The 143,073-nt window shown below is 46.1% G+C and overlaps 2 protein-coding genes across 4 annotated transcripts; one reads left to right on the forward strand and one right to left on the reverse strand.

Moving 5' to 3' along the window:
• Positions 1–488: 488 nt before the first annotated feature.
• SMOX (spermine oxidase) lies at positions 489–56,837 on the forward strand. 3 transcript variants are annotated; one of them, XM_055711448.1, is made up of 8 exons: positions 489–646; positions 21,536–21,702; positions 31,431–31,665; positions 36,213–36,439; positions 44,793–44,966; positions 47,562–48,261; positions 54,824–54,984; positions 56,358–56,837. In XM_055711448.1, exons 3-8 carry the CDS (start codon positions 31,458–31,460, stop codon positions 56,493–56,495), a joined length of 1,608 nt encoding a protein of 535 aa, XP_055567423.1. In that variant the 5' UTR covers positions 489–646; positions 21,536–21,702; positions 31,431–31,457; the 3' UTR covers positions 56,496–56,837. The 3 variants fall into 3 exon arrangements, with proteins under 3 accessions (XP_055567423.1, XP_055567430.1, XP_055567413.1); XM_055711455.1 differs by lacking the exon at positions 21,536–21,702 and adding an exon at positions 25,856–26,012; XM_055711438.1 differs by lacking the exon at positions 21,536–21,702.
• Positions 56,838–83,723: 26,886 nt separating this feature from the next.
• ADRA1D (adrenoceptor alpha 1D) lies at positions 83,724–134,418 on the reverse strand. The gene is made up of 2 exons (XM_005435324.3): positions 133,273–134,418; positions 83,724–88,231 (listed from the first exon to the last, which is right to left on the reverse strand). The coding sequence occupies exons 1-2, from the start codon at positions 134,237–134,239 to the stop codon at positions 87,663–87,665; spliced, it is 1,536 nt and encodes a 511-aa protein (XP_005435381.1). The 5' UTR covers positions 134,240–134,418; the 3' UTR covers positions 83,724–87,662.
• Between the last annotated feature and the right edge of the window lie 8,655 nt (positions 134,419–143,073).

Consider the following 143,073-nt stretch of genomic DNA (forward strand, 5'->3'; position numbering starts at 1 on the left):
GAAAACTTTTACCCTGCAGCTGCATGAAGAGCAGCAAATTCAGAAGCAGGAGACTCCCATCTCCTCAGCTTTAGAGCTCTGAACGCCATCTCCCAGCTCGTTACATACGAGTTTTTTGCTTATTATATGTAATATAATTAGGGGGACGCCTGCACGGCGGAGGCTCTGTGCCCAGCGGTATTTAAGAGTAAATATCCCAGCTCAGCCGGGGTGGTGTGTCTGAGGGGCTCTAGCGCTGCCACCCTCCACGCCGCCCCCTGACAGGCCTGTCCCCAAGGCGAGGGGGATTTTCCAGCCCCGGGGCCTACGCAGTCCCGCTGGGGCCGGCCTGAGGGCTTCCCTCCGCCGCCTGCCGCAGGGTGAGGCGGCCGGGCGCTCGCAGGCCGCGGCTCGCCGGGGGAAGCGGGCGGGGAGGAGGAGGAGGCAGAGGACCCGGAGGAGGAGGCGGGGGATACTTGAGGCGGAGCCGGGGCGGGCCGAAGGGGAGGCGGCTGGAAAACAGGCCGGCGCTGGTTCTCGCCTCGCAGTGCCAGCAGCCGCCGCCGGAGCCGCGCCGGGAGCCGCTCAGCCGCGGGAGGGGAGCGAGGCGCTGAGGCGAGCCGGGCGGGCGGCGAGACCCCGTCCCCTCCGCCCACCGCAGAGAGAGGTACGGGGCGGGTGGGGAGGCGGCGGTCCCCTCCCCGCCTGCCGGGGTGCCCCCCCTGTTCCCCTTAGAGGGCACAGCGGGGCGACGGGCGCCCCGCAGCCCCCCGGCCCCCTCGGCAGGCACCTGCGGCGCCCCGGCCTGGCCGCCGGCCACCTGCTGCGGGCGTGGAGGGGCGGGCGGGCAGGCCGGAGCCCACCTCGGCGGTGCCTCCCCTCATGACACGGCCAACGGGGGTCCCCAGCCTGCGGCGGGAGAGGGTGGCCGCCCTGCGGGAGGGCAGGGGGCGTTTGCCTGAGGGGCCTGCCCCGGCACCCCATCCCACACACCTCACCTCGCATTCCCTCGCAAAGGCGCAAACACTCGTTCCGCAGCCCCAAGAAATGCCGGCTGGTGCCACGCCGAGGCCAGGTGGAGAGCGGGAAGCTGCGGGTGATGGTTTAATCCCTACCTGGGGTTTTGGGGGGTGAGGGAAAGCACCACTGCCTCGCCCCAGTGCGCGGGGCTCAGCCGAGGGCAGGGTGCCCGCTGCTGTGTGCAGCTGTGCTGGGCTTTTGGGGTGTTTTGGTTGGGTTTTTTTGTTGGTTTTTTTTTTTTTTTATTCTCTTGTGTGTTTATGTCAGCGTATCGCCTGCGCACAATGTGTGTCCGTGTGCGCCTCCGCTTCCCCTGCCTCGGTGTTCCAGGCAATGACATGAAGAATAAAGGTTAAGTAGGAAAGTCACCGTAATCTGATGTGTGAGGCGCGATGTAAATTACCAGCTGTGAAGACCTCCAGTTCATTTGCCTTTTGGTGTTTCTTGTTTATACAAAGCTGTTACAATACTGGGGGTTGGCATTTCATACCGATCTCGTGTTTTCAGTCAGATCATTGACTTCTGCAGAATTGCTCAGTCTTGTAAATCACTGTGGTGGATGAGGGATTAGTCCCAGGCGCGCAGTAGTGAAATGCACAAAGCCAACTGCCAGTTACCGAACCTGATCTCAAAACAAAGCTTTTTAGCAGTTTACATTCTCGGCCCCAGAAATACAGCTGTTCCACCGGACCCTTGTTCTCTGATCACCTCTAAAAATCACTTTGCGTGGCATATAGGCACACCATCTCAAATCCAGTGCTGGGGCCAGCTGTAATTGCCCTGATATTTTAGAAGCAAACACAAGCTTTACATAAAAGTGAAACCATATGTATCAGCTAATGCGTGTCTACTCTGTGATCCTGCAGAAATAGTTGTGTCCAGAGCTCTGTCCTTAGCTCACCCTGTTGATCCACTTTTCCCTTAGCCTATACGACATAGTCCCGTTCCCAGAGTTACCAGACAGGTTTAGTGGAGGACAAGAAATAAGCCTAGGAGCATTTCTGCACATTGAGCAAGAACGCTGTATGTTTGCAGTCTTACAAATGTTGTTTTATTGACTTAATGATAACACTTTGCTCTCCTAGGGCCTTTTCCCTTTCTAGGTTGTTAGCCCAGCACTTGCTAATCTTTTATGGCACTGCTGTGGAGCAGATAGACAGTGTTTTTCAGTGAGTAGCAAGGTCCGTAATTTCAGCTGGCTTTGTCTCTAGTACTGTCTTTCCCTTGTACCCCTGTTGTAGAGTGGGTAGCCAGACCGGGAAACAATTTGGGTACCTACTGAGCTGGCAAAAAACTGATCGTCTTGGGTCTGACTCAGTGCCTGGATCCAAATCATTGTATAGCTACTCAAATGTTTACCTGGCATCGGGGTTTAGAGGAGCATCTAGCTGGTGTTTTGGCCAAACTATACGTGGAAATAGGTGCAGAGGTCTGCGTCTTTTAAGTCCTGAAAATGCTGGCTGATACGGGGCACTGTGGTTATTTGTCCAGCTCAGTCCTTTGGCTTGTTGGAGCAACTGCTCTTGAGTTGTGCCATGCTTGGCTGAAATGGCAGTGTGTGGCTGGAGCACCACGAATGGATCACACGTGTCCTGTGAGCTCCTGTCCTTGTCTCTGCTGTTGCTGAAAACACGTATGGATTTCCCTCTCTGATTTTCACTTGGGAGGGCTTTCTCTCTGTTGTGTCTCTCTCACCAAAACGTGCCTGAGTGCTGCCACAGCTGTGGTATCTCTGAAACATGGTCTCTTCCTAGGGTGGCAAAATATCTCTTGACTTGGTGGGGGTGGAGAGGCTGAGGTAGAATTTGGAAAGCTCTGTCAAATTGCTGACGTTATTCACAAACAGGAGACAGTGGATTATGGGCTCTGTACAGGATCCTCTGGTCTAAGAGGTGTGTTGATGCTCTTTTATGGTCTCCACCTTAGCCGGGTAGTACAATTTGGTTTTTTTGCAGTCATCCATCTGCAAAAAATGGTAGTAGACTCCTGCCCATCTCTGCCTCAGATGCTTGGAGGGGTATTGCTGCGTGTATTGTGTTTCTGCTGCCTGCTACAAAAGTGTAGCTGCCTGTCCTCTCAACCCCAGTTATATTGCTTTGTGTTTTCAGAGACTGTTACCCCACAGAAAAGCAATCCCTTCTAATGAAACCTAAGATTCTCCAACTAATTTTCTGCTGCCCCAAATGAGGATCTAAGGAGAATGGCAATGCTGACTTCTGAAGTATGTGGGTTTACTTACTTTGTGTGATTGGGTTATATATAAAAAAGAAATAGAAATAATTTTCTCTTTGCCTTTGACAAATATCAAAATACAGCCTGTTGTATTTCACAAATATAACTGCTGTCTCATTCTCTCAGTAACCATAATTAACAGACCAGAAAATGGAAAAATGTAGAAATATCCTTTTCCAGTGGCCACAAACATTAGTCCTCTCCAGAAGTTAATGAAGTCAAGTCTATGGAAATCAAATAACTGGATTTTTTAGCTCTGTTGATGAGCTAAAACACTGTGTCAGAGCAGTAAATAATAAAGAGGTGAAAAGATTACCTCTTGGAAATGAAGTGGGTGAAGAATGGATTTGAATTCTTCCTCCTCAAGAGGGTGTCTAAACCTCTGGCTTAAGGACCTGTCCTGCTCTGCTTGGGTGCAAAAATTAATCTGTAGCACAGTAGTAGTGTTGGAGAGGGATAGTGTCTCCTAAGATGGACCTCTTAGACTCCTAAGAAGTGGCTAGTTTAACAAATGGCATCACAGAACATCATGGTGTTTCCAGACTGTGATGTCATCTTTGTTGTGTTCCAGTTGAGGGAATATGAAAATTTTCAGTGACCTTGATGATGTGTCCCTTTTTAATCAGCTCTTGTTGATGTGTTGGCTTTGATGTGTCCAGGTATTCCATGCCCCATGTAGAGGGCACGTGGGTGTATACACAGTAATGTAACTTGAATTTATAGTAGTCACCATGGAAATTGGTTACAAATCTTTGGCGCTTTTTTTATTATTATTATTTTTGATCTCATGTTTCAGTGGTTTCTTTTTATTTTAAGAGAAGATTATAGAATCACAGAATGGTTTGGGTTGGAAGGGACCTTAACAATCATTTAGATCTGCCCCCCCCCCCCCCCGCCCCCCGCCAAGGGTAGCGACACCTTCTACTAAAACAGGTTGCTCCAAGCCCTGTCCAGCCTGGCCTTGAACACTGCAAGGGATGGGGCATCCACAGCTGCTCTGGGCAACCTGTGCCAGTACCTCATCGCCCCCTCACAGTAAATAATTTCTTCCTAATGTCTAATGTAAAACTTCCCTTTTTCAGTTTAAAGCCATCCTCCCTTGTCCTATCGCTACATAGCCTTGTAAAAAGCAGGTGTATGCAGGGCATGCACTACATACCCTTGTAAAAAGTGGGTTTATTCCAGAAATACTGTCGGTGGGAATATGAACTACTTGGAATATAAAATTTCATGGTGACTCCAATTAGCATCGTGTACACTGTGGCACCTAAAGAACATGTTGATGTGGTGCAGCCGTTTCACATCATGTGTGGCTCTGCTTGGGAGGGTGGCTTTGTAAGGACCTGAGTTTGAGGTCCTGTGTTTGTGTCTGTGTACAGTTGAGAACGTGTTTTGGACCATATTTGGGAGCCTATGTGGTTCAGCTCCTCCCAGTACCTTCTGAAGGTCCGCTGCAACCTGTAATAAAGCCTCTTGAGTTAAGCTTCACACATGCAACTGTCTTTTCTGAAGTAGGATATCATCAGTTGGTGTTGCAGTGGTATTGCTCTTTGACTGTGCGGGGTGTGTGCTCTTTATGGACTTCTTGGCACTGTCCTTTACCTTCACAGAGTGGTCGGGGTTGGAAGGTACTTCTGGCAATCATCTAGTCCAACCCCCTGCTAAAGCAGGTTCTTCTTGAGCAGGTTGCACAGAATTGTATCCAGGTGGGTTTTGAATGTCTTCAGAGAAGGAGACTCCACAACCTCACTGGGCAGCCTCTTCCAGTGCTCTGTCACCCTCAAGGTAAAGAAGTTCTTCCTCTTATTGAGATGGAACGGCCCATGTTGCAGTTTGTGCCTGTTGCCCCTTGTCCTGTTGCTGGGTACCACTGAAAAGAGCCTGGCCCCATCCTCCTGACACTTGCCCTTGTAGACATTGATAAGATCCCCTCTCAGTCTTCTCTTCTCCAGGCTAAACAGGCCCAGCTCTCTCAGCCTTTTTTCTCCAGCAAATACCAGGGTGCTTGAAGTCCCCCATGAGAGCCAGGGCCTGTGATCATGAGGCTGCCTCCAACTGTCTGACGTGACCGGAGTGCGTCCATCACATCACCAAAATATGCAGCATGTTCTTTATTCATTGTGTAGGTAGAAAAGGCATTGAGTATAAGAGCCAGCACCCTTGGGGGACCCTGGGGTAGCGGTTGGATGGCAGGCTGGAACACCATTGTGCAGGTGGTGGGGATTCAACTGGCAGCCCTATGCTGTCCACCTGGCTGTGGATAACACAACATGAGGGGGTTTTATACAACCTGTTTGCAGGCTGAACCTGAAAGCAGCGTGACACAGACCTTTGCTTTGGGTGAGGCGCTGTGTATGTTGGTGACCTTTTCCTCTGGAGATCATAGAACGGTTTGGATTGCAAGGGACCTTAAAGATCACCTAGTTCCAACTCCTCTGCCATGGGCAGGGACACCTTCCACTAGACCAGGTTGTTCAAAGCTCCATCCAACCTGGCCTTTAAATTTTTAAATGATCTTTAAAAAGACGTTTCAGATCTGTAAATGCATGAGATTTTTAAAAAGTGCTGTTGCTTTGTGAATTTTTATCATGTCCTTGGTTTTAAGTGCAGCTTTGGTCGGGTTTGTTGGTTTTTTTTGTGACCGCTGGAGTCTTTGTTTTGTGACATCTTGGGGCCAGGGGCATGAGATTGTAAGGATGGACGCAGCAGGCAGTGTTTTGGCACGGGGGAAGGCCTGAGTTGCTCTGAAGGTGGTGAGATAAGCTAATCAGCCGGAACGTAATGCAGGAGGGGTCAAAAAGCTCCTCCCTGCTGTTCACACTGGAGTTTGATCCCTGAGCTATTTCAGGGCAGTTCTTTGCTACCAGGCCATCCTTTAAGTCTTGGTGAAACAAGATGGCTATTGTTAGTGCTCTCAGAGAACTCAAAATGATGGTGGCTGGGAGCTTGCTGAGGCTGAGAGAAACATGTTTTGCAGCTCCGGAGTAGTGATTTACACAGGACTTTGGTTGTCTCCTATCCCTTCTTCATAGTCGTTTTCCATGTCATCCTCTGAGACCATGTTTATCTCGCTTCTGAGAGTAGGAGGACAGGGGGAGAAAGCTGGAGAGAGCAGATCAGTGACAGAATGGAGGTCACAGTTAGCAAGGTAGATTCTTACCTGTGGGGAGCCCAGAGAGCTGAGCTGATGTAAATAAAGAGGATTTCAGCTTGTGGGGAATTTTCAGGTTTGGTCACTTGCTTTTGTTTTATCCCATAGGTCTTTAAAGGGCTGCAAAGTCTTTATAATGGCTTGAAAATGTCATTATTATTATTTTTTTTTTACCTGCTGAGTTCAAAGGCAGGAACTACCTTTTAAGCAGTAAGAAAATACTTGTTTCCCTGGCTGACAAAGTAAAGAACTAAATGGAGGTAGATAATTTCTGAAGAATGGATAGCTAGTTACTAATTTCTTCATTGTTCATCATTCTGCATAATGCCAGATTTTTCTTAAATGTGTCCTCTAGATTTAGCAGAGTGGCATTTAACAGCGTAGGTTGCTGGCATGCTTGGAATGACTGAATTATTGGACAGGATATGATGATGTTTGCACACTTTGCGGGGGGAGGGAGTGGGGAAGGAAGCACTTGGATCATTTCTGTTGAAGTACCTATTCAAGCTAACTTGTAGCTAATGTATCCAGAAAACACTTTATGCTAAGCTAAGAAGGTAGTCCTGGCCTATCTCTAAGCTGATAATTGCATAGGAAAGAAGCACTTTCTTTTCCTTTTTAAGAGTTCTGTTTAGTTTAATTCATTTTGCAGGGCAGTGGGGAATGTTTTTTCTCCCAAAGAGACTGGACAGGTGTAACGTTCAAGTGCGCTAACCAAATGTTTCTGTTGGATGGTCAGACATTATTCTGAAACGGGATTAAAAATTCTTCTGTCCCATGGGCATGCATGTTCCAGGATGTAGGTGTAACCTCCTGCTTTGATCTCCAGTTTTCTTCTAACAGGATTTTCTTTTTTGGAATCAGTCATAGTTGTGATCCCAGAGGACTCTGCCAGGAGGATGTGCATCATTAGTGTGTCTGGCAATCCTTTGGTTAAACTCCTAAAAATCATAGACCCTTTCAGAAAGTCCGGGTAGCTGGAAGGAGCGTCGTTTTGCAACATGCTGGTTTCAGCAGTGAAACTGCATTAAGATGTTTTTGCTGTGCTGTCCTATCTCTGACTGCTTGCTTCCTCTCTTGCATAACTGTTCTCCACCCCCATCAGGGCATAGTCTCAGTGGTGACTTATAGAAATTTAAGGTGCCACTTCTAGTGAAAGGTTGATCCTGCTCTTGTGCATGTTCTGGAGTGACTGTGGGCGAGAGATCTTGATCAGGGAGCCCACACACCTGGCAGCAGATTATTACTTATTTTTATAGGGTTATTTTTCAGTTGGATCCAATCTGTGGCCTGTCCCATGACTGCTGGTGTCAGCACTACACATATAGTCAGGAGTGTCCTTTTTAAGGACAGTGCAGACTGGGATCTCAGTTTCCTGGGATTGTAAAACTGCCCTCAGATGTGCTGGGGTGTACTCACAGATGCGCACACAAGCGTGGGCATTTCTGCCTCGGACCACTTCTGTCATACTTGTTCACTGTGTGGTTTCAGGGTCAGATAGGACTGAGAGCTTGGACGTTGGCTTTGCGTTTACAAGGGTGAGCTGGGAGGAGTTGTGGGGGGCACACAGGGAAGCAAAAGCTCCTAAAAGCTCTTTGCTGCTGAAGTTGATAGGTCCAGCTTTAACCCTGAGAGAAAGGTTAGTACTTTGGGGCTTGCAGTTTACACTCTGCTGCTTGGATGGTCTAATCTCACAGAACACTATGTGCTGTTAATGAATGCTTGCGGAAACACAGTGCTTCCAGTAACATAGTAGGCTAAATTAAATGTCCCCTTTATAATCATGGGGAGCTCACACCATTACTCTGGTTATACAATAGCATCTGGTGCCTCTATTTGGACTTTGAAGAGAACTTGACAAAGGGCTGAATGCAACCACGGGCTTTAGAGTTAAACACTGGGTCATTACCCTTTTTGTCTGCTGATTCCCTTGGGGTGGGGTCCAGGACTTTGTGGTGGGCTCCCTGCGTGTTAGGAGGGGATCCAAAGTTTTGGTGAGAGTGCTACATGAAGTCAGCTTTGCTCTCAGTAGCTGGTGGTGGGCAAGCCAGTAGGAAGCACTGAAGGCTGCAGATCTTGGGGGTGACCAAAAGGTCAATACTAACCAGGCATTTCTGCACGAGGAGTTTATGCAGGTGGGATTTCTTGTGCCAAGATCCCTCCAGCACTGCCTGTCCCTCTGCTCAGCTGGGGAGTTTGGAGTCTAATGCTAAGCAGACAATCTGCAAGCTTTTTTATTGTTAGAAGCATAGACATTTTTCTCAGGGCTTCCCCAAACATGAAAAGGATCCAGTCCTGATGATCTTATGCATGAAAATATAACAAGGAGGAACAGAAGAAAGGCCTAAAGAGAAAAAAGACAGAGCTCCTCTGGCTGCAGGGTGAGATGTGAAGGAGGCAAAGTGGGAGAAAAAGTGCACGTGAGCTCCTGTTAACAAGTGTCCCCGTGCTGTGGGATGTGAGAGGGACTGTCTCACCGGGAAGGCTGTGGTGGGGAGATCCTGTTCACGTGCCTGTTCTGTAAGACCAATTGTTTGTGTTACCTCTGTATCGCTTCTCCAGGAGTGGAGGCAGAAGTTACCACGTGGGAGTGGGCAACTGCTGCGCACAGGATCTCGCGGCATGTCTCCAACATATCGTGAAAATATTAGGGAAGCTCGTGTGCTCTGGGGCTGCTGCTATGTTCTGTTGTCATATTGCTGTTACAAGCAGAAAGCAGCAGAGCTGGAAGGGACCTTGCTAAGTTGTCTAATCTGACCTCCCACCCCAAGACTGGGTCAGATCTATCTAAACATTCCCAGCAGATGTTTGCCCAACACAGTTGTTAAAAGCCTCCAGTGATGGTCTTTCCCCATCCTCCCTGGGTGATCCTTTAAAGTCCTTCATTGTTCTTGCCATTACCAAGATTTTCCTAGTTTCTGACTTCAATTTCTTGGGCTACACTTGAAAATTGCTGACCTGTTGCCCTTTTGTTACTGTACAGAGAGCTGTTCAGCCCCCTGTGGCAGAGTTTGGGAATATCTGGGCCACGTCCTCTCTGAGCCACAGGGCCCAAAACTTGCCTGCAGTGCTCCTTCTGGTACCTGCCTGTACTGAGCTGACAGACACAATTTTATGATTCTCATAGGTACACTTTGGGGTATGAAATGCATTTCTTTTTTTTTTTTTTTTTTTTCTGACAGCAGCGCAGATAGTGTTTTGTCATGTAAGGTTTCATTATGGCTTTGTCTCTTTACCCACTATAAAAACAGGTCATATGCTCTTCTTGCTCTCAAGTGCCATCTTTTCCACAGGGATGTGTTACAGATCTTCACTGACTCTTCCAGAATAGTGCTTCTCTGGTGTAAGGTGAAAGTCCTTGCCAGCAGCTCTCACCAAGGTTTTCCCCATGATTAGCTGGATTGCAGCTGGGCCAGTTGTTCTTTCCTGATCTGACCTCCCAGCTGCAGTTCACAGGTGACCTTCTAGTCTCCCTCTCTGCAGTGGTTATGCTCTTGCTTCCGATTTTGTACATACTACCTCTTCATTTCTGTGAAGGATACAGTTATTCACCTTTTTTTTTTTTCTAAAGCTGGTAAAATGTGGCTGTGGAGATTATTCTGAGAGGAAATGTAGCACTGAAACACAAAACTTGAGAGAAAATGCAGCAGATAAGCACTAGAAACATTTCTTAATGAAGTAACTGGGTAACGTGCCAGCCAGCTTTAAAACAATTAGCAATTTGCTTGAAGCTGATTGTTGTTTGATTGTTATAATTTTAGGAAAATTATTCCAAATGTCTGTCATGTGACAGATAGAGAGATTTGAGAGCTGCTTGTCTGTCTGGATGAAGTGAATTTGGGTCTTGCTGCTTCCAAGTGGACAGATGTCCACATTACACAAAACACTATGGTTTGCATTCATTGACCTTCTTGTACACCATAGTTGTATCTGTTTTGTCAGGTTTTAGGGGGTTCGTTTTACAGGATACTCAGAAGAAGGTGGCAGTTTCATTTGAATTGTATCTAAGTGCTGCACTTGCGGAGTGTGTCACTTAACTTTTGGGGAAAAAAATGAAAAACTTGTCTGTGTATGTTGTTGCAGGCATTTTCTCTAGATCTGTTAACACCTCTTACACCTTTCAGTGGGAGACAGTAGGGAGTATGTATGAAAGGTATGCCTGCATACAGACAGCCTTTGTCCTGAGACAACTGGAGAAGTTAACACCAAAATGAAGACTGGTCTGGACAGGTCTGAAACACCTTTTGGCGTCGACTCGTGTTTATTGCAGTGGGAAGAGCAGGTAGGGAGGAGTAGTCTTGATTTTTGTTTGTTTGAACTCTCAGTATGTATCTTCTTTGAATTCCGCACAGTTTTCTTGCAGAGCTTTTGTATGATAACTTGTATAATGTGAGTCTCCAGTTTCCCTTGTTCTGTTTCAAACAGCAGTGAAAGCTCTGCTGTTCTCTGTCTTATCACCGAAAAAGTGTAGAGTACTGTAGGCCACTGGGCAAAGTCCCTTGTTCAGTGTTCCTTCATAATGATTTCTTAGAACTGAAGAGCAACTTACGTTGCATAGGACATCTAGACCTCTCTCATGTGACCTCCTGCTCCAAGCAGGCCAAGACTCAAAGGTAGGGTTCTTGTCAGATTCCCTGATCAAGTTTTGGAACTTTTCTAGTTAAGTGTAGCAGGTTGATGCCATACCTAGTGCTCTCATGGTGAGGAATATTTCCCTCTTGTCTGATGAGAATTTCCCTTGCTGCAAGGAGAATTGTTACTTGCCTATTGTTTCTTGTCCTTTTGTTCATACTCATTGAGAAGAGTCTGGCTCCATCTTGCCTGTAACTCCCTAGTTAGGTAGTTGAGGACAGACATTAGATACCCCCCTAACTGCTATTTCTTCGCCAAGTTAAACAAACTCTGTTCCCTCATTCTGTTCTCTTACATCATGTATCTCAGTGACCAGACCACCTTAGTGGCGCTCCACTGATGTTGATTTTGTCAATGCCTTTTCTGGGAAGCACAGCTAAATTAGACAGTGCTGCAGTTGCAGCCTCCTTGATGCCAAGAAAAGAAGAGCCATTTCCCCTAGCTCTTGGCTATTGTCCTTCCCAATACATCCCAGTATGTGGCTGGCTTTTGTCGCTGCAGGGGCAGACTACTGATTCCCGTTTACCTTATTGCCCACCAGGACCAGCAGGTGCTTTTCTGAAGAGCTTCTCTCAAGCCAGTCAGTCCCCAGTTTGTGCTGACAATGGGTATTTTTTCTCTCAGGTGCAGGACTCTTCATTTCTATTTCTCAACTTCATGATGGTTCCTTCAGCCCATTCTTCCAGGCTCCTGGGCGGTCCTGCCCTCCAGTGTATCGACTGCTCACCCGAGCATGGTGTTGTCTGTGAGAAAGCTCTCCATCCCATCATCCAGAGAATTAATTAAGATGTGTCAGGGTCAGTACTGGCTGTTCATTGATGAATGCCATTCATAAAAGGCTGCCAGTTAAAGACTTCAGTCTGTTGGCTGCTACTTTTTGAGCTCAGTGATCCAACCACATTTTAACCACCTTGTGTTCCAGCCATCCAATCTGTATCTCCTCATTTGTGGGGACAGGTTAAGTGTCTCTAGGATGGTCACTCTTTAAAAGATCTGCTAATAAGGGAGTTGCTTCAGAACAGTGAAGAAGTTGTGTTCACACTGACCTACGTGGAGCTTTTATATGGGCAAGTGTGCTGGAAGAAGAGGGGTGTGAAGTGAAAGCACACGGGGTTCTAAAAAAGTAGTTTCTGGTCTGTTTTTCTATTTTAAGCCTATTTCATCTACATTGATGGTCATTAGCTTGTTTTTAAACGGAGAATAAAGCCAGGGTGTTTTACTCAGAGAAGCTGAACTCCAGATTTTTCCGGCTTGATGTGAGAAGGAGGCTTCCTTCACGCTGTGGCCTGCCTGCTTGCCTGGGCTGGTCTGTTCTTAGGAACATGTCTGGCTTAAGTGGGTCCAGATTAATCTCATAACTGGTGTATTTTAATTTTGTTATTTTCCATAAGATTCTCTTGAGTCCGCTTTCATAAAAAGCGTATTAACTGTACAGCTCCTTGAAGCTAAGGGCAAAACTTTGCAAGCTATAGCTAAGTGTTTGCCATGTGTTGTCACTGCAGATTGAGGTTTGCCGTTACGCAGCTGTGGGACATCGTTGAACCTTGCAGTTATACCTTGACCCTGTAGAATGCCAGAGCCTTTTCTGGAGTCTTGCTGTATAGGAAGATGCTCCCCGTTTTTGTGTTTTTACCTGTGACTACTCTTCCTTAAGTATTTCCTCTTGTTGATGTTGGACCAGTATGTCAAGATCATTAGGAAATCTAAACCTGTACACCACAGTGCTGGCAAATCCTCGCAGCTGAATCATCTGTGGGTTTATGGCTGTACATTCCAGTCTGTCATCCAAATGGGTAATGAAAATATTGTATAGCTCTTCTGCCTGGCTGGACCCGCTTTCCAGTGCCCTCCCAATTAGATAGCAAACCCTTGATAATTATGCTTTGAGAACTATATTGTCAAGCAGCCATTTTATGGTGATTACATCTAGTTCGTGTTTTCTTAGCTGGAACTTATGGGAATGTCATGTGGAACAGTGTCAGAGCTAATAAAGATTGCATTTCTCAATATCCTTATCACTTCTGTACAGGCATACTTTTTTTCCTGCTGGTGCATAGATCCTTTATTGTTCCATAGACTTTTGAAGCTAGAAGGGACCTTAAAGGTGATGTGATCTGTCCACACTGAAAGTTTAAATGTGCAAGCTGCGCCAGATTTATCAGGAATTTTGTAACTGAACAGTTGCGATATGACAGCTCCAGGAGATCAAGAGGAAACAAATATGATGCGTTTATGGGTCCCGAACTAAATTAAACAATTACCTGAATCCAGTCCTCAGAGCAGCCTTTGAACAAATCCCAACCCTTTTTCTGCAAGGGCTGGAAAAAATAAAGAACGTGTCTAATCTGTACCAGATATCAGCCAACAGTTATCTGTGCCTATGTGCTGTTACTCAGATCTCGTTAGCTGTCTAATTGGATAATAGGCAGTACACTTCACAACTACATAAGTATATTAAGCTTAATCTGCTTTGGAGCAGGGAGAGGAAGATGTGCTTGGTGACAAATGGACACAAGAAGATGCACAGTGGAGCAGTGGTGTAAATATGGTCCTGTGTCCCCATCACTTCATTTCCAGGAACTTTCTGAGGCAGAGGCTCTGTATGTTTTTAGCATTTACATTAAAATTTGAGTCCCAGAGCAGAGAGCTGCAACACTTTCAGACTTTGCCCGTGTCAGCCAGGCATTTTCACTTCTAAATGCACCATTTTTCTAGTGGTTAAATCCCTTTTGGAGGTCTCTTTTAATAAAACATGCAGGATAACTTCATCCTGGTTTTTAAATCCAATGAGATACAACAGAGGTATCCTGTGTGTGTGTGGGACACCTCAATTTTGCAGCAGGTTCCTGGTTATAAAGCTTGTTTCCAGTATGTGAAGACACACTGTGGACAGGTTCAGAAAGCTTGCACGGGGGTTTGTGTGACCAGCTCTATATGTGGGAAAGAGAAGCTATTTGGTTATTGAAATACTCTTCCCTTTCTCTCCTAAGAAGAGGTAGTTACTGCTTTTACCCATTTTCAAACTTCTGGAGTGGATTGATTCTTTTCCAAAGGCATGACAAAAACAAAGTCAGACTTGTAGAAGATGGGTGTTTATATTTTCCCAGCAGCTAGCTTGCCTATTGAAAGACGTGTATATGAGCATATTTCATGAGTTGTCACCACCTATTACATTCTCAGGAGACTGAATCTGCAAGGGACGTTTCTGGGTGCAAAAGATGCATCTGCCAAGGGGATCTTTAGCTGAAGGTAATGGGGGAGTGATTATGTGAAACATGTCCTATCCAAATGTTTTTTGGATTCCCTTGGGATTGATGGAGCGTTTTGACAAAAGGCTTTAGTTGAGCCTTACTTCTGGCCCTAAATTTTGGGAGAGTTAACTTGGACTTTGCGTTTATAAGCCTGCTTACCTCATCTAAAATATATCTTCAGTTTGTTAAGCTGTCCAACATCTGTCTGTAGTAGACAGAAAAGACAGTAGTAAACCACTTAATCTTGAAGTGTCTTAAGCAAATGTAAACTCCATTAAGGGTGCTTATCACCGAGCAGCTCAATTCCCAGCTGTGGAAGGTACCTTGTGGTTCATTTATATGGGAAGTTTAGAGGATTCTCTGATGCTTTCTGTCTTGACATTTGTGTTTTTGTGGACAAGGGTTAAGAGTTGGGCACTTGACCATGTGAGGAAAACTATTCCGCTGTAAAGTGGGGTGTGAATTTAAAACATGCTGGCTTTCCCATGGAAAATCTTATTAAATAACAACCCCCCTAAGTCACTTTTATTTTGGACAAAGGGAAAAGATGCAGAGTAACTGTTTTGGTCCATTTCAGTGTAGTAAAACTCCGAAACCACCGATTTATTTTGGATGAACTAGAGCTGTTGAGTGCAGAAAAGTTTTTATAGTTATCCACACCTGATTAGTGCCTGGACTAAAAGTGTGGTCAGCAAGGGAAAACTATCCACACCTGATTAGTGCCTGGACTAAAAGTGTGGTCAGCAGGGAAAACTGTATTTTTCCAAAGGATAGTTCACATCTCAGCATCTAAATTCCTGGAGACAGGCTCTGGAGAGAGTCTGTGTCCCTGTTTTCTCTACATAGAAAGCCTACCCTCCTAGCTGCGGCACTGACAGCATAACTGTTCCCCTCTGTTGTTGTGTGCCTGGGTCAGGTTTCAGTTTGAGGCATCCAGAAGAGATGAATGAGACTTGTCTGTTACAGATTTTCTCCCCAAAGTGTTAAATGAGGTGTAGGTTGCATGCTTCTGGTAACAATATGCATTAATAATACTTTTATCTCCCATTCCACACTGCTGTGTACTGAAGTAAACTCCCATACTCAATCCATCATCAGCTTGGAGTTGGGCTAGACTTCGACCTGTACTTATTAAAGGGTGAGGAATGCTCTGTCATATGCAGTTGATAAGGGAATTCAGAAATCAAAGTAGATACTAAATTGTCAGTGGCCTTTTTTCCTTTTAGCTTTAGCTGGAAAAAAATAATGGCATAGGTTGTTTTCCTTCTCCTGTGTGGGCAATATCTAGACATGTCTAGCACTTCTGGGATTGTTTTTCAAAACCAGGATAACCTTTATGGTGGTCCTGTCTGGCCGCTGCCTGCTGCAGATCAAACCCACACCATGTGACTTATGAGTCAAAAGCAGAACACCTGCTTGGTTGGTCATCAGTGCTGTCTTTACAAAATGTTTTCAAACCAAAACCAGATGTGCAATGCTGTATGTTTTCAAGAAGACAAGGTGGTGAAATTGCGATGCATTTTAGCTCCTGGGGAGGATTCATCTCGCTGTTGTGGCTGAAGGTGGATGAGCTGTCCTTGTAGAGGGTTCCACAGTGCTTGCAGAGTGAACGTGTCACTCTAGGTCTTCGTTAGGGTCTTTAAGCACTGTTTTTAAGTTTCCTGAGCCTAAGTCATAGAACATCTTATGTCTGGAGTCAAGGCCTTGACTGTGACAGGCAGTCCTTTGGAAAGCTGTGCAAAGATCCTCGTGTCTCACAAAAAAAAGTGGCCTGTCAGAAAGGGACATTGTGAGCGAGGAGAACAAGTTTCAGATCACATGTCCCCCAGCAAGTACTGTTCTTTCACTAGGAAGACTTGTTGGAGAATGTTAATTGAGTCCCTTTTTAAATGAAGGAGGCTTTGCTTCCTTCCCAAGTTTTCAAAACAAATTTTCCAAATACAGAGCCTATGTTTCATTCAAGTGTAAATCCTTTCTTTTTAACCTGGAAGTTATCCCAGAAAAAAGGCTATCCATTCACTGCAGGACAGACCCTTGTGGTTGTGGTGGAAAAAAAGAAGTGGATCAGATTGTCCAAACAGGAAGGGAATTAAGAAAAGACTTTGCTCAGTGAGCAGAGCTCTCATTTAAGTTTAAATAGTTGTCCTACAAACTCCACTTTATGTCTCTGTTGCTTTTGAAGCATTGTACAATAATTGAAGTGTCTGCTAAATTTAGAAATGACAAATTTCTCTTGCCAACTTGCCAGCCTATCTGTAGGCTGTGTGGATTTCAGTATGTAGTTATGGGATGGATGCAAACAGTGATTTGAAATTTATTGGCTTGTTATCTCTTCTGACTTCCACATAGCGCAGTCCTGGTGGGTAACTAATACTTCACACAGATTCCTTTTCATTTGAAGGCATTAATCAAATGCTTTTTTGGCACAGCTAGGTGCTAATGCTGTTTTACATATGGTGAAGCTGAAGTACTGAAAGGATAAAGTGTGACGTGCTGAATAAAATGAGCTCCATCTAAAGACATTGAAATTGTGCTATATTTTTTGCAACTTATGGGTAGGATTGTCATTCTTTTACCCCCAGTCACATGGGAAGGCCATGGAAGAAGAGATAAATCACAAGTGTCTGAGTTCCAGGTTTCTGCTGTTTGCCACATGACAAGTCTTCCTGCTCTGTGAAAAAACTTACATCTAAAATCTCTTTTCTTTTTTTTTTTTTTTTTTTTTTTTTTTTTTAGCTTCCTCCCCTCAGCTTGGCTGTTTAATTTCTCTGAGCAATGTTCTATCTTAATTCTGTGAAGCTTTTGAGACACAGTTTCCTGAAGAGGAGAAATGCAAAGTAAACTTCCTTTTGTTTCAGCAAAATGTTTTGATTGTCACAGAGGGGAAGTGTTTTTGAGTTCAGGTGTGTCAGGAGGAATGAAAGGCACCTTGCAGAAGTGATAATCCATCATTAGTGTGCATCCCATGGCACTCCAGGCTGCACTTGCCTGCAGGGCACTTAGTAACCTCAAAGCACAAGTAGTCAACTGGACGAGGTTTTCTGTTGGCATCTCCAGACAAAATGTCATTGGGCTTTGCTTTGAAGTTTTCAAGAAGGTGGAAACAAAAGCCAAAAGTCACTGTTGTGTTTTTGTCTGTTTCCCACCCTTCTTTTCCTTGTCTTTCATGAGCTATTTCTGCTCTCTGCTCTGTTTTGGTGTCCCCAGCACTCAGGAGGAAGATCACTCAGCAGAGTGAATTGCTTCTGTGGCTTTACAGCAGGGATACGTTCCTGTATAATATGTTTTTTTTGTAGCAGTTGCCCATTTCCTCTGGATATCTCTAGATGACCTGAAAGTAGACAGCATTTAGTTAGGAGAAGGACTGTTCTTTTGTATTGAAACATTTCTTGTTGTATGCAAAACCCCACAGCTCAAGCACCATGAGGAAAAACACCTGTCTTCTTCAAGGGAAGGTTCTGGTGAGTAAAAACCCTCAGAAAGCCAGTCTACCAATCATGACACAGACTTCATCGGGATCTAAGAATGTGCTTGCCAACCTGAATTCCCCTACCTTGCGCTCTTGTCTGATAATGTGAGTGTACTTGTGCAGACAGCAGGATGGAGAAAGCTCTGCGTGTGTTGCAGTGTGCTAAAGCCAGCCCTGGTTTTGTTCTGCTGTCTTAAAGCTGGAGGATGTGGTTTGTCTTTAACGTTCCAGCAAAGCACAAGCCCAGGAGAAGTCCCCTCAGCACCTGGCGAGACGTACTTTTCCTGGAGTCATGTCTAGTCTGTTCCAGGCTGAAGTCAATCCAATTACTGTGGGAGTAAATCAGTGCGGTGTTTGGCTTTTCTAATTTTGGTTCTCATCCCCTAGTGTTTCTGTTGCATGTAATGATTTTCCCTGTGGCTTGAATGGTAAAGATGTGGTAACTTCTTGGGGATGGCTTAAAATCAAAGATTCAGTGTGGGTGTTGTTTTCAAATAGAGAAGAAATGCTACTATTTAGAGAGTTCTACTGCTATTTCAGGGCATTTAGTTACGTCTGGGTTCTGAGAAGTGGTGAGAAAACATGATTGCTTTTGGGCTAGCCTGTCTCATATGGTGTGTCCTGAAATGATCCTCATGTACACATTGAGTTGGAACCAGTACTGAGCCTCTGCATGTGGATTCATTCCCTGTCTCACAATCTTATTGCAGAGAATGGGAGGAGAAGAAAAGATTCCTGTTGAAACTTTGCTCTCAAGCTTGCTGCAATGAATTTAAAACCCCAAACCACAGAGAATTCCCAAATGTATTATGGACACCAGTGTTTATTTGACTGAGAACCGATTGTGTTCTGAGTTGTGCAAACATGGGCATGTTTCCTATTTAATTAAGGCTGGTCTATCAATTAAGTTTCTCAAACAATTGGAGAGAGGAGGGTAGTGAAGATAAGATCGCATGGTTATCCAGATGGAATAGGGTACAGCTCTCTTTGGCAGTTGGAATACAAGTTCTGCAGGAAACTTGTTTGCAGCATTGTTCTATCCATTATGCCAGTGTTTTTTAGTTTATAAGTTCTTTTTTTCTGTAGTTTACTATCTGTCTCTCCTTCCTTTTACAGTCCTGAAGCACCAAGCCTTGCTTTCATGAGAAGCTTAGAAGTGGCAGATACCTCTGAATACTGAATGTGGTTGAGGAAGGGGAAGATTCCCACCAAGGGGTCAACCAGAACTTGGCAAGCTTGCAAAAACATAGGAAAAGGCAGTCCAGTTTGGGTCTGGTTGTTTGTCCTGGTTAGCTGAACAGCTCTGTTCCTGAGGTGTTAACCTGCTGTCTGGTTGGAGGCTAACACAGCCAAACTGCATCTTGCTGTACTGGATTAGGTTCTGATCAGCTGAGAATGTTGACAGGTCCCTGATGATCAATAGGATGTGGAAACCAAAGATGTTAGAATTTTTGGCTGGATCTCCATTTCTATTGCCAAGGTTAAGATGGGAATATCCCATTCACTGCAGCAGGCTGAATACCACTCCGGTGTCCATATTCTCTCCAGCTTCTTCTGATGCAGTAGAAGAGTGTTCTGGCAGTGTGAGCTGTCACTGATGTTGATAGATGTTGTGGGATGCCCTCTAGGTAGGGTGGGCCCTTGTACCTATCTCTGCAACCTTCCAAAATAAAGGGGATGCTGATGTGCTGGCTAAGCATATCCTTGCTCTATCTTCAGGGGATTTGTAGAGCAGTAGATTTACTGGATTTGCTTTGCTGTGCAAGGAACATGCCTAAGCTGTGCTTTTTGTCACTGCTGTGAAACTCCTTTTAACTGTGTCCCGTGTAATACCGTAGCTTCTGGCACATGAACCACAGCATTACAGCATTCCGATCTTACTAGCTGCGTGGGCAGGAGAAGCTCCATAACCCAGACTGCATGGCACAGGGAAGTCAATGTCTCAGCAGACAAGTTAACCAGCTTTGCGTGACCAGAAAAGCTGTCATAAAAAGGGGAAGGAAGAGACTTATGCCTCCAAGACTGTCCCTCTTGCCAGTCTGACCGTAGCTGACCCATCTTACCATCACAGTCCTTGCTGAGTGTTTGTGAAAGGCCTTTGGTAACATTCTCAGCCTAGTTCTCTGGGAATCACTTGGGGATGGTGACCATCTCCTAGCACTTCCATGGGAGCTTCTCATGGTGGAGGAAGCATTTAGTCCTTAATTTTTTCCCCATACTGTAAATAAAGATGCTGACCCACTGACCAAGATATATTCCAGCAGGCTGTCAGAAGGGCCTTTGAAGAGTATTTGAAGATAGTGGCTTCCCATCCCAGCATCTTGGAGCTGGCTGAGCCTGCCGTGTTCTCATGGTACCCTTCAGCCAGCAGAACGCCTGAGAATTAGCCATAGACCAGCCAATTATTTTGATTTATTTTCTTTTCTTTTCCCTCAGATGAGAAGGATTTGAAAAACAACACATAATGGTGAGTTTTATCAGTAAGTTTTAAATGATGTGATTCATCCCCTGTGTTCTTGGCATAATGTTCTTTGGTTTATTTTTTGGATATCCTTGTAGTTCTGTCAGTGCCAAGCACTGTATGGAAGTGCCCCATGGCAGGCAACCTGCTCTGCCCATATGTTAGCTTTAAAAAAAACCAAAACCGGCTCATAATAGGAAGTCTTTATATTGCATGCCAAGATGCTTGGGGCTTGTTAAATATATTCTACTTGTCAACAAGTACCCAATTTAAAAAGTAGCCTTGGTGTGAATCAGCTTTGAACAAGTTCATTTGACTCAAGGGATATTTGCAGGCATTAAACCAAGTTGGATCACAGTGATAAAAATGTGCAGTGGTTACCTGATCAAAAGCACCATCCAGTGACCTATTTCTTCTCTGTTTTAATCCCCTCTGAACATTGGAAAGTACAGAGATTTTCTCAGTTAACAAATTTTTTATGACTTTGGAGAGTGGAGGAAGCTTATTGGGGCAAGTGTTTCTGGTAGCCATTTGGTGTGTTACTAGAATACTTGATGATGCTGCAAACTGAATGTTGGTGTGCAGGGGGGTAGGGGTGTAGCAAGAGAAAACACCCTGACTCTTCTTCTTTGCTTGAAGTCAGTGCTATTCCATGAGGTTCAGCGGCTGCAGCAGTGTAAATCATGTGTGATGCTTGTGTGTTCCTCAGCAGGTTGGTTTGTAAAGTCAGAACTCTGGCACCCACTTACAAAGTGGGCTCTGCTCCCTGCCTGCTCCATCTTTGCTGGCTTGTTGTCTAAAATTGTCTGCCCAGCCCACTGCCCTGCCAGCTCTGCCGATCGTCTCTCAGCAGGGAGGGTAGCCCACCTGTGATGGGTATGGGAGCTGGTGGCTCGTTGCAGTGCTTCCTGACCCTCCTTGTCTTGAAGACCGGATTATCACAGATGCTGTTCTGTCCATATTTTCCACTCTCTGTGGGCCACTGGTCTGATCGCTCAGAGATCTGGACTCTAGCTAGCTATGTCTTTTCTTGCAATGCAGCTTTGGATAATCTGCTCAGAAAATCATGTGGCAAAGGAGGCACCCATTGTCTCTAAGCTGGCAGAAGATCTTATCATGGAACTTTTTCCACCATCTTTGTTGATTCAGGGATAATTGCAAAATGTCAGATTTGAAGATTTATTCTCTTTTCTCCCCTGCATTTTTCCTGGATGACAGTGTTGCGGGAAGAGGCAAAGGGGACAGCTGTCTTGGATCATACTTAGAATATGAAAGGGAAATACCCTTTCTCAGAACAAGTTGTTGCTGTTGAACTTAAACATTTCTGCTTCCTTTTCTAGGCTGGCAGTGTAGGACCACAGAGTGGTGCTGTGCTTGGAGCCTGTAGCCTGCATAAAGTCTTATGGCCTCAACTCTAAAATCCAGCAGCTTTGGGCTGCTTGTCATTCATAACTAGCGGAGTAGTTTTACAGAGGTGGCTCCTGGTGGTCGTCTTTATCTGACACAGGTAGGTGAAATGGCTTGCCCAAGGTCCCACAGACCATCAGTGGCCGCAGTAGGAGTCAGAGTCCAATATTTGTTGTGTGTGTGTTGAGGAAGCACAGCTTCTTCCCAGCTTGGAAAGAGGAAACAACTTAGTATGGCCCCATCTCTGTCTCCCCTGAGGTATGGAGAGGTGGTATTTCTGGCGGTGAGGGGGTAAATGAAGATAAGGCTTGTGGTGTTTTGTTTAAAGAATAAAGGCTAGGCAGCCCAGCTAAGGTCACCTTCTCAGGCTGGAGGAGACCTGAGTTTGGACAGGCAAAGATTAATGCTGTAATTTCCCTCTGTCTTTTTTGGGATATGTCCAGAGGAAGAGGAGTGCAGAGTCAGCCTGAAGGCCTTCAAAAAACCTGATGCCAGGATTTTGGGTGCGAGGCTGCAGGTTTGGCATATGGGTAAAACGGGAAGCATTTTATTCATGCATCTGTCTGAGAGTGCACGTGGTATGTTATTAATGTGTTTCCTTCCTTGATGTCTGATCCAGCTCTGCATTCACTGTGTGTCAGTCACTGGGGTGGGTCAGTAATTTGTAAATGGGGCTCGTAGATGCTAATGTAAGATGGATGCTACTGAACTGAAGCCTTTTCAGCACCTCGAGCCACATTTAATGGCTTGGGCTTTTACATGGGCAAATTTTAGTGGGTGGTAGCATTTGTTTTCAGTTCCAGCTTGCTTTTCTCTCACAGCCATCCCTATAAATTCCAGCAACTCTCTGGAAATTGAACCACTTTGTTTTGGCTTTTGCCTGTAGAAAAATAATGCAGGACATAAGTTGCCTGTCTGCGACAGGAGTGCTGGCTTGCTTTTGTGAGAAGCTGTCTGGCTTCTTTGTACCATCATGGTGAGAAAGATGAGCGTGGTCATCTCTCTGTCGCCAGGGCTTGTGGGCAGAGGTGAGGCACACAGGATAAATGGGTTGTATTGGTGGTGTGGATGGAGTAGAGAGGGATGCTATAGAGATGGTGGAGATGCTCCACTGAAAACCCGCTTGGGTCCAAGGAGAATTACTCACTCAGGCTCAGATATCCCCATGCAGCATCTCCAAGCCTCCTGGCTCTGGTCAGGCATGAAGAGATGATGAGGAGCAAGGGGATGAAGTTGTGCTGATGGGAAAAGCAGGGATTTTTGGATCTGTCTTGCTTGTTCCAATACTGGAAAACACCGCATTCAAGGAGAATGTGCTGGTGATGGTCCTACTTGGAGCAGAAGGTTGATGTAGAGCTTCTCAGGGGCTGCTTCTGACCAACACCAGTTTCAGTGAGCTGTCAGAACAGGTCTTCTCTGCCAGGGCCTGCTGCCTGCCCAGACCTGGCAGCTGCCTGCAAAAGAGGACAGCAGGACTGGTCTGGGGCTGAGTGACTTGTTCCAGCTGCCCACATCCAGCTGGCAAACCTGTTTAGACTAAAATGCTGACTTGAATAAAGCCTGAGTATGAGGATGGTGATGATGAAATGCTACTCTTCAGGTCGTTTCAGCCCAGCAGCTGGAGATGAGTTTCCAGCATGTGCAGGCGTAGCACAAGTTAACCTTGATCTCACTGGTGCGGGTGCTGTCGGTGACACAGGTTTATGAGCTTGGGAAGGGCTCTGGTATGTATGTAGATGGCTGCGGACCATTATCCCGCTCCTGCAGCTCTCCAGGTAGCTGAATAAATGAGGCGTGTCTGCTTCCGATGCAATAACCCTCCCATTGTGCTGCAGACACAACCTTGCCAGGTTGGTGTTTGCACAACTACTGTACAAAGGCAGTTTATAACAGCAGGCTTGTTTTGCTCACATACCTGACTGACGTGGAGTACTTAAGTTCAATTAATAATGCTCCTGCCTTCTGTTGAAAGGGGGTTTGTACTTAACCCATGCTGGTATAAATGGTGATTCTGAAAAGCATTGTGAGTGAGTTTGGCGTGCAACCTGCTGGATTAAAAAGAAGCGGGGGGGATATGGGGACAAGGAAAAAAGAGACGTATCTTCCAGTCTGACATGTTTACAGCCTGGAGAGCTTGGAAAGAGCATCTCGTAATAACAGGCAGTAAGGATTAATGTGCTTGCTTCTGAGAAGGCTGATGGAAGGGGAAAAGAGGGAGAAGTTACAAAATCCTTGTTTCTTGTGCCAGGAGCAGTGGAGAGCCACAGCTAACAGTGATAGGAGGCATGGGTGACCAGCACAGAAATCTCCTTCCACTTCATTTCTGTATCAACTCAGAGAGATGATCTGCTCTATCCTGGCCTATACTCAGTGGGCAGCCTGAGCCTGAAGCCTGGAAAGGTGTTAAAGGAGATAAAATAGCTCCAACTAGAATAATCCTTCCAAGCCTTTCTCCCTCAGCTTAGAAAAAAAGGTGCACTAGAGATGATAATTGAAAATTTTGTTATTGCAGTTACTTAGATAAACGTTACTCATTATGACCATACACTTGCTTAGTACAAGTAGTGCTAGACTGTGTAATGAGTTAATGGCCTAAAGACTAGAGTGTCTTTACATCTGCTGAATAAGTTGCCTTTCTGTTTCCATTGTGGAGCTTTTGCACATAGGCTTTGCTTGTTGTGCTTTCAGATAACCACTCTTCTGTATGCAGTTGTTGAAGTAATAGAGATTATTACATCTATTGAAAAATGGCTTTTGAAACTGTACTAACAATTTTGCATGGTTGCTTTTATTTTTATTATTATTACTTCTATTTTATTGTTTTCTGAGGCCCAGGAGATGCCCTGTACTGGGTGGTCTGTGCAAATTTCCATTCCTTAGGCATCACTGGAAACCACCTGCTTGTGCACTCCATCTCTGCAAAACTATGCTAATAATGCATGTGCTCAGAAACATACAGTTCTGCACCATAGTAGATTCCTGAAGTGCAAAGGCCAGAAAGTTTCATCTTGCAGATCTGCCCTGGCCATCTCCATCAAATGGGCAGGAGCATTTCTAGCACCACAACCCTGTCTTCTGGTGGGACCGGAGTGTATAGTCTATGAGATACTGGATCCTGATTTAAAAGCTTCAAGCAGTATACTCTCTGTCTTTAGTGAAAAGTATTTCAACAACTGATTAGTGTCAGTGTTACAAATAGCCATCTAATTTCTGTTCTGAATTTTTCTGTCTTCTGGTCTTGGTTGCTCAGTCTCACTTTGTCTCTGCTTAGATTGAATTAATCCTTTGGTGTCAAGTATTCTCAGTTTGTAAACACTTTCAGACTGTGTTGAAAAACGTGTGTTATAGATACATGTATATTTCGTGCCCCTTCATGTGTTGATAGTATCTTGAATAGTTGCACTTAAAAAGAAAATAGTAGTGTGTTTATTTCTTGTGCTTCCATTTAGTCTTTCAACTGAAATGAAGTCTTGTTGTTGTTATCTGTGTTCCTTTCAAAAACACACAATATTGCTGTTTAGGTTTCTGACTAAGGATGATGCTTAATTCCCATCAATTAAAAACCTAGAGGGAATGAAGTGACTCCTGGTAAATTTTGGTTGATTATGTTGGAGCTTCTTGGTCTGTGCGGTCAGCAGAGAGTTAGTGTTGATGATGCATTTCTCACCCTCCAGACTGGCTGTTACACTTGTGTTGAATTGAAAATTTTCATACTAACTATAGAAGGACCAAGAAATTCAGGCAAATAGTGTGGTTAGGAAAGAAAACAGCATCCTTGTGCAGAATTCTTGGAATAGCACATGGAAGTGTAGCCACTGGCTGCCTCTTCTGGAGCTACAGTTCCTCTCAACCTGATTTTAGCTGTCAAAAGCTATTTCTAGATCAGTATGTCATGGTAATATGAGGTGAAATGTTGAGTGGAAGAGTCAGTGCTGAGGTTCCCATGTCTGTAAGTGTGTGTCCCCAGAGGCTCCAGGTTGGACTTACAGTACTCTAGTCCCATAATATATGCCCCTTAGTGGCTGGGATATATTTTGGCTCTCCTGAAATGCATCTTGTAGTTCAGTTTCATCCACAAGGAGTGAAGCTGTTAGGTTGCTTTGATACCATTGCACAGCACAAATGAAGGCATGGGAGGTGGGGGTGTTAAGGTTACTCCAAAGCAAACTCCTGATCCTAGCTAAACTGCTGATGTAAGAGGACTCAGAAGAGTTAGGTGATTGTCTTAAACTAGTCTGGAATCTTCCTTTCAGCTTGCCCATCCTAAGATAGGTGTGGCAAAGGTCAGCAGGATGGATTACTCCTCTCCATCACCTGAAAGGCTGCAGGCAGAAGATGGAAGTTTGACACCAAAATGATGACATGGGGTGAGACGAGTCCCAGCTGGGATGACCATGATTGGAGTCTCTGGTAAGCTGGGAGCTTGCAGCTGTGGCTCATGGGTATAAGACACTCTGCTGTGTTACATGAAATCTGAAGGGAGAGGAAGGTCACTTCTTTTAATACCAGCCAATCCTGGTAGAAAAAAAAACAACCAAACCAAACCCCCCCAGCCAACTACCAGACAAACCTTTAAGCATGTGAGCACGTTGCCTTGTATGAGTATTTGTGTAATTACAGCTAAGACAGTACTACCACAAGAGTATTTGATTGAGCTAAGAATAGCAGATTTCCTTGAGAAACGTTTTTGTTTATTTTTGTTTTGTATTTTTAAATTGTTGGAGCCTTGGTGACCTTTTACTTAAGGGTCCTAGAAGAATAGCCTGATTAGAGAGTGTTGTTGTAATAAGGAGGGCAGTTGTGAACTGTCTTAATTCTCTGGCTTCTTCCTTGTGACCTGCCAGGTTTTACTGGCAAAATAAGAAAAAAAAAAATCATGAAGTGGACGTACCTCTGAACGTTATTGCTATTGCTGCTGGATTAAAGGTAGAGAAGGCTAATGTGACGTTTACATTCATGCTGTTTCTAGGTTGCCATTGTCTGTGGGGCCGTTGTAACTTAAGTAAGTAGAAGGAACTCTCTGTTAAAGGGAGTGTATCCAGAATATGTCCTTATTAAAAGGATGAAGCATAAGAATCCATTCAAAATAATTTCTAAGTTATTGCTAGGATAGCTCTGGTGTGAAGACCTTCTGAAAGCTAACAAGGCTCCTCTGTGCAGATGAAAAGTCATTTCCCTGGGAGCTGTCAGTGGGCTTGGCACATAGCTAAGATCAGCAGAGATGAAGGGATGGGGAGCTCGTAGGATTGAAGGGTACAAATGACAGAAATGGAAACTTGTGATTCTGGGTTGGTAGAATGTTGCCCATCTTAGAAAATACATTTTTGCAAAGATTTGTCTGCTGGGAAACAGCAGTTGTGCTCAGGATATTTTTTTTTTTTTTTTTTTTGGTGTGTGTGTATGTGATTTTAGGGATTTTTACAGGGGTGTTTTTGAATGAAGGAAATGGGTGGTAGTGAGAAAGAACGAACGAAGGATTGTGGCACCTAGGGAGGCAAGGGCAAAATGGCACTAGAGATTGATAAAGGGGAGCAGGTCTGGAAGAAGAAGTGATTAAAATATCATGAGTAAGACACTTAGATGTGCAAGAGGTAAAAGGATCAAAGCTGTAATTTTAAGACAGAAGGAAGGTTGGCTAACTTTTTTTCTTGTGGGTAATAGGGGCCTGTTAGCTGTCACACAGCAAAGGTATAAGCAAGACAAAGCAGTGGGAACTTTAGTGAAGCTATGTTTTCGTACTTCACTTGCTCTTAGATGGATACAAAGTAAAATTACAGCCTCGAAGAGATTCATAGTACTACAGCTAACACACCTCTTACCCTGTGATGGAAAAAAACAACCACCAAAACAACCCTTTTTGGCAATCAAGAGAAAGTAAAAAGCCAAACTATTTTTGTGTCAGAGGACCTGGTAATATTAAGTGGCTGAAGCCCTAAGTGGTGGCCAGACAAGTAGTGAAGGTAGAGCATTGCACATAATAGATTGTACTTTATGTGCTTGTCTTACTTACGCGCCTAATAGCGTGTGTAATTGATACTGAAATAAAGTGTAGTGGGGATTCATATATTTTTATTGTCCATTCATTTCACAGTGGAGCATGTATCCTGGTTGGAAAGCCCAAGGTCTTGTTAAATTTTAATTGCCTTCCCCTGCCGATCATACGGTAAAGGCTGTTGGCTAATTAATTAAGGATGGTTTTTAAATCAGGATTCTGTACGCACAAAATACCCTGTTATTTTCTCATGTGTCTAGATAGGTCACCTAATCCAGTCTTAAAATGCTGAAACAGGAGGGGAAAACATTTTCTTGAAGCTTTCATGTGAAGAATTTGCATGAGTTTGCTGAAACCAGGAGTGAGAAAGCTGTACTTAAAGAACTGAGCTAACTAGAGTAATTCCTACAGGATGTAGGTGGCAGAAAATATGTTCCTTTACTGTGGCAATTAAAATAGATGTATTGAAGTGCTATCTGGAGACTGGATGAGAAGTAGAGAGTGTTGTAGAATGTCTATGGGTCGTAGTAACTCTTACTAGAAATGTCTTCAAGATTTATTTCAGCTGTGGGTTTATGATAGTTTACAAATGAGGAAGGACTAGCCAGATTAAGATTTATTTCTTCCTGAAGAAGCGATAACTAGGATCATATGTGAGCATTCTTAGCACTGAGGAGAATGTGAACAAGGAATGACTGTTCAATGTTTCTTATAACATAGTTTCGGGGGATGTCCTCAATTTTCATTCAGTAGGAGTTTTGAAATCACCAAAAGGACATTAATATTTGCAGAAGATTAGTAGACTGCAGAGATCCTCACCACAACATTATTGTGAAGGTCAGAAGTATAGAGGGATTCAAAAAGGAAAAAGGAGTTGGCAAATGCAATGGGGAGAAGCCCCGGGGGTTGTTAGACTCAGTGGTCTGGACGTTATCTCTCCCTTAACAGTCTTTATTGGACTTACTGCTGGAAGCTGGTGCTGCCAGGAGAGGGTCATTCCTCTTTGTACCAACACCAGACTTTTCCACGTGACTTGCTGTTGCAGTTCTTTAAAAACTGTACCGCTTTTCCCTTCATATCCTGGTGGTAGACTTTCTTGGAGCTCTGAATACAGGGATCCCAATGTTTGGGGCCCATCTTAAGATCTTAAAAGAACCCAGAGAAATTTGATTTCCCATCTTGTTAGATTAAAAGTTGATAAATTGAGATGTGTGGGAGGGGAAGTAAAGGACCAGTGATTGACAGGGCCCAAGAAATGTGGCTTTGCTCAGCCTCAAGAGAAGGTGGTGGAAAAATCCATTTCTTTGTAGGAAACCCAGCTCCTTCCCATTGTCCTGCACTGGTAAATACAGAAAAGTGATGCTTCCTTTTTTTTTTATAGTTGGGCTTTTAACTAGAATGTTATCCCTTATCTCTGTTTGTGGGAGTCTGTTGGGGAGCGGGCTTGTCATTGTATCAGCCTCTGACTGGTGAGGATTTCACCTACACATTATGGAGCAGTTCCCAGCTAACTCTCAAGGGAGGCCCTCCATATCTGGAGTGCCATGTTCCTCTTTGTCTTAGCCCATTCTGAAAATCCACTTTCAGACTGGATTAAGATAAAAGAGAACAAAACACTCCTGTCCAAGATGGGGGAAGTCCACAAAAGCAATGAATCAACATCAGAGTCAAGTAGAGACAAGTCTTAAGGTGTTTGCAACTGGAAACTTGACCCATCTCACCAAGCTACGGTAGGGAGGGAGCTTTGCACCCTCCACTATCCTGTCTGCTCCAGATCTTACTGTTTCTTGTGGAACAGGGAAGAAAAGAAATTGTTCACTGCTACTTCTTTAAACTGTTGTACTGGGTTTGAATCCAGCTTGCTCAGAGTAAGTCCAGTGCCTGGTTTTGGCTGCTCACAGCTTTTCTGCCTGTCAAATGATCATGATTCGTGACGGATTCTTTCACCGTGGACTAGAAAGCATCAGATGCCTGACATGTTTTGACTTCAGCTTGGAAATAACTCTCCAAACACTAATGTCTGGCTCCCTATGACAAACATCTGCTAGCTGAGATCTGTTAGTCAGGAGGTGAAAACAGTGAGATGATTGATGTGGTCGCAGGTAGAAGTTTTTAGCATGGCTGCAGGCAGAGCTGCCCGTTGTCACCTGTTCCGTTGTTCAGAGGCAGTTGGAACGAGCTGTACTGGCAGAAGCAGAGCTTGTTACAGGCACTGTGCTGATCTCTTTTGCAGGTGAGCCCAGATAGGGTGGATTGAGCTGAAGTTGTTCCAGTTGAAACATTTTCAAAATAGATGTCAAGAGCTCCAGCAGGACCACTTTACTTTTTATACCACTGCCTAAATCACTGCTGACTGCAGTCTGGTGTCTCTTACAGAGAGCAGGGGATAGATGCTTGGTCAACATACATAAATTCTTCAAGATCCTGGAGAAAAAGGGACTGTCCAGATGAAACCACTATTGCTTTGTACTTAATTAGTATGCATGACTGTATACTGTGATAGTCCAGCAGTGTCTTAAGTGCAAAAGTTTGTCTCTCCTGGTGCTGCAAGAGAGGAGCAGGAGTCTTTGATGCTGGCCAGGTGTTGGGCAAATTGGGGAAGAGCTCAGAAGGTGTATCCAGTAGCTTGGCAACAGGTAGAGGCAGCATACTATCTCCTTGGATTTGTCTGCATTCAGTAAGTGTTGGGTAGGGAGGACAGTAAGCCTGGGAATGATGTGTGCACTCTATCTAAATCACTGGGTTCTAGATGATTCAAGGGGTGGTGAACACACAGCCCAGGATTCATCCTTTGCAAGTCAGGACTGATGTCTTCTTGGGCCTGGTAGAGTATGGGTCTCTGTACCCTGTTCCTTTGTGCTCTTGAGGGCAAGTGTGAACCTACCCAGAACCAGATGACTAGACACTGACATTTGTGTACAAAGACATCCTACATTGGTGATCCCCGATTAAAATTTAATCTTAATCATGGACTCAGGATGTGTACTAAAATAAGGTGATGGGCCTGACAACTAAGGGTATGCACAGTTAAAGAGATGGCTTTGAGGAGTTTGCAAAGAAAAACAGGATGCTGCTTGGAGGAGCAGTCAGGTGCATTCTGTAGCTGGAGATAGAATTGCACTAGTCAGGGCTGGGATGGGTTTGAACTGCTCTTCATCAAAGGCTGAGGCAGATCCTGATGTGGCTGGACAGTGTTGGCTCCAGGGGTTGCATCATGTGGCTGGGCGTTCTTGAACTGGCCCTTGTTGGCTTTCATCAGTTGAAACATTTTTCCATCTGTACCATTTCTGTAATCATCGGTTTGATATCTGATCTCCATGCTTTGAGCTAAATCCTCTTTACCTAGTCCCCTAGTTATATGATCTAAAGCTTATGCTTTGAGGTTGCCACAGAGGCAAAATGAAGCTTCATCACTGTGTTGTGGGGCATGTCGGCACTGAGCATGTGGTTTTCTTTCATTCTTTTTTTTTTTAAAAAGTCTTTACCACAAAATTGCCGCTTTTGAAGGTTATATAAAGAGATGGGAGTTTGAAAATCCTTTGACTTCTCTGGAATTGGTCTACATGGTACAAGAGGGTGGAGATTTCTGGAGTTTCCAGTGCTGGTGCTTCAGGACAAAAAGTTGTTGCATCCCAGTTTGACCTCAGTTATCCTTCCTATGCATCCCAGTTTGAAGACTTGGTCTAGTTCACAAGTTTTCTTTTCTGCTAGACTTTTGTGTTGTTTGTTTGTGGTTTTTTTTTTTGTTTTGTTTTCAGGCTTCCTTAGGATTTTTAACGGCAGAGGATAAGTTTGAGCCGAGTTCCCTGAACACACTTGTTTGCTTTTTTCCATAGGTTCCTTAGAAAGAGAGCTTGGACGGCATGCAAAGTTGTGAAATATCTGCAGACAGCACGGATGATCCTCTTAGTAGTGGCCTACGGAGAAAACGACAGCCTCGAATAGTAGTTATTGGTGCTGGGCTTGCAGGCCTGTCAGCAGCGAAAGCACTCTTGGAAAGCGGTTTCACGGATGTAACTATCCTTGAGGCGACTGACCGAATTGGAGGCCGTGTACAAAGTGTGAAACTTGGTAAGAGCAGCATTTTGGGAGTAATGCACTGGGCTTTCTTTATTCTGGTAGCAGGGCTTTGTGCTGTCATTAGGCTAATTTGACCTTAGAAATGTGCTTTTTCATTCAGTGTGCACATGCAAAAGGTTATTTGAGGAGTGATGTTGTCAGGATCATAAGTCCTTGGGCTCTTTTCGGGGTGGGTGGGTGAGTCTGAGCTAGTTTGTGCATCTCTTCTGAAGGAGGGCTGCTCCAAAACCATGTTTCTATGAAATTAAGATCTCTGTGATTGTTTTCACCCATACAGGAAGAGCTGTGTCTCTCAGGTCTGTGGGAAGCATTCTGTAGTTAAGTAACTGTATTGAGACAGGTTCTACCAACTTTTTCAAGCTTGACTCTTGACTAGGAGCAGTCAGTAAATCCCCTGGCTAGTGAACGGCCATTTCTCAGTGACTTCCATTACTCGCAAAGGGGCAAGCTCCAAGCTATTCTGTTTCACAAATAGCCCCATTCATTTCCCTAGAACTAATTTACTGTGTAGGGCACTACCCACTGTGATTCAGACTGCTGGGAAAACCTCTTCAATGTATCCTTTCATCCTGATTTGCAGCTTTCCTACCTCTGCAGCTTCCTTTCTCTGTGTGTAATAAAGGTGCGGACACAGGATATTTTAATCCCGTGTCAATTGGAAGGGCTTGTAAAATCTTTAAATGCAAAACTACTGGAACAAACATTGCCCTTTGCAGCACAGTAGTCAATGAAACTTTCCCTGGTATCTAGAAGGGCATTGCCTGTCTCTTCTCTGCAGGAGGCAAAAAGCTCTTCACTTTTACCGAATTGCCTTCCTGATTTCAATTAACTAGTTCTGTTTCTGGTCACACTCTGTATTTATTAACTTTGGCCTCTTGCTGCCCTCCTTTTTATTTGTCAGGTGCTTATATCACTTAGTATATTTTATTTGATAAACTCACCACAGTAAATAAACAGTAGTGTCCCATGAACTTGCAGAAGGGAAATGAGTGAAAAAGCAATCGGACAAATTGAATCTCCAGGGTTTGAATAGGGCACTTTACATTCTGCTGAGACTTGGCACAGAAGTTAGAATGGGAAGTGTGTCCTTTACTCACAATACACTGTATTAAAAATATCCTGGATCATGTCTGTGAGAGGAGGGAAGTGTTAAAGACCCAAAATCTTCAGGGAGCAATATATTGTTTTGTCAGTGCACCTGTGAAATAGTTTTGTTGTACTAGTTTTGAGACCAATTCTCGCACCTTTAGACATCTTCACCAGTTACTTGTATCTTTGCTGTTGCAGGGCATCTGCTTCCTCCCGTTCATCAGCGCTTCTTGGCTAACGTGAGACAAGAGCAGGCTTTTCAGTCTGGTGGAGGTCTTGCACTTGGTAGATGTAACTGTTATTTGCAGAGCAGAGGACCAGGAAACCAAAGTCTTGATCTTTTAATACCTTTCTTAAAACTACAAACTAAATCGTCTTTTCTTACCCTCTGCAAACCATCAGAGTTACACTGTGTGGGTGTGGACTGCAGTTCTCTCCCGAGGTGGGTCCGTGTTATGGCCCCATCTGTGCTTTGCAGATTCGCATGCCCTTTAGCCAAACAATTTTGGAGCTCTGTTGGGTGGTGAGATCTTCAGAAGCAGCATGTACTCAGGGCCTCCTTATTCCCTGGTATAAGGGCAAAAGGGAAGCCTGATCCTGGGCTGTGTTTTCTTTCTCTGTATTCCCTGGAGCCAGCAAGGTTGCACCTGGGGCATGCAAGACCGGCTCGTTTCTCACAACTGGCTAAAGCTTACAAGAAACTGTTACAGAAGTGGTTCTTCTGGATGTTCAACATACAAACTTTTTGATCTGCTTCTGTAAATGGCATTTGAATGTTGAACTTCTCTGGCCACTCCTCTATCTGTACACATGACTAAAGATCCAGTGCAAATCTTGAATAGAGCTATGGTGGCACCTTCTCAGGGTTATATCCTAATACTTCCACTCTCACTGAGCTGTATCTTGCAAGGGATAGTATTTTCCCTCAGCTGCATAGAGTATGTTGCTACTCAGCACAGGGAGGAATAATCTGGATTTTCAGAGGTTTATTCATTGTTTCTAGCACAGGTGAGGCAGAGGGTTTGTGTGTTTGTGGATTCTATGCGTGTTTCTTGTACATGATCTATAACATATATATCCACCATGGATATTTCATGACAGGACACCCAAGAAATAGTCAGGGCTGAAATGGGAAATCTGAAAGTTCTGTGCGTATTCAGAAGGCTTGATACACGATCTGTGTATTACTTTAGAAAATTACTGGTATGGTGTATAGTTGTGTATAGGCCTATTTTGACTGCTGCTTGTTTCTCAGTAATTATATTCACAGAATAGGAAGCAGATTTTGTCTGTTTTTTGTTGTACTGGATGGTGCATTTGAAGTATGTTAATATTGAAACTAAAATCTTTTAAGGCCCTGAAAGTAAATTAGCCACCTCTATTTAAAAAAATGTTATTTAATTTTACGCTTTTAAATAATTTATCATGTACCTTACACTAAGTAACAGTTGGCTTATCTGCTTGGTAGAGATGATTGTGAGTTTCTAAGTATTCCAGGTAGAATGACTGTTTTTAATTTGTTGGTATTTGTTTATATTCCACACAGCTACTGAAAACAGGAGAACTTGGAACACATTGTTACCCAGCACCAACACAGTGGGACCTGCTGGCATTTTTTTTTCTTTCAAAGATCAGGTGCCCCATAAATAAGAGCTATATACAGGAGGATTGTTAGTGTAGCAGAGAGCAAGCTCCTGACATAAAGCAGCAGGCAGTATTCCTGCTGCTGATCTGGCATGTGATGACTCTCAGGAGGATTGCATTAACAAGGTGACTGCCACATGCAATATTTATGAGCTTTGTACCTTTAGCTGCCAATGTACAGCAGTCATTTCCACTAGGCTGGGTGCTCTGGGAGTGTATTGGAGTTTGTGGTGGCTTAAATATTCACACATTTGTGACTCGATGCTGCACACTCTGAGGCACATGCCTTGTTTTAGGTACACATAAAAGTCTTGTGCTGTCAAGTCCTATAATATATTTTGAAGGGCAATCAGCATGCACCTTAATGATGAGATGGTCGTCTGCTTGAAAAACAAGATAATGTGGAGCTTCCATTGGAGGCAGTGTCTCAGCTGGAGAGTAGCATTTCTTGGAGCTTTTACCCATTAAACTTGACTGCGTTATAGCGTAGTGCTGCAGTGTCTTTCTGTCTGAGCATATATTTACATGTTAAACAGTATATGATGGCTAGTAACTGCATGATCCTTTCTTCATCAAGTAGGATCCTATTAACTATCCCACTTAATCAGGCATTCACACACCTCTGCAGAGTGAACTGCACAGTATAGTGTTGGCTGGGATATTGGGAGAACACGGCTTTGTCAGACTTTAAAACAGTTAGTTGCTCTTTCTTCTGAGAATCTGTAAAAATGTGGGTGGAGGACATGACCCAAGCTTATTTTTAGCACCTCCTTTCAGCTGCTGAACATCTCCCTGTGCCACCAGCCTAAACATGGCAGCACTGGCTTAATGGAGTGTGAGAGCCCTGGTGTAAGCCCCATTAATTATAAGGGAGGGAGAGAGTGGGGCTGACCGAACTTTTTGTATTTTGCAGACAGAGAGTATAGGTGATGAAGACTAAATGTGTTTGGTGTTTAACATGATAGTGCATCTTTTTAAGAAACCTGATTTAAATTTTCAAAGGCATAAATACTAAAATATAACCCATTTACTCGTTTGAGGAATGGAAATGCATTTTTGTATTGTGCTTAATCTGAGGTATATTTGTAAATAATGTGCATTTTTAATCACAGGACAAGGTTCAGTGTGCAGGCCAATGTTGCTATCTCAGGGCCATCCAAAATTTCCTACATCTCCCTGTTGTAGATGCTTTTCTTCCTGTGTCTGGGTATCCATCCCCTCCTCTTGAATACACTGGATATTTGAAGTCTTTAGGTACTCTATTATTTCCCAACAACTATAATATTTATGTAAATATCCTTATATGCCCTTCTTGAAATAGTGCAGTGTGGCTTCTTACAGCTCTTTTCCTTCTCATGCCCCCTTCACTAGTACATGGCTTGTTCTGCAAATTGGGCAGGACATCCTCTGCTGTCTGATCTGTTCTTAAGCGCAGGTTTAGAGAAGATTGAGAAAGGTCAAATAGGAAGGATAGAGCAGCTAGCAACAACCATGGTAAGAGCCAGGAACCTAGAAGATTCTGAATTTTACCTTTAAGTATCAGAGGTGTGTCACTGTGATGTGTCTCTGTTGGAAACATCCCATCCTCCTAGTACTATCTAAACTTGTATCCCAAAGGACTAGTTTGAAGAACACTGCCATTGCCGTCTTCTAACAGAGAAAGTTCACTTAAGTGATGTTCAAATGTGTTGTCCTTGGGCAATTGTTCTGCTTTTGCACATGTACATTTTATTGTGGGTTGAGCATGACAAGCTTTCAGGAAAATGGGCTTCAGTGACTAGTTTCCTTGGTTTACTTTCCTACAGGGCACGCCACTTTTGAACTGGGAGCTACGTGGATTCATGGTTCACATGGAAACCCAGTCTATCATCTAGCAGAAGATAATGGTTTACTTGAAGAGACTACCGATGGTGAGCGAAGTGTTGGACGGATCAGTCTTTACTCCAAGAATGGGGTGGCTTATCATCTTACCAACAATGGGCAAAGGATCCCGAAAGATGTGGTTGAAGAATTCAGTGATTTATACAACGAGGTTGGTATTCAGCTGCTTTGTGTAGGTTGTAGGTTTGCCTGAAATGGTGAGACCCCTTGACAGTTACAACTGGACAAAGCACTGGTACTGGACAAAGGTAGAAACCCAGTAATATCTTTAATTTCTTTGCAAAAAAGTCAACACTTAGTTTGCTCTTATCAGCTTACCTATAACCTATTTTCCCTGATGTGGGATTAACCACCGTTGTCAGAAGGAACAATCTTCCCACATTTGTCATCAATTTAATTGCTTCCAGCAACAGTTGCTGGAAGATCCAGTCATTTGCTCTAGAATGAGCTACTTGGGAGTAGAGGAGGGATCATATTGTAAAACAAAGTAGAATGCAAACCCAGCTAAATATTGTAGCCCTGTGATATTTTATTGATGTTGTAAATACCGTAGTGTGCCAAAGTCAGTGCAGTATTGTAGGAATTGCAAGTTTTCTTGCATCAGAAGGAAAGGAACATCTTTTCTGGTAGATTCAGACCAGTGTGGAATTCAGTTTAAGGTTATTCTTTTGATCAATGTCCAGTGATGTCCTCTTTGGTTCAGTGTAGATGAGGGCCTCAGTATGTGGCAGAAGATCCAAACAGAAAAAAACCCCAACCAAACTACAGACACAGAACCTAAGCATACTAAATAAAAGGCTGCAAGATGGAAATGCAAATGCATGTTTGGTGGAAGGGTTAACCTCTGCTAAAAAAGCAATGAGCTAGTGTTAGAGTCTGACAAAAAAGGCCAATTTTACTTTCTTGTAACTTAGCACTGCTGCTGTCATCCTAGTATTTCTTTCAGAGGGGAAATGGGCTTCCTTACTGATTTGTGTGTTGAGCACACATGAATGATTGGTATTAATTCTCTCTACTTTCAGTAGGAAGATTTGGCCTTAGGTAGAGTGAAGTGAAAGAAGGAGGCTTGCCAAAGTTAATTATAATTATTCCCCACACTTTTGTCATGTCACTTATGAAGTACATTTAGGAGGGGTCAGTGCAGAATATCTAGTCTTCCAGGTAATGTGATCTCTCAGTGGGTTATATAAAACAGAGCAAAACATTATTGTTTTCATCAGGCTGTAGCCATGCCTAAAACCTTCAGATTTTCATCTGACAGTGAACTTCACCCGTATTTGACGCTTGGGTAAACACACACTAGATTCAGGTTACTCTTGCATACTTCATGTTTAAAAATGTGTCCATAAGCATTTAGAAAGCCACCAAGAGAAAAGTCACTGTAGCTGTAAAGAATTACCAAGAACTGAATGGGGAGCAGAAATGGGGATTATTTTTTATTTATTTATTTATTTTTAGAAGACTTCTGACACTCTCCTCGGTCTCTGAACTGGAACCTGTGATGGGATTGCGCAAAAGTATTTAATTTTAGGGAGTGGTAGTAGGAATTTCAAAAAAAACCTCAATATGGAAGGAATCTAGCAACCCATGTTAGGGAGGGAATTCTTTTTGGACATAGGCAGGTGGAGATAATTAATCTGAACAACTTTTTCCAGTTACTGGATAGAAAAAGAACCAGAGCCAGCCAGGAAAAATACAGGTGAAGTGTGTGTGGAGCAAAATTAACAGCAACTAAGACTAGAAAAGAGGGAGAGAGAAAGTGAAAATGCTGCAGTGAGCAGCATTATTTATGTAAATGGAACACCGCCAAACTGCATGCAGTGCTTGGTGATCATCCTGTCTCAAAGATGATATGAAAATGTCCAGCAAAGGGAGGGTGTTCAGAGGCAAGCAGACTGAAATGAGAAGAGAACACAAAGATGAGAGCTACTTAGCTTTGAGATACAGCCAATAAGATAAAAGCTATAACAAGGTGCCAGTGTTTTAGAAATGATTAATTTGGTAAATCTACCCTTTCTTTTAAAGCAAGAGAAAGGGAACAGCCAGTGACATGAGAGAACAACACATTAAAAGTTAATCTTTATGCAACATGTAATTAGCTTATCGTTGCCACAGGATATCTTTATCACTAGGAGACAGAAAAGGCTTTCACATTTATGGATTGTGAAAATGTCTGCAGCTACTCTCTGCGATAAAAATATAAGGGACAGCTTAAGCCAAGAAGAAGACATCAGCCAACCTCTTAATTGCTGTTGTTGAGGAGGTGCTTTCTCTGTCATCCTTCAAAGTGTGCTGGAATTGCTTGCAGGGGCAGCTCATGGTTTTGTTGAGCATCTTGTCCCAGCCTCTTTGGGGTGTTAGGTTGGACAATCTTTAGTGATTTAAGACAGCTGATTGTGGTTTCTTCCCTGCACTGTGTAGGAAAAGTGGGAATTAAGGTGGGTTACATGATCTGAAAATCTTCAGTTAAAAAAGACTGTATGAGATAAAAGTGCCCCAGTGGGTGGGTGGTCAGGAGCATGTGCAAGCTTTGGGGACCTTTTTTTCTGGCATAAAGTGCAGAGAATGTTTCTGTTTACACATGCTGAGTCTGCCTGGGGCATTTCTGTTTTGTGTTTCATTGAGTCCCCTGCTGCCTCAGCTTGTAGTATTATTATTATTATTATTGCATTTTCACTAGAGTACATTCCATCATTTTGTTTCGTCCTGGCTGGCCAGTACACTGGTGCTTTAACTGGTGATGAAACAGGTGCTGGGGAGGAACAGTAGGAATTTGATCTGCAGTTCTGCATCTCTGTTTTTTTGAAAGGTTTTAACAAAACACCTTAAAGTTGTCTAGGGTAAAAAGCCATCTCACAGATCACCAGATCCCGAGGTCAGGCTCCTCCCTTGCCTCGTAGGAGCTCCCAAGACCCTTCTCAGATCCTTGAGGCAGCCTGCTGTTAGCAATCCCACCATCATGTCATCTTATCTCTCAGGCTGCATCTCCCCCGTTAGAAGAGGCTGAGATAGCAAAGGCTGTGACACAAGCTGTCCTGACTTCAAAGGAAAAAACCCCAAAACCCACCCAACAAAACAAGCAGTGACCACATGATGGATGCAAAGCCTAATCAGGGATGGAGTGCTGGCATTAACAGTGGAAAATGTAGTCCTGAATGAACGGGGCTAAATTTGTCACAGTTTCAAATACTTTTGCCCTCTCCTGCACAGTTGGCTCACTTCCCATGTACTCACACACTGCCCTTCTTTCCCTGCAGCTGCTGCCATGTGCTTCTTGGGCTCGAGCATATGCTTTCAGTTCTGCTTCTCCATCTGTATCTCTCCAGCCCCAGTTATCTTGTCATCTGGACACCAAATTCTTGTGAATGCAAAGGGCAGAGGGTCTCCCTCGAGTGTTTCATGTGGGTGTGGGGAGTCACTGGAGCTGGAGTCTAAGCAAGGGAAGGTTTCTCCTCTGTGTGCTGAATTCTCCTGGTGTGAAAGGCAAGGCACTCCAGTACCTCCAGTGCTTTGCCTCGTTAGTGCATTTGGAAAGTCCTTACACTTTTTCCAGGCACTTGTCCAATCTTTTTTGGCTGGCGGCTTCTACTTTAATACAAGTTTTGCTGCTTTTTTTGTTTGCAGTAGCCTGAATTTTTGATAGCTGTAGGGGGTACCTCACAAGTCTTTATTTGGTTATGAGGAAGCGAAGCAGTGAGACTGCTCAGCTCTTCATTTCTGTAGCAGAGAGTTCCCTGTGAGAGGCTGCTGTAACCGAGAGGCTGTTGCACTGCATTGAAGTCAGTCAAGATATGTCACAGGCTTGTGATCGAGGTGACCCAAATCCTCCTCAGTGAAAGCACTAGCAAGCTGAGCCTGTAAGGAAGGTCTCCAGTCCTGCAGAGCAGCTACCTGGATTCCCAATCATGCATTGCCAAGAGATGCATCATGAGAAAGGGCATTGAGCCTGCTGTTGGTGGAACAGCTCTCCAGCCACTGTTGCTTTAAGACTATCCTCAGACGATGTACTGTGTGGGGCTGGCACTGCTCAGGGTCATCATCAGTCCATTTGGTCGGTCTCTCAGAGGAAGTGGGCACCAGCACTGGAAGGTTCCCCAAGGTGTGATGTCAATGCGACACATTCATAATCTTTCACCTTCCTCTCTGCTCTTGCTAGAATAACAGGGAATCCTGGGGCTGGGGGAGGATTTTGGCTTCTGCCTGCTTATACCACATCTGCAGGACTCTCAAAGAAAAGCAACAGGAGCGTGCCCTTTGAGGCTGATGTCTGCAGCTTCAGTGTCTCCACATGTGTGTATAACTGCTGGGAAGATGTGAATAGGGACCACTCATCTCAGAGTTGCTCTTCTGTAGGTGCTAAGGCCTCACTTCCCTCTCCAAAGAGGTATTTAAGGCCAACTCCCAGGTATTAGGGAAGGGTGGGAGGGAGGTGGTGATCTTGACAAATTAGATGCAGGTGAAAAATCACAGGGCTTTGCCTGCCCAAGAATTTCACAGTCCATCAGCCAGCCTGATTTAGAAAAAGTGCCTGTTTTTACTTAGGCTTTTCAGGAAGGATTCGGTCCCTAAAGACTTGCTTCACAGGAACCCTCCCTTTAACAATCAGCTAATTAATGACCTTGTTATCTGTCAGCTTTCTCCTGTGTGCTGCACAGCTTCTGGGGAAGGGATGCAGCCAAAGAATGACAAAGTTTTCCACCCTTCTAACCCCCACCCTATGATGGGCTTTGTGCCATCCCCAATTAAGCTCCAGTGCCTTGCCTTGTGTTATCATAGAAAGCAGGACCAAAGGGCCATGGAGAGTCCCCGTTCCCTCCCTGCCCCTCTATTGCACTGACAGATGTCTGGCCTGGTAACAGCATGGACCTATCTCCAGTGGGGTTTTTTACCGACCGGGGATTAAGTCACTGCAACTTTAAAGCCAAGTGGGGAAAAAAACAATGCTACAGATCGTCACTGGCGTTGACAGGAAGGAGTGTGAATTGGGATGTGCTTTCCTGACCTTCTTCAGTGCTGAGAAACTTCTTTATTTAGATTTGTTCTTCCTAAGAGACTGCCTCTTCCTGTGGTGGAGGAGCACGTATGTAGTAAACACGTGTAGGTGGGAAGCCTGTAGGTAACAGAGAGGACATCCCTGATGGAACCCATGTTTGCTGCAGAGACCTGGTTGTGGGATGCCCCAGAGCCAGTCAGAAGGAAGACAGAAGATGTAAGCCAAAGTGGAGCTGCTTTAGGATTACGGCCATTAATCTCCTTTTAATTTCTGACCTTCGGCCCCATTTCCCTGCAGGACTGTATGTAAACCCTCAGAATTAGGGAAAGAAATCTGCTTAGGATGAATAGCCACTGGAGATGTTCTGTGTGTTTTGCTTCTGCTGGTGGTTCTTGCAGACAGGCTTCCGGGGCCAGTTTTTCTGCCCAGACACTGAGGAACTTTAGGGTGAGAAATGATCAGGTCATTGTTTGCCCGTGGTAGGAGCTGGACATTGATGCAGTCTGTTCTTTTCTTATTACTGCTTGTATGTGATCTGTAGAAAGGGGAGATGAGTCTAGACTGTATATGGGGTAGCTCTCCTTGCTGATAGGCGTGATGCTTTCGATGTGGATGCATGAACATTTTGTAGGGTTAACTAGAAAAATCAGCAGAATATTTCAGGTCATTCTTGATGCTACCTTTCACCCAGATATTTGAGATAAAGCCCACTTGAACTCTCTTGGGAGCCCTTCTGTCATCACATCGTGATGAAATGATTGAAGGAGAATGTGTTTTCACATCTCACTAGTGCCGGTTCCCAGTGACTTCAGAGGTGATCCCATAGGCGTGATGATGCTTTCTGTTTTATAAGCAGTTTCCCACCTGGGGAGGGAAAGTCTAAGTAACTCTGACTCCAGACAGTACAATTCTGCTTCTACTTCATTGGAAATCTACCTCAAATGTGGGCTTCTGGTGAACCTTTTCCATGGTTTCTTACATAGGATGTGTTCGCTGCGTGTGTGCACTAAAGAATATATTTTGAGTATAGTTTTGATTCTTTTATTATGACAGTATATCTCAATGTTGGACTTGCTGTTGTTTCTCCTTTTGTTTCTTGCCTACAATAGCTTTGCTTTCTGTTCATCAAATGGTTCAGCACCCCCAAGAAGAGAAAAGCAAGGAAGTAACAGGGATTCTGAGAAAGAATAATAAATCCTAATGGTGATTATACTGACGTTTATAGGAAAGACTTTACTTGATGTTTACAGCACAGAGAACTGTGCATTTCTGCTCTTTTCTCTGTTGGACAATGAAGAATACAATGGTTAATAAAAACATACCCATGGCTCGGTTATCCTTTTGGCCAAACGGTGGCTGGGTTTTAACACAGCTTTGCTTGTCTTGTGAATGCGTTAGCTGCTTATAGTGTGCAATCGGCTTATGAAAGCTGAGCTGCATTATGCTGACGCAAGGTCTATGCAGCTTGTACTTGCTGGAATTGGTTTGGGCCTCAGAAATCAGTGGACCTGAGAACCATGGGATGTTGAAACTGCCAAAGAACTTTTGGCATTGGGGAACAGAAAAGGCACTACTTTCTTTCTTTTGCTGAAAGCCTTCATTTCATATAGGGTATTGGTCTTCATCTTTCTTGTTTGGAAATCTCCTTGGAAAGGCTGTGTCCCAATCCGTGTCTGCAGTTCTCTTCCATCTTCACCAGTTCCAATCATTTTTCTTGTGATTACTTCTCTGTTTTGTAGCTTATTTCCGCCCTTTTTCATTCTTTCACTTATTTTCAATTTCCTCCTCACCCCTTACTTGTCCTTATCTACTTCCCTTCCTCCATTCACTCGTAGACCTGCCCTCTCACTCGTACCACCGCTGTGCATTTTTCCTCACCACCTCCCTTTCCTCATCATCCCTTTATTTTTGCCTCCTCAAATTCACTTTGTTCCTAAAACCCAAGAGACAATCAAGCTTCTGGGAAGAATTGGAGTGGGAAGAAACTGTAACATGGATTTAAAACAATAGCCATATCAGTAGAGAATGGGAAGCTCTAGGAACCTTTGAAGGAAAGGTTGCCACAGTTCTGCCGCTTTCTTACCAGGCATTTACTCTTGAGTTTAACTTCTCAGTATGTCTGAATAATCTGTCTCCAAAGAAGGATCACAATGTAATCAACCATCTTTGACAGGAAAAACTCACCAAGCAGAAATATTGCCTCTCTACTTGTGAGAGTACTGTGCACCCCTGTGGCATGATATAGGTGAGAAGGTGACTCATTCTGGACAAACAAGTCATCAGTGGGATGAGTTGTGCTTCTGGGAGGCATCTTGTAAAAGCTTTCCTGTGTTAAAAAATCCGTCGGAGTTTTTCCATGGAAATGAAGGGCCATGATTCAACTGTAGGTTCTTCTGGCAGTATTACAGACAGAAGTACTGATGATGGTAGCCAGCCAGCCACAAGCAGATGGCCGAGGTGGATGAGTGTTTTCTTGCTTTTAAGTAGCTCATAAAGTGGAAAACTAGGGTTTAAAAAAAAAAAAAAAGTCAGGAAGATCTCCTTCAAAGAAGAACAATTTGTTAGGGATTTTTTTTGTAGATCTTCCTCAAGCTGGCTCTTGGTGGAGGGCTACAAGAGATGCCGTTGTTTTCCATGGATCTCTACCTGTCTTGTGCTCAACAAGTAAAAGGTGTCTGCATACAAAATTCCTGTGTTGATTGCTTCCTATTTTTCAGGGCACAACAGAAAAGTAACTGTGAAACTGAATTCCCCCCACCTGGTGGATTCCTGGGCTTTATTGCTAAATAGTGGAGAGGGTGGAAGGGCTGGTTCCAGGCTAGAGCATTCAAATATATGGGCCCTACAATCTGGATTGCACCTGAGACACCGAGGTGGGAGAAGAGCTAGTGGTTTCTTGTCAGGAGGAAGCGTGTGGGTCCTGCTGGTTGAGTCAGTCCTAGTCCTCGACTTTGGAAGGAGACTGGGGCCGAGTCAGGCTGTGACACTGTTCAGCAGAGCCAGAAATTACATGTAGCAAACACAAACCTGTTCTGCAGAGGTGTTCTGCAGTCTGCGCTTACTTTGCTTACTGATCCAGCTGCAGCATCTAAACAGCTGGTTGAACAACAGGCTTTAGCTACTGAAGATGGCAGGACTGCCTCTGTTGGCATCTGCAAGGGATAGAACGGACATGCCTGAATTAAAAAATAACTTCATAGTGACTTAATGACTTAATAGTTAGTAGTATCTTAATGACTTAATAGTAACTAGCCTGTTGCAGGTGAGCAAGGGTGGTTATCTTTGCCTGGAGAGAAGTGTGGCTTCCTACCTTCTAACCAGCATAGCTGCGGGCACAACTTGACATGGTGTGGGAGCAGAGTGCACAATAAACTGCCAAAGCTGATCTCTAAAGCTGGCAGGAGAAGGTGATCTGAATGTGCTGGGTTTGGATGGAGAAAAAAGCATCCTGATTGGGGCTTGGATTCTGCTGTGAATCATGTTGTCCATCTTTCTGTCCTCTCTCTGGCAGGTCTATAACCTGACTCAGGAGTTCTTCCAACGAGGTAAACCAGTCAATGCTGAGAGCCAGAATAGCGTGGGCGTCTTTACACGGGACGTAGTGCGCAAACGTGTCAAGGCCGATCCGGATGACACAGAGGCCGTCAAGAGGCTGAAACTAGCCATGATCCAGCAGTACCTTAAGGTGTGTGTGCACATCATTGTTTTGTTTTAACCAAGAACAGACAAATCTTGGACCTCAGACACCTGGCTAAGCCTTGACTATCACTGGGGAATTGCTTTCTATGGTCTCTTGCAGCTGGGGTGGTTTGTGTTTTTATTGACAACTTGTCCTTGTGAGACATGTCCAAAGACAGTGGGCTGCAAGAAATAATGCCTTTACTCTTTTTTCTTTTTTTTTTTTAACCTTAAACTTCTAGCTGTCTAATTAGAAGGGGCTTTCCTACCTACAATTCCTGTTAAATTTTCTGGTATGACTTAATGTTTTCTTACCACCTGAAGCTAATCTATTGTCAGGTTCTTTTAGTAACATCTTGTCTTTTGCCTTACACCTGGGACCTAGTGATCCTAAGCGTCTTTTACCCACTTCTGCCTCTGTCCGTATCTCAGAGAGCAGAAGAAATGTAACTTTGATGCTAGTAATCTGCTGGGAAAATCCCTAGAAAGCATTTTGAAGGTAAAGCCATAAATCAAAGGTAGATTGTATAAACCCATGTCCTAATCATCTTTCCTCACGGCTTCCATAGTTCTTTTTATCCCTCAACACCTTGGCCTAAATGAGATCTCTGTGGGATGAGGACTTAATGTTGCATCAAGTGCTCCACAAATAAAGTGTAGCAGTCATTCCTATTGCACTTATAATGACTTAGTCTTCTGAAATGAGGCAGGGGAGGCAAGCAGCACTCTGTGATGAGGGTGAGTGTGTGGTATTCACTATTTACAGGTGAGAAGCTGAAACAAAGTGAAATAAAGATCCAAAGAGTCTCCTCACAGGGGATCTGTGGTAAAGCTGAGATTTGAACCTGGGTGTCCCAAATGCTGTTTTGATATTTTGGTGTCCTAACACCTAACAAAGCTTGTATCACAGGGCATCTCCACAGCTTCTATGTAAAATCTAGTTATTTATCGTGTTATCCATGTAACATCAGCCATGCAGACAATGTTAGTCATTTGATATAGGCCTGGTTTTCCTGGTGGTTACTTATGTTGTTGCTACAGGTTGCCACAGCCAGAGACTTTTTCTGCAAGTCTCCTAAATCCCTTCTCATGTGTAAATACCTGAGAACAACAAAGCTTCTGATACTTAAGACTATCAGACCAGAGTGGTTGCTGAGAGAGTGGGGATTAACTGGTGTATCAGGCAAAGTATAGTCTTGATAGTTGCCTGTTTTTCTTCCTGGCATTTTTCCTTTTTGGTCGAAATAATTGAATAACCATCACCGTTGTTATCGTCACAATGTGGAGCGTCCTGTTGGAGTGTCCAGGCAGGATGAGCAGCCTGTTGCATGACCCAGGGAGCAGGGTTTGTATTGTGGGCCAGCAGAACTGACCCTGAGTCTGGGGATAGTTGCCCACTCAGCCGTCAGATGGGGTGGAACAACAGCAGTCTGAGAGGACAGGTCTTCTTCAAGACCTAGGTGCTGGCAACCTGGCCCAGCAGATGTGCCTGCTCAGTCTTCATTGGAGTCACTGGGCCATGACGAGGAAGGGGCAGCCACCTGTTTGTCAACACAGTCACGGGAGAAGCCTATGAACTATTTAGTACAACTTTCACTTGTTTGCCTGACATCTTAGCCCAGGACAGAGATTCCTACCCTGCAACAGAATGCTGCACAGGGAGAGCGCCTAGGCTTGCCAGGCTTCCAAACAGGGTCATTAAAGTGTGGAAATGCCTGGAAGATCGGCCAAAGGGTGAGGGAAGGAATTGTAATGTTCCTTTTGTAAAAAATGCTTAAGGAATTACAGAGTGCAAATCCTTGTGACTCTGGTGATTTGAAGGTTTTAAGATCATTGTGTCCCATGCATCAGTATTATCATTAGAAACTTAATCACAAGACAGGCCAAACATCCTGCCTTTGTTCTAGGGACTGTTGGAAGCTACGGCTATACCTAATACTCCTGCAAATGTTAACCAACAGGTCCTGAATCTAAAGCTTTCATAATCACATCAAATGAATCAAACACAAGTGCTTCATGTCTTGGCATTTCCCTTTTCTATCTCCAGTTCCTTCTATGTTGGGTTCTCTCACCTCTGGCACATTGTTGAATTGCTGATTGTTGTCTGTTTGACAGCATGTTGAAAGCTGCAGACAGCAGAAATAGCTGCCAGAAGTTTTTCATGGGTCCTCATGGAAACATTTGTTAACGTTGCGAAGAGCATCTGATTAACATAGCTCCTGCTTCTGTTGTAGGAGCACCAAGCAGCCAGTGCCTGACCAGTGAAGTGGGTTTTAAATGATAGAAAAGTCAGAACTGTGACCCAGAATCATGCAGAAGCAAAGACATCAACTCTGAACTCTGGATGATGCAACCATGGCCGATGCAACCAAAGCTGATGCCACTTGTTACTATGACAAAATGTTTTCTCTGGTTGGAAGGCAGGCTAAGGACTGATTTTGTCAGAACTATGGCCAAACACTTCTTACTAGCAAAAATAACGTGGTTTAAGAGTGGGACTCAGGACTCCAGCTTGCGCAGCTTCTTTGTGCCCTTGCAATGCTGTGCTGTGCCAAAATGAGTTCCTCTGTGGCAATGTTGCTTTTGTGTTTCTTTTCCTTAGGTAGAGAGTTGCGAGAGCAGCTCCCACAGCATGGATGAAGTCTCGCTCAGTGAATTTGGGGAATGGACCGAAATCCCTGGGGCTCATCACATCATTCCTTGCGGTTTCATTAAAATCGTGGAGATTCTGGCCCGCTCCATTCCTGAGTCTGTCATTCAGCTCCGCAAGCCAGTCAAGTGCATCCACTGGAACCAGTCAGTCAGCAAGGAGATTGAAAGGGTGGCTGACCACAACAGTGACCTCCCCGAGGAGGACAAGGGCTCTGATGTCTTTGTAGAGTGTGAGGACTGTGAGTTCATCCCAGCAGACCATGTCATTGTGACTGTGTCCCTGGGAGTCTTGAAGAAACGCCACGAGAGCCTGTTTCATCCCCGCTTGCCCGAGGAGAAGGTGATGGCCATTGAGAAACTAGGCATCAATACGACTGACAAGATTTTCCTGGAGTTTGAAGAGCCTTTCTGGAGCTCCGAATGCAACAGCATCCAGTTTGTCTGGGAAGATGAGGCAGAGAGTGAGAGCTTGACTTATCCTGAGGAGCTGTGGTACAAGAAGATTTGCAGCTTTGATGTGCTGTACCCACCAGAGAGGTATGGCCATGTCCTGAGTGGCTGGATCTGTGGAGAAGAGGCTTTGATTATGGAGAAGTGTGATGATGAAACTGTGGCAGAAACCTGCACTGAAATGCTACGTAAATTTACAGGTCAGCTATGCTCTGGTTTCTTTGAGTAGGGAAGAGAGAGAGAGTGGGGCTGGGGTGTTGAATAACCGCTAGGAAGGAAATGCACTAAAGTAATTTTTAGTTTGGCATGTTATGTCCCTTTGAATGGGCTGTGCATGTCCTGCCAGCATACCTCCTGCTTGGGTGTGCCTGAAAGCTATTTATACAGAGGGGCTGATAAACAGCTCAGGAAGTGGTGGGCAGAAGTGCTTGAGGATTTCACATCCTCTGCTTTAGTTAATCACAAATAACTCTTCAGCAGCTGGAGCTGTCAGACTCGGTACTCCTGAGGACTGATCTCAGCTGTGGAAAGCAGCATAGCTCTTTTAGAGCCAGTGGAGTTGAACCTGTTTAGATCAGCTGAGGTGATGTGATTGAATCACATCCCTGAGTTCCATTCAATATGAAGCAATGAGAATTGACCCAAATTTTGAACCTTGAGAGTTCCCATTTCCTGCCACCTCACTTAAACCTTCCTAGACTTCACAGATTTCACATTTACTGAGCACACATCACATTAAAGGCAGCAGTTGGAGCAAGACCAGATCTGAGGTGTATTATACTGAGAAAATCCAAGATGAAATCACTAGAAGTAGTAATACTTGAACATGCTGGGCCTTGGTTTGCCTGCAGTCACTTCTCTCGTGGTTGCACACCTTCCCAAGTAAAGGGCTTTTTGTATCTGTGGAGGTCTTTGAGATCCTCTAATGGAAGATACTGTACAAGTGCAAGTGTAAGATAGTAACACTGAAAGAAATAGTGGTTGACTCATTGGCAGTCCTGAAATAAGGATTTTGAATTTATACATAATTATAAGAGCAGCATCCCCCAAGATTAGATGTATTTTATGCAATTCTAGAGATGGGTCCCGTGATTAAGCTATTTCTATCTGCCTGTTAGATTATGTTAGCCAAATCTCAGCACCTGGTGGGTTTCCAGCATTACCTCTTGTCCATGGACCTCCAATTAAAGGAAGAAATTTGCCTTCCCAAGTATAGCTTTCCCCTGTACTTACAGACCATTTGCTCCCAACAACATGGAGATCTAGAGAAAGGGTCCTGGAAGCTGAGGACTACCTGTATAACTGGCAACTGCCAAAAGAGGTTTTCCATTTTACTACTCTTTTCAGATATCATAGGGTAGACACTGGTCTCAGAAACCCTAATGCAGCAACCAAAACTGAATCCTTGTTTCAGCTTGTTCGATGTTGCATTTATGTTGGGTGATGAAGCTGTGGCTCCCCTGCAGCCTGCAGAGACATGGGATGAATGAGTGAATGCTGGACTCGGGGCAGCTTCTGCCTCATGAGCTGTTTTCAGTGGTGTTGGGTATCCCTATGTTATGTCACAACGTAAGCACATGCCTTCTTTCCTCCTGACCTCAGCAGGCCGGCTGCTGCTCTATACTGGTGTAGCAGAAGGCTTTTCTCTTTAAGGCCAAGTTGTTCCACTGCTGACATCTCACACAGCGTATAAACAATGTTGGTTGTTGGCAGAGCTTCTTGTTTAAGACCGCTTCCCCCATGCCCCCACCCCCCCAAACACTTAGATTCATCAGTAGGAATTTGGCTCTTCGGGTCTTTGTTAGTTTGGCAGATGGGAGTATACTCTCCCACTTCTTTCTTGGGGTCCTTCACTGTTGTTGTTGTTGTTTGCATGTGTTGGATGTGCCTCTCTCCCTCCAAGGATGGAAATATGTTGGCCCTGGGTCATCGGTATGTGCTGCAGTTGCTGTTCCAGCTGATACTGCACCTGGTCACTGTCCATCAGACTCTTCAGCAGTGTGAGCTGTCTCAGCCTTCTGCTAATCCTGGAGAATTTTAGACTGAGTTTACCAGGGCCTTGCCCTGCAATGAGCATTTTGTGCATAAGCTGAGAGGTGGACTCTCAGCTGCTCGAAACTGCGAGAAGAAAACCTGTTCTTGGAGCACCCATTACACAATGTGACCTGTTACGCTTTCTGCCCCAGAAACTTGTTTGTAGAAAACCTTTTCACAGATCTTTCAGTATGGCCTTGCTAAGGTACCTGGATTTATTCTGTTACCCTTGCTCCTGGTCTCCCTGGCAGATTCACAGGAGCAGCAATAATCTGGGCCAGGTGCCAGGCAGGCTGAAATAACAGAACCGTGCTCAGCTCTCAGTGCACCTACTGTCTCTTCTGCTATTTTTTTCATTGGGAGTGTGAGAGTGGGTTAGACCAGCCAGGGGGTGGTTGCGAGGGGGCAAAGCAGCCTTCTGTGATCTAACTGTAGTCATTTCTGAAAATGACTGGACTCCTCTGGTCCAATTAGCACCACCAAAGCCAGCTTTTAAAGCATTTCCACACAAGTTCGTGTAAGTCAGCTAACTAAGCTGGGTAATCAGTCTTCCTAGGTTCTTACTAAGCTCAGTGGAAAGACTCTTCTGTAAGACAGTTCAGATCTCCCACACCTCACTTGGTGCTCTGTGACATCTTCTTCAGAAGCTTTTCTCTACTGACTGTAGAAAGTGCCTTATATTCAGTAATCAAAGTAGGTAGCGTGAGCCTTTTAATGTTCGCTTTGCCTTTTGTAGCTTTCATGTTCTGGGTAGAAAGTCCCCCAAGTTCTTATTTATTGTTCTTCTATGAAAGAAATAAGGCAATACCAGGTGGGTTCCCATCTTTAGCTGTGTTTTCCCAGCCCGTTGCTCATGGAGGCCTTTGCCTTGGTTCCAAGGGTGATAGACAGCCCTATGTTAAATCCTTTCTTTTAGACTCACACTAAGAATTTCTCTCGAGAGGTGACCTTGAATTTCACATCCATAGGTTAGTGTTGTGGATTATCTGGCTTTGCTGTGAAAAGCTCTAAGGATTGTTCTAACCTAAGAACCGTTGACAATTACTGCTTTTCACAACTGGATGGCTGAAACATGGTGTCCTCTAAATCTGATTAAATGGGCTGCCTTCAAACGATTAGAAGTCTTGCTCTCCTTTCTTTATTGGCTAAGCTCTGATTGTTGGAAGCCAGAAGGCAGCAACTGCAGGCCTGTTCCCTTCTGGAGGACTCGCTGATTGTCAAGCTGTGTCTGGAGATGCCCTGAGTGGGGGGTGTGTGTCCCATCCTCCAGCTGTTTCTCTAGATCTCTCTCAGGTTCTGCATCATATAAACCAGCCCTATTTGGACGGCTGGGTACCCTAATGTCTCTCTGGTGGCTGTAGATACTAATGTAGGGGTAGTACCACAGATCTCCATTGGCCTTCATGGGATCTTAAATACCCAGCTCTCATGTAGGCAACTAATTTTGTGTGTCTTAATTGAGGTCTGTGAGTTGATTTTATGGTAATCCTGTGTCTCATAATCAGCCCCACAACCAATAGATCTATGTATCCATACCTCCCAGTAGCTTGATAAAGACAGGGTTGTGTGAGGCATATGGAGTTATCTTCCATAGTGCAAGAGTTACCTTCAGAAGTGGAAATCTGTGGCATAAGGATATGTCCCCTCCTATTTTAGTGAAGGCTAAGATCCTTTTTTAGCCATTTTATCTTTCTTCGGACAATAGAAAACGTAGAAATTTCCACATCTGTATTAATTGTTACTTTTATCTTTAGGCAAAGGCACGTATTTATCCTTCTATTTAAGAGCAGATTGAGAAAGTCCAATTGAATATGTTCCTTGAACGAGTGTGGCCTTCCCAGTTTTCTTGTTTTCTGCCTTGCAAATAGTAGTTCAGGATCTGAGCTTGTGTTGTGTTCCCGTCTGACTTTCAACCAGGCTCCTTCTCTGTGTGCAGCAGACATGAAGGTCTCCTGATTTTTGTCTTAGAAACAGCTCCTCACATTAAAAGGTGCGTAAGTGCAGAAGCGCAGGAGCACAGTAGTTGCACGGTGGACACTCGGATCATGCTAACATGGTCCGATGTGCTGGAGAACCTTAAAGGAGCTCATGAGAGCTGGTATGTCTGCACTGCCACACAGCATGGTGCTGGGGAAGGAGGCTGGCTTTGGTTCTGGGGACTGTACAGCTGTGTTTTATTGTACCCAGGCTCTTTAGCCCTGTTCCACACTGACAGCTGGCTCCTGCATCTCTGCGTGAAGCTCTGCCATCTGCCCAGGGCCACACCGTTCATGTTGCTGTGCTGCACTTTCCCTTGTGATGAAGCTGCTGTGTGAAGAATAATTCCCCGATGGGAAGGCTGCTGTTTACCTGCTTGTATACACAGTACAAGGTCATCCGTGGGAAACACTGGAGAGGGACAAAGCTGTTGCTTTTACCAGTCTGAGCAATTGCTCTATTAAATATTGCTGAATGTATACAATTGTTGATTGGCTTGATGACTCCACAAACCTTTTCATTTACAAATTTCAGTCTTTTAGCCCATCTCTGGCCTTATCTGTAGGCTGACAAGCCCTCATCTCATTGCTTGTAACACTGTGTTCCTAATGTTAATCATCTTTTTATCAGCATCTTATCTGTTGACTCCTGTACTGAAAAATCTTCTGGGCACCTTAACAGTGGAACATGAGAACATGCACCAGCTACAGAAGAGGCACCACCAGCCCACTGCAGAGACTCCTTTTATTTGAAAATACATTGTGTGAACATTTTTGTATAGTGCAGTGTGATGGATGACTGCTTTGGTCGTGTCCGGTGGTGTGTTGTCCAATGGCTTTCATGATGTGTTCTCTTGGGCTTTCCCACAGCCCTTAAAAATAAAACGTGATAACTTACTTCCTTGACGCGTCCAAGAGCTCCCTGTTCTCGGACTCCCTTGGGCTTTTCACTTCCATCCCAAGCATTCCCGCTTTGAAGATTCTTAGAGGAGCATATTTTAGAGGCTTTGTTATGCTAAGTTGTTACCCCTGAAATAACATTTGTTTGTAGGATGTGTTTTGTTTGTAGGGTATATTTATTTGCTAGTCTGTGCCATATTTTGATGTGGGGGTTAGTGGTTAGAAGGTGTTGGGAGTGTACTCTGGCAAGCCATCCAGGTGCCTTTGCTCGGTTTCAACCTTGTATTTCATAGTTCTGGTGGACACACGATACTGCTAAAAGCAGCAGCTGAACCAGGGAAGTAACCTGCTCCTGATTTTAAGGAATTGATGGCACAACTAAATAACTGTTTAGCAGAACTAAATAATGTAGTGCCTAACTAGTCTTCACAGTTGAATGTCTCCCTCTCTAAGCCGTGACGAAGAAGGTGGGGGAATTTGGATTGTCTTTGTTGCATGCTAAACATGCTGGTGTTACAGAGTCAGGGTCTGAAGCAGGCACAGGAGCAGTGCAAGGGTCAAATAGGTCTCAATGCTCTGACTCGTGCTGACAGTCTCTTAGAATCATAGGATCGTTTGGTTGGAAAAGACCTTTAAGGTCGAAAAGAAATGTTAACCCTGCACTGCCAAGGCCACCGCTAAACCATGTCCCTAAGCACCACAGCTACACGTCTTTTAAATACCTCTAGGGAGGGTGACTCCTCCACCTCCCTGGGCAGCCTGTTCTAGTGCTTGACATCCCTTTTGGTGAAGACGCAGACTCAATCCGACTGGCTGAACCTTGCCTGGATATGTGACGTTGCCTCTAGGGTGGGTCTCAGCTTTCCTGCAGAGGGGATTTTTCTTCACTGCAATTCTCCCGTTTCCCCCATTCCTCTCCTGCCAAGTGAGATGTGATCACAGGACGGCAACAAAATCTCAGTCAGTGACACTGAGGTGGTCCCGAACCAGCCTAGCGAGAGGGTTCAACCTGAGGCTCTTGTGCCACCAGCTGGTAGGCTGCCTTGGCTACAGTCTGGATCCCAGGTACTCCAGTACTTTCTGGGGTGGGGACAGTGACTGCTGATGGCCGTATTACAGGTGCACTCAGGTGCCATTCACCATTGCGTCCTACATCCTCTTAGCAGGGGAAATCCTACAGCAATCTAGAAATCCTATTTCCAGTGTTAAAAGCCTAGTTCCCATGCCATGTGCACCCCACAAAACGGAAATGGGTCTGTGGGATTTTAGGTTCATTTTCGAGGCAACTGGGTAGCAGTTGGAGTGAATAATACAGGTTTTGAGACATTTCTGACAGCCTTTCCTATGCTCCTGCATATTGAGAATTTGCCTTTTGACATCCCTATCTCTGTTCCTCTTTGGAGGCGCACCTGTCTCACAAGGCTACCTAAACACCCAATTTAGTCGGGGCACCCAATTCAATACCTGAAGTTAGGTGAGATCAGTCATATCGTTGGTCACTGCCAGGCTCCCCGTGGCAAATGAGACCAGGAGATGCTCTGTGTTTTCAACCAGACTGCCCAGGGTTCCCTGAAGCTCCTTAGGTTTTTAGTAACATAAACATTTTGAGATATTTCCTAAAGTGGAAGACTGCAGCTGAGATTAAAAGGGATTCTATTGCTGTTATATAGATACTTAGAACTCAGTAATACAAAAGAGGTCTGGTTTGGGGCCTCTTCCCTATAGCCTGCAGGCTTGGCTGGGATGCATTTTCAGTAAGTCAGGCTGAATACATGCCACCCCATGCCTTGCACAGGCATTGCTATGTTTTCTCTTGGACATGGTCTTACTTTTTGTCTTGCTTTCCATCCAGGGAATCCAAACATTCCGAAACCTCGCCGGATCCTGCGGTCCTCCTGGGGCAGCAATCCCAATTTCCGTGGATCCTACTCTTACACCCAAGTTGGGTCTAGTGGGGCTGACGTGGAGAAACTCGCTAAACCACTGCCTTACACGGAAAGCTCCAAAACTACTGTAAGTATGGCTCAAATCAGTTCTGTGGTAGTAAGACTGACATGGTGCTGGGTAGCAGGTTTCCTGAGAGGGAGGTGGAAGTAAAAACCAGCAAATGTGTTTTCCAGGGTTTTTTTGCGTACCCGTCTGGACATAAAATGAGGTATTTTACCTCTTTAATGTTTAGTGTTAGCTTCTAATTGTTTTAATGTAATTTTTTAAAATTTTAATCTACCTCTTTAACGTTTAACCTCTTGAATGCTTTAATATTTTAAGATCTCAGGGCCACATCTCTTTCTGAAATTATCAAGAGCTGATTTTCCACGTGGTTTTAGGAAATGTGATCTCTGCATTTAATGACCATTAGCATTATTGGCCAGTTAAAAACTCCTTAGGAAAGCATGTGTTACTCTGTTTTAAAGCGTAGTCTGAATATGTAGTATTAAATGCGTGACCCTACTAATGTCTAGGTCTGAATGTGTCAGAGGTGCATATTAGGAAATCTTTCTAAGTTGGCAGTAGAGGGTAAGGGAGGCCCAGTCCTTGCCTGGGGGACTCATGCATTGGCAGGGAACAATGAATTTGCTTGTCAGACACTGCCTTTGCTTTCTGAATATAGCAAGGAGAGCAGGAGCACACATGGAGATAGTTACCACAGCTCAACTGATGAGCCATAATGTATTAAGCTAAACTCACCCCATCGTTCAAGGTTATGTGTCTAAATCCGGAGACAATGGCTGATGAATATGCAGCCTCCAAGCAGCTGCCTAGTTCATTTCCTCCACCCAGAGCCTGACTGCACCATGTAGTTCTATTCAGCACAGAAATCTATTTAAAAAGATAGGAGAAGCTTTAGGAATCTTTCTCTATTGTTCTGGAGAAGAGAGGTACCTGAAATTCATGCCTCAGAACTGAGCTGGCAGCAATTTAGCAAGCACCTAACTATGTAAGAGATAAGACACTGTGTCTCACCCTGTGGGTTTTGAGACACGACTGGTTTTCCTTCTTAAATTGCTGTCCAGAAAAAACCCATATCCTTAAAGCCTAAAAGTCTAATGTATAATTTAGGAGAGCAAAGGGAGGAGCTGGTAGAGAATTAAGGAGCTCTGTGACTCGTGTAGATTTGTTGGAGGCTATTGGAGCTAGCATCTGGCTCTGCGATGGTGCCTCAACCCTGCAGACAGCTCCATGCAGGCATAGCAACGACTTTGGCAGACGTGCTGTGCCCGTCCTTGTAGTGCATCACACTGGGATTTCGAGAACCAGCACTCTGAAGACACTGGTGTCAGCTCACGGAGGTGTGGGAGGGCACAGAAAGTATTGTCTCCCTTTAGCCTCGCATCTGCTTTCCAGTAAGTGCTGCTGAGCTTTTCTGCTTTTCTTATCCTCTCCAGCCAATGCAGGTGATGTTTTCAGGGGAGGCCACTCACAGGAAGTATTATTCCACTACCCACGGTGCTGTGCTTTCTGGGCAGAGAGAGGCCGCTCACCTCATTGAGATGTACCAGGACCTCCTGCAGTGCCAGAGCTGAAAGACCCCCGTGTTTGCGAACACAACCAACTACCAAATCCTTGTACAGGTGTGTGGAGGAGTTCTTTTTTAATTTCAGTTCACAGTAGAACAGCCTTTACCTTTTTCTATTAAAAAAAAAAAAAAGCCCTAACTGTTTAAAAAGTTAGTCATCAATAGCTTCATTTCTGTGTGCTGTATTGTTAACAGGAAAGAGTGCTCCTTTTGTCTGGTAAACTGTTTCTTTGTCATTTTAATTCTAATTTCACTTTTGGTGCCTATCATATTTTTTTCCTCTTTCTGTATTGTAAGTGCCTTCGATACTAAAATAAATGTTGTAATAAAAAGACTGGGTGCTTTGGTACTTCCTGGATACTCAGTAACTTGCAACTCTTTTATTCAGTGTTATAAAAATAGGGCTTTTCTCCCTTTCTACCAAATCTGGAGTAGGAGGATCTTGAGATAGATCAGGATATTCAGTGTACTGATTGATCTTAACTGTTTGTTAAAAGTATTGCACCTTAGAGGCACAGCCATTTGCCTTGCCCAGATTAGCACAGAAATCACTCTGCATCACTACATATTTAACTCTGTATGTCACCTGTCTGTCAGCTTGTGTGGGTCTTTGTACTTCAGGAAATCTGCTTATAATTTCACCGGGGAATTTGTCTTCCCTCTGGGTTCACTCAGCCAGTCCATGGGAAGTTATCAAAGGAATCACAGTGCTGGAAAGCAGAGAGACAGCCAGCTTTGGAGACATTTGGTCTGGAATGGTATCTTGGTTTTGAAGATAAACCAGTCATTCCCACTTCTCAAAAATTGATTTGATTCACAACGTAGTTTTCATGTCTGCAAATTAGGTTTCTCTCTAAGGAAACTAAACTGGGAGCACTTCTGCAGGAGCTGACTGGGTATGGTGCAGCCTGCAAAGGGAACATCAAAGTCTCATCTGTCACTTCTCCTTCAAAATGGAAGGAGCATTCGTGCCTCTGCACCAAACTAAAGTGCAAAGTGAAACCTCCAGATTCCCTTGCTAATGCCAATGCAGTTGGAGTGCACTCTACAGCTATAATTGGGACAGCCAGTCCAAGCGGAAAACACATGCAGAGTTATGTGGGAGTGTGGGCAAGAAGGAAAATGATGAGAAGCAGCATTCTTGATCTACCTCTGTGATGAAAATCCATCTTTTGTTGGGCAGCAATACCCAAAACAGGTGGGGTTTTCACACTTTGCCCCTGGAAAAGAAGGTCCAGAAGTCTGAATGACACCACTGATGTTGAAGAGTTTTCTCAGGGAGGTCAAGGTCGTTCCCACTAGTAAGGAATTTTGACGGAATGTGCGGGCTTGGCTCAATCATATCACATCTGGATTAAAAATATTTTCCAGGGAGCCTACATGTAGTACCTGACATAGGGTTTAATTAAAACTTTTTAAATGCAATTATCCTACGTGTGTGCTTTGTCTCAGAAGAGCTGAGACCTTAGGATGCAGCTTGGAAAGTTTAATTTTCCCTGCAGGGATGCTGCATCTCACACTAAAATAGTTTTTACTTTGTCTGAGAGGAGGGGGCACCCCAGAACCTCTGATACACGGTGAGTATCCCCCTGTCCCTTCCTTTTTGTTGAAGTGGGGGCTGGTCGCATATAAATGTGCTTGGTTTATCAACAGGATTCATTCTTACATTAGACTGTTTCTGCAATAAAGCAAAAGGCTGGGAGACATTTTTTTAGGGGGCTGCCAGAGCAGCCAGGGTTTGAAAGCTGATTGAACAGATGTCCTTCCTTCCTTTGCTTGAGCGCAAGGAGTTTCTTCTCCATGTTATGGGCAGAGAGGCCAGTGCTGCTCAGCCACAAGAAGGCTAAACTGCAGTGCCAAGGATAGGGAATGCCTGGCACAGGTTGTTCCTGGGCCTTGTGTGATCTGGGGAGCACATCTTCATCTGCAGGGCACCCCTGGCAGTGTACCTCTCTTGCTACGACTGAGTAGAACTGCTTGAAAAATCATTCAAGTTAAGTTAACGAGAAAAATCCTTGAAAATTTACTTGGGGTGAGTAAATAAAGATACTGCAACAAGCCTGTCCTAATGTGCACCACTTAAACCTGTGGGAAAGCATCCAAGATAAAACTTTCCTTCTGGCTGGAAAGACAAACTGGTTCTCAGTGGAGCCTTAAGGTAATCGCCCACAGCCATCCGTATGGAAATAGTTCTGTTTACACAGTGTCAGAAATATGTCACATCAATGGTGTTAGTAAGGAAGAATTTATCAGAACTGGAGTTTTCCTATTCTAGCAACATAATCTGGGCCAAAGAGCTCCAGCTGGTGACCGCTAACAGGACTGTGGTAAATGGGAAACCATCTGTGCGCTGTGTTGGAGCTACCCCTCAGTTCAGGGAGAGAATTCTCCATTGACCCAAATAAGCTTCCTGAAAAGAAACTTGTTTATTTTTAAAATGGGTTCCGGTTTTAGTCACCGAAGCATATGTGTGTGTGTGTTTGTGCACATGGTTTGTTTCCCTCAAGGAGTTCCCTGGTTGTGTAGGCAAGTATTTTCTAGGACATATGTTCCTCTGATAAGCCGTAAGCCCAACGGCAGCCACGCCGACTTCCAGTATGTCCTGAAGAGGAGTTGGGTGTGGAGTCGGGAAACTCGCAGGCTTCGCAGATCGTCAGGGTTCGGATCCCCTGACCTGTGTGGGATTAGAGAGAAGGCTTGGGATAACTCCTTCTGGCTTTGAGCCTCTAACCAGTTTAGCAGCACTGGGTGCCACCGCAGCGAGTGCAGAATGTGCGTGTGTGTGTTCTGCACCGTTGGGCAGGGGCGTTACGAGCCATGGAGCATCAAGGCCAACAGCTTGTTTCTGAGAGTGGTATTTCATGCTTTAGGGTCACCAGGGCTGATGCTTGAATCCTTGGAGGACGCTTTCTTGCTTAGGAGGCTTTGTGGCATGAGGGTTTGAAGCTCAGCTTTGTGCTTTTGGACCCTGCCTTCAGGGGGTCCTCGCTGCAGGGGTGGACGTTTAACCTGAGGAATCATAGAATGGTTTGAGTTGGAAGGGATCTTAAAGATTGTCTAGTTCCACTGCCCAAAATGTTCGGCTCTACTTCTGCCCTGGGTTATCACTTCCACAAGGACTTGTGTACAACGTGCCAATTTGTTAATGAGTCCATTTGTTGCCTTATGCTTTAATTACATGTCTTCCAGCCTAGCAGGAGTAGTGTCCCCCAGTCTGAGCAGCCCCTGAACCATGCAGATGTGTGTCAGTAAGCACAGATGTTAGTAACTTGCAAGGTTTTATCTTGACCTTGTGAAAGGTGCTGACTGGAACAAGAAAAAACATTTCTTTTTTCCGTAGAGATATAAAACCTGTTCTTTTTTAAAGTCAAGTAAACGAAACGTAGACATCAGCATAGTTTTAAAATGTTTAAACGGTTTCCAAAAATAAAAAAGTTTTCGGTTTGAAGATGATGCATGTTTAGCTGTTGCCTTATCTCTCTGCATTTCATTTAGCCATCTGGCTGGCTGCTGGCCAAGGGTGCATGCAAGGAGTGAAGAATGTGCCTGTTTTGGCATCTGCTACCCCGTGTGAAGTGTGCGTACTGGCTTTGTGCTTTTCTACAAAGCATCTGGGGTGGGAGTCACGTTGCTTAGCTGCAGCTATTTAGAAGGAGGATGTCCAGCTGATAAACAAGTTATGAAGGGTCCTTCTAGGGACAACAAAGAGAGGGAAAGGGACAGAGGGAGGGGAAAAAACCTCTCCAGTGGGTGTGTCAGTGCATCCCAAGATAGTTGTCTGGAGAGGAGGCACCATCTTTGACTGTCTCTCCAGCCTCAGCTAAGTTGTCCTGATTCTCTTGATGTTTTTCTCCCATTTTATCTCAGAAGCAACACCCTTTTCATGACATTACTGAGTTGAGAGTTGTACTGTGAGAAGTACAGCATGCTTGAGTTGAAGAGAACAAAAGGTAAAACAACCTGTACAGCTTCAATCACTCAGCTTTTGCCAGGGCTTAAGCCCAAGGAGCCAGAGTTGATTTTCCAGCAGCCAGATCTATTGCAAAGTGGAAGCAGAGGAGAAAACTGAATCCTTTGGGCATGTGAAGCTATGGCCCAGGAAAAACCAAAGGGTTGCCTTCTCCTGTGGCTTCTTCATCGTGGGATATCCAAGAAAAGCTGTTATGCTGGTAATCAGGGTTTCAAAGCTCCTCTTTCTGCTTTGTGCAGACAGTATGATGATGGTGTCTGGTTTTGCGAAACAGATCTATGTTGGTGCTCGCTCATTTGACGTATCCCAAGACACATTCAGAATTGAACGTCCTGGGACCCTGGTTTTCAATAAGGGGTCTTCTCTCTGTGGCTTGTGTGCCATTCAGCCTTGGCTCCTGGCGTACACCCCATGAGCAAGGGGTGTTGTCCTGCTCTTAGCACCCATTTCCACGGACTTGCCTTTGCCTGGAGAGGTTGGTCATTCCTCAGCGAAACCCAAAGCGTTCCTCCTGCTGGGGCAGTGTGCTGTGGTGGTACTGTCCCTTGTGCAACACAGCAGAACTTGCAACGCCAACAACTGCTGGACACGAACAGCTGGACATGCAAACAGGCAGCTCCTGACAAAGGGGTGCGCAGGTGGCAGTTTGGGACCCTCAAGGGGATGGGGAGGGCTGGTTCTGCTGCAAGTTGGGGCGTTGATTCCCCTTTGCTGGGGTTTTGCTCTTCCTGAGGACTGGAAACCTGTGCATGGGCAGGTTGGTAAAGGAGGAACAAGGGACAGTGCTGATGGCTGGACTGAAGCTTCATGCCTCCTGGCCTGGGGGGTGGTTTTTGTGCTCCCTTCATACAGGGGCTTCAAGTCAATGTCTCCTTTCCCCAGCAGAAAAACCTTGCAGGCCAATCCCACTTCGACCCTTCACTCCTCTGCTTCTGTCACCAGCAACCCAGCCTTTAAAATGAGGCTCGTGTTTCTCTCAGAGGCGCTAAATTTAGCAATTGGTTACTAAGTGCTACTTAAAATTAGCAGTGAAGGCCACCCTGAGCACATGGCGAGGAGATGTGGCATCACCATGGGGTCTGTGACCACTTGTGTGACTGCCCACCCCGCTCTCCCTTCTCCGAAACCTGCAGCATCCTCTCTCCAGATGTGTCCACCTGGAGCTCATCGATAAGATGAAGGTTGGTGGAAGGCAGCCATGGGTGCTGTGATGGTGAGAGGCACCTAATTATCCAGAAGTAACTAGAGAGAGCTCCTGCTGGCTGGCTGGGGTGGGAAGGCAGAGGGTGGGAAAGGCAGGGTGCTGACAGAGGTGGGTCCCCGAAGCCCTGTGGTTGATGGGGGAACGTTCACATCTGTCCCTGGCTGCCCATTTCCTGGCTGATCCTTCAACTCAGTAGCAAGAAATGCTTAAAAAAAGGGGTTGGTTTGAAAAGTTGGAGTGGTCAAAGCTTCTCTTGTGCTGGAGGTGCGTGGGGTGGTGGTATAGGCCAAGTCCTGGCTTCTGGCTTAACACCTCTCCATGCACAAATCATTACTGATCTTCAGCCAGCAGAGAACCCCTTCCATGTCACTGTGCCATCAAGCCTGAGCTGGTGGCACTAAGTGGACTGTAGTCCGTGCTGCCACGCACAGAGGGGGCCATCCACACTGTACCTGCAGCAGCACATTTAAGGCTCCCAGCATGATTTCCTGGCACAGGGCTGTAGATGTTTGCGGTGTTTAGCCCTTTCCCTCTTGGCCTGTGGGAATGATCCAGGACCCACACTGGTCTCCCAGCTGTGCGAGTGGGCACAAGCCAGGCTGTACAAGGGGATGCTAATTATACAATTGCGTGAAGGATGGAGTTTGGTGGCCATAAAATGTCCCTGATGCTGGTTTATTTGCAGTAGCAAACACAGATCCAAACTGGAAAAGGAGCCTGGGACCCCAAAAGATACCAAGACGTGTAGCAGGGGTTAGGGGAGGGGATGGGAAGGAATGGCAGCAGCTTGGGAGGTCTCTCTGTGTCTGACCGTGCCACGTCACTATCTTGGCTTGTGCACATCCTGATTTTGCTGCTGCTCAGGGCTCGCTGCAGCCTTCATCTCCTCTTTCTCAGCCCAAACATTCCCTCTTACAGAGGCTTTTTCCAGCATGGAGATGCAAAGATGGAAAAAAGAAGGAAAAGCAAACTCCAATAAGTTACAAGTTTGTGCTGGGTGCCCTCAGGACTGATCTGCCCAAAGTTCAGCATGTTAATGCCTGCGGGCTTTGTTTGCCTCATCTGCAGTGACCCAACACCCCCCAGCACATCAGACTGGCTTGTCAGCACCTTGGTGCTGTGGGGCGAGGCAGAGAGACTCCAGGTGTCCAAACCAAGTTTAGAGCCACCTCGGAATTGTTAGATGGGTGCCTGAAGGGTGAACAGACAAACTCAGCGAAACAGAAGTGCTTGCAATGACCTGGTGCTGAAATTGGAGATGGTCAGGTGATAAACAAAGTGGATCCTGGCTCTGGACGTGGTGGGGTTGGGTGTCTTCTCCTCCTGTGGCTGTCCCTGGGTGAGACCATCTTCTCCACGGCACGGGGCCTGGGGGACCTTCCGAAGGCGGACACAAGCCGGGAAAGGCAATTTTATGCTGCCACCCTGTGGCTTTTTAAAATCTTGTCTAGAAATACTACAGGTTATATGCTATAAGAAATATGTGCAATACGTGCCCGCGTATATGTGAGTGAAGTAACAGAGGTGGGAGCCCGGAGGGCTGAGCCTGGACACGGTCCAGGGAGCAGGTGGGTTATCCATGCTTTTTTTTTTTCCAGTCAATGGGCTTGAAGGACTTAATAACCTGAGATGCTTTGGGGTGTTGGAGACATCCCCGGCGGGCTGGCAGGAGCTGTGGGAAGTAGAAGGAAGCAGCTGGATGATCTCCCATCTGCCAGAACCCGTGCCTGTGTGTACAGGTGTGAGATGCTGGCCATGCTGCAGGCTCCCTGGGACTCTGAGTGCCGATTCCTTGGTGTCGTGGGCAAGGGCAGTCCGCCTGTTCCCCGTCTGCTTGGCCCACATGAGCTTCAGGGTCAGCATCATTGCATGCCCACAGCAACTGGAGTGTGGCTGTCCCCCCCCAGGAGCTTTGAGTGTCCCCTTGTAGAAATAACAGTGATTAATTTGGTCCCACATGAAGGTCCGAGAGTGAGGGGCTGGATATGGGGGATTTCCATGCGTTACAGGGATGTGTAAGAGCTCAGCACCTTCCAGGATCTCCCTCTTTCCTCCCACCCTCTTCCCCTACTATAGTCCCTTTGACGGGCAGCAAGGAAAGCTGGTCACATGTGGTCACGGGCTGGCAACCATGGGGACTGGCCTACCTTCTCAGGGGCAGGTGCTGGTGATAGCTCATTAGAGGGACAAACCACAAAGGATGAACAACTGGTCCAAGCAAAGGACTCTGATGCCAGCAACGCCAGCTTTGTACAATTAAAAAAAAAAAAAAAGGTACAAAAAATCCTTTGTGAAGCACAGGGAGAGATTTCCTAACTCTGGTTAGCCTGGCGGCCTCACAGCAGGGTGGTGTGCTTTGGGTATCTGTAGAGAAGTGATGTGAGTGTGCAAGCAGCAATAAAATGAGCAATTATGTTCGGAGGAGAAGGAACAGTGTTGGTTTTCTCACAGGCGGTGTGGCCCGAGCCAAGGTGGCTGCCAGAGGGCAATTTGTAAGGCATGTGGCACATAAGCATTGCCTAATGGAAAGGCAACAGCACAGACAGCGATTCAGGGGTTGGATAAATTGATTTATAAGGGAAGAGAATTTAAAAAAAAAAATAGCAGAGAGAAATATGTTGTGTTTGGCTGGGCAGTGGGCAAGGGCTGAGCTGGTGGGATGCCAGGAATGCTGGAGGAGCTGGCGGATGCTCAGGGGAGGATTTGTGGTGTGGTGGGTGGCATGTTGAGCGCAGGAGATGGCAGCTTAGCAAGGAGAGAGGGCACGTAACCATCCTGCTATCGGGAACGTGGATGTGCCAGTCTGCAGCAGTGCTGTGCTGAGCCTTGCCAGCTGAGGGCCTTAACTCTCCAGGGAACTGGGACAGGGACATCAGTGCCAAACCTCTTCTTCCCTGCACTGGCTTGCTTCATTTCAAACAAAGCTGGAAACCCTAAGTTTGCCTGCTTACAGGTAAGCACACTTCAAAGTCCAAACTGATGCTTTCTCCCTGACCTGGGGATGCTCAGACCAGCTTGATAACACCCAGGCTTGCTTGTGCTCATAAACACGTGCCGCATTCTTTGGTTATTCCCGGCCACACTGCTGTTTCCCAGGAGAATGGACTGAATTTATTGGGTTGAATTTTTACCTGCTTTTGTGATGACAACCACCGTGCTCCTGCGTGGCAGGAAGGAAGAGGCTTAAACAAGCCAGGAGCTGCGCTCCTGTCCTGTCCCACACTGCCACCGCTCCGAGCCCGACCATTCCTGCCCGCTCCCTGCTAACCTGAGTGTATGTGGAAGTCCAGCAGTCGCTGGGGGATGTTTGCCAGTTGATTCAGTGACCTTATGCTACCTCGGTCACGTTTCTGGACGCTGTGGTGCTCATGAGGAAGACAGCAGTTGACCCTTACAGCTGTCATGTAGGATCGTACAAAGGGTACTTTGGCTCCTCTGCGGAGACGTGGCTGCACTGGATCTGGGTGCAGTTTGTGGACAGAAAAAGGACCTTGAGTGAGGATCTTGTTTTGGAGGGTCCCCTTTGCAGCCCTTTGTTGGGTGCCACCATGGCTGAGCAGGAGAATCCATCTTGTCATGGGATCTCTGCTCCTGGATCACTTTCTGCTCTTGGTGAAGGTTCTGCTGAGGGGCCACAGCACAGCCTGGGGGTGATCCTTGGCTTGGCAGGGGATTTCTGTTGATGTGCCCCTGAGATGGTCCGTGGACCCTTGGATCTTTCTGCAAGCAGAGCCAGAGTCTGAATTGGACCTGTTCGTGTAAGGATAGACCCAGGGCCCTGTTTTGAGGATGTCTATTTTGAGGTGGCCACCCTAGAGGTTGAATTTGGCCTGTCAGAGCCATGACCTCGTGAACACCTCATTCCCTGGCACCAGCTCTCCTGAGGACCCTCCAGCATAGAGAGAGAACAGGTTGTAGCTTACGTGAGTTGTACTCAGGTCCTGTCTTTCAGAAATGTCCTATCACCTGTCTGCAGGTGGCATGCGTCTCCTGTTATCACATGCTGGGCACAGGCTCATGCATGTAGATCCCTGTGCATGGGGCTGGTTGCACCCCATCCTGCTCTTCCATCACACACCGGGTCTCTGCCAAACCCTGGAACCTTGTCTCTTTGCCCAGGCTTAGGGACAACCTGCTGGAACGGTTCAGCTCTGTTTTGTTTCACAAAGAAACCTTCCACTGCACCTTTTTTCACCTCGTGTAATCTCAAAACCTCCACAGCCCCTTTGCCAAGGGTGTGTTTGTCCAGCATCTTCATTATGGGAGGGTTCTGGGACTCCTCTGTACATCAAGAGGAATGTCTGGTGCACCCTCTGCCCCTTCCCAAGCAAAGCATCCCTTTTGCTTCTGAAAAATGTCCCCCCCTAACAAGCAAACAGAAGTTTGATACTCTAATTACTGCTGCTCTTTCAATTAAAACACCAATTTAATTCCCACGTAGTAACCTTATGATGGGACTGCTGGGAAGGGCTAGGTGATTCTCCATGGCCATTTCCAGATGCTGAGCCCAAGGAAACCACTCTGCTATGACTTTTAAGTGGCAAAAAACCTTTCCCATCCCCAAAGAATAGGAATATCAAGCTGCCCGCTGACACAATTGGTTCTAAATGGCCAGGCTTTCAGCGCAATCAGGACAGAGGAATGACAGCTTTTTCCTACAATACCTTTTCAGACAAGGATTAATTTTAGACCGACTGTCTCCGCTGCCTGAATCACATCTGGAGCCGATGCAATCGGTGCATTGTGTGTGGCCGTCAGCCTTCTCTGGTCAAAGCCACTTTGGTCCTGTGTCTCACAGGACCATATTTTGAGGTGAAAAAGCTGTATTTGAAATATTGCATGAAGCCCCGCTTCGTGGAAAGAAGTGCTGCGGTATCCCCGCTTTCAGAGGACTCATTCTCTCAGATAATCTGCATGCAAATGGGCAGCGGGGTAGGGAGGGAGCTGGAATGGATAATGACGGGTCGGAGGTGCGTAGAAAGGGTTGGATAAAATGCCCCTTAAATTATCTAGACCTGTATGCAGATGTCACTGCAGTTGACCCACCGTTTTGTTTGCTTGAACTAAAAACTCTTGGTGAATATCTATGGATAAAAACATGTGCTCAATTTGTATATTTATACATTTTTATATATCTAACATCTCAATGACCCCACTCCCAGGGCTCTCCTAAGCAGAGGCTGCCCCTGCAGTGGACTTTGTAAAGTGTCTGCGTGACCTTGAACTCATCAGAGCGGCTCTGAATGAACTTCCCAGCAGGCTGCCTTCCCAAAGCTGGCTCTGGCCCTGCCCCCTCCACCCTCCTTCCTACTCCCTTCACCCGTGCACAGTGTAATGTCCTTGCTACGTGCACAGTGTAATGTCCTTGCTATGTGGTAGCGTCACTCCAGCCACGCCTGTTGCTCCAGGACAAATACTTCCACTGGGAAATGCAAGAGTGGGAGAGAAGAAGCTTTGCTGAGCCAAGCCCGTTCATCGCTGCTCACCCCTGCTTTGAGAACAGCTCAGACACGCTCTTCTCGACCTAAAGCAACCCACCTCAGTTCATCCTGAGTTGGTGTAGGTCCCCTTTCGCTGGAGGATTGGGGTCAGGATGATGTGGCCAATCCACTCACTGGTACTTCCAGGGGACACAGAAAGAAATTCTTCCATGGGTGAAGAGAGAGAGAGAACAAATAACAAGATAACGTAGAGAGAGAGGGAAAATTATGAGATTTTGGAAGAGGTGTCCCAGAGACAGGTGCTCTGAGGGCAGTGCTGAACATGCTGCTCGCTAGATGTAAATGACACCAGAAAGAAATGCAGTTTTTCATCACCCTGAAAGTGATTGATATAAGGGCAGATGTTTTCTCCCTGTGTTTCGGTGGGAAATTTTCAGCCTCTTCCTTTGACCTAAAGGTAGATGGCCACATCTTCCAAAAAATTTTGTGGTATGCACCGAACCCAGTACTGGAGGCAGGTTAGCCCTTCAGTTTAGGAAGATCAGCCTGTGGAGGCAGTTGTTTATCAAAAAGTGGGGTAGTGGAAAATACCCAAAGCTGCTTTGTGATTTTGGTAAAAAAATGTATATGCACATCTGTCTTTGTCCTGCTGCTGCATCCCAATGTACCTCGTCAGGCACACAGCCTCCAGTCCATCTGAAGAGGAAATGGATCAGGTAAGTCATAGACTCACAAAACAGTTTGAATTGGAAGGGGCCTTAAAGATCACCTGGTTCCAACTCCCAGCGATGGGGGGTCGAGCAGAAATGACTGCATTCCCTGCTCTCTTCTCCCCGTGCCACCCACCTCTGCGCTCTCGCCCCTCCATTAGATGTGGGTTGCTTTGGCCCATCTGGAGAGAGGAGAAACTCTGAGCGGGGTGCGGGAGGAGAGAAGGGAGAGGTGAGGACGAGTGCCCAGCATTAGGTGGAAAACCTCTGGAATGAGATATGCCAAAATTCATTTTTTGTGGAGAGTGGGTGGGTTTTAGGAGGCTTCCAGCAGCTCTCTCCTCTGAAGTCTGCATTGTGCCCAGTGCACTTATAGGGATGCTTTGCTAATGTAACACAGAGTGCCTGACAATAGGTAAAGCGCTCAGGTTTTGATAGCTTTAAAAAGGAGGGGGAAAAAAAAGGGAAAAAAGAACAAAAAAAGGAAATATATGCAGGAAAAACTAAATGTTTTACACAGGGATGCAAGTCAAAGAATCCAGGGCCTCATCCAAAGTCCATTAATGATAAAGGGGGAGACTCTAGATGGCTTCACGATAGTGGGGGTAGCTGGTTGCCAATGGCTCTGCATCATATGGACACTCAAGAGCTAATTCAGTAATTATCTGCCTTCTGCAATATGGCACTCTTTCTATCTCTGTCCAGCCAATTCTTATTTTCTTACGTACTTCCCACACTTCCCTTAGATTACACCTTCCTTCTGGCTTACCCAGCCCCTTGTATTTGCTGGGCAGAAACCCTACCGACTCCAGGATGCAGAACAGGAATTATTTTTCGGAGTTTTTAAAGCCAAGCCTCAGATACAGGCATGGTTTCATCATAGAAGCTCGCAGTAAAGCACCTGACCCTGTTTGCATATGGAATGTGGAACACAGGTTCCTCTGATGCTGGGAGCCCCTCTGTGGAAACTGAGAAGAATAACTGGAGAACACGTAAGTCTGAAATCCAAATATATGTGTGACTGGGGTATGTGCTGGAGGTGGTGTGTGTGGGGGGATAAAACTGCCAGGGACTGTGAACCCTCTGACCCTCTCAGGGCTTCAATAGAAAGGGAGGAGGCTGAGAGGGAAGACAACTCTCAAACTGGTGCCTGCAGTCTCTTTTTAGAATCATAGAATCATTTAACCTGGAAAAGACCTTTCAGATCATCAAGTCCAACCATTAACCCAGCATGGCCAAGGCCACCACTGAACCATGTCCCCAAGAACCGCAGCCACACACCCCCAGGGATGATGACACCCCCGTTCCCGGGCAGCCTGTGCCAGCGCCTGCCAGCCCTCTCGGTGCAGAATGCTCCCTCACACCCAATCTCACCCTCCCCTGGCGCAACGTGAGGCCGTTTGCTCTCGTCCTGTCGCTGGTTCCTGGGGAGCAGAGACTGACCCCCCTGGCTACAGCCTCCTGCCAGGCCATTGCAGAGCCACCGGGTCCCCCCCAGCCCCCTTCTCTCCAGGCTAGATTTGATTTGCCTCTGAGGCATTATCAGCTGAAGAATATAATATTTCAGCGTGGTTTCCAGAGATGGGCTGGCTCACGGCTGGGTCTCTGCTTGACAGCCCTTGCAGGGGTAGGTCTGGGGTTCAATGCGGGTGCAGTGGGCACTCAGGTGCCAGCCCTGTAGACCTGCCTGCAGGCCATCAGAGAGGAACCCAGACATGAACTGCAAGCATCCACAGCTTGTCTCAGGAGGCTTTGCCCGGGGGTGCGGGTTGTCTAGGCAGGCATTTGTAAGCTATTTAAATAGGCCTTGATTGACTTGCTAAGGAAAAGAAGCAAGGACTGGGATATAGAGAAGGTTGCATTTATATTCAAAAAGCCTTAAGGTGAGATTGGGGGAGTCACAGGTTATCCTTCCTTACATGTGTCCTGGGGAAATTAGCTGGAAATGATATTTAAAAGCAGGATAATGAAGTAGCAGGGAGATAGCTCACGAGAGAAGAGAATGAACCCAGCAGCCTGTGGAGAAGAAAAGTCTCACAGAATGATTGTGACTCGATGACCGTGTCAGGAAAACAGCGGATGGAGACTTGGTGCATTTGGATACCCAGAAGGTCTTTAACAAGGTCAGAGTAAAGACACTCCTGAGGGAACTAAGGGGTCATGGGCTGAGTGGGAAACACGCTGGCTCCTGGCTGTACAGCTGTCCTAGGAGAAGGCAAAGAGGAGGATTAAATGGTCTATTATGGCAGGAGGTCACAGTTCAGTGCTTAGTGCCAGGCATGCTGTGCTGGTTAACGTGCTGGTACATGGCTTGGAAATAGAGGCAGATGAATCTGCTAGTAAGACAGAACTAATTCAGGTAGTTAAAAGCAAGGAGGAACTTCAGAGACACCTAAATAAGGCAAAGGAATTAGTATGACCATAGCAGAGGAAACTGAGCACTGATAAAATGCAAACTAACAGAGAAGAGAGGAGAAATTAAGCAAATCCTGAGCAGGACAGGATTCTTGGATAACCTGTGTCTGGTCAAGAGTGACACCTCTGTATCAGGACAAGCAGTTCAATACAAAACTTTTCACTCTGTAATTGCAGTCAAGAAGCAAACAAAACATTATGTTTTATAAATGCCAAGATAGATGCTGACTAATACTGATAGAGCCTTCACGTAAAAATTAACATGTAGTCCTCAAAAAAGTAATGGCAAAGTCACTCAGATTCTGGTAACTGGGATCCAGGACCTAGGGACAACTGAGTCACTGGGAGAAACTAAAAAACATTTGCATTATTTACAACACAAACAAGCGGGTTATTTTGAAAAAGTATATGAAATAATACAGACTGTTTGATGTCGCAGCATGCGGAGGACCACAGGTGTGCTGGGACTTGCTGTCTTGCAGACTGAAAATGAAAACAGTGCTTCCTGGGATTAGGTTACCTGGCCAAATCTCCTTCCAGAGGAGCCTCAGGAGCATGGTGGTGAGCCTGCATTGCCTTCCTGCAGCACCCTCAATGTAGCAGCTCACAGGGCCATGGCATGGCAACACCTGCTCCCACTGTCAGAAGGAGGTGGGCTTTTTTATCTCATCCTTTCCTCTCAGTACCTGTCATCCAAAAAAGCCAGACAGACATTGATGGATTCCTTCTCTGGAGCCCCATGTTTCCCTGGTCCAGGCTGTTTGCTTCTGAGAGCAGCAAAGCTGTGGAAGTGCTGCTGCTCTGACCAAATGTAATTTTTAGATGCTTGATCATAAGCACTGGCCCTTTTCCAGGATGTCAAGATCTCTGGTAGCAACAACCATAAGAAGAGTCTAACAGCTTCTCTGCATGTTTAGAGTCATTCAGGGAGGGGCAAAGGTACACTTTGCTGGCTCTTTTTGTCTGATGTAGACACTGGTGGATCTGCTCTCAAAGTTGTCCATTCGTGTATGACTCTTTAACCTTCTTCACTGATGAGTTTAGACAGGGAGTTGGTCTCGGTGATCCTTACTGGTCCCTTCCAACTTGAGATTATGATTCTATGTGGGTGCTATCAAAATGTTGGAGTGAGTACCTGTCATGTACTTAGTAGGAAACTCAATGCACTGGGGTTTCTCTGGCTTGATCTGGTGGCCTTTTGTGCTGGCCATGTCACTTTAGGTCTTCAGCAGGTCCTTGGGTGCCATGTCTTTCCAGCAGAGACACAAGGCAGCTTTCCAGATCCTGGCACTGCTGTATCCTCTGGCCTCATCCCAGCTCTGCGCCAGGGCAAGAGCAGAGGAGGTGCTCTGTCACCCGCACTCTCGAGCTGGAGAAATGCCTGGTGCAGGTGATGAGTAGTAGCAAGGACTGGGGAGTGCAACACCAAGGGCAATGCCCAGGTTTTGAAAGACCCTGATTAGGCAGGAGAGATCACTGGCCCCACTAGTCCCAGTGTGATCACCCCTGCCAGGGGGTCACATACCCCTCTTGGGACTTGGTAGGGTGGTTGTCTCCATGCTTGCTCACCCTAGTTGCCCATGGTTTCTTGGGTTATGGTGCAGGGAGACAAAAAATCTTGCAAAGTTTAATGAATTCCAGGTCATTAGAGTGGGTGTGGTAGAGGGGTGGTGGGCTACAGCAGATGTCTTTGCTGTGGTGGAGGTGAGAGTTAGATTGCATTCTGGGGAGGGGAGTTTGAGAGTGGGGAGGGTTTCCCAATCCTGGTATGAATGAAGGGTGCTCTGACCACGATCAAGATTTTAAAAGAGAGAGGAGGAGCAGTTCATAACACTCCTAGGTAGAAAGAGATCTGAGCCAGCCACAACTACCAGATGCAAAGCGCTAGGAAAGATCAGCCTTTGGATCAGTGGACTTTGATATGGGAATGCTTACAGGCAACCCTCCCGGCAGATCAGAACTGTAAGATTTATATTTATTTCCTTTGGAGTTGATTTTGCCACCCTACATCAAGGCACTCCGTAGCTGAATGCAGCCTTTTGGGCCTTTATTGAAAAACAACTATTTTAGATGAGAGCAACAGCCTTTCAGTAATGACAACAATTTTCTTCTTAGCTCAGAGTCATTAAGAAGGAGGAGAAGGAACAGGCTGTGAGAAATGAAGGTGTGCACCTCAGCAGTGAGAGGCACTCGGTGTCACTCCAGTTGCAGGTGACCAGGGACAAGGATAATGGAAGTGTTGTACCCACGTGAGCCAACCTCTGGCTTCGTATCGCTAAGCAGGTATCTCTGGTTGCTTTGCTTGAAACACTTTCCAAAGAAAAAAAGAGTGAGGAGAAGTTACCCAGAGCAAAAAAGGAGATAAAATGTAAGTCTTTCTGAATGGTTGTGTACATACATAGAGAATAAACTTCAATTACAATAAATAAGACCACTTCAGATATTCAGTGGGCAGGTCTGATGAAGATGTATTAGCATAAAGATGACTCGGTTTCTCTATGTTTAGATTCTTCTGGGTATACTTCATTTATTTTCCACTTTTAATGACAAATTTCACTTTCAGTCATCAGCAATTTTTTTCTAGCTGCTGATATTTACATGCCTTTTTGTTTTTTGGATTGAGTTGAGAAAAATCCAAATAAGACTGGCATTTTTAGTTAACTTTCTCCATTATCTGGGCAAATGCTGTTTGTGCCCCCAAATGACCCCCAGATCCTGCTGAGCTCAGAAACAGAAGCTCTTGGAGATGTTTGCTGTCACCCACATAGGGTGTCCTGGAGAAATGGGTAGCAACAAGCTCCTGCTGTGCTCTGCTGCCTCCTCTCCTCTCTCTTGGCATCCTCCTTGCTGAAACTCAAACTGTAAACACTGGGGTATCGGGGTGGGGAGGCCTTTCCCTCGGAAGTGCATCGCTTGACCTCGGTGCCCTCTTCTGTCACCGGCCCTTCTGATGACAGGGCAGATGTAATGAAGAGCTATAACCAGTCAGAACAAAGCTGGGTGATGAAAACTTAGGTCATTAATGATTTATGAGCAATGTCGGGGCGCAGGGTGTGCCGACCTTAAAAGCACATCTGAAATGAAGCAACAGGGACTGCGTTTTCCACTTGATATAAATAAATCAAAACCAGTGGGGAAGAAGAGCATTTTTACTTCTTTATTACTTTTTTAACATCCTGGCCAATGGCCAATGTTTCTCAATGAAATGTCTAAAAAAATGTCCCCAGCCAACTCTGTGGCTGTTTGAGGGGTATACGTGTGGCTGCTCTGCAGCCTGATAAAAGCTGTTTGTTCTGAGGCTATTCAGAGTCTCTTATCATGCCCTCCTGTTGCTTCTTTCCAGAACAAAATGACTGCTATAAAGCTCTGTGCTCTGCATGACATGGAAAAACAGGATGGTGTTTCTCACTGGAGCCTCAGAGATATTCAGCCCAACACAAATGGCAGCCTACAAAAAAAAAAAAAAAAAAAAAAAATCATGTCCTAAAGGGGAGAGCTGGAATTCTTACCCATGTGATCTATTTTCCACAGAATCATAGGCTTGAGGAATAAACGTGGTTGGAGGTCTCTATTTCAGCCCCTTGCTCAAAGTTGGGCCAGCTCTCAAGGTTGCTTAGGGTCTTGTTCAATCTAATTTCAAGTATCTCCAAGGACAGAGGCTGCACAGCCTTTCAGGGCCCCTGGTCCAGGGCTGCATTATACTCGGAAGAACTACTTTTTCCTTTGTTTCCAATGGGAATTTACCCTGTTGATTGTTGAGCCCATCACCTCCGAGGGGAGCCGGACTCTGTTTTCGCTGCAACCCCATTAGAGCAGAGCAACCAGACCCACCTAAAACCTTCTTTTGTCTAGGCTGGATGAACCCAGCTCCCTTGGCATCTCCTTGTGTGCATGCTCCAAAATCCTGACCCCTACCGTGGCCTCACTTGTCCAAGTCCCTTTGCATGGCAGCCCAACCTCTCAGCAAACCCACAACCCTCCCCAAACTGGTAGATCCCAGGGACACCTCCTAGAGATCTGCCGACACATCAGGGCCAATGCCCAGGGGTCTCCCCTGGGTGGAGAAGCAGAATACTTGTTTAACTTTTCTTCTCTTTGATTAATTATTTATGGTCTATGTAAGTGTGAAGGTCAATGTTTTAATTTTTTTTCTTTCCTTTTTTCTGTTTTTTCCCCCTTTTCTTTTCAACTAGTGATGATATTCTGGCTGCTCTGTGTGATCTAAGATTCTCAAAGCAAGAGGTTCACCCAGCTCCTCTTTCAACCTCTGTCATAGTCACCTGCAGAGCAGGAAACCTTTTTCTCCTTTGTTCTGCGCTCAGCTGAGAGATTCCAATTTCATTTGAAGATATTTCTGAATCCTTTTTCAGTTATTTTAGTACCTTACCTGATCCCTTCATTAAACATTTTCTCTTGAAGACATCTAGAGGTTGGAATATGTTTAAGCTACATTTGGTATTTCTAACCTAGTGCAATTATAGGTTTTGGGTTTTTTTTTCATCTTTACCTAAGCCATTAATAGCAATAAGCTGATTCACGCAAAACCCGAGTTGTATCTCTTCACTGCCCATGACTTCTTTTTTTTCCTGTGTCGCTAACAGTATTTTTAGGAATACATTGGCACAAGCACCATTTTCTTGTTTAAAATACACACATGACCCTTTTACTTTGCAGTTGCCTTTCACATTGACTTTTGCTATTAGGCTGTCCATTGCTCCCATGGAAAAAAGTATTTGATCTAGAGAAGTTGGCATGTGACGCATGCTGTACATGGTATCCATACGCTAATGGCCTTTGCAAATTCCTCTCCAATGTTAAAATCCATTTCTCTTCCTCTTCTCTGTTCCATAAAGCAAATATTGCCTTCTTTTATGAAGGTCTCATAGCGTTTACAGTCTTCTGTCTAACATTCAGCAACCTATCCTGAAAAAATTCCTACCTCTCTAAGCTGTCACCTAAGGTGTAAAAGGTCTTCTGGTTTCATAACAGGTGGAATAAACAGAGAAGGAGCAAAAGAAGTATGATTAAACAGTCATTTCTCACAGTGGAGGAATTTTATTAGAAATTTCCTTAAGGTAATGCTAGGTCCCATGATGGTCAAAGTATTCCAAAAAGACCTGGTAAAAGGTGTAAATAGACTGGTGACAGTGTGCTGACAACCCTCACTACTCGGGATAGCCAAAGCTAATGCTAAATGTGAATATTTGTGGAAGAGATGCCATGATACTGGATTAGCAGGTGGTGAATTTAATACTGATGAATGCAAAATAATGTAAATGAGGAAAAAACTATGCATAGGTGGTCATGCACTCAAAAGTCATCATTAACATTCAGGAAAGAGATGGTGAATCTTTACGAGCAGCTGAAAGGGGTACCTTAGCTCTGTGCTCAGCAGTGGGCAAAAAGGGCAATAAAATGTTAGGAATTACTAGGGAAAGAATTGAAAGTAAGGAAAAAAAATATATAATTTTGCCACGTGCATGGTGGTGTTACACAGCTAGTGATATCCCTGGTGGAACTACCACTGAAACAGTCAGGTTAGCTGACCACACACTCTCAAAATGGAATAGACCTTGAAAGGTCAAGGGAAGGACAACAGTAAGAGGTCTGGACAAACTTTGTATTTAGATAGGCTCGATAGGCTAGGACTGCTTCATGGGGAAAGAGATGGCGAGGATGGACGTGATGCTCTATGAACCGTGACTTGATCACGGCCACCCACAGACAGCAGTTAGAGATGGGAACAGTTATCCATCTCACATCGGAGTCCAAAACGGGGAAGTTCTGGGCAGCCCACCTACGACAGGCAGACGTTATTGCCGCAGGGTAACTTGGAGGCTGAAAGCAGACATGGGATAAATAGGGAATTTGAAAAATTCACCAATCTGAGACCCACTGGTGACCAATTCTTTAAGTGCCCCGAGTGTCAAAATCCAATTCCTTGGCTTAAAGAGAGGACAAATAGAGAGAGACACACCTCACAGGCTGTCAGTCAGGTTCCTTTCTCTGCTAATAAATCCCTCCAAAACAAATAGAAGAGAGTGAAAAATAACTTGTCTGGCCAATTTCCACCAGCTAAAAATAACTGCAGGGGCCCCGACAGAAAAATGTAATGCAAAGAAAATGGACGCTGAAACTAAAGTAAGAAATAAAGAGATGGCTTGGGGAGAGGAGAGGAGACCTTTCCATCCAGGTTCCTTCAGGTCAGCGGCAGATGCCTCTGCCCAGTGTGTTTTCTCCTTTCAGCAAAACACGTGCAATGTTTGGGCAATATTTTAAGCTCAGCAGGACATGCCAAGTCAGACAGAAAGACATTTATTTTAGAAGTCGGACAGTGTATTTTGATAATTAAGCCTGACCTTCTGCATAAGCAGGACAGGAGGGCACATTTTTACATCAGACCCATTACTTCTCCCTGAGCCAGAGGATGCATTGTAAAATGATTCTCCTTTCTTCTCTCCCAAGTTTTGCAAGTTTCAAGAACCAAGCCTTTGAGAAAATTTACTCCATTTATTAATTACTCTCCATGCTCACTTTGCTTTTAATTGTAATTTGCCTAACCCCAGCTTCCTGCAAGTCGATTTACAAGTCCTGTGCCCATTGAATGACAGAGCCTTGCTCACCCAGACCCTGGGGGGTGGGGGTCCCTGTTGTGCATGTGATCTGCAGAGAGAGGGGCTCAGCTGAAGCTTGAATGGCTCTGAGGGATAGCACTGTGCCAGAGGAAAGATGATCATTTAGAGGCTTGCAAGAGAAAGTGGGGACTGGAATGTGTCTACTAGTAAATTAATCAGCAGGGGAATGTTTATACCTTTTCACAGTCAGTTTGATAGCACAGTCATTCATCCTTGGTCAGCTGCAAAAGCTGGAGATGGGGTAAATACTTGTAGTTTAATTAGCAATAGATGGCTAATTTACAGAACTTGAAAAAAAACCCGGTTTCTAATTCCTTAGAGGTAGGTTAAAGAGAAGAACATATGGAACAGTATAGAATATGGAATGATATGGCTCATAGGAACCTCAGAAAGCTTAAATTGCCCCACTACCTGCAGCAGGATCTCTCATATCTAAAATCTTACCTGCCACAGCACTCTCCAAACTATCAAGCTGCAACAAGGTCTTTTACAGTCTCATACCAGCATACTTTTCATGCCAGTCCCTCTGCTGCCTTCTCCTCACCTCATTCAGGGCCCACTCTCTCTTCTCTTGCTTCTTCCTCTCTCTCTCTTCTTCCTCGGCTGCTCTCTCTTCATTGGCTGCCCAACATCTTAACTTAACCAGCCACAGCTGCACCTTATCTACATCGGCCAACCCACCGTCTCTGAAGCCAGCCCACAGCTGTATATTATCAATGCTAATTAACCCAGCCTCATTCCACTACGCTTACCTACGATAAATATTTGCCTGAAATCCAGTGATGGAGAATCCACATCCTTTCTAGGTAACTGATTTCAGTGACGGAATATTAGAAAACTCATTATTGATTTCTTCATCACCCAGATGGTGGTTCAGCTGCTGCACTCAACGGGCAGACTCTTGGGTGGCAGCTTCCCTCTCAGGAGGGCACAGGACAATGGTCTGGGGATGAAGTTAGCCCCAGACAGAAGAGTGCTTTTTGCCAAGACAGCACAAAAAAGTATCTGAAGGGTAAAATCTATGCGTATTTTTATACATGTGTAGCTCTATGTAGACATATCTATTAACACATACATAGGGAATGCATACCTATATAAAACTGTACATACACTGACCACCCCCACACCCTAAAGCTTTGAGAAGCAAGGTTTAAACTTGCAAGCCTAAAATAGGTTAGAAATGAAAACACCATAGCAATTGAAGTTAAATTGGATCCGTACTGTGACTCATCTGTTGGAGACTATAGTAATAAACACGCAGAAAACAAGGGCGATTTGCTCACGGATTAACATAAATGCTGTCAAGGCAGCAAACGTTTTACAGCCATAAAATTACCTTGCTGTGATAACAACAGGGCTACCCGAGGGCCTTCCTTTTCCCAAAGAATTTGTGGAGAAATTACAATCTGTGTCAAGGCAGCTTGTAAATGACAAAGAGCTTTTGGCACAACGTGATGCAAGTACAGTTTTGCCTTGCGTGTTCTAATCGGTGTATGCTGGCTTGTGGGCTTTAGGGGATCTTTTCTTCTGTTCCGGTCAGGTTTCTGTATTTCAAACACCTTCTGTGAAACTCTGGAAATGGAAGGTCTCCGTTGACAAGGAGAAAGGCTCTTGCGGTGGTGTTCTTCTCCAGCCGTGCCCCTTGAAGCCTCCATGAATGGGACTAGGCTCTGGGACCTTCTTTTTCCAGAGACACCCTTCTGCCACAACAGAACTCAGATTTCTGATCCATGTGTTAGTCTATCTGGTTTTAAAACAACCACTGATCTGCTAGGAGAGAACAGATGGGTTTGAGCAGGTAATGCTCTGTCTCTGAGCAGTGGTGCTGCAATGAGATTTCTGAATCAACTATAGCCCTTAAGGAATATTTTTTTTCCATCCAGAAAGCAAAAGCTGTGGAGAAAGGAGAGTAAATACTCAGTACAGGAGCTGGACTGGGCCTTGATTTTTTGTGAAATATCCAAATGCTTTAAGGTCTCAGTGAGATTTTTAGCATCGGTCAGCTGGACCTATCACAGGCAGAGTTCCTGCCTTTCCTCAGCCTTTTTGAAGGTAAAGGAGAGCAGTGCAGAAAGTCCAGCAAGTCCAAACTGTGTGAAATGTCCTACTTGAGGCTGTGTTGTGAAAATGAAATCAGAGATCTGGGGATAGTAAATGCAATAAAATGTTCACAGAAAATACGTAAAAATTATTTTTGATGCCTGCACCCTACCTCCAAACCCCAAGACATCTATTATCCACCAGCATTGCACACAGAAAATCTTTGAAGTTGGATAATTTTGGTTTATTGAACTGAACAGAACTGAACATTTTGCTATAAACTCTTTTTTTTTCTGGCCTCATGGGACTTCAGGGTAGGTTACTATCTCTGACTTGTCCTTCCCACCCTCTTGGCAGGACTCTCCTAAGATGCCGTAGGGACTGGGTGGTGTGGTCCATCCTGCAAGTCAAGCGTTGCTCTGACTTTTGATCTGACTTACATTCAACCATGGTAAATATCCTGTGTCCTCTTTACCCTAGGGAAAAGGGAGGATCAGACCTTCACTTTCTGTCTGTTCTTTGCCCAACATTTACTTCTGCTCCCAGCTTACAGATCAGATCCTTCTGCTGTGTTCCTGAGTCAGTGTTCCACAACAGGTTTTCTGTCCTATTTCCCAGCCATGTCTTGGCCACGGTCTTGGCTAGCCTAGGATGGCTCAAATGGCATGAAACACCTGTATTTAGGTAAGAAGTCTGGTTTTTTTTCCTCTAGATACTCATAATGGAGTTTAAACATCTGGTTCATAAACAGACAACTTTTAGAAATGGAGATGTCTCAGCCTGTGGGCTGAATCCACTGAACGTACCTAGGAAAAGCAATCCCGCTTGTAAGTGGCCTTAATGTCATTATGCACGACGTGTGTCTCTATGGAGGGACAGTCTGAGGTCTGAAAGCTGAAAAGAAATTGAGACCTTTGCAGAAGATGGATGGAGATTTCTTGGGAAATCTCTGGGCAACTCCCAGCTACAAGCCTGTCCTCTGTGCAAAGATCTTGAATGTCAGTCTCTTGAGGAGGTGGCTTTCCATTTCCGAGTGGTGCTCAGTAACAGAAATTTCCCTGTGGGAACTGGCACATAGACGGCAAAATGGTCTGACCTCGGTGATTTAATGTGCCTTGGAGACTAACCTTGAGCTTTCTGTGTATTTTCTCATTCTAGCCCATGGGCAGAGAAATGAAGGATGAGGCTGTGGCATGGCTGGGCTGCCCAGCATGCAGATGAAGGGGACACAAATGGCTGTACTGGTTCAGAGCCTGGGTCTAGCTGTGTCCCTGCTCTCTGATGATGGAAACTTCAGGAGGGATACAGGGAAAGAAAAAGCCTGCAGTGAATATCCCTTGAAATATTCTCCCAGCTGATACCAATTGCTGCCTCAGGGACTTCTCAGCTGAGAGATTATGCAAAGGTTTCCAACAGCCCTTGATGGACTTTTCTGTCATGAAGGCACCTGACTGCTGTTCTGACCCCTATGGAATTTTGGCAGATGCAGGATCTCGTGGTGATGAGGTCCACCATTTAAATAAGTGCTGTGTGAAGAATTACCTCACTTTGTTCATTTTGGTAATTGGGTTTGATGTCATTTAGTCCTTGTATTATGAGAAGCAGTGAATAATCATCCACTGTTCATCTTCTCCCTGACACTCCTTATTTTATAGACCTTGTTTGTGCTCTTCCTCAGTCATCTTTGTGCCTTTTGTGATGGATGTACTTGACCCCTTTTTTTAAGGGGATTTAATTGTTCTTTGGGTAGAAACTATTACATATCTTTGGTTATCTGTGTCAGCCTTTTCTGAGCCCTAAGTCCATTCTATCCTTCCTGATCTGGGCTAATCAGAAAAAAACAAACAGTAGTCAAATTACATCACAGATTTATTCAGAGATGCAGAGATATTTCCAAGGTTGTTCTCCATCTCTCCCATTCTCCATGTCTTTTTCCAGATTTCCTAACATGCAGTTTTCACTTGTGACTGCTATCAAATATCGATCCAATGCTTTCATATTATATCCCCTTTTGATTTTCCCTTTCCTGTCTCAGATAGATATCACATACATATTACACATATATATGTGCATGTGTCTCTCATATATTCCAAGAGGTGACCCTCCCCAAAACCCCAGCAGCATTTTTGGTAAGCCTTTGCAAGTGCTTTACTATCCTTGGCAGGTTTTCCTGGTGAGGTTCCCACCTCATGATGTGCCAGGCTCAGGGTGTGCAGGCAGCCCCATAGGAGGGTGCTGGGGAATGGACCACCTGCATTTGACCAGCAATGCTGCAACCCTGGAGTGAAAGCTTCTTAGGTGCGGTCAGGGGAACAGAGCTGTGGGTCTTAAATAGGCAAAACAGCTGGGCAGGATTGAGGAAAGGAAGCACAGGTGTAGCAGGGTGAGATGATATGTTGGCTTTAGGCTAGCCAGATCCAAAGAAAACTACTGAAGGAAGCAAAGAGAGACCAAGATGAGATGAAATGAGATGAAATGAGGAAGCAGAAACTGCCTAGGGGTATCCAGTGGGACATCCAAGTGGGGATGCAAAGTAACCAAATACACCCAGGCGGCAAAAATGTCCCTTGCTTCCTAAAGCAGCAATAGGCTTTTTGCGGTGTCTTCTTTAACTACCACTTGTCACTGACAGGGTAATGCTGAGTCTACTCAATAGGCTGGAGTAGGATCTGGAAGAGAGTAAACTTTTTTGGGAGCCTGGGTGGTCAGGCACAGGTCACAGGGCCTAGTGAGCTCAGTTGCCCTCTTTGACCTCAGAAGGGTGCTAAATGAAGAGGCCATCCCCAAGAGTATACTGATGCTCCAACCTCCAAGGCAGTGTCCAGGCTTTGCCCAGGTTTACTGCTGGGACCCAGATACAGCAACTCAGTGAAAGCTAGATCTCAAATTCTGACAAGTCCATCACAGAATGGAGAGCAACCCAAATACCAAGTGTTGGCTTCCCTCAAACCTGAATAAAAATGAAAAAAAAAAAAAAAAAAGAAAAAAAATAGTAATTAACTTTGTTGGACGGTTCTTGCCAGGCTTTTAAGGGTGCACCTTATTTCCCTGGCAATCAAAGAGCACATGCTCCTCATAATGGACTGTGCTTTGGGTCATGGCCAGTGGTAGGAATATGTTTTGCAAATCACCTGCCTACTGGTTGTTCATCTGAGCAGAAAAAACCCTCTTCTGCATCTGAAGGTTGTCTAACAAGGGCTGTGCCGTGGAGAAGGGGCATCAAGGCCTCGGGTGAGACAAGGGAACTGAACTCCCACCAGGATCAAGATGCCCCAGCGCTCTTCTTCCAAGTGGATCCATCCTGTCCAGGCAATGCCCAGCCAGCAACTGGAAGGCGTGAGGAGTAGGACTGTAGATTTTGGTGGGCAGAAGGAACAGATTTGGGGGTGCATGGGGCAGGGGAGAGAAGGGGGCACTGGGATTGCACAGGTCACTTATGATCCCCGTGAGACTGCATGGTCTTTATGGGCTACTGTGAGATGAGATTGCTGAGCCAGACCAGCACCGGCCTGTGCTCTGACAGATGGCAGGATGGCATAGCCCTGGCCCCTGATCCTGTTTGCATTAGCTCAGGCCACGCAGTGTTCTCAATGTGTTAAACCTGGGGTGAGGGAGGATGCCAAAACAAATGTACCCAGCCTAGCCCTGTTGCTCCAAAGGCTCCTTCAGTCCTCGTGGCCACGGCATAGGTCTTTCTTACCATATCCTTGGAGAAGTCAACAGCCAAACACCTAATGCTTGCTTCCTGGCATCCAAGCAAGGCAGCAGCCAGTCTTGACAGTCATGCAGAAGGGAAAGAAAACCCTTTCAAAATATGAGCATCATCAGTCAAGAGCATCCTTTGCTGTGGGTTTGCCGGAGAACACAGCATCCACCTCCCCTCCCCAGCATCAGTCTGGCTCCACCACGCACGGGCATTAGCAAAATGCCCAGTGAAGCCATGGCAATCTTTCCCTGGAGCTGTTGAGCTGTGTTTGGTGGTTGCTTGCTTTGCCTCTGCCTGGAGTCATCCCTGAAGGACAGCCAGCCTTGAGCTGTGCTTTGCCATTTGTTTTGCAAAGCAAAATACTTCTGGAATACTTGTTGGATGTTTTCAGATCTCAGTTTCTCCCCTCACTGCATTTCAGACTGCTATGTGATACTGCTCTAGTGTCCTACAAGTGAGGCAGGTGTTTTATCTTCTTTTGCTGTTCTCTCCTTTGGGCTTTCCAGCTCAGAGTCCTTCCCATAACACCCAGCTTGGAGACACCAGTGCCCAGTATCTAGAGGTGCCATCAGGCGGCATTCTGTGAAATGGAGCACCTGGAGCGAGACAGGAGCATAAGAAATGCTATTTCCATTTCACCATGGGTAGTAGTTTTGTGAGTGACTCTGGAATTTTAATTTCAGCAGAAAAATGAAAATTTTCCTGGGAAAACTTTGAGGAGTTAATATTTCAGTTTTTATTTAAAAACCTTACTCTGATGGAAATCCTTTCACCAGAGCTTGTTTCCTACCACCATCTGCACAGCAGCCTGCCCTCCTCCTGCCCTCCTCCACTCCCACGGGTCATGGCTGCATCCGGATTCCTCCTGCAGCATCTGGGAGAAGACAGGGCTGGTGCAACTCCTTCATCCCTGCATGACGCAGAACTGAGGCTGTCCTCTTCTGACTTCTTTTAATCATAAATTCTTGCATGTGGGAGTGATTACCCTTGTGGAATTACAAAAAAGTCTTTGAGAAAAAAGGAGGTGGATAATTTGCAGGTTTTTCTTCTTCCCTCCCTCCCTCATCGCCTACAACACCTGTTTTAAAAATCAGACACAGAAACAATTCACAGCGGCGTTTTAGACAGGTTTGTGCATGTATTTGGTACAAAGAAACAAAAATATGTGCATTCTGTTTCATAGAGCTTACATCAATCTGACAGAACTTGAATCACAAAACAGAAATACTCCGGCTAATAAATACATCTGGGGATGAAAAATAAAAATCTATACATAAAAAATTCCAATGTCTGCTAAAGAAAATGTACACTTATATACACACTGTAAACAATAGTAATGCAACCCAACGGCAGTCCAGCTCAGGCTGACAGACCTTCCTTCTCCCTTAAATAGGACTCATGAGAGTCTACAGACGTAAAAGTGGCTGTTCACCATCTTCAGCACTCAGTTTGTTGAAGCAGTGAGGTCTGACGATGCAACAGTGACATGAAGCCAGTGCATTGAGGTGAGAGCTGCTGGGTGACCAAGGTAGAGGTGTGCTGGGAAATGGCCTGCTTGGCAGATTTGGAGAAACAGGGCCATACCCTCAGCTACTTATACCCTTGTGGGGCCAGGGGAGTCAGTGGGATCAGACCAAATTCACCTCCTGAAAGTTTGAGCCCCTTTTTCCAAACCTGGGAGACCTTGGAGGTTAAGGGAATCAAAAAGAAATGCAGAATTTTAGATACTCGGGTCATATTTCATACATTGTCCTTCTTCCCTGCCAGCAAAGGCATCTTTGTCTACTCTACATCAAGTTCCACATGAACAGCCTCAGAGTCCAGAGACATTGCTGCTTCTGACGAAAATACTAAATGAAAGGGGGCTCTGGATTAGGTGGGAAACCAGTATTTTGCCTGAATGCAACACAGCAGAGCTCCAGAGTCACCTACAGCACCGTCTAGGGTATTTCTTGGGGCCAGATCAAATGCAGTAAGTAAAAGAGCCAGAGCTGAGGCATTTATGTGTGTGTATGCATATGTGTGCTTAAACCGACTTTATCCTTATTTTCTCCCTTGTAGGCCTGTTAAGAATTGGGATGGAGAAGCAGGAAACATCCAGACTAATCCATCTTTCCCTTCTGGGTGCTGTCAAGGGGCTAGAGGCTGTAAATATAAGTATTTCAAAATTGGAAAAAAAAAAAGAAAAGGAAAAGTATATTTAAAACATCAGGGAGAAGCAAAAGCAATAATGTCAACTCATTCATGGGAATGTCAGCAATTGCTAAAAGCCCCTGCAAAGTCTCCATTTCTGGGAGAATGTCTGCCCATTATAGGAGGATGTCTGCTATTTTGGGGATGACGCACATATATAAGTATAGTAAAGTGTGTATGCGTAATTGTATGGTCACGGGTGCACATTACTGTGTCTGTGGGTGCCTGGCTGCGGAAAGACACCAAATAAATCTGCTCCTGAGCATCAGAAAGCACTTAATAGCGGATGTCCATCTTCCTCCTTGACTAGACTTTCACTTCTGATGATTTCTCTATCAGCTCATTCTAAACTGTGCCCGCAAATTGCTTACATTATACACTTGCACGGGTTAGACCTGTAAGACAGTGTCACCCAAACAGGGTCCAACAATGCAGATCTGGGTGCATTTTCTCCCTCCAACAGTGGCATGTGTGCACGTGCATCCCGAGAGGTGATGGAAGGCAGGAGGGATAATGCTTTCACTTTGACCTTCCAAACATCTCTGCTCTTCAGCAATCACCCTCTCCCTGATACCTTCTCTGCTATGTCCCCAGTGCCAGCAGTGTACTCTCCCATTAGGATCCCCCAAAAGCCCAGGAAACTCGTGGCAGCTGCAGACCTTAGGCTGCAAAATGTCTTTCTGTGTCACCCTGTTATCACTGTAGGGACTCACTTTCCTTGAAGGCCAAAGAAATGGGGGGAAAAAAGATGCATTTCCACACAGAGGTTCTCATGGGGTATTGGGTCCTTGCTTTGAACTTCTTAACCTAGCAACCTCTGGCTGATTTTGCAGATGCTGGCTAACATGCAGACAGTAATGAGTCTGGGTTTGGTGCAGGTGCAATGCTGCCCGTGTGCCTTGGTGCCATTTGCTGCTGGCAGGAAAATATTTGGATAAAATCTGCAGGTCTTTGTGCAGTAATTCATCCAGTTTGGAGTCTTGCATGGAGTAAAGGGCAGAATGTTGTTAAGGGTGTTGAGACAGGGCCAGCTTCAGATATCACGTCCCAGTATGCACAGTATGAAAAAGTAAAAAAAAAACCTTTTCCTCTGTTTTGATTTCCTTTAAAGCAAATGGACATCAGAAAGAAAGGTGGCGTTCTCTTTGCTCTGCCTAGGAGCCTTTCATTTTCCTTTGGTAGCCACCCTTAAGAAGATTAGCTAGATGTGCTGTAGGCACATTCATGAAAGACTCCCAACGGGTTTGAGGGATAGAGTGCTGAAGTGGATGGGTTTCCATCCAGGACACATTGAGTGCCATGTTTCCACCTCTTGACTTCATGTTCCTGTTCTTTAGTCACCTGGCTTGAGACACTGCACCTCAGATCCAGACTTTGCCTCCCCATCTACGTGTGTTCTGCCCCTTCTCACAGCTTAATCTGATGACAGCTCTTTGTAGCTCATTGCCTGTGTGAAAGTTGATAAAACCAGTGCCTGCAGTACATGGCCAAGTAGAGTTTGGGTGACCATTTTCTGAGTTGCAAAGCATGATTTGTGTGAGCCTGGCTGAGGCAGGTCATGGCTCCCACCTCCCTGAGGTGTCTGGAGGAGGCCACAGTGCACTTCTGTGGGACATCATGCTCTGGGGCTGTGAGCAGGGCAAAAAACCCCCTTATTGGCATTTCTTTTGACCATGCTAGCGGATATAACCAAGGGCAATTGTTGATAGCCACCAAAGGCTTCGATGTACCAGGTATATGAGAAGCCACTTGGGAGAAGAGTCACGGGTGTGCCCCTGGATGAGGAGAAGATCCGTCTACATGAGGGAACTTCAACTGCATGTCAGCTCCAGTTTAGCTTTGACTCTACGGGTAATAGGAACTGACCCCAAACTCAGCAATCGACCTTTCCTGAGCCACAGGGCAGGCTGACATGGGCCTGAGTGAAGCCCCTGGGATGTGTCTTTATTCCGTGGTGTTTGAGCGAGACAACAAAAAGAGCAAGAAGGGGACAGAAAAGGCTGGGAATGACTGACACCAAAAGCAGCCGCTTTCTTTCTGTATCACAGAGGAATGTGCACTAGAGCAAGGTGGGCTGCAAGTGTTTCACCAGAAAGTGAAATGAGAAATGTATCAGGAGTTGGAATTAGAAAGAGAGACCTGCACACCTGCTGGCATCAGTGTATGCATCTGGACTGCTCCTCTGGCCTAAACCCAGGTTATGCGGAAGGGGTAAAGCTGTGGTTGCTGCAGACGTGATGACTGAGAGCCAAGATCCCCCCACCCTGCTTGGGAACACGACAGTCTGCTTGCCCTCCAAAATAAATGCCTTTGCTGGAGGTCCTGTCTGGAGGTCCTGTCCTTGCAGACCTGCAAGCTCCCAACCCATTATCTAAAGGATCAGAGCTAGCTACAGCTCAGCACTGTCCTTTCTGGGTGGTGCCTCTGGATGGAAACGTGATCACATGTACTAAGGCAGGGTTGGCATCTTTTGGGGTTTGATCTTTCCATTAGATTTTATGGTGGTGTTTTTAAGGCAAAGGAGACATCCTGATTTCCCTTAATTGCACAGCTTCTTCCAGAGCCAAAGATAATCATCCATTGGAGGAAACAGCTCTTGTCCTAAGGCGATATCCACCCCACATCTTCCCCTCCTGCTGTGGCTTATTGAAATGGGATATGCTATTGGCTTTTGTTTGAGGAACCCATCATCCCACAGAAGGGGCTGAGCTCTGCGTAGGGGATGCTTGTATAACCTTTGGGCAACTGCATTTTATACCTGATTGCTGCTTCCAGTCTGCCTGACAGACCCACAGATGATATCCCTTCACGCTTCTGCTGGATACCTCTAAAGAAACCATGGACAGCTGTCCCAGTGGCTTCAAATATCTGTTTCCCTCAGCCCGCAGCAGTCTGTTAAGTCATAGGTTTGATAGTCAATGGTTTCTGTGAAGTCATGAGGGATCCCAATAGAGACAGACTCCACCTCGGTTTTGTAGGTGGCTGTCACCCCCCCTTTGCTGGAGCCACCCCGGATTTTGTTAGAAAGGCTGTTCATCTTCTCCTTCAGCTGGGTGGATGCTGGTTTCTGGAACGGAGTGAGCATTTTCCAGCCCTTGAAGCTGAGTGTTCGCCTCTTACTGGCTCTCTCCTGCAAGGAGGAGTTAAATATGAATGAGCTGTTCAGGGTGTTAATCCTGGGTCTCAGGTCTGTCTCAGAGTCTTGCACCGAGCTGTTCATGGAGGCTCCTCGCCAGTGGTGGTCATAGACACGCCAAATGGGCCGTCTTCTGTGGTGGCATTGGCACTTGAGCAGCCTGATGAAAGCTCGCTTGAACTCTTTGCTGGAGCAGGGGTAGATGATGGGGTTCACGCAGCTGTTGAAGTATCCCAGCCAGAAGATGATCTTGAAGACAATTTCAGAGGGCTTCAGAGATGGGAAGAAAGAACCTTGGAAGAGATTAAAAGAAATATGGTTAGAAGAAGAGGGAGGTTGTGGCAGTGCAGGGTAGAAAGGGTGGTGGTCAGTCCCCTCTGGAAGAGGCAAGACCTGCAGAAAAGTCTAAATGTGTGATTCTCCTATTAGGTCCTTGGTTAGCGATGCTGTTGCCACCAGACTGAAGAACTGGCCACTCCAGGACAGCAAGGCAATGATCCTAAAGTGATAGTGATGGATCACACTGTGTCTTTGGCAGGGGTGTCCTATCCCCCACTGCAAAATGGCTCTTAGCAATGGACCCAGCACCCTCAAACACATCTGTGAGCCATTGTGGCAAGCCCATACAGCCTGGAGAGAGGCTTTTAGTTGTGGTAGAAGCTACACAAGTATGAGCGGTAGTGGGGATGGAGGGTTTTTCTCACACATCTCTCCAGAAAACCATCCAGCAACATCACCCCCCACCCCTCAAATCCAGCATAAACTGGGTTTCGAATAGATTCCATTCTGGAGGAGAAAATCCTGGTGCAGGACCAAACAGCCTCATGGCCAAACATGTGTACCTCATTGTGAGTTCAGCCATCCTGCTCTGAATTGATGCAGGAGACTTGCACCCAAGAGGTATCTTCCACAACTGGGGCCAGGCTGCTTTCTGAGACCCTATAGCAGGGGCTGAGGGCATCACTTTGGGGAACAGGTTCAGTGGTCCCATGCCTCCCTGGCTTATCAGCACAAGACCACCAGCCCCTGTCATATTTCAGATCAGACAGAGAAAATGTGGCTTGGCTGGTTTGCATGGAACGGTTCTTGGTGCCTGCCTCTTCCTATGTGTCCACTGTACGGTTCACCACTACCACGTACAAGGATGGATACAACCCTATTGCTGACACTGATGGAAGAGCAACACCCCTTCATCTCCTACACATGTATTTTGGGTCATCATTGTCACCCGCCCTCTGTTCAAATTTTGCAGTGATGCTAAGGTGGACTCTTGAAGTGGGCTTAGGTAACATCCACTGCTCCCAGCTTGTACCTGCTACTCGAAAACTCTTTTGTCCTCTCCAACCCCTGTCTATGCTTTTGTGCTAGAGGTTCCTGGTGGTTTTCCTGGTGAAAAAGCTGGAGATCTTTTTTGCAGCCACAAGATGTCAGTGTTGCTCCCACATGGCCCACCACAGCCTTCCCCACTCATCTGAAATAACTTTCTGACTCAGCCTTAATTTCTTTTAATTTTAGCTCTGGATGACAAATTGTGCCGCCATGTGACTGAGCGTTAATTTGTATTTTAGTAAATAACATTAGCTCTGGATATCGTTATTATTTGCTCTGTGCTCAAAAGCCTGGTGTCAAAACAGTAAAGCCGGTGCCAGGAGCCAGAAATTCGGGACTGACACTACAGAAAAGGTCCCCAAGCTGTTTGCTGGAGAAAAACCATCATCCAAGAAACCCAGAGCACTGGTTTCAGCCAAGCTTTCTTACTCCCCTCCCTAAAAAGTTTAGAAATTACAGCCAGACTCAGCATTAGGTATGTGGGCTATTCCATCACGGGGACGAGGGAGAAGACAGATCTCAGCATTTTCTGATGGTTAGGCAGGGAAAGCACAGATGCAGCCGTGCAGCTTAAATATCTGCTTAAGGCTAACCCAAGCTATAAGGCTGGAGTATGTGACGGCTGTCAGAACGTGCTGAAGGAGTCGATGAAATAAGGACAGTGAGCAGGAGTGATGTGTCTGCGCTGGGAAGACCCGGGGCCATCATGGGAAGGGATGGCATGTGCCGTTCAATGAGCAGCTGCTGGTGTTGCAGCCTGTGGCTTTGAACAGAGCACTCATGCCGGGGTTAAGTTTTGTAGAGGCAATGACCCCACCTTGGTTGTTTTGATTAAAAGGGTTTATTCTTTCTGGGACAGTGGTGAGCTTTATGGGTTGGTGCTAGGCTGTTGGAATCCCCCCATCCAATTCTAACCACAGCAGAAACACCAGCCCGAGTGTTTAGCTAGGAGTTTTTAAAACCCCCAGTGGTGCTGGGGACAACCCCCCTTTGCACTGCACGTAGCATTTCCTCAGTCCTCCATCCAGCTGTGGCTTTGAGCCTTCCCCCTCTCTCGCACCACCCCCAACCCGCACCCTGGAGCTACAGGCACCATACAACGCTTTGGGCAAAGTCGACCAGCGGTGGCTTTCCAAGCCCAGCATCAATTCCTCTCTTCAGTCTCAGGTCCTGGCAATAGCAGGTGGCTGTTCTCCTGCCCAGATCCACCCTGTCCCCATCCTGCCCGGGCAGCAGCCTCTGCCCAGAGCCCCCTGCTCTCTGCAAGGCAAGCCCTGGCTCAGCCCTAAGGAATTGCCTTGTCCCTGCTTGACCGTGCTCTAGCTCAGTGTGAACATTTGGGGCCAAGACAGGTGAAGGACTTCATGAAGCATGTAATCCTGCTCATTCCCTTGTTGGGGAGAGGTTTCATGCCTCAGTTTCCCCTCTGGAGAAAGAGGCTCTTTTACAGTGTTGCTGTGACCCCTGTTTTGCAGCACCCTGAGTTCTCAGAGGAGTCGCATCTTTATGTGGCCTTTTTAATGTTAAGAGAGAGGAAAAGAAAACAAAAAGCTATGGTAACAAAGCAAATAAAAGAAGGGTCTATTTAGAAATGAGGCTGGTAATTATGCTTGAGCCAGGCTACTTAAGAGATTGGTGCTTGCTTAAACAGCCTGATGGTTGTTAAAATAATAACTTGCATCTAGTGTTTAGCAGTTCATTGCACAATGCGGTTTCTGTACTACATGCTCTGTCTTTTGCATCCAGATAAACCCCACAAATTTAAAAGAAAAAAAAAAAGCTACGAATTCTCTGCATTTCATCTTTGGCTAGAACCTTGTGTACATCTGAAGACAAGGGCCTCATTACCATGCAAATAAGCGTGCCTCTTGGAAGAGACGTGTACTGAGTGCATCCACAGTTTCCCCATTTGATCACACTGGGATGAACAGAACTAGACAGGGAGTCCCCAGAATAAGGTCCTTGGCTGGTGAATTTGCACCTGCTAGAGCATCAGGCTCTCTTGATAGGTGCTGGGAGGCTGCATGTGAAGAAGGGTGGTGGGGTCTTATTAAAGGAACGTGTAACGAATGGAAGAAATTAGCTCTTGCTTTCATACACATGAATATGCAACGATATTTTGAGAGGGAGGGGTTTTGACCTGGGCTGTGTAGCAGTTACTGTGCAAGAGCATGGATGTTGTTGAGATGTGTGGAAGACAGTACTGAGTAATGGACACTTGAAGAGTTCAGGAAACACATGGATGTGTCAAAGGTCCAGAAACAGAAGATGGGAGTAAAACATCAGATACAGCAACACAGAGTGATGCACCAGCACTTTAGCCTGATACCTCAGTATAAGAGCACTTTTTGATGATCTGGCCCCGAAAAGAATCAAAGCCGGAACAGGGCAACATCAAAGAACAGCAAGCCCAAGTACTGTATGACCTGTGCCACAGCACAAGTTTGTGAAACCTGTTCTTGTTTCAAAGAGGAGCTCTTCCTACTCACTCAAAATCAGCCCTCTGGACACGTGTTTTGAGCATCCAGCTCAATGCTTCATGGCAAAGCTTGGTGTACTTTCTAAAGGAGAAGGTAGTGACACTTACCTTGGGGACATCCACCCGTAGGGTGGTCTTGGTGTGGTGATCACCAACATTATGTACAGTATATATGCTGGGATCTGGCAACTGCCTGCCATGCTGGAGCATCTGGGACTTAGAGAAAGGACAACGGAGGCCTGGCTTGCCCTTGCTGTGCTTGAACAGGACTGCTGCTTGTGGGGGTAGTGCTACCAGCAGGGAAGTCTCCACCCCACCTAATCAAATCCACACATGAGACACAAGACAGACCTCTGAGGTGCCCCTTCTCCACCCTGACTGTCTACTCAGTGATGCTTGCTGTCCTGGTTGATGGAGGATCCTGGTTGTATCTCAGTGTAGGATGCTCCAAGGTAGAGTGGGATGCAGAGCCTCATCCTTCATATTTCCCACTGCCTTGCTGAGAAGGCTCCATGTTGGCTTATGGAGATCCTGCTGAGGATTTTGTCTTCTAATAAATAAAAATTTTATAATAATACTGCTGGGGGGTTGAAAGTCCATTTGGGACCTTTATAACTTTTGTCATTTTATAAAAGGTCATTCCACATCTTGCAAATCTGAATCCTAGTGGTAGAGCTGAGTCTGAGCAAGGGTTGCAGGTCCTGTTGTAACCCTAGATAATTATCTTCAGGGTCATTAAGAAATTAAGAAAGTTGCAGGGGAGCTCAGGAAAAACTTGTCTGCACTGTGCAAAGTTCCTGGACTCACAAACTAAATGTGATTTGAAGACTGAATTTCATTTTTTTGAAGGTGCAAAAGTTGAGCCAATAAAGTATGTGCTCTGAAGTGAAAACAAACAAATAATTTATTTGCTCTTCTTCCAGCATGTGTGTATGTGCAGGACATGCATATGTGTGTGTTTGCTGTGTGTGTGCACCTATACATTTTTTTTCCTAGTTAATGTTACCCTGCTCCTATCTGGGGAAAAAACAGCTAGGTACAAATCTCTGCAGCCACAGGCATGCAACACCCTGTGTTGGGTGGTTAGGGGCTGCAATCTTCCCTCCACATATCCAAACACATATTCCAGGGTTTTTTTTAGGTTGTTTGAGCACAATCTCATGATCTTTCCTTGTGTGCACTTCTCCACCCTGCCCTCCCCATGACTCACTTGAAGGTGATATCACTGGATTGTTTGGAGAGTTGCTGGTCCCAGTGTTCAACACTCCAAAAAAAAAAAAAAAAAAAAAAAGCAAAGCAAGAAAAAAGACAAATGCACAAATGAAAATGGATCCGGTCCAATCTAAATTCTGGCCCTGGTTCCCAGTACGCAGCCAGAATCTGTGAGCAGGCTTGCTTTCTGCCGCAGTTGGCAAAGAGCATCTTTGTTTTAAAAGGTCCCTGCTTTACAGCATGTCCTGAATAGTCCATGGCACAAAAATGCTGCAGATGTGACAGCAGGTGGGAAAAACAAAGTGCCAAAGTCATGCCCCAATGCCCTCCCACCTTGAATGGGGAATATGGGGACTGGCAGGGTTGTTCATGCTGACAAGGGGCCTTGCTGTTGCTTGGTGTGGGCTTTGTAGCAGGAACGGCCCTGGACAAAAATAGCTTATGGAGGGCTGGACCTTGCAGGTGTTGGTGGAATGCCATGGAGAAGGTAAATAGGGAGGTTTATTCACTACCTTTTCTGCTACAAGTGGCATCACAGGAGGTGGAGACCAGCAGGTGGTAGGTTAAAAGCAAAGAGGAGGAGATGGTTCATCTCACAGCATGTTGCTCAGCTGTGGGTATCCCTGCAGGAGGAGGCTGTGGATGCTAAAAAATGGCCAAACTCATGCAAAACATCTCCCAAGGTGCAAACTACTCATGTTCTTCAGTGAGGAAGCTCCAGAAATCCTTATATAGGATTAGGCCTGTGGTGGGGACAGGTGTCCCATCACATGAGCTTCTTCTGAATGTGGCCTCAAGGGCCAGGAGGGGTCTGAGGATCCCCCCGCAAGATGCATCAGAGCAGCAAGTCAAAAGAATTGCAGCTGGTATAGGAAAACCCCTAACATAAGAGGTACCACAGCTGCTGAAGCTCACTGTGGGTTCTCCTGGCCAAAGAAATAGTCAGTCTCTTCTTTTTTCCTGGCTCTTACAAAGTGAATTCATTAAATCTGGTCTGAAGTCATAAAGATCTGCCACTTTCTGCTCACTACACAGCTTGCACCCCTCCTTGCCAACTCCTTCCCAGGCCCCCATGATGGACAACCTCGTTCATGTGACTGCTAAGCTATGGGAGAACGGGCTGGAGATCAGCAAGGATTTCTGCCTGTGTGGGGGGCTGGGAGTCTCAGCTTCTCTTTCCCAGCCTTCTCCTCCATCCATTACTGACCACCTCCACTCGGCATCTGTAGGCGTACCAGGGTCCCTAGAGGGTTAACACCTCCTTGCAGCTGGTGGTGTGTCTTGGAGTGATGAGGGAGTTCACTGCCCTCCTAGCATGGATCCAAGAGCTGCTTGGCGTAGGGAGGAGGACAGCATGTTCGCAGTGACTCTGGCGTTTTCCCTAGAGGACGATGGCGTTGGGATATCGGGTAGAATTCCTCAGGCCTGTGAGCCTTCCAGCCAACCCCACATAAACAATGTCACAGATAAACGAAAGCTTCCGTCATGCCAGTGCAAACTCCAGCAAGCTGCCTGCGTGCCTCTCTGAGCACAGGCATGCTTGCTTGCTCCATCTTCTACACTCTGACCTGGCTGAGAAGTAAAGTGGGGAGAAGTTACCCCTCCCCTGCCCATTGCTGACCTTCTAGGCACTGTCACGTTGACCCAAGTTGATGGCTGGAAAGGTGATCCCATGGAGCACCTGGCCATACCACAGCCCATGGTGGGATGTGCTTATCTGGCGTGCGAGGTCCCCATGAGGAGGGAGGGCAGCCTGTGGGGTGGTGGGGCTCAAGGAAGCATGGTTTAGTCTGGGGGTGGTGGGGAGGTTGCAAAGGTGGGAAAGACCGGTCTTGTGTGTGTCAAGGGCTCTGAAAAACACCAGTACTCTCAAGCAGGATCTCAAAGCTGAGGTCTGAGTGAGGTCTGCTTGTCAGCATGAGAAGGATAATGCAGCAGAGCCTTGTTCTGCTCATTCACTGGTCTAATTCATGGTCCCCAAAGCTGTCCCCTGACCTCTAGACAGTATGTTTCTAGTGATGTCTCCAAAGCTTTCCTCTAAGTTGCAGCACATCAGTAGGGCTTTGAAATTGCCCTTCATTCCTCTCAAATCTCATGTTGGAGCTTTTCTCAAAGCAGTCCTGTGAATCTGGATCCCTGATGGAGTCACTACCATAACGGTGTTTCTGTGGCCTCACATTTCCTGAAAAATGTGTGTCTCTTACGTGAATCACCTAACTGAATTTAGGTATCTGAGCAGGTCCCTGGGCTCCTCTTACCATCAATGGTTTAGTCGGTAGACTCTGCAGTGAGAATGGAGTGACCCATCTCATTGTAAGTGTAAGTCTGTACCGAGCAGGTGGATCACACTAGGTCTCAGATGACTGGACCCAGACTCCTGGCTCATGGGCAACCACATCGTGGGCATCCAAGGTTACTCCTGATGGATTTCACCCTAAATGTCATTGGCAAGAGATGGTGTCCTCTTCTCTTAGGAGGAACTTCCATAACTTCCCAAGCATCAGTTTTTCTCCTGTGCAGGACAGAACTCTCATCACAGGAAGAATTTCACCAGTGAGCCTCCCACAGTGGTGAAGGGTGAAATAACGAAGAGTCACACAAGAGCATCTACACCTTTACCCAACAGAAAGCCAACAATGTAATTTCGAGCCTTGGATTGCGCACACTGCTAATTTGCTTAGCATGATCCAGCTAGACCTCACCACATAAATGTGGTCCAGGGAACAGTTCACTCCAGATACCATTCCCAAAAAGCCATAAGGACCTGCCAATGCAGTCCTCCAACATTGTCCCAGCAGGCTCTGCACCCTTAAATTACCTCCATATACCCTCATGCCACATCACAGGTCATGCAATGCAAAGCGTCTGTTTCAGACTGAAGATCCGCTCTGGTGGGCTGCCACACAACACACCCTGCTCTTCCAGAGATTCACAACTCTACAAAAAAGTAATTATGTTGTAGGGACACTGGGACACTGCATGGAGCCCAAGAGAGGCTTTGGACCAGGTGCTCGAAAGTACTTTGCTCTAGTCTGCTCTACTGCCCTTGCTCTGGGGGCTTGTGGCCATAAACATTCTATTTTCTCTTTTATTTTTTCAGCAGGATTGCTGACCCCTAGTAGTTTGCTTGGTTCCTGAGCAAGTGGTAGTTAAAACTGTCATTTGCTGGATACTGTTTAGAGTGTGATGCTACTATAGACAGGTGAGGGGACGCACAGAAGGTTCAATATGCCAGGTTTCTTGCAAAGGCACTGGCCCTTTGGCTGGGGGCACATAGCTGAAAGCAGCAGCATATACCCAGAAGGTCATTACATTACATTCTCCTTCCAAGGACCTGGGTGTCCCATGCTAGCACCATGCACAAAACTTCGTTGCTCTGAACTGAATATACTGCATTGCATCCTTCATTAGGGATCTATAAAGGAGAAAGTTGTGCTCAAGCTAATGAAGGAATAATTAAGAGATTGTGGCCTGCTAGTGTAGAGGGGTTGATATATAGAGCCCTGGGTGTGGACACGGGTCAGGAAGGGATTGCTGTCAACCCTGTGGCATGATGACAAAGCCATCCTTTTGAAGTATATATGTCAGCAGGATCAGGATTAAGAGGAGCACTGTGAGCAGGGATTGAGAGGGCGCACAGAGAGGGTGTCGCAGTTTGCACCCCTGTTGGTGCAGAAGGTCTTGTGAGAAGGGCCATGTACCCTGCTGGTAGCCCCCACAGCCCAGGGAAGCACTCTAGGTTTCTGCCAGGATGGTGGGCACTCGTCAGAGTTAAAACCAGTGTTTCTACAGAGGAAGCCCCTGAGATGTCTGACACTTCCACCTAGATGGAACTCAGTACAGAGGGTAGGTTGAAACAAGTGGGCAGACCCTTCTCCTGCAGAAAAGGTAAGCACCTGCAAAAGACGTGCACAGGTTGATGATCTGTTATGTCAGGTGGCCAAGTTGTAGAAAACAGTTAAAAGGCTGTGTGGTATTAGAGGGACCAAGACACAGAGAGAGAGGTGTTTTCAAAGCCGTGCTCCTGTAGTGCCCGCCACATGACAGGGTGAGGCACCACACCAGAGAATGAGGCACTTTGGATCCTGGTGGCCCACAAAATCAGGACTCTGCTTCAGTTCCTACCCTACAGTATCACAACCAGAACCAGATATGAAGCTTTAACAGCTGTAGACAGCTCTGAGCAAGGTCTGCAAGGAGAAATTGTACCAGAAGCACACAGTGGATACTGCAAAAATAAATGTTGAGTGCTCATAGTGGGTCGCTCTGTTAAGGGGCACCGAGGCTCTCATCTGCCAGCGTGATGGGGAGGCACGTGAGGTACGGTACCTCCCGGGAGCTAAGGTCCAACATGTTGCCAGAGGCTGCCAGAACTTGTCAAGAGTACAGATTACTGTCTGCTGCTGCTCTTTCATGTGAGCATGAATGACACTGCAAGCTGGAACCTGGGCAGAATCAAGGAAGGCTACAAAGCCCTTAGGGTGCAAGCAAAAAGTATCGGTGCCCAAGTTATCTTTTCTTCCAATCTGCCAGTCAGAGGAAAGGGTGCACTCAGGAATAGAAGTACAATGCAGATCAACTTCTGACTTTGTGGATGGTGCTGTCATGAAGGTTTTGGCTTTTATGGCAATGGAACATTCTTTGATTACTATAGCCTGTTCGGGAGGGATGGGATCCATCTGTCTAGTAAAGGCAAGGGAATCTTTGGCAGCAGGCTGGCCAACTTGGTGAAGTGGGCTTTAAACTGAAGGCTTTGGGGGGTGGGGTCCAAAGTGGCAACACTCACACTATTGCAACCGAGGAACAAGCCAGGCCAACCAGAGCAGCAACAAATGTTCCTTAGCTGCCTCCCAAGAAGAGAACCAGAAGACCAACCACCTCAAGTGTATGTATACCAATGCACAGCACCTGGGGAACAAACAGGAGGAACTGGAGCTCCATGCTCAGAAAGTCATGATATCATAGAAATAACTGAAACCTGGTGGGACAACTCTCATGACAAGAGGATGGCAATGAATGGCTATAGACCGTTTTGTAAAGAAAGGGAAGAAGAGGAGGAGTAGTTGTGCTCTGTGGTAAGGAGAACCTTTAATGTATGGAAGTCAGCTACAGTGATTGAGGAACTCCTATCAAATGCCTCTGTGTTAAGATCAGAGAAGTTGTCTCCAAGGGGGATCTTAGAGCAGCATCTGCTGCCAATGTCCAAACCAAGATGATAAGGCCAAAAAAGTAATATATGGGTCACTTAAGCAATGAGAACAACCAGCCATTGGAATAATCTCCCCAGTGAAGTGGTGGATTCCCCAACACTGGGCACATTTAAGATTTGGCTGCACAGGGTGCTGGGCCATCTTGTCTAGACCTTGCTTTTGCCAGGGAAGGTTGGACCAGATGATCCTTGAGATCCCTTCCAACATGGTGTTCCATGATTCTACGAGTTTTTCCCTGCTTCTTAATTTTTAACAGGAGCTCTGTGGACCCTACCCAGCCAGGACTAGGCAGAGGAAAAGGAGAGAGATTTTGAAACCACACCTGCTCTTGCATACTGCAAACCAAGTTCATTCTATCACAAAGCTTTTAAAAGGGTTAAAGCAATGCTTTCATCAGGGAATGAGGAACAGGACCAAATCTCTCCATTGTGGAAGGCAATGCTGTCCTGTCAGCTTCCACATGCCTGTGATGAAACCAGGACTTAGGCTCTGTGTAAGGACTGCTGCTGACCATTAATCCTGGGCCACCCGATGAGCCCATTACCATGAGTATTTTGCTTACTCTGTGGTGAAGAGCGTGGCTGGTTCAGTGCTGGAAGGGGACTGTACAGAGGGCTTGGTAGCCCCAAGCTTGGTGTTAGGCATTATCCTCCCCATGCCCTCAAACCAAGCTGTCCATCACTCCTGTCAGCACTGCCCTGCCCAGGAGCAGCCTTTTTAGCTGCTCGGTTCATCCTCCATAAAGTGCATCCTCCATAAAGACCCTCCATAAAGGGCAGCAGATTCAGAGCCACAGACAATGCTGAATACATCAGTCAGTAGGAAGAAGGGCTTTGAAAATGAGTCAGAGAATTAAAAAATATTATCTAGCTTCTGGTACAGAGTCCCTTAAAGGTAATATTTTTGCAATGCTATATGTGTATCCAAGTGCCTGTTCCTTAATGATAATAGCCTGACTCCAGCCCCAAAGAGGGCTTTAAAACCAATCTTAAAATCATGAGACTCAGCAAAAGGATATAAATAAAATCAGGAAGGAAAAAAAAAAAAAAGCCTGGAAGATTGGCCAATCTGGCAAATCCAAAGGGAGATATCAGGAAGGCTCTTATTTGGCAAATGCAAATGAAGAAAAAAAAAGAAAGAAAAAGTCTCCTGAGAAAAGGAAAAAGTCAGGGTAACTGAGTCGCATGTCAAAAGCTCTTGTCTTGCTGCCTGAGCAGGAAGGAGACTGGAATCCATGTGCTGATGTTAGAGTGAGCATGGCAAGAGAGCACAGTGAGATTCTTGCCTGGATGGTTCAACAGGGGAGACACGCTTGGGGCTGTCTTTGAAAAGAAAATTTCCGTCTGGCTCAGGATCTGAATGCACACAATGGCCTTGTGGGGTTGCTAGGTTCCCTCCAGGCAATGTAAAAACCAGCTTGTCATTCAGAGAGGAGCACTCCCGTGGCTCTCGTCCTGCCAACGCGGGAGCATCCTGAGCATGAATGTCTTGCTGCATCCAAGCCTAGGAGTCTCTTCTCCACACCACAGCATCTCGGCCACGCTTCTGGGTAACACAGACAGTATGACCAGTCCTCGGGGAAGGGAAGCATTTATGGATGAGCTGACTATCTGCCAGTTGCAGCAGAAGTAAGCCATAGGAAGGACAACTCGTGGACAGAGGTCCAACCATAGGCATAGGTTGCAAATAACAATTATCAGAGATGCTTCTTATTCAAATCCTGTGTGAGTTTACCCATGACTCAAACAGCATGATGGCAAACTGTGTAAGTTCTTGGGCTTGGATAACTTTGTCCTTAACTGCTGGCTTGCGTAATGCTCTCTTTCGGTGGACCATAACGTTTCACAGCAGGAGGCTATGTTCTTACCTTTCTGCTGCTTGAATTGCTGTCTCACTGGTGTGATGCAGCTGGTTAAATATAGGAGGCTAGAGCCATTCTAGACAGCCTGGTGTATCCTGGTGTACTGGTAATGTTTCAGAAGAATGTAGGTCTTTGGTAAATTGTCTCATGTCAGCCAGACCTGTGCAGGTGCCTCAGAGATGCTGGGGTGGTTCAGATGGCACTAAAGACTGGTGTTTAGGTTAATGAATTGAGCCCTGGATAGCTGGCTTTTTTACTCTAGCACAAATCCACCTCAGCAAAATGAGTCTCATACAACTGGTGACAAGTTACCTTGGGCTTTGATCTATGATCTCCCAAGCAAACCTGTGTTGTGCCAAGCCAGTGTCACGGCCACGAAGACCTTTAATCCAGTGCTTTTATTATGCACAGAGAAGCAAGGGAGGTTGGCTACTTTGGAGTTATGTGGTAGCTGGTTTGGGTGTGCAGGAGGTCACCCCCACCACAACCAAAAGCCTTCCTCTCCTCACTCTGTGACATGAAGAATTGCCTCAAGTGCTGCCTTTTAAGAAGACCCAAGCACAGCTATCCAACACCAAAGGTCATCACTACCATCAGTGCCTGCCGCAGGTTTCTATTCCCTTCATGATGGGCTGCAGGATTAGTCAGGAAAATAAATTCTTACATGGGATTCCTCTGGAGTGGAGGCAAATTCACCGTGGGGTTGGTTAGGAATATAACCTTCACATTCCTGTCTGGCCAAAGCCCCCTGTAAAAGGTGGTGTGTGGGTTATGAGGGAATTTCTACCTTTTTGGGGTCCCAGGCACCTCGCATTAGGATTCCAGTGGATCAGTGTTTCAGTCTTTTGCCCAGGCATTTCAATGGCTGACCAGCCAGCTGAGACACTGTCCTGATATAGCCTGAATCCATCTTACAGGGTTTAGCTTTCGAAGTCTGAGATAAACAGAGGGAAGAATTGATGCTCTCAGGCAGGTGGAGGTTGCAGACTGTGGAAGGGACAAATGTTGGGAGAGGTTCCCCATGCACCTTATGGTAATGTAACATCTAATTGATATTTGGAAATACTGCATCACATTCTCTCTTAAATGTTCCTTCCATGGACTACTCCAAAAAATCAACAAAAACTTTATGATCATCAGCATTATTACTTAAAGAGATGAAAATATTGTATATAGAGGGCAGAGAACTTACGTACATACTGAACTAAGAATAAATGCCAACAGCCAAGCAAGAGAGGTGCCAAAAAGGACTCTGGAGGGTCAGCTGAAGATTCATCACAATAATCTACTAGAGAAAACCCTAGGTGTTATGACGAGAGAAGCAATGACAAACTTCCCAGCAAGTTGGGTAAGTTAGTAGAAGCATTGCTGTGACTTAGTCCTGTGATAACACTTTTGACCTACATATTTCATGGAATATCATCAAAGGTGGTTTTTTTTGCAAGAAGACAGCAAAAATGTTTCTTCAGCCCTTGCCACAAAAAGCTGTCTGCTTCTGTATCTGTAAATAGTGAATGGACACAGCACAGGGTTTCAGACCAGTGTTTCTCCAGCTTTTCTGAATCAAAAAAATCATCTTTTTTTGCAGACTGGCTGGCTTCCTTAAAATCTGGTTTTCCATGAACCATTTACCAAACCTTCATGGACCATCAAGATCTGGAGACCACAGTTTGGGAACCACTGTTCTAGACTACTGGTTCTCACATTTGTTGGCAGACACAAGGGCACTTTGTGGTGAATGCTCCAACCGGCTGCTTCTGTGCAATGCCTTTTAACAGCTTCCTTACACCTCCCTTTGCCAGTGGCTACTGTTCCTCTGTGGCCACTGTAAACAGAAACCTGGCTTCAACTCACCTCCAAGATAAAATGTTCCTTTCTATCAAGCTGTCTCTTCCACTCTGGTCCAAAACATTGGGAACGTGTATTTTTTCCAACTAAAGAGCAAGCTTGGGAAATCCTGTGGAGGGGAATGATTCTCAAGCAAGTCATCCAAGTCTTGGAAAAACCACTGTGTTTGCTGGGTCAGACCCAAGACTACTCTTTGTTTTTCCAACTCAGAAGTTCTTTTCTCTGCACTTGGTTTTCTAAGAATGTGAACTCACCCGCCCCGTCCTGTTTACAAGCTCGTAAATATGTAGATCAGATTTGGCTGAGGGGTAGGCCTTGGAAGGGCTGAATCCTGCTGGGAACACATGGCATTTTATGTACAGCGAGGCCAGATCTGAGCTGCACAAAGGAAAAAGGCAATTTTTCATTGGGTCCAACCCAACCCAGGAAAAACTTCTCCCCCAGAGCAAAATGCATGAGTCCTAACTTTAATTTACAGCATGAGGTGAGCAGAACTCACCTTGGGTGAGCATCACCAGGACCCAAACAGAGATAGCATCATTGATCTAGAAGGATGCTACAGTGGAAGGTTTACTTAAGCTGATTGCAGGTAACGCTGGTGGCTCCGAGTCTGGAGAACTTGCTAGTGGCGGGATGCCAATATTTGGAAAACACACTATCAAGGGGAGGTGTGGGAGCTTCCTCAGAGTGTTTCCACTGCGCCGGTCCCAAGGACATTCTGTTTATATCAGATTTGGGCAGACAGCACGTCACTGGCCATGGAGCCTGGCACCGCAGCACTTGCAGCCCGCGTCCCCCTCCCGACGTCGCTGGCTGCAAAGGATGCTGAACAGCATCCTCCAGAGAGCCGCACCGCTGGACCCTGGCGCTGTGACGTTGTTGAGGAAAGGGTGGAGAAGAAAGAATGGGGGAGGTTGATATTTTCAGCTCTGATGAAAAACTGGGACTGGCTTTGCAGGCTCTGGAGGGGTTATTGAAGACTAGCCAGCCAACTTCTTGTTTCTTTTCAAGCTTGGAGGGGAAAATCCTCCAACGCCTGCCCTGTTTCCGCACCCAGCTCCAAGGCACAGCCCTTCTGGCTATAGCTTGCAAGGAAAAATCTGCAGTTTCTCATTGCTTGCATTCTCAGTCTTTCTGTTGGTTTTCTTTTTCCAAAAAAAAAAAAAAAAAAAAAGAAAGCTAAATTTTTTTTTTCATATTTCCTTCTTCTCACCCAACCTGGAATTATTCAGGGAAGATAGCAAAGAGTTGCTCTGTCTCGCCCCAGCCCTGAAGGCCACCTTTCAGCTGATACCAAATTCGGAAAACATTGCACGTCAAAAGGAGATGTTTTCCCTCTCTCAGAAAACAATGGGTCAATGTAACAGGGCTCCAAAAATATAACAGGAATGGTGAGATAACAACATCCTCATGGCTCCCGACAGTTCCTGAAGCCCTTAACTTCATAAAGCCTTTAACTGATAAAGTCTCCTGGTTGATGCTGCATCGGTTGCCTGCAAAGGATCCCTTTTACTCAGTCCTTTCCCCTGTCTCCATGGGGAGGGTCATGTCATCTGTCTGATGTGACCAGCTGTACATCTCTTATCTGATTAGTTGGCAGTGATGCACTTAAGCCATATCTCTGCAGGTACAGTGAACAGGGACAGGATAACAGACCACATTTTGACTGAGGGGCAATAGGCTGTTAGCATGGTCCCTGGCATGACTTTGTCCTGGACATGGTGCAATGGGTAGCAGAGCCAAGGGATGTACCAGATCCCCATTTGGGAGGGTTTAGCTGTGGCAATGCCAGGCACATGGCTAACAAATTGACCCTGATCCCTTGTATTTACTAGCACTGACGTGATGGGGGGACCACACTTTGTGTTTGATGCTGTACAAACAGAGAGTGGTAGGAAAACCAGTCCCCGAAGAGGGTGTTTGCTGACTAATGCTGAGCAGGGGTTCCCTGCATGCCTGTAGGACACACAAAGTTTGTACCCCAGGATTTGTGATCCATGACAATATGTTTGGCAGCTTGGATGGGACAGACTGCACCATGTTAGGAGAGGAGATTGCTTGTGATGCCTGAACTAGAGCAGTCCCCAGAAGAGTTGGTGGCATGGTATAACCATGCACAATGGTGTCAGTACCTGTTGGTGGGAAGGGGTGACAAGCCCAGAAAACATAGATGGTTGGTATTTTTATTACCTGAGCAATCCACCCGAATGTCATGGCTGAATAGAAAGTAAAATGACATAAAAGGCAACAACTGGCTGCCTGGTTGTCTAAGCCATAGAGCTGAGCCTGGGACAAGCACAAAGATGATGCTGGGGAGGACCAAGAAACGTAGCAGCAGACCAACCATTGTAGCATGGTGGTTTTGTTTAAGCTTTACAGCCACATGGAGTTTTAAGGACACCTTTCAGGAGAGAGAATGCAAGAAACTTCCTGCACTGCCTGATTTAAATACCTGCACAGGGCAATGGGATCTCTGCTGAGAAGAGATGAGTGTCTCAAAGTGCTTCATTATGGTGATGAGGCTCATTCTCCACTGACATGCTTCCTGCTCCATCTCTGTCCTATCTCTATTTCTTTTTAAATCTCTGATCCTGAAGGGAAAGGATGGAAATTCGCATGTAATTTTCATGGCAATTTGAGTATCTCCCATGAGATATCTGTCTGCCTCTCTCTTGCCTTTTCATTAGATAAACAAGACTTTTCACCTCCTCTGCTCTTCACTCACTGCTCAGAAGTAACAGACATGAGATCTGCGGTGCACCCCCTGTCTTGATGTGGTCTTAACTCCTAATTAACTTTTGGATATGCTAATTTTGCATATTAACTTCTCATTCCAGGGAAGTGACCCTAAGTGGACTTCCCACCCTTGCTTAGGAAAGTGCTCCTTCTGTGGACAGCCTCTTTCAAGGCAGGAATCAACCCAGGTAACTATCACCTTCTCTTCTTCCATCATCACCAATGAGTTTCTGACTTGCCACCTCCCTCTTAGGAGACTTTGATGGGTCCTCATGTCAAGGGAACAAAACCCCCATGCTGTATATATATAACTTGCTTTGCTTGTGCACTCCTGCCAGCAATGTTGTCTAAAGGCAGGGAGTCTGGGCGTTTGACAGCAGGCTCCCAGTGGGTCTCCAGGATGCCTTGGTCAGTAGGTCCTCAAGCAGAGGTATTCAGTATTTTCTTGTGCAATGAATCTCTGGCTGGGTAATGAGACTATATTTGCTGTGAGAGAGGAACCAGATTCCCTACAATGCAGATCCCCTACAAATTTTGCCTCCAGATATTCATAACCCTGAAAAGAGCAATTTCCCTGGCAACTGAAACCATATATGGTTTCACCAGTCATATACTTCTTCAAGACTACCAACTTACATGCACCTAGAGACAAATATCTTGTAAGAGTGAGTGAAGCTAAGCCACCTGATGATCCTTAACATGGATGTCATGGTACAGGCTTTAAAGGCAGTTACACATTGAACTCTCAATAAACTCATGGGCATTAAACGTGAAAATATCTTCTGAACATGATGGTACCCAATGCCAACCCCAGTATTGCTTACATTAGCAATACTGTCAGTTCTGGATCAGTATTCATGCCCACCCTGAACAGTAGTATCACATGGGAACATGGTGCAACAGTTCGTTAGAAGAATATTTTTACTTCCAGTAATTGTTGATGACTTGCTTTTACAGCTACCTCCCTCACAGAAAGGCTGTCAAGGGTGCTGGCAAAAAGGCATGTGTGATCCACCTAGGAGTAGCATTTCACAGAGCGTTAAACAAAAGCTCAGATCATAAAAAAAGCCAAGAACAGGAATATATCAACCAGACCAAGGAAGACTGAAAAATGGAGGTTGCTCGTATGGAAAATCATGTCCCATTTTGGTGCCTACAGTGCAGAAAGGAAGTCAAGGAGACAGAAAATGCTCTAAGGAGCTCTGCAAGACAATGCAAAAGTCTGGAAAACTTTGCTTAGAGCATGAGATTAAAGGATTTTGATCTACTGGCATTATCATGAGAAATGGAAGTGACTTGCTCATGCATTGTGGTGAAGTATAGAGGAAGATGTTTCTGATAGCAAACATATCTTTAACATAGCCAAGGATGGTAGAAAAATGTAATGGCTTGAAGTTAGAGCTAGATAAATTTACCCTGGAAAGAAAGCAGTCAGTTTTAGTAGCAACACTAGAAAGCAGTTGGAAAGAGCATAACTAGAGACATGGGTTCTCCATTATTTGCCATCCTGAGTTAATGCTGAGTGTCTTTCTAAGGAGAAAACTGTTTTTGAGTAATGAGGGAGCTGAAGAAATTATCGAACAAGTTGCTTAGGGTTGCAGTCATCTGTAAATCAGAGTAGGTAGTTGGAGCAGCCCCTTCTAGCCTTGCAAACTACAACTATCACCTGCAAACTCCATTCCAAAATGCAGTAGGTCTTGAATACAGAAGAGTTGTACAAATCATCATGTCACAGAGGGTCTTCAGAGACGATAAGTGCAAGAACTGTTTGGGAAACAGTTGGTCTGTTCCAGTAACTGCTTTAATTGGGAATAGCAGTGGCCCTTTATTCCCCATTGTGAGATCTTTCCCTGGGTTTGACACATGTACCCTGTGATGTCTAAATTTCTATGCATTTGATCTTAATTAGAGGCACTGACAATGAGTCAAGCATCTGTGTCAAGGGGTTTAATTGAGTATGATGAAGGTTTTGCTTGTTGGGGATCATGTCAACATTTAATTAATTACAATGAACTGCAATGTTGGTATTTGAAACCAGTTAGTCTCTCTGTACTCTTACATCCAGAGCTAATATCCTTTGGTGTGCTAGTAATTACGCAGAGCAAACAAAGCTGGGAAGAAATAAGCACTACAGAGTGCTGTCTGGGACCTTCCTCTCAAAGCAAGCTGCTGCCACTTTCTGACACTGATGGCAAGGTCTGCAAGGATGCCATGAACAGAGACCTGAGCCAGCTGCGAGCAGTTATTCAGGTTCCAGCAGCATTAAAGCTGCATTTTTTGTGCTGCTGAAGGAATCAATGTGTGACATGCTAATATTGCTTGGCAGCTCTGGGGGCAGCGTGGGGAGAGCAGCCTGGGGTGTCCTTGTGCTGTGCTGTTTGGTCCCTGGCTACCTGCTCTGCCTTGTATTTGTGGGGCCCACAGCTCACCTGGGAGTGGTCCTAAGGACCCCCAGAGGAGCTGGAAGAAAAGACATAGTAATGTAAAACTCCACGAGAAAGAGCTTTTCTAACAACACTCCTTTCTCCTGATGTGTGAGCTTTCCCCTCTCAGTCCAGCAGCAAATGTATAACCAAGATCAAGAGAAGAAAAAACCCTCAAGCAATTGAAACGGCTTTTTTTTTTTTTTTTTTTTTTTTAAAATCTCCCTTCTTCTAGTGCATTCCCTGGGGAGACTGTCCTAAGGCCCCCACAAAATTATCTCCAGGGCAAGCAAACAGCCTCTGCCAGTGACCCTCTCCTGTGCTTTCCTCCCTGCAGCCGCGCCCCGCGCTGGCAGGACAGGTGCCAAAGGACACATGCTCACTCCTGGCCATGCCCAAATGAGGCAAATCAAACCCAGGGCAGCCCTGCCTGCAAACACTCAGCAAGCCCTGCCAGCACCACAGTCCTGCACAGCATCAGCATATGGCATCGAGAGGCTTTGTGACCTGGCCATCCCACCACCCTGCATTGCTTCTCTTCTCGGTGATGGGCAGGTGACTGCCTTGTTCCTCCATTCCCTCTACATGATTCCTCTCCCGAAGGTGTTTCCACCTTATTTCCTTGGCTCTCCTGTTCAATGCCAGCTGCCTGTGACCTTTTCCTCTGCCATGCCCCTGCCACCTATAAGGAGTGAGGTAGACATCTGCTGAGAGCCTCAGAAATGGAGTTAGCCATGCCAGAAACCAGCCTAAGCCTTCAAGATAAACCATAGGGAGAAAACCAAGTGGCAGGATGGCATCATAGCTGCTCTCATATTTTCCCAGAGATACATTAGCTTCCCAGAGATAGATTAGCTTCCCTCCAGGAGGATGTCTCAGCCTCATGAAGATAGGTCAGGGAGAAAGCAAGGAAGCTGTTCTCAAACATCTCTCAAGGTGAGTGCATCTTGCACGCCTGCCCATGTAGATCCAGGCAAAAAGAGGTTGTTATTGCAGCTTTTTTCACCTTGGATGAATCCTTTGACTCCAGGTGTCAGACACCTTGTAGGAGATACAGGCTTTCTCATGAAAAGATCTCAAATCCCATGACTCCAGCACAGAAGCATCTGGGGTATTGTTGTATCCTACTGTGAGTCTTCAGTAATCACCACCCTGCTCCTGACTTTGAGAGGTCCCCTCAGCTTCTGCTGGCCCAGAGGAGATGGGGCTGCTCTTCTCTGACTCATCTGGGGTCCATGTCACCTGGACCTCTCGCTGCAAGGTGCTGAGGGAAATCCTTGAGGGATGGAACTTTCAAAACATGACTGCTTTTCTGGGCCAGACTGGGCAGCTAGAGCTGGTCCGCTTTCCAAAATGAAATTAATACTAAGAAAATAATGGTAACAATATATCTCTGGCAAATTGGCCAGGATGCTTTTTGGGATGTAGGATAGAGAGGCTGAAAACCTGAGTGTGAACATAGAATAGCAGTGGCTAGGACGTGAGGCTCTTATGTCCCTGGGAAGCAAGAGTCAGCATAAGACTATGAGAGAAGGAGATGGCTCTTTTTCAGTGAATACCTAGAAAAGTACGGCGGGCCAACAAACATACTTTCCTCAACACTAATCTCCAGCCGGAGCTGCAGTGCTGGACTTGTCCTGGATGGCTGGAAAGGGGGGTACATGAGGCTATGAAAAAACAAACCTGTGTCTCAACACTCCTCTTTTCTAGGAGCCAGATCTGCAGGTCCAGCCGGCACTTCAGAACTCTCTCTCACCACCGTCCCCCTTTTTAGGGAAGAACAGAGTGTTACTCTGAGGAGCCAGCTGCAGCTCTAAGAGGCTTTACAGAGCCTGGCCTGGCCTTGTATCTCTGCCAAGCAATCACTGTTGATGAGTGCCTTTAATAAATATAGTTTATTCTAAGTGTACCTTGGATGCTGAGCTCTCTCTTGGGCGAAGCCCGATGGCACACAGAGTGACCTCCTGGCATTTGTCTCTAGAGGAAAGCATAGTCCCCTGATCCCAGCTCTTCCAACAGTATATGCCGATGGATGCTATCTCTCAATTATGCATCAAGCCATGCAGCATCACTCGGATGCCCTGGTCCTGTCAGCGTATGCATCTGGCTTCCAGGTGCACGACCCAAGACAGCGGGGAACAGGGCAGCGATTGCTGTTTGCAGCCAGACAACTCCTCTGCTGTTTTAAAAAAAAATGCTATTGCTGTTCTAACTGAACCAAGCTCTCACTCAAAATCTGGATGTAAGCATGTATCTGTGTTGGGGTATGTGCATGAAGCAAAAGGTGTTTGGGCTGCTGCTCCTGTCTGTGGGGCCCAAACCACAGAGAATATATGAGGCGGGGCACTTCTGCCTTCTGCCTTGGATATCTGGAGGTGAGGCCTTCCCTAGCACCCCTGGGCATTTTTTAATCCTCCCATTTAATTTAGAAGGCTCAGACCACTCCGCAGATGAATTTTCCATGAAAGTTCAGCTTATTTGGTTCCAAAACTGCCCACAGCCATGGGGCTGCCCAATGTCTAATTTCCAGGGTTGAGTCTCTTCAGGTGTGTTTTAGTACTGTCCTCCAAGCTTGAAAGCTCACATTAGCTCAGCTGTGCTTGCCCTGCTCTGGTAACCTCTTTAATACCACTTAGAAGTAACTACAAGACATGAATACACTGCCATTACTAATAACGGTGAAGTTCACGCCTGAGCATGCCCCAGCTCTCTGCCAACAGGGAAGGAGAATGGGATGGACTCTTCCTGAATCCAGCTGGATTTCACCTCCTGTCTGCCAGTGAGCAAACATGAAGGAGCCAAAGATCAGAACTTGCACCACTCCTCTGCAACTAATTTTTCACAGCCCCATGAAGTCTGTGTAATTTCCCAGCTGGAATTGCATGGGGCGGTGCTGTATTCAACCCTCTTCTGGGAATCAAGCAGCAAGCTGTTCAGCAGATGTGCCCTTATGCCATGCTTCAGGAGAAACAAGGACAAATGAAAAGACTGACATGTCTGAGTCCTGCTTCAGTAAAGATATGGGGATGTCAGCTCAGAGTCCTTCCTTGACAGTGGCACATCCATTTAAAACAAGGATAGGCTCCGTGGATCCCAGTTACCTCTGGATGTGGTGGATCTTATAGCAAAGAGCAGAAGCAAGAGACCTGCACAACGTTCACCTAGGCACACACATGAAGTCAAGGCTCGCTGGAAGGTGAAGTTGTTGGGATAAGTACAGGCAATGATATGGAGGGAGTGGGCAAAGTGTTTGCACAATAGTAGAATTTGTTAATCTTCATGGTTGAACTGAAACAAACTGTTTAAAAAGAAGGAGAACCACTGCGTGACAGAAAGAAACATAAAAGAGATGTTTTCAATGAGCCAAAACAGCTGGACTCAGATTGTCAGGGGTCTTCAAGGGTAGGATTCATCCCACCAATTGACACTTAAATTTAATTAGCTGCATGTGAGCAAAAGGCTCATTTCCGATGCCCGTGTAGAGGTGCCTTGTGCTGTTTGGCTCTACACAGGATACCCAAAACTTACACAGGGTTGGAAACTGTGACACAGGACCTACAGGAGATCTGGTGCTTTCTGGAGTAGAAATTGGAGGTGAGCTGGGACATCCTAGTACATCTTTAATGGGAAGAGAGTGATGTTCTATTCATGAATAACATGAAGCAGCAAAAGCAGAACCAGTTTCATCGCACCAGGGCAACCAGAAATTCCCGTGTAATGGAAATACTCTACTACATACTCATTATACGGGCCATTACACTTTTTCTCTGACTTGTGGTTGGGGGAGGACTAGATCATAACTTAAGACAATTTCCAGCCCTAATCATCCCTATTTCTGCAAAGCCAGTGGTGCAAATCCCCATGATTTTAATGTGACAAGAGGGAATTTTTAAGACTCGGGTTTTGAGGAGTGTGTCAACCCATACTCAGGAACAGAGCTATCTGGAAATCCAGGTGCCTGGTTGTGGGAAATTTCAGTGCTCAATATTTGTTTTCTTTCAAAAACCAGAATGCAATAAAAAAAATGAATTAACATTTCTGAGGAACTATAAATTGAAAAAAATAAATTCAAAGACCCTCCAGTGCACACTGCTGTCTAAAAGGGATGTATCCCTGGAAACCTGGCAACTACCAGCTGATGTGGGAACACTCACTAATCCGTGAAGACAACTATGCCAACAGCCAACCACCAACTACTAGATGGATCTGCACTGTGGGGCAGTCTCACCCTCTTCTTCTCCATCCTCCCCAGCCACAGGGTGCAGAATATGCCAGGTCCTTGGCCAGCGATGTTTCCTGGGCTTTCCCTGGGCTGAGCCACACAGGATATCCAGGCAATGGAAGTCCTGCGGTCCTTGGCATTCATCAATCTGGGAATCTGGAGTGTCTTAAAGTCCCCCAAATTAACATGCTTGTAGCGGGAAGCCTTAAAGCATGAGAAAACCCTTTCTGGAGCCAGGGTGCTCAGGACTTCCAGGTTACTTGCATTAGATCCAGGAGTCAGCCCTGGGTTAGTGCAGAGCTGCCAAGGTTTTCACTTTGCTGGTTGCGTGGTAAGAAAGCCATGGAAACTTGGCATCAGCGGGCTGCCCTGGAGCTGTGAGTAGTGATTGCAGTAGAGGTTGTTAAACCTGGGACATTTCCGCTTAGTTTTCCAACTGGCGTTTTCCATTGAAATCCTCCTTTGCTGGCCAGCACCCAGACCCGCTACTTGGGTATCTCGTGACTTCGGCGTCTGCTTAAATGCTTCACTGACTTTGGGCCAGCGCACCCAGGAGAATGGCAAGTGCTTTGCAGATGTGCAGCAGGTGGCATCCATGCCCCAGGTATTACAGTGACAAGGCTGAATGTGACCGATCTGCATTTGCTGCTGACTCTGGATTGATACTGGAGAGCACAGGGCCTCCTGGCACACCTGCATAAATGAAGGAGAAGGGGAGAGGTTGTGCAGATGGATCATTTCTCCATCCTCATTTTAACTTCTGCCAATTGATTTCCTTTTCCTGTTTCTCACTCCTCTGCCTTCATTTAAGTAACACACCATTTCCCAGCTCCTTAATGCAAAAGATGCCAATCAGTCACCTGCAGGCCGTTAAAATGCTGATTGTGTATCTGGAATCGCCATTTTCAGGTTGGCAAATGCAAACACATACAGGTCTGCAGGGCAATGTTCGTGCTTCGCAGCAGCAGCGTGGGTGCCATCGGACATTTCAGCCCTGCACCCCTGACTGCTGTAGAAACCAACACTTCCATCCCCAGCTGTGCTGGACTGGGCACAAAGTTAAGCTGCTGATTTGGAAGTACAGAAGTGATACAAGCAACGGGAAACAGAGGTCGGTTATTCTTTTGATCACTGATGAGAATGGAGGACAAAATGCTTCTACTCGGCCAATTTAACTTTCTGTTTGAAGGAAGTCCTTCCAGTTTTTGGAGAAGATCAAAACATGCCTTGACAAATGGCTGCTGACTATCAGAACCTAAGGGGGATTTCCCATTTGAGCTCTCTAATAAGGTAACTTTGGCTTCTCTGCTAAATCAAAACACAGAGGCACTCTGCTGAGTTGCAGAACACCCTGCGCTGACCCTGTGGAGGAGACAGGGAGGGGAGCATGGCTGTCCTGCTAATCCACAATTTCCAGATGACTCCCAGTCACTGGGGTGACATTGCATCACAGAATCATAGCATGGCTTAGGTTGGAAGGGACCTTTAAAAATCATCTAGTCCAACCCCCCTGCTGTGGGCAGGGACACCTTTTACTAGATCAGGTGGCTCAAAGCCCCATCTAGCCTGACCTTGAATGTTTCCAGGGATGGGGCATCCACAGCTTCTCTGGGCAGCCTGTTCCAGTGTCTTGCCATCCTCATCATAAAAGATTTTGTCTTTTGTCCAATCTCAACCTACCCTCCCTTAGTTTAAAACTGTTGCTCCTTGTCCTGTCATTACAGGTCCTGGTAAAAAGTCTCAATTTTTCTTAAAAGTCCCCATTACATATTGAAAGCTGCTCTAAGGTCCTCCTGGAGCCTTCTCTTCTCCAGGCTGAACCCCCCCAACTCTCCCAGCCTGTCCCCACAGCAGAGCTGCTCCAGCCTCTGACCATCCCCGTGGTCCCCTCTGGCCCCGCTCCAACAGCTCCACGTCTCCCCTGTGCTGAGGACCCCCGAGCTGGAGGCAGCGCTGCAGGGGGGTCTCACCAGAGCAGGGCAGAGGGGCAGAGCCCCCTCCCTCGCCCGGCCGGCCATGCTGCAGGGGATGCAGCCCAGGGCACGGGTGGCTCTCTGGGCTGCGAGCGCACAGTGCCGGGTCATGCCCAGCTTCTCATGCACCAGCACCCCCGGGTCCTTCTCCTCAGGATGGCTCTCAATCCCTTCATCTCCCAGCCTGTACTGACATCCTGCCCTGCCCTTGCACTAGGGTATTTAAACAAGAAGTTATTGGGTGATATGAGATATTCCCCTGGGTGCTGGGTGACAAATCAGTCCAGACTCCACTGATGGGACTCTGTGCTCAGGGAAGCAGGGGGGCATTGGACCAGCTGGGAGATTACTCCCCAGAGGAGATCCTGTGATAAAGGTGGTCTCTGCCCTCCTCACAGTCTGGGACTTCATGCTCTTTCATTCATTCCTTTTGACCTCCCTTGGCTTGGTTCCCTCAGAGACCTCCTTGAGGAATAAAGAGGCCTGGTATCAATTAGCTGTATGAGACAGCTGGTGATAATCTCCTCTTTGATGTCCTGACATGGAGAAATCCCTGGATGCTCCCTTTGAGAGAGAGGAAATGGTCCAAGTTATGGGCTGGCTCTGCAGATCACCAGGGCTCCCTTGGTACGTAGCCTGGGAATTTCCATGGTCATGAATCTGCCCTTGTTCCTCATCTCCTGTGGCACAGGTGTCCCAGCTGTTGCCAGTATGAGGAGGTGTGGGCGATACCATCCATGCCGAGTCCCAGAGAGGGATTTCGAGGTAACACTGGGAAGAATTTGGCTCCATGGCTGAGCCTGACTTGATGCCTGATGCTGCTCCCATGGCCAAGTGCACCGACACCATGCAAGCCAACGATGTCAAACTGATCCCTCCTGCCTGGATTTTGGGATAACTCAAGGGTGAGTATTTTTTAAGGGATGGGTGACATCCTTCCTCACTCTCTGCCACTGCTAACAGTCCATGGCTTTCCTTTGAAAGAGGCCACTTGCTCCCCTAAAATGGCTTTTGGGATGTACGGAGCAAAAAAGGTGCATTTCAGTCTGGGACTTGTTCTGCAAAAGGAAACTGAAAAATGGATACAACCAAGAAATGTCCTAATAGTTCAAAACAGTAACATGTCTCTGCTTTATTACCCAGCCTTCTTAATCATTTTACACAGAGAGATTCCCAAGAGCTTTAGACTGTACCAGGATATGTATTCTGACACCATTCTCATGCAGCCTGCCAGAAAAAAAGACATCTGATGATATCAGGGCAAAAATATATTGGTTGCCTCTTTCATTCACTGAAAAGCATACAGATTGGAGGAGACAAACACAAATTTTCGTGTAGGGCAAACTCGTAAAATTATCTTGACCAAAGCAGATGAGAGAGAGAGTATTTGAAAAACAAATGCAAAGTTTCAATACTGAAACCTTTCTAAGAAGAACTTTTCTTTTGGGGTGGGAAGAAACAGGCATGCTGAAGTACTTTGTAGTAAAATTTTCTTACATTTAAGTTTACAACCCAACCCAACCCAAATTTAATCAAAACACGAAAGGAAATAGGACACTATGGGCCAGTTTGAAAGACAGAGTTTAATTTTCTTTTGTTGACCCAAAAATTCTCCCTCTTCCTTCACTAGACCCTAAACCTGCTGATAAAGGACCATTACCAGCCTTCCGGATCTCTCTTGGGTGATTCAACAACCTCATTGTCCAACTTTTCACCAAAACTATGCACATTTTAATGCTTGATATTCTTCTGTGCATCTGCTGTAGACCACTTGTGACAAATGTGATGGTGCCTAGAGGTCAGCAATTTGAACGGTTAAGCTCACAAGCCCAAGGCAACAGAACCTTTAGAGTGAGGAGTTACCATTTTGCTATTGGAGTTCCAGCTCCTACACGTGTGCCCCTGGATGTAACTGAAGTACAAATAGATTTTAATATCAGGAATAACAAATAATGAATTGTTCCCAAATGATCATATTCTTGCATTCTCTGTTGTTTTGTTGGTTTTGGTTTTCTAGTTTGTTTGTTTCCTGTTTGCTAATGGCAATAAACAGCTCGGTTTGCTTTTGATTTGAAAGCCTTTTCTGCATGATTTTGTAGGCAATCACATATTTAATGGAAGCATCTGTCTCATGGGATGCTTTCTGCTCCTTACCAACATTCAGTGTCATAGAGGCAGAGATACAGCTTAGTACTGACATCAGCCTTGGTGGCTTCTGCCAAAACCCACTGCAGTTCACCTATCAAACCCTGCCCTAGTGTTTCTGTTTTGTCTAGGGAATGAATCGGAGAAACAGGCAATAATGACAACCCAGGAGAGGATGAAATCCAGGGAAATCTTGCTAATGCTGCAGCTTTTTTGAGTGACAAGCCTAACACCATCAGAGCTGGTTAAGAGAGGCTTTCTGAGTAGGATGGAGACCAACAGCCACTAAATAAGGAAGGATTCAACCTTGTGAAGGAAGGAAACAAGCTCTGGGTACAAGGATCTGTATCAGGGTGACAACAGTGGGGACTTCAGTGGTGACCCAAGTGCAGACACCTAAATTCAGTGTCTTACTTTGCAGAGCCATTGAAGATGTCCAGGCCAATGCCTGGGTGCCTGCCAGACCCCTAAGTAGGACTTTTTCTGACACCAAGAAACAGAGGCTATTGAAGGGGAGGAGGGAGAAGAGCAAAGCCCCCTGCCTGAGGGACTGGGAGGTGCTTGCAAAGACAGGTGGGTCCCAGGGGAAATTTTGGGTAGTGTGGATGGGAGAGGACGGAACAGCATGGCTAAGCATAAACAAAGGGCTAGCCAAGGGAAGAGGTTACTAAATTTTTCATCCAAGGGAATTTCTAACCTTGAGATCCATTGCTTCTGTGGCTGGTGCAAAGGTGTTTTATTTTTCATGGGTGCTGAGTGCTGAGCACTGGTGGAGGTACAATGCACGATCACCTGTATTGAAGAGAGCCTGCTTTACCGTAGCCCAGGCTAACTTCCAATTCCTGTCCACCTGAGAACTTTACTGATGGAATATTTGATAGGAAAGGAGGGGGGGATCCAGGTCCTGACACCACCTTTAGCTGGCCCAATCCTTCTGTCTCTTTCTTCACAAAGTGATTTTTCACAGACTGTGACACCTTTTTCAAGTGCGTGTGGTAGAATTGCCTCCTTGATGATTGCAGTTTGGAATAAAATAAAGTCTCCTTGGTCCCCTGCAAGCTTTATCCTTGGAAGTGCAAGTCACTCCTGGGCTGGAGAAGGAGAAGGGTGAGAGGCAGGCAATGACAAGAAATAAATAGAGAGAAAGAAAAATGGACTTTCCCAGATCATTTTTCTGAGGTGCTTGACCCAGTCACCATGGTGACCATGAGCAAGCGTTTGAGAGGCAGGATGACTCATGTTTGGCAATGGAGCAGCATTTCTTAATCCACATTTCAGCAGTGGATGATGGGGACCTCGCAGCTTCGAGGTACACCCCTTCCAGTAACATGGGGAGCTGTTTCCAACTGAGCTTGGAAGGAAGGTCCTTTGGAAAGTCCCTTAGAAAGCAAAATGGCAGTGAAAAAGATGGACTTATGAAGTAAACCCTCTGGTGCAATCCTGAGCATGCACTTGGACATGGCAGGTAACATTCATTTATTCTTTTAGACATTCTTCCTTGGACATCTCTGTGGTATGGCTCAGAATTCTGAGTCCAAACCTAGCGCTGACACAAAAGCCAGAGCACCAAGCTGCATAGGTTGCACGGTGGCAATCACATGGGACATGCGCCAACACAGTGCAAGTGGTTGCCTTCTCCATCTCTTCTCCAGGTGGACCTGCCACTACCGTTGTTACTAGCATCATCAGGATTACCAGAAAGCACTGCTTGCCCAGACACCCATTTGTTTGGTGCAGCTTCAAAAGTTTGAGTGTAACGTAGAAGGTTGGTCTCCCAAAGTATCTAAACCATCAGTGATATTCTAAAGGGGAGTAAATCCACATGAAGCAGTGGAGGAATATGGATGATAAAAAGGCAAAAGGGATTTCATTAGGTGGGATGACTTTTTGCTTGTTCAATGCAGCAAAAAGAGGCTACAGGGGAAGAAGACCTCTGACCAGCTTTCTGCCAGGAGGGTGAACACCAAAGAAAGATTATAGCTGCTTAAGGAAGAAGATGATATGGACACAAAACTAAATGATTGCAAATGAGGCACGGATATGTTCCCACTGCAAACAATAAAGTTTCTGAGTTGAATGCAATAAGATCCAAAATGGCCCTCCCAAAGGCACAGGCAGCAGAGGGTCAGAGGCTGGGACACACATGAAGCTCAAGTGATTTTGAACGGGATCAGGCAGTGACAGCTACTCCTTTTCCATGTGGTGACGGCTGCCTGTCGTATTTGCCCATCAGAGCCACAGAGGGGTGCAGGGAGGAGGAGAGACAGGGAGAAGAAGAAGAGCTATGAAGGAAGTAGGTCCTTGAGGGACTGCCAATGCACTTGGTGGGATGGCAGACGTGATCATATTTCTGGCTACGTTGCTCTCCAATGGCTTGTCTGGATTCTGCTGTGAGTCACCCAGTTCTGCTTTGAGCCGTAAATGCTTGGGTTTGGAGCAAATTATTTTTGTTCCATACATTAGACTGCTAATTTAATCATCTGCAGTTTCTCTAAGTGCATGCTGATAGGTGTGCTGTGAGAAGACAGAGAAAGAAGGAACAGACCTTTTCCAGCTGAATGTGTGGAATAAATCCTGACAGGCTGATGGCCACTTTCAATGTAAACAATCTTCACTCAGCCCCCAACCCCAGCTGCCTTTGGCTCAAACAGCCTCGGACACTTGGGATAGTTTTGTTTTGAAGGCAAATACTTTCCCTTGCCCTGAAACTGCAGCAGGAAAATGAAACGGCCCATGTCCTGATTTCCCTGACCTTTGTGGGAAGTTCATGGATCTGTCCTGTAGAAGCCCAGTAGCCACACTGCCTGCTGGGGTCAGCAAGGGATGTTACTGAAGCCCAAGAAGAGTCTGTGCATCAGGTGTGTCATGTGGAGTGTTTCTGAGCCAGTTCTCACACCTCAGGACTAGCAGGTGGCCAGAGACCTAAAGCTGTGATGGGACAAGCTTCGTGCACACCACCCCCCTATCCAACAGCTTTACTACCACTACATGTCCTAAATGGAGAGGCCAAACCTACCACTGGCAGGTAACTCCATGTTTTTCATCTATTTGGCCAGCTGGGTCCTACTTGCCTAGATAAATGTGCCAAGTGATGAAGCCTAATGGAGAAACAGGTAGGTCAGATGAGTAAAGTCACTTAGAAGACTCTTCCTCTCTATCTTTGCCAGTCAGCAAAGATTAAGCCCTTCTTTCAAAGACTTTTCCATATATTTCTTACTATTCTTGCACTGAAGCATTAGGTGAGCTCTTTAACACTCGACAGCAATGTAAAGGAAGCCAGACTGATCCCTCATAGGCCATCTGAGGAAGAAGTAGTCACCTCTTTATTTTTATTTTCAGGACACAGCTTCAGAATTAGCCTGTGGAAGGGTGCATCTGCCGGAAAGGTATTAACACACCAAGACACCAAACTTCAGGGCACCACCTACACTGCAGTTTATGGGATAGAGAAAGAAACGTTTGTGCGGGCAGGTTAGCACAAGTATTTTCCACAATGGTGTCTGGTTTTCTTTTTAATTTCTTGGGAAGGCAATCCAGGGTACAATTCAAAGTAGACCCTGAGGTTGCCTACGTGTCTGGTATGACTGGAGATAAATGCCCTGGGATTCCTCCTGATGTCTGGATGTCCCTCCAGAAGAGCACAGGGCTTCTCTAGGTCCTGTCTTGCAACCAAAAACCACATACAGTTCCTTCATCTATCTTAGGGGATCTTGGACAGTACGGGGCATATCTTAGGGAAGTAAATTGCAATCAAAGTCTGGTTAGCAATACAGCTCTCTAGACATGGGCAATAATGGGAGCTGAGACACCCAGCTCACATGCAGACCACCTACCTGTAGACAACTATACATAGAAGCCTTCACATGTGAATCTGGTCCTACCCCTCATCTCTTTGTCTACCTGCAAACCAGAAATTAGTGTTTTATAAGAATTATTATATGCCTTGTTTACCAGAGTCATGGATGAGAGGGGAGGCACTGGTAAGGAGGTATTCAGGGAAGGGGACCCAGGGAGGATGATGGCCAAGGAGGTGATCAGATGCGATGGGAATTGGTGCCTTCTCCTCTGTTGCTTTCCTAGGACAGCAGCAGCTATCCACCAATACCCACACCACTATTTCCTGCTCCTTTGCCTGAATGCCAGCAAAACAGCAGTCTCCTTGCATGCAGACACCACTGGGTGCTTTCCTGCCTCCCACATCCATCTGGATCCACTACTTTGAGCTCCTCTGGGCTAGAAATAGCGTTACTGTTTGTACAGCACCTGACACAAAAGGGGCTGAAGCACATGACTAATGGGCTTGTGCATCATTAAGGCTCTCAGACAGATCATTCTGCAGAGATCCCTGAAGTGCTGTAACCGTGTGGTGTCTCTGGAAGGGAAGCACAATGTGATTAATCCCAAATAGCTCTGTTTTGGCAAGGTAGAAGAAAGGAGAGATGCAAGGTTTGGAAAACCCTGTGCTTTACTGCTTCTTCCTCTGTCTCTGCATACTCATCGCTGAGCCAGGAGTACACGGAAAGCAAACCTGGTGACGTGAAGTCATTCTGTTTTGTTTCCCCAGATCCCCAGCCTGAGTGCAATGTTGAGGGAGGCAGACAAGCCCGTGGCTGGCCGCCAGCTCAGCTTCACAACGTATCCTCACAGCTTTCCAGATAATTCCTGTGGAAGGGACCCTGGGAACAGAAATAGCCCATGGCTGAAAAACTTTCCTGGTGCAGTTTGACAAGTGTCTCCTAGAGAACTTGGCTTTAAGGCAGAGGTTCAAGAGCTGGAGGCTGCTATGAAGCCAAGTCCTCTCCTGTCTCTGCTCAGAGCAGGTTGGTGAGCAGCTGATGGTGTCTCCACTGTTGTGTTGTGCATGTGCTTGTGTTCCATGCCCTTCCAAACTGGATTCCTGAAAACACAACTGGGGTGGGAATACATGTGTCAGGTCCCCTGCCCAGGACTCAGGTGAGAGTGGTCTCACCCAGGGCAAAAAATCCCATCACTGTCAGCTTCATCTGGTCACCTAGGGGCTTGAAAGTGGCGCTGAGTCCCTGGGGTTTAGGGCTGGTGCCCTCCACAATCCCTGTCTTTGTCCGTGGGCTGTATCTCAGCAGTTTGTGAGGCTGGTCTGCGGAAATCTGCTGCTGGAAAACAGCCAGGGATGAGATGTGGCATGAGCCTACTGTGCGTTCACCTCCTTCCCTTGGGCCGTCCTGCGGTGGCAATGCCTGGCGCCAGACCATCCTCCTGCCACGGGGGGGGCTCCCATCCCTTTCCCAGTTAGCTTGCCCTAACCCCCTCTTGGCTCATTGACACAAGAAAAGAGCACCCTGCAGTGAAGATATCCCTATTCCTCATTGCCTCTATACTACAATCATCAGGTTTTGGCTTAGGATATGAACTTCCCTCTAAACAAATTTCTTTGTTACCTTTTCCCCATCTCGATGCTTTGGCAAAGCTCTGCTCTGTGGCAGAAGACCTGGGCCAAGACCCAGCAGAGCCCTTCCAGCAAAGGCTGGGGCAGCCTTTCGTAGGGGGGGCTGTCCCCCGCTCAGTGCCTGCGTTAATTGATCCTTGCATGGTTGATCTCTTGCAGGGCTTCCTTATGTTTTTTTTTTTTTCCCCCATCATGAACATCTTTTTGGAGGATTTGCAGCACTTGCAACCTTGCAACAGTCTTGCAGGGGAGGGCAGGCAGGAGTTCTTTAATTCAGGACATCAGGTGAGGTAATGCCTGTGATTTGCTCTAGCCTTTGACTCACTGGGGGAAACACAGATCCCATGAAGTGTGATAAATAAGCAAACTGCAGGACAGAAGATTCCAGGTCCTGAACCCAGGTGGCACCAACCACCTCATGTTCACAGTGCTCCAGGCACTCTTCTTGGGCAGATATGTGTTGGAGAGAGCTGGCTGTAGCCAGCCCAGTCCTTGCTGTCTCCTGCCCCTCTTCCTTTACTGAGTGCCATCATTGTTCCTACTGTGAGCAATGAGAAAGGCGGCTTGGAATTGTCTGGGGAAGGGATTTCTCCCAGCAGGAATCCCTTGCAGCTGGTGGGTTTTTTTCAGCTACTGGAGGGGATAAAAAAAAAAGTTGCATTTCAGGGCGCCTTAACGACTGAGTTGTGAATTGTTTCAGGTTGGAAACTTCACAGGAGGAGGAAATGCCCTCTCTTTAGTGAGCTGGCAGCTGGTATTCTGCCACCAGAGCTGGTGGTTCTCTGGCTCGGCTCCAAATGCATTAGCTAAGGAGCCCTCTTAGAGAAAGACTATTCATTAGGGGTAGCTAAAAAGCCATATCCTGTTCCAGCCACTCCAGTAAATCCATCCCTGGTCTGATTGCACCCATAAATTACACTGTGGGGAGAAGCGGAGTCTTCTGTTTCCATGTGACAGCTTTATACAGCACCGAAACAGGGCAAGGATAGGCAGAAGTTGCTGATGTGTTAGCCATACTGGAGGGCTACCGTGTGACTACAGGTATGTTGGTGATACCTCAGTTTCCTTAGCCAAAAAGTGATGACAAACAGTGTGGAAATAGATGGGTTATCTCCCTCCCTGGTGACATTTGTGTGTGTGTCCCTTCTTACTATTTAGTCCTTTGAGCTACGGAGCTGGCACTGCTGCGGGAAGCGTGTCCCCAATGCACATTGTGTGGGAAGATGTGAATGCTACCTCTGCCACTCAGGGAGGTTTCTTCACCAGCCCAGGCAGCAGATAATTGATACAACAAATCAACTTCATTTGTTGCATACATTTTTTGCATATTTTGTTCATACAACAGAGAGTTCATTTTTGCCTTGCAGTGGCTGGAATTTGCTTTGGAGGAAGGAGGATGATGAGGATGTTTGGGGGTGTGTGTTCAGGTATAGGTGTGAATGGCTAAAAGGTCTTTGGATGGAAAGTGCTTGTAAAGGGAAAGCCTTCAGAAGGAAGAGCTCGTCACTGTGTTCCTAATGGCATTTTAAAGGAAGTATTTACAGCAAATAAGAATGGCAATTAACTGCCGAATCTGAAAGCAGCTCCCTTGTGAAAGCAGCCAGCTGCTGAACTTTAAGCTGAAGCTATTCCTCATGAGCCACCTTCACTCCTAAATCCCCAAACCCTTTCAGCTGCAATGAACTTAAGAGCAGGTGAGTAAACAAAAACAAGACCGTAAAACATGTTTGGCTCTTGGAAACACTTTTGTCAGTTTGAGCATTAGGAGACAGAGCTGATGGTTCTGTTTTGGGGCTCTGCAAACCCTCTGTTGTGTGGTCACCTCAGGGAACCTCAAAGCTCTACCACCTCAGGGCTGCTGGAGATAAGAAGGGATCCCAGTCCAGCCTTCCTGGCACCTAGTTAGCCTCACCACACCCCAAGACTCCTGCCCTCCCTCCTCATCTCTTACTGTGCCTTCCAGATCTCCAACTACTTTCCTTGCCTCTCATCACAGATTTTGCATAGAAACAAGCTACCATCCATGAAGGGCTCCACCATAGCTGTAGAGGGTTGCTTGTCTCTGACCCCACGGTCCCATTCAAGAGGTCCTATGTGAGGGAGAGATGAGTGCTGTCACATACTCCAAAGAGATGACCTTGCCCACTGGGAGCTATCACCCAGCAGGTGCTCCATGGTAACCTGGTGGGTGAGAGGGCTGGACAGGTCCCGTATGTGAGGTCTGCCTGAAAGACTTGGATTACCTAAATCCTTTTTTGACAGGTTGCCAACAACTGGTATGTTATTGCAGACCTTTTTGCATTACAAATGGCTCAAAATAGTAATTAAGCCTCAGAGCCACTGAGACACCTTGTAAAATGTGGAGAAGACCCTGTGTTGATGTGGATGTGCAAATCTCTAGAGAGGACTAGCCCTGAGTTATGTGGATGTGAGTCACTCTGCACTACTTTGCTGGTGAAAGTGCACGGTTTTCTTCCCATTTTTTCTTCTTCATTTCTCTAGTGGATATAGCCATAGTGGTAATCCTGATGTAGCACCTCCTGTGAAGAATGAAAAAGCAACACCTTGAACTTTACAGCATCCATCCTCCTCTAGGACCTCGCCCATCAGCAAAAGTCACCAATGCCTGCACCACCATTTAGCAGCCAATGCACAGAGGAAGAAAACCCTGGATATCCTCAGAAGAACTCTTTTGGGTTGATGCATGCAACAGATGGTCCTTGATGACAACCCAAGCGAAAGCAAATGACAATCTCAGGGTTATGAGACCACACTTAGCCTTGCCTCCTTATCACATGACAAGGAAAGGAGGCAATTAGTTCACAACACAGAGCAGAAAACCACCTTTACAAAGCATTGTTAGTACCAGGCTTTCCTGGGAAAAGGTCTGCTCAGACGGCAAACCTGATTCACAACTTCCAGAGGACCAACTCAACACAAGAAGCGTCAAGTTATTCTATAAGGAATGATGGAGAAAAAACACTGCTTTGTACCTTCAAAGCTAGATACCTTAGGCGGACTTCTAAACTTCGTGTGTAAAAAGATTAAGGAAAGGGACCAACCTGGGTTGGTCAAAAATGTCTAAACATCTGTTAGTTGGAAAACTGGATTTTTCACTACACACATTTCATGCCAGAAGATCTTTTCAGCCTTGTTTTGCCCAAACACCAAACAGCCAAACCCTGAAATATTTTCTGTTGTCAATGACAATGTCATTTTTCTGAGAGTTGCAGTTCAGTTGCTTTCCCATTGCTTTTAACTTGTCTGGGGGATGGTATAACCTGTGATGCAACATTGACTAGCACTTGTTTCTTGGTTTAGTGGGAAACGTGGGCTATACCAGGAAATGCAGACTTCCATCACCATGTGAAGGGTGATAAGGGTAAGAGACAGGGAAAACATCTGTCCAATAGTGCCACGCACCGTACAGAAGTATCCAGGGGTAGAACCATATTTTCCTGAACTGAATTTATGTGGAAAGAGAGATTTCAAAGAAAAATCCTATCTCCTCAGGCAGCTCCTGTCCCCATCAGCCACTTGAATTTAGGAGGTTATATTAAAGAGTAGCTGTCGCTGCAAGCACCACTCAAAATCCCACCAGTGTCCATGGAAAGATGATTGCTGAAAATGTGGTGCATCAGCCACAGCCTTTGCAACTGCTGTTTCTGGGCTTCAGCTGTTGTAAAAATGTATTTTCTCATACAGAGAACAAATATTTTAAGAAATTGTCACACACTTTACTTCGAAAGTGGGTTATGTGTTAAACATTGCCTCGTTTAACTCTACCACTGCTCTCTGCTGAACACACAAAACAATACCTTGCAGACAAAACACAGCTTGTATCCTATAGCATAAACCTGCTAAACGAACACTAAGGACGCTGCAAAGGACTCAAAAGATCAACAAGGTCACAGTGAAAATCACATTTGCGAAACTTTGGTTTCTTACATTTAAGGAGTTTAATTCCAGGTTCATGCTATGTTGCCTCTGCAGTGTCCCTGCCATGCCAGCTGTGAGGAAAGGTGGGCGCTCAGTTAAACAGCAGCTCAGCTGAGCTGTTCAGCATCTCCTCACTGGTCAGTATGTGACTCCACACTTCACAAACCCACAGAGCACAAACAGAGCTCCGCTCTGACAACAGAACTATTTGTTTCCTCATGGATATCTGAAGGTACTTAGCTCAGTTATGGCCAAACATTTTGCCAACAAATATATTCTTCTTTCCACGGCTCTTCAAGGAGAAAAAGATGCTTTAGAGCCATTTGACCATCCCATTTACAAAGCAATGCCAAAATATGCCTGTTCTGAGCGTAGATTCCTGAGCCTTTGGTGTCTTAAAGCGTAACTCCCATCAGCTCCAGCTCCAGCTAGAAGTGTTCTGGACTTTGGCAAAGCTAGTCCTGTATTGGGCTTCCAGCAAGATTCATCTCATCTAGTTTAAATGTTTATTGTGTCCCTTGGAACTCGTGATCTTTGGCCTTCCCCAGAGAGGAGGAGACACTGGTGCTTTTGGAGTTTGACTCATCTGGCTGGTTTAGATAGAAATATTAGGACGAGGCAAACTGCAGCCTCAAAATACCTGTTTTTCATTGTTGGTTATGTAGAAAGCTGAAGAGCAACTGGCTGAAGACCCATCTACTATTGGCATCCAATGCCAGGGACTGTCTTTACACTGGAGAAGATGGGAGCAGTGTGTAACAGCAGTACAGGGGACCGCAGAGGAGCAGTCACGCCCATTACACACCATCAAGTCGTTGCTTTCAAAAGCCCTCCCCCAGCAAGCTCCAGTCTTGCTAAGATGCGCATCCTCAACACCTCAGAAATGTGCTTTTTTTTCACAGATGTTGGCCATATTGGGCCAGCTTTGTCTAATTCCCTGCCCTGACACAAAGCCCAACCCCAATGGAGCAGCATGCCAAGTTTTTGCTCTGACACATGGTATTCCCAGAGCTTTTTAAACTCAAGGTTGCCCCCATCACACTTCTTTTAGGAGCTGAATGCTGTGTTTTTTCCTGTCATCTTTGTCAGGTATGGCTATCTCATGGCAACTCGCATTTGGCAGAACAAATTCAGTCCATTACAAAGATGCAGGATGGAAAACTTTACCTAATAGATAACAATTGAAACCAGCAACTGGGATTTTATTCCAGAAGGGTCTCATAATAGGTACTCTCAGCCCTACCTAGAACACAGCACAGCAAACACATCAAGTGATAATCCTCATTGGTCAATCGGAAGATAATTCAGGTTGCTTTCCCAAGGAAATAAACTCATTTTCTGAAGAGCCTTGAGCAAAGTGCTGTATGTACTCACTAAAGTGAGCACACTCCTAATTAAAACCCTACAGGTAGCACGAAGCCTTTCCTTGCTAACATGACACAGTTGCTAGTACCTGGTTCATGCTGTTTGCTGTGGCAAAACCCATTAAAAGAAATCTGGTAGCAAGAGATTAAGCAACCACCTTTCATAACCATACCAAAGAGCATCCCCCCCCCTCTTCCACTCAATCTTCATTACATCTCATTAACCAGATTATTAGAATTTATGAGCAAATATTTATCCAAATATAAATTAATGATGATATATCAAGCTAATTAAAAACTCCTTCCCAGAATATCCAGGACAAAGTTTTCTGTGTGCAAATATAATAAAACCGTCAGACCCGGCTTAATATAGATTCATTTAATGTTATATGGCGTATTTTGGTATTGGTTCCAAAACTCCTGTTGAGAGATTTTATAACATTTTGCCCACTGAATCACAGTAGTTTTAAGTTTTTCAAGATCTATTTTTTTCCTGTTTGTCGTACATCCATTATAGCAACTCCCTCCAGATGCGTCAAGACACTGCAGTACAAAAACAGACATTTGGCTTTAAATAGTTTTATTTGGTTGGGCAGTGGGTGGACTGGAAGCAGAGTAATCCCGTACATAGGTCATGGGAGACCTGGGTCCTGTTCCCAGTCACTTCCATGGAACACCGCATTATTTTGGCCAGGCAGAGGCAAAGTGCATGTTCAAACCTGGGTGCCCAAATGGTCATCTGAGGTCTCGAACGTAGCATCTTTTGTAACAGCAAAATTGTTCTAAACCTCTCCATCGGTCTCTGGCTTTCTGCACAAGGTAACAGGTAAGGAAGGAACCACATGCATTCACTTAGGCTCCAAATAATCATTTTCTGCTGGCTACCTCCAAACACATGTAGAACGTTTCCCTGTTGTTCTACACTGTGGTGGCTTCTGCACTAGGGCACAAGGAGTCAATCAACACTGTCACATGCTTTAGCTACACAATTCACTCACAGGGTCACTACCCATGTGCCTACTTGTAATTCTCTCCTGCGTCCTTCTGCAGGATGTCAACATGTTCTCCCTGGAAAGAAACCCAGCTCCCAGGTTGCTTTTCCACAGTGTTATCTCTAGTCAGACACAACTAACGCAGATGACTCCCTGTGACATGCCCACCACATGCATCCCTGCTATCGTGCCCTAGGCATGACATTCTAGTAGGCTGTAGCACATCCCTAACGCTATTGCAGACCCTCTGAACTGGAAAAAGAGAAGCAGAAATCACATTTGAGGGCTGCTTAAGAAACAGTATGGTTTGCCCAGGAAAGAAATGGTTTTGCCCTCACTGCAATGCTTTAAGAACAATCTTGAAAAACAGGTCAGGAATGATTTGGGGCCAAGTGTTCTTTCCCTGAGAAAAGGAGATGGACTGGAAGACCCATCCATCCTTTACGATTTAATGAATTGATGCTAATTTGGCATAAGCCCATTTGATGGAAACATCCTGTGGTGCAAAGAAGACGAGAAGAATTTTGCCTCTTGCCTGGATGACGTCCAATAAATCAAACCAGAGCCTGGTACCTAGCAGCTTTTGAGACTCCGTGTCTGTGTCTGCTGGCATTTTTAATGAATGTATAGTTCCTGTGGACTAGGATCAATAGAGGACGTGTGGCAGATGGAATAGTTCATTGCCATTGCTCTTCTTCTAGTTAGATTTGATGCTCTGGGCCATAGCTAATTGTTTCAAAGCAGCTGACCATTCCTTTTCCATGCCAATTCTGCCACTTCCACCATAACTCAGAAAATTTCAGGACATACATGAGACTTCTCTGACAATCCAAGTAATTGAATGGCCTATCTTTCATTCCTCTTTTTAAATCACACTTTTGATTGGGTCCTTCTGTACACAACACAACTAAATAAGTTTGGTTTTCTGTGGAATTGTGTCTCATGGTGGATTTTTAGTGGGTATTTTCTGATGTCTAACCAGTGGCTGAGCTCACTCTGCAACCTTCCTTCTGTGATGGAGAGTATGAAAGTTCCCACTCCTTTACCCATCTGCCCATTTTTATAGGAACTTTGTATACTGTGGACTTTTAGCACTTTCTCAGATGTAATTGAGATTGATGACACGATCCATCAAGTGGTGGGGAAAGGCTGACATGCACACAGGCTCAGGGCAATGACATAAGACCTTTTTGTCTTAGGAAAACATGCTAAATGCTCTTCTACCAGAATTAGATTCTCCACTTCTACCAGAACAGACTTGGTCTCATCTGAAATGTGTTTCTACCTATGTTATCTGCCCCATTGTTTATTTCACAAGTGACAGCACTGCTGTGCCTCTGTGAGCCTGCCTTCTGCAAAATGCTTTGTGAAAGGACTTCTGCCCTGTCAAAAAAAATTCTACAAGAATTATCATTTTTTTGTTTGTTTGTTTGAAGGAGACCTTTCTGAGCCTGGTTTGTGTAGCAGCTGCCTTTCCTTCCAGATGAAAGTAAAAAAGCTAGTACACTGTTTTTCTTAAAAGTATTAATAAAATATTTTTCTTATAAATCTTAAATAATACACTTTCTTAAAAATGTGTATTGGCTTCCACTGCAAACACAGGCAAGTCACCACCCCAAGGCAAACATAAGACCATGAACATGGAAGGTTTTGCTTACACTGAGGAATCCCTGAAGTCATTCCTTATCTGGGTAACCTGCTGCTGCTGGAGGGACAGCGTGAAGGGAGCCTGGGTTATGGCCTTCATCCATGTGTGGCACCAGCTCTGGGTGCTGCTGTGCCTTTCTCACACCAGTCTTGATTTCTAACCAAATCCAAAGGATAACAAACATGGGAGCCCACCACCCAGACTAGACTATGCTTCTTAAAAACAAGGGACATTGAGATGTGTACATCACCATCCTGGGTGCTGGCCCTGACCCCAAGGGTTGGTTGTTTCCTCTTAAGATGCTTCTAGGGTGGTGATGGAGAAGGCCTTTGCCTCCAATCCTGAGACGGGCCCATCTGGGGTCCCACATTGTCTTTGCACGCTCCCCAGCCACTGAAGAGTAGATGGGGAGCAGGGCTCCATCCCTCCTCCTATTATTTCCTTCCTCCTGGATCAGGTTTGAGGAAGCAGGTCACTACCTATCTGTAGGTGTTGTATAGGGGATTCTGGTTCCTGACCTGTTGCATAGCTGCCCACCTGCAAGGATGAAGCCAGCACCTAACTTCTAGGAGGGGTTTCCATTAGCAGAAGTGCCAGTGAAGCCTGAATGGTTGTGTGACTTAAGAGAGATTTTGTCTATTCTCTGTCTCTAATAAAAGATGGAGCTGACATAAGGCTCAGCTTTCTCTCACTCAGGCATCTTGCTTCTATTAAACTTAAAAAAAAAAATAATATTCAAACTAGGATACACCCCACCTCTTTGCAAATAGCTGCAGTGCAGACACCATCAGCGGGGTTAGTGGCCCCTGACTGCTTTTGTAGTCAGGGGAGGGGAAGAGGCAGATTGACACTGCAATTCATCTCATCCTAAGGTGGATGTCCAAAACAGGTCATGTGAGTCACACCTTCTGGCACTCCCCTCAGAAGAATAAAGGGCACTCTGGGTGAATACGATGGATTGATCTTTTACTGATGTTGCTCAGAGAGGGAGATGGACCTTCAGAGGTCCCTTCCAACTAGCATCTTCATGATGCTGTAACTAGCTGAGACGAAGGCACAGGTGCCTGAGACAACCAAAGGGAGATGAATCCTGTCCTACAGAACACCCTTAAACTCCTGGTTCACATCTCTGAGAAGCCTCCAGTTACTGTTCTCTTGACAGGTCTTTGCTAAGGGAAGAGGAACCCTGGCATCAACCACACAACCACCACCCAGGATCCCCTAACAAAGCAGCTCAGTAGAGCTCTACCGCACACCCAGCAAAAGATACAACCCACACAAGAGTTGTGTGGGTAATTAGGATTTCATCTCTTGTTGAACAACCAGCTGCTTAAAAAGTCTCATTAACCACAGAAACTGTTAATTGTGTTAAAACTCCTGGTGATGGCATCCTGTGCTTGGGGATGTGTATCACAAACACAGGAATGAGCCACGTTACTCAGCTGATAAGTAGACTGTAGAGGTATTGGGAAGTTTGCACCAATTTAAAGAAGAATCTGTAGATTATTCAAGTGTGGAGAAAACAGCTGACAACATTTGGCACATGCATAGGTCCTGTTATTTAAAATTATTGGTTATTTTTGCTTCCCAACACTGTTGTGATAAATATTGCTTCTGCATAACTGATGTGGAAACTGTGTTGCAGAGAGTTGCAAGGACGTGTGCAGCCTCATACGGAGCCTGGTGACAGCCAGGACAGAAGTTTCTGATTGCTAAGCAAATACTAAGTAGAGCTGGGAGTGTTTTTTCAGCTGACAAATTTACTTATCCCTAAAAAGTATAACCAGACAGCAGTCAGTCAACAGCGTAAGTCAATGACAACTTCTTGCAAATTCATGTCAAATAGAAAAAAAAGAAAAAAGTCAAAACACTTCAATATTTTCAGAAGGAAATAGAGCACTTATTTCATTTTAATGTGACAGTTCATTTGGAAATGTATCTGAGTACTCATTTGTTAATAGTGTTCCACTCAAATTGAAACAATAAGTTTCACTTCAATTGAAAGTGAATTTTGTTTCCCATGAGTGTTTCATTTTCATTTAAAATGAGTATCAATATCATTTCCAGTTGCCCCCAATTTATTTCTCCTAAGTTTGTCTAACAAGCAAATAAAAAAGCCATTCTACTTAATCATTTACGATCTTTTCAAGGAGAATTGGCCCTGCCATGTTGCAGTTTGTGGATTTAAAGTGAACTTTGCTGATTTCTCCGAGTTTCAGACATGTCTCCTGAGCTGTAAACTCAGAGATTAGATCTTGCAGGAGTTTCTGTTCTCCTTCTAGATAGCATTGAATGATTCTCAAATTTGAGTAGGAAATTGCAATTAATAAAAGGGGGGCTGAAATCAAAGGCAGCATATTTTGTCATCATAAAATAAATGAACTTTTGCTGTGTTTATATTATACATATAATACAGCAGGAAGTAAAGATCAAAGCCATGTTTATAAAGGACTTGGCAAGTTGTGTGCTTGGAGGAAGCAAATGGGATCATGGGAGGTACTTAAAGAACGAAGTTTGGTTTTTTAACCGGTGTAAATCAGTGTATCTCCCTTGACTTCACTGCAAGGGTGGTGATGCACGTCAGTGGAGAAGCTGGTTCAAGGGTTTCAAGGGAGGACAGAGAAGGTACAACAAAATAAAATATTTTTTGCTACTGAAAAGTATTTGCCTGCTGTTCGCTCTCTATTTCCAAGTACTGGGGATCACTCAGAGGAACAGGATCCCAACTCCCAGCTTCATGAGCTGCCAGGTGTAAAGGTTTGAATGAGGTTTGGAGCTGGTTTCTACCCTGCTGATTGACGAGTATCAGATGGGGGCTCAGCCTTTGGGAACTGGCATCTTGCCAGCCCCACAATTCCCAAACTATTTATTTGCAGGCTACAAAAATCCCCCAATGCACCCGGTCAATTAAGGAGAAACTGAGGCACAGGCGGGCAGGATAATTCATCCTGGGTCTTGTAGCAAGAAAAGTTCACTGCAGCCTTACTGCTCCCTGCCTGAGTTATACCACGAACTCCCAAGCTCACGCAGGACGAAAACTCTTCACAGCAGCAATTTCAGCCCTACGAAGTGCAGAGACAAACACACCAAATACCACCCGCACCCAGAGAGAGAGACTGAAGCAAAGAGGCACAAGACAGCAGCATGGTGAGACCACCCGAGGGACACCTCAGCTCCCACCGCTTCCGGTGAATTATCCTGCTGAAGGGCAGGTGGGGACTGAGTGGCCTCAATTATGTGTCAGCCTTGGGCTCCAGCTGTTCCCAGGGGGGGACACAGTGCTGGAGGGAGATCAAAACCTCACCAGATCAAAATCTGTCCTGTGGTCACGATGCTGTTTCCACTGACTTGAGAGGCAGCTTCAAGCAAGAGGGTTTGAAAAATCCTGAGAAAAAGTGCAGAACTAGCTGTAGCGTTTCCCTGGCTGCAGGGTTAGTTGAAGCCAAGTGCCCAGTGGGCTGCGGGACACGTGGGTCCCACCCAGTAGATGGAGTGACAGACCTCCCTGCTTTGCTGAGCTCTGTGCAAAGGCCATCGTCAATATTCAGAGTTATTTTAATCTCTTTTTCTCCCCTTAGCTTTAGCTACACCGTTCCAGAAGCTTAATCAGGTGCCCTGAGCTGGGTGCCCATTGTTACGTGAGGTGGTGATGGGGAGCACTGGTTTTGCATGGCCACGGGTAGCACTGGTGCTGGAAGGGGACGTTGCTTTGGGCATCACGCTCCCTGGTGGGCTCTGTGCCCACGCAGCCTCCTCTGCACGCAGAGGACTGCACCCGTTTCACCCGGGCAAACAACTTGCCAAAACTTTTAGAGCACAACTCGTCAGACAACCCCAAATGAGCACCCAGTGACACGGGCACCGTGACAGGGCTGGGAGCTGAGGGCTCGACTCCTGAAGGAGGGGGATCAGTCCTGGGAAATCACTGAGGACCATCACCCTTGCAGATATGACCTGGTCCTGCTCCAAGTCCCTGCACAACCATGGCATCCCGGGAAGTCTGCAAGACTTCTGCTTCAGACTCTGACACGCTCCTTGGGGGGGATGAAACCTCACTCATCTGCAATACCTTCTCCAGGTCACAACAGAAGTGGGAGCCCTGGGCCCACGGGGGCAGGTCCAGGTGCCCTTCCCCAAACTGGGAGGAAGGGATGCGGGGGGCGGGGACGGCAATGCTGTTTGGAAACCACTGTGCCATAATCACAGCCTGTTTGAAACAGAGTTGCTTCCTCCTTAGCCTGAACTTCATTAATTAAACTGCTGAATGTAGAATGAATTAATTAAACCAATCATTATCCTGCTATTTTATTCATTTGCTATTTACTTTGATTGATCATATGATTCTGATTAATAAATATTGAATAAATATTCATTAATTGAATTAATTAATCACTGGTTTATTCACCTATCAGTTACTTACTCCTCACCTCCATGCAGGAGTTGTGTCCTGAAAGTTTGTCCCAAGAAGCAGTTCCCCAGGGGTTCAGCCACAAGCAGATGGGCTGGGATGGGGGACAGTGTCACTTACCAAAAGGCAGGATGAAGAAGAAGGGGAACCAGCAGAGGATGAAAACACCCACGACGATGGCGAGAGTCTTGGCTGCTTTTTTCTCACGGGAGAACTTGAGGAGTCGCACAGAGAGGGAGCTCCTGAAGTTGTGCCCCTTGCTCCTAGTGCTGGAGAGAGGCTCCTCCATTACGCTGCGGCAGTGGATGCGCAGTACCACCTCCATGGATTTATTCCTCTCCTTCTTGACCCCTGCTTCCAAGCTCCGTGTGGTGCGCCTGGCCACCACGTAGATCCTGAAGTACATCACCAGGATGACCATGAGGGGCAGGTAGAAGGAGAAGAGGGAGGAAAACAGGGCATAGCCCGGCTCTTCTGTGATGCTACAGATGCTCTCATCTGGCGGTGGTGGCTCCTTCCATCCCAGCAGTGGCCCAATGGAGATGACCATGGAGGAGAGCCAGACCACCACGAGGATGACCCCCGCCTTCCTCTCAGTCATGATTGTGGGGTACTTAAGGGAGTACTTGACACCAATGTACCTGTCCACGGAGATGATGCACAGGCTCATGATGGAGGCAGAGCAGCACAGCACGTCCACCGCTGCCCAGATGTTGCAGAAGATGCGCCCAAACACCCAGAAGCCTAGCACCTCCAAGGTGGCCGAGAAGGGCAGCACGGTGGTGCTGAGCAGCAGGTCGGCAATGGCCAGGTTGACAATGAAGTAGTTGGTGACTGTCTGCAGGTGCCGGTTGCAAGCCACAGAGAGGATGACGAGGATGTTCCCCACGATGGCCGAGAGGATGAAGACGGCCAGGAAGACCCCAACGCCCACCGCCTGCACATCCAAGGCGAAAGTCAGCGTGGTGCCGTTGCCTTGGGGGGTCTCCTCACCTTGCAGCCCCCAGGACCGGTTGGCACCGCTCTGGCCACCCTGTCCCGTCCGGTTCCCACTCAAGCTGCCATTGCTCAGCTCAGGGAAAGTCATTGTAGAGAAGGTCTGGGCTCCATGGAGGGCGAGGAGAAAGCGATGCCGAGGCGTAGCCCCCGCGGCATGATCCCTGCAGCCTGCTCCAGGACTCGCTCCGCACCTTGCTGCCCCGCTGGGTCCCCGCAGCCGGGGTGGAGGGATGGATGAATGGATGGGTAGGTGGGTGGGTGGTGGGTGGGGGGCAGCGGGATGCGCGGCTCCTCGCCCCCCCCCCGCCCCCAGCCAGCCCGTTTCACACCGGCCGGCTGCGCTGCCCCCCTCCCCACGCCCGGCTCCGGCTGCCGCTCAGCCCCTCCGCCGGCCCGCCCGGGGGGGCAGCGAGCTGGGTGCGCCCCCCGCCGCCCTCGCATGCTCCGCGGGCTGCGCTGGGCAGCGGCCGGCAGCGCCCGGCGGCTCCGCTCCCTTCCCGCTCGCACCGAGAGCGCCGGGAGGGGCGAGGGAGGGAGGGGGGCCGGGCCGGGGGTGTGGGGACCCCGCGCGTCAGGTGCCGCCGGAGGAGGGGGGGAGGGCGGGCGGAGGAGGAGGAGGAGGCGGTGGCAGCGCTGCGTGGCGGGACAAGGCGAGCCCGGGGCAGGGTGAAGCCGGCGGCAGCCCCGGCGGGGGGAGGCGAGATGGCGGGAGGGGGCAACACGCACTTGGGGGGCCGGCACCCACTGGTGGGGGGCAGGCACTCGGGAGGGCAGCAGGAACAGCGGGAGAGGGCAGGCGCGCACCTGGGGGGCAGGCACCCACTGCGGAGGAGAAGGCATGTCCAGGGACGGGCAGGCACCCACTCGTGGGGGAGGGGGGGCACGCAGCGCTGAGGTGCAGACACCCCCGGGGTGGGGGTCGGGTGGTACCCCGGGGGTGCAGCCGCCGCGCCACCTGACGCCGCCAGGGGGCAGCAGAGCGCAGGGTTTGCCCGGCGGCGCGGCGGGTCCCCCCTGCCCCGGGGTCCCGGCGCGGCGGGGCTGGGGCTGCCCCTTCCCACCGCCCTGCGCCCTGCGTGCCCCCCGGCGCCAGCGTCCCGCCAGGACGGTGCCCCGCAAAGCTGGCAGGTCCCACCAGCCCCATTATCCCACTAGGGGGATTCCCTGCACGGCTGGCAGGACCACCCCCCCCACCCCTCCAGCCCCATTAGACCGCTAGGAGGATTCCCTGCAAGGCTGGCAGGTCCCCCCAGCCCCATGATCTCGCTAGGTGGATGCCCTGCAAGGCTGGCAGGTCTCCCCCATTATCACACCAGGAGGGTGCCCTGGAAGGCTGGTAGGTATCCCTGCATCCAGGGCTGCCAGCTAGCATCCTTCCTATGCTAACCCTGGTCCTCCCGCTCTACCACTCCTACCCAGGTACCCTGCTGGGACTGCAAGCGCGGCTGCCCCTCACTAGTTCCTTCCGAAAGCAGAAGGGACAATCAGTGTCCTGCATCCAGGGACAGCTGTGATCGGCAGCTCTGCCGAGCTCTGTGACTTAACCCTGCTGCAAGACTTGGAAACGGCAGCTTGTCATTAAAACATATAGGCACATACTTCTAGATATTTTAAACAGGGCTGGTTTGTTGTGTGGTTTGGTGGGGGTTTTTTTCTCCCCCCTCCCCCTCCCCCCACTGATAAAAGCAGATCCTGTTTACACTGGTTTCCTCCCAGTGACCCTACCCTCCTGCCTCCATACATTGCAATGGGGACTGACCCCAGTGTTGAACAGGCGCTCTCCCTCAGCGCCTTTCTACTGTACACAGGAAATATTTCCTTGCAGTGTGTTTATCCATGATTTTTCAACTTTTCTTTCTTAAAAAAAAAAATTATTTCAAAGGGCAGTTCAAGTGGACAGTGAGGTGGTTTAACTGTTGCTCTATCAGAGCATGAGAGATCTGTTGATTCACTGGATACGACGGTGGACAAGAAAATATAATAGTGTGTTTAGTCCTTTACTTTTCTTGAAAACCATTGCAGGAAATGACATATTTTTAGTCTTCCTTACTTCTTTCATGAATTTTTCCTTAAGATTTCCCCCTCCTTCCTAGAGCTGGATTTTTGACCCTGTTGGGAACAAGTAAAGTAGAGCAACTGGAAAAATCAAGCAAACAGAAACAAATACTGTACAAGAAAAAAAAAAAAAAGGTGGTTTTGCTTAAAAAAAAAATCCAGCAAACCCTTTGGTTGGGTTTTTTTTTTAATGTGAATTAAAGAAAAACAAAACCAAACACCCAGCACTTGAGGTCAAATTACTCATTTTCCTTATGTTTTGATGAAAACATGTCAACTACCAAAATGAAGTATCGTTTCTTACTGGGAGCTAAACTCAGCACGAGATGATCTCAACCCGTGGAATTTTGTAGCCGTATCTTTGCAGCTACACAGATTGCTGTCCAGATAAATATATCTCATCCAATCTATCCAGTGACATACAGAGATAAAGAAAACATGAGCCTTTCTCCAAAGTTAAGGCTGGACTGAGCTGCTCATGTGCAGTGGGACTTGAACCACCTTTTTGGTCAGAAAGTGCTTACAGATTTCTCAAGGGCCAGTGTCAGGACGGGGCCAGGCTCTTCCCAGTGGTGCCCAGCGACAGGACAAGGGGCACAAACTGCGACACAGGCAGTTCCATCTGAATGTGAGGGAGAACTTTACCCTGAGGGTGGCAGAGCCCTGGCACAGGCTGCCCAGAGAGGCTGTGGGGTCTCCTTCCCTGGAGACATTCAAACCCGCCTGGACACAACTGTGCAGCCGGCTGGAGGGGAACCTGCTCTGGCAGAGCTGGACTAGGTGATCTCCAGAGGCCCCTTCCAACCCCAACCAGTCTGTGAGTCTGTGAAAAGGAAAGTTGCTCCCAAATGACATGATAGGAAATGTCATTAGGGTGAAGACTGCACCTGCCCTGCATCTTGCCCTGCCTGGGTGAGCTTTCCTCCTCTCCTGATCTCTCTGAAGACAACCTGTCCACATTGCTGAGAGGCTTGAGCTGGCATGGATGGCAGGGTTCAAATGGGATGCAGGGGTGGGATAGCTGAGCTGAAGGTGCACCTTTTGGTGGGGGTAAGGCTGGGGGCTGCCACCTGGTGTGCTGCTCAGGACCTGCCCCAACCATGCATAAACCTTTGAGGTTGCACTGATGCCTTTCCCCTCCCGACCAGGGCAGGGAGAGAGCACGTCCCATGCCATCACCACAGCTCAGCTAGCGAACACCAACTCATTAAGATCCAGTTACCTCATTGCTTTCCATCTGTCTCCTTGTTTCAGTCTAAACCAGGGTTATTATGGCTGATTTAAACTAATGAGGAACAGGTTTATACTAATGCACTTAGACCCCAAGAAGTCTTTGGTTAGGTCTGTGTGGAGGAACTGAAGGGCTTGAAGTAAACACACATAGAGATCTGTGAGCACCAGGGACCCTGCCAATCTGTTGAGCTTGAGCTGAAAGGAGGTGCAGCTCCTTCCCCTGGTGATGTGTTAACACCTCTTTTTTCCCTCCTTTTCCCCCCTCTTTTACCCTTTTGTGACAGAGGTTATCCTAGGACTTGGGTAGTGCCATATAGTGGTGTGAACAGGGCTTTTACATGAAAAGACAGACATACACACCTGATGAACAGTGTTTGTCAGACTGTAATTCCATGTTACACCTGATTCTTGAAAAGGAAGGGTAATTTTTTGCTTCAAAAGACCACAGGTTAAAGGATTTTAGTCACCATTTACATGTCCTCTGGGTTTCTAACAAGCAGAGTGGTGCCCTGGCTGCACTCTTGCTCTGCAAAGGAAGATTAGCCATGGGGCAGGTGCCTGCAGCATCTCCCGGATGCAGAGTTGGGGGAGAGGGATCCTGCCCACATTCAATGCAGAACAGTGCTGAACTGATAATATTGAAGTGACTGTAAAGGTAGACCTGCCTTGCATTAAGCAGGACATCCGAAAATCCTCTGGGAACCCAAGATCAGTCCCCACTGCATGTCCCTCTGAGGCCATGTCCTGCTGGAGGTTTGTTAGCTCTGGGGCCCTTGGTGTCCAGCTGAGCCCAGGTCTTCAAGCATGTTTAAAAATGGGCTAGAAGTGACTGCAAGGGATGATTCAAACCTGTACTGCTGTCCCCCAAAGTGCCCAAGGTGGGGCTCCTGAGAAATCCCAGATAAAGACAGTAATTGGGAGGGGAAACGGGCAAAACATGGACTGGACATTCCCAGAGAGCATTAGAAGTGTGACAAATTTTTCTTTTAATTGAGGTTAAGGGATGAGGGCTGGGGTGTCTGTAAATTGCCCATCTTTGTTGTGAGGAAGTTATTTTGGCTTTGCTGTGGGGAACTCTTTTTGCTGATGTAAGTGAGGCTTGTGAAGATTGTGTGATGAATGTATGTTTTAGTGGTGGTGTTGGATTGTTGCAATTTTATTTAAGTCTAGGAAAAAACAGGCTACACTTTGAATGTTTATGTCTTAATTAATGAGGCGAGAAGGATAAAGAGAGGAAATAGCTTATATTAGCTAACTGATAAAGGTGGGGCAAAAGAAAATCAGACAGTCCTCTTATGACATCTACCTAAAATTGCCCAGACATGTATTATACTGTCCCTTTTCCCTCCTTTTCCTCTCCCCCAACCATCCCAGCCGCTATCACACCAACACCATTACTACATTTACTGTTTGCCAGTTTTCTCCTTTGCCTGCAACTGTGTCTGGTTTGGTTTTTAACAGTTTACTACCTTCCTGCAGTTCTGGTGGCCATCAGCAGTCCCCAGGCCACACATGGGAAGGACAGTGGTGACCTGGCCGAAGCCCCTTTACTGAAGATGGATCTGTCCCTTCCAAATCCACTCTTCATGGTGGCTTTCTCCTCTTGCAGTGGATTCCCTGTCCTCTTGGTTAGAAAGTCTCCTCTGGTCTAGCCTAAACTTATTTCATGGCTTGTTGCCATCTATGTGGAGAGTATTACCTTCCTCTTACAGGTTTTGATTTAATTTTGGAGCATATAGAATAGAAAAAGGCAAAATAAAGGGAAAAAGAAAAAAAAAAAAAAAAGAAGAAGGGTTATCAGGCACATTAACTCCTTTCTGACCACGCTTTTAGTGCAGTGAAGGTGCTTTTACAGAGCCTGGCTGTGATTAGCAGTGAAGGCTCATGGAAGCAGAGATTATTTTGTGTTCCTGGGTGCAAGAGCTGACACGGCAACTAGGGGTCCAAGGCTGAAGCTAACAGGAGCCCCTCTGAACTCAAGCCGAGCAGTCTCATAGAATGAGGTGGCAAAGCATCTTTCAGGCCATCAGCAGTCAGTGCCCATTGGCATGCACGTGCTCCAGGCACTTCAGGAGGAGCAAGCCCCCACCCCAGGCCTCAGACACAGCCTAATTTGGTGGACAGGAGCCAAGGGAAGATGCCAGATGTTTTGTGTGCAAAGAGAACAGCTCTGAGTGCCACGCTGGTATCTGGGCAGCCAAGGCAGGTGGGCTGGGTAGATGGAACAAGCAGATAAGCGTGGTTTATAGAGCTGGTTGGACATGTTTGTTATTTCAGTGGGAATGTTGATGTGTTCAAAATGAAGCATTCCTCAGAGATGGTTTTTTTTCTGTCTTTTGCTCTGTTGAGAGCCATATAATAAAATACTTAAATACCAAGCAGAACATTTTAGAGATGCATTTCAAAACACTTTTTTTTTTTTTTTTTCAGGGGGAAATGAGCAAAGCATAAGGCCAATTACTTCAAAAATTACAAACAGAATTAGCAATTAGCAGAACAATTGCTAATGGTGATGTAAAAAGAGCAGTCACTGATGTATAGAATAAAATAAATAATAACATAAAAGATAAATCACAGCAGAACTAAATATATAAATTAAAATGCTACAATAGGTCAAAATTTCAACGAAGGGTTTCTCTGTTATCACAGAAAAATATTACTGTTGGCGGTTTTGTTTCTTTGAGAAATTTCACTTTCCCCGAATGCCAGCATTTATTTGCCGTTAGTGTATTTTTTCCTACGAGTTAGAAGTTCAGACCTCAAAAGGCAGTCATGGCTAGAGCCCTGAACCAAAGCCCAAAGACCGGTGAAGGTCTGCCTCTCATGGCTGACTCTTTTGCTCATAAGTAAAAGTCCTGAGAAGCAGCTTTTGGAAGAGGATACCAAACTAGGACTAGGCCCACAAAGAAGTTGTCATGAAGTTGTTCCACCCTGGCAACGGTAAGACAGCCATAAAACTTGAGAAAGTCATTGTCCCAACAGCTGCTATTTAAATGAACAGGGGCTGTAGGAGCTGGATAGAGAACTGGAGATGTCGGGAGCTCTAGGAGGAGGGGTGGGTTAGCAAAGAAGATCCTTGGCATTTGGTTTGAGGATTTCCCTTTGGCAATCAGGAGCAGAGGACAATTGCAGGGCATGAGGGTCTTTGGCCTTGGAGACCACATAGTGTCCTACATGGTGCATGCATGTGAAGGCACCTCCAAGCTTGCTCCTGCTATAGACCTGTCCAGGTGTCATCCTGGACAGGAGGGGATGTGGGCAGGGAAGGAGGTGGGGGAAGGTGGTGTGGCCACAAGGAGAGAAGAATGTAGAACAGAGGGTGAGAATGGGTGGCCTGGGGATGCTTTGTTGGTAGAGGTGAGCCAAAAGGGTGAGTTGACCCATGTGTGTTAGTCCCAGCCAGGAGCATGCTTCAGAAGCAAGGTAATGATCTTGGTTCTAATAGAGCACAACAGCCTAAACCCTTTTGGTAATTCAGTTTGCATGATGCATAAATGTAAATGTACAACATGTAAATATAAATATAAATATATTATTACTATTTTTATAAATTCAAGTTATACTGTAATTTCTCCCAGTAGTGTGTTTGTTTTCTTAAGAGAAGACAGGGACCTCCCAGCCTTCCACCCTCTCATTTAGCACAAGTAAATAAAAACAAGTATAAACACATGGCATGAAAATGAGTAGCATCAGCTCAAACTAAAATTAAACTCCGCAAACTGGGTGCTGTTCCTCAACTTTGCCTTCAGTTAGAAATAACCAGAGTTACTTCAGCAGCTACCTTGTGACAGATTAAAAAGATCCGGGTTCAATGTGTGTGAGGTTTGGTGTTTGTGTTTTTTTATAAGCCACCTAAAATATTGAAGGATGAGGAATAAATGTTGGATTCATTTATTTCTGTGGCATTAAGTAAGTTCACCCACTGACTGGTTTCCTCACCTCATGCCCACCTTGAGGTAGAAGTCAATAACATGTGTGCTTGCCCAGCTACCGGTGGGCACGGACACATGGCACAGGCAGAGCCATGACCTGTGGGTGGCTCACTCTGGAAACTTCACCTGGAAGAAAATCTCTCTTGCATTAATATCTTTAGTCACCAGCTTTGTTTGTCTCCTCTTTGCTGCTGGTGTTTTTTCTGTTTCCTTCTCAATTTAATGCTGTGCATACTACAGAGACCAAATTTTAAACAGTGGAAGTTGAGATTGTGCTTATATAAAAGCACACGAGTGTCTTGTCTCCGTGAAATGTTTGCAAAGCATAGGGGGTGTGGGGGAAAAAAACCCCTGCAATGCATCATTCTTTTTCCTGCTTTTAATGCCAACAGCGAGTGGCAATGCCTGATGGAGGCTCGTTCCTGCAGTTCCTCTCAGTGCAAACAAGGGCATTTACCAACCCTCTGGGAATGAATCCAGACACCTTTCCTCCCCCCAAAATAATGGCACCATCCTGTTTTACATCTTCTGAGATATTTGGCCCAAAATACCAAGGTGCTGCCCAGCTGGCTTGCTTCTCCATCCAGCTGAAGCAAAATCCCTCCTGCCAGAGGTCTGTCTTGCCAGTCCTGGTGCCGTGCAGCGCCAGCCAGTTCGGGCTTTGCTCGCGTAGCCAGTGCTTGTGCTCCAAAGGTGGCCCCTTCAAGAACTCCTGTGCTACCTGGGAGTGTGCAAAGGCTGGACTGAGCTTGGTCACCTCTTTGCTTCAAAATCTTAAAGACTTTTCAGGGTCTATAGCATGGGTAATTAGGGGCTGAGAGAGTTACAGCTCTTCTGTATGTCTCGCTTTTTCCTTCTGATCAAATGCAATCCATCACAGCGCTGAGAGCAGGAAGATGACATCTCTTTATCCTTGTTTTAACACCGTGATGACCAGTTCAGCCTCCCATGAAAGGTCAGAAATGCTTTTCTGGGTCTTTTTACTTGGACCCTCATGTGGCTTACCTCAGCTTCTGCAAATCCCATTGTTAAACCAACACAGAGCGTCCCCATGACTGATGTTAACCTGACAGTTTCCTAGTCTGGGAATATTATTTCCAATAAAGAAGTTGCATATGTATAAATATACAAAGTTATTAAAGGAAGAGGAGAAGAATATCTCTAGCTGCTGATCCAACTGTTGCAATCTGATGCAACCTACAGAGTTAAGCATGGCAATGAATTTAGCAACAGGCAGAGCGATGGGTATGTAAAAGCATTAGCCAGATGTTTGCATTTAGCCTGACACATGTAGGGTAGGCTTGTTCTCTTCCCCCTGGCTCTACAGTGACTGCATGACTGCATTCTGATTTAGAGGCCAGAAGGGAACATCAGCTTCATCTTGGCTAGTAAAAACAAGAAAACACTCTAGTTTGGAGGTGAACTAGGTCAGAGAAGCCGCATTAAGGTAGGTAGGTTAAAGAAACGACCTTACTGCGATGGATAGGTTATTTGGATGGCAGCATCAGTTTGTTATTAGTTGTTCCCAAGTGATTCTGTGCTGCTTTGTCATTGCAGTCAGTGAACTTGGCCTTCCAGTGCAGGGCTTTCTGTTAGGAAGTGGAGCCAGGGAGGAGAACAGGTAGTAATAGATAAAAATATGCCTGGGTCTCCAGAGCTCGAAAGAGCAACTGCTTTGAAAGCCAGTGACCATGTGCAGATG

The sequence above is a fragment of the Falco cherrug genome, chromosome 1, assembly GCF_023634085.1.
Source record: "Falco cherrug isolate bFalChe1 chromosome 1, bFalChe1.pri, whole genome shotgun sequence".
In the NCBI taxonomy this organism is placed as follows: Eukaryota; Metazoa; Chordata; class Aves; order Falconiformes; family Falconidae; genus Falco; species Falco cherrug.

Coding starts and splice junctions, on each gene's coding strand:
- SMOX (XM_055711448.1), top strand. CDS start 31,458: ATGCAAAGTTGTGAAATATCTGCAGACAGCACGGATGATCCTCTTAGT. Junction 31,666..36,212: donor TGTACAAAGTGTGAAACTTG/GTAAGAGCAGCA, acceptor ACTTTCCTACAG/GGCACGCCACTTTTGAACTG. Junction 36,440..44,792: donor TCAGTGATTTATACAACGAG/GTTGGTATTCAG, acceptor TCTCTCTGGCAG/GTCTATAACCTGACTCAGGA.
- ADRA1D (XM_005435324.3), bottom strand. CDS start 134,239: ATGACTTTCCCTGAGCTGAGCAATGGCAGCTTGAGTGGGAACCGGACG. Junction 88,232..133,272: donor CTTCTTCATCCTGCCTTTTG/GTAAGTGACACT, acceptor ATCTCTTCCAAG/GTTCTTTCTTCCCATCTCTG.